Below are 144,179 nucleotides of genomic sequence, written 5' to 3'. Positions count from 1 at the left end.
ACCACCTAGCTATCCCTGTACATACTCATATCCTTACAACTAGTAAGCTGGTTAGGGTTGTAGTCCTATGTTACAGATTAAAAAAATGAACTTAAGAGTAGTTAAGTTAAAGGTCTTGGCCAAAGTCACATACCCTCTAAGTTACAGATGTGGGATTGAAACTTAGGCTCTGATTTCAAATCCAATCATTTTTCTCCCACAACATATTGGAAGATTTAGTACTGATATGGACTGGCAGCTTACAGTCTCATCCTAATGGAGATAGAATCATTTGATTTCCATAATTAATAAGTTTTAGTCATTAAAGGTCAGTAGCCTAGCCTGCCAGCATTAGGGTCAAACGTCAATAGATCTCCATATAATTCCGTCATTGTTGCTTTCAAGGAAAAATGGAATATTATGTTGTTATTCAACATCCCTGCCAATAGAGTTATGGCCAATTTTGGTCATATTTCTTCCTTAAGGACTTCTTTTTCCCATATTATTCAGGCAAATATTTGGCATCTGTTTTGCATATTTCATAGGAACAAACAAAAATTATTATTTTCTTAAATATAGCTCTTTTATTATTAGGTTTTTAGTATCCATTTTTGTAGTTAAATGTTAAGATCTTTTTTTTTATTGTTCTCATTTAAGAAGTCTAATTTGACTTTTTAAGAGTCTCACTGTGTGTGGGATACAGTGATTTTTGGTCTGATGAAATCTTTGCCTTTTTTCCCTCTAAGGAAGATGCCATTCAATAACAGTAGCATCACAATTTCCATTACCTCATGCTTTATAAACATGTTTCATTCATCTGTGGCAATTATCTTGTTCCCAAAAAGCTAGGGTTTAATATAGAACAGTTATCCCATAATTAATTAAAACCTTCCCTATTTCTATTCTTGAAATCAGTTCTCATAAATGTGTGTGGTGTGTGTGTGTGTGTGTGTGTGTGTGGTGAGAGGGTCAAAAATCTAAATTCCAGATTACATTGAAGAGGCTAGAAAAATGGGGTGGGAGGTAGTTGTCAGTCAAGTAAATGGAAATAGAACGATACTTTTAGGTCCCCCAAAGTGTCACTACTTTGAATTGTGTTCATCACTTAACACACAGGATAAATGTAGGTTAGGCGAGGGATGAGTCTTCCTTTTTGTAATGGAATCACTCCAACTGCTTTTTAAACTTTCTTCAATTTCTGGAAAAAAGATTCCCAATTATGATTATTCTTGTATGTCAAATGCAATTACAATGACTGAAAGCCTATTCATTTTCATTCACCAAATGTTTATTAAAACCTATCATATGCAAAGTACTATGCAGAAGCTAGGGATAAAACAAGGTCGACAATCATGAGAAAATGGCAGTTTCTGGCCTAAATAAGATTATTTTAATAGGAGCAGGAAGGACACTGTGGGAAATATGACCAGTACACAGATAAGTATCAGTGAGGTTGAACTAGGTGACCTTGAATTCCTATCTAGCACTAGATCCATGAGTATATATAAATAGAGTGTAATAACAGCAAAATGGAGATCCAAATAAAGTGCTCTAGAAAGTGATAATAAAATAGAAAGTATTCAACCAGCACAGCATTACTCCCACATATCTGCTTCTTCCTGGCCAAAGGCATGGCTACCTAATGCATAAATAATACTTGGTGATTTAGAAAACAAAGTCTATCCAGGATGGCAAAGCAATGATGTGTTGTTGTTGTTTTTTTAAATTCTCTTTTATCTTTTTTTTTATTTAAATAGTATTTTATTTTTTCCCAATTACATGTAAAGCAATTTTTAACATTCTTTTTTTTAAATGGAGTTCCAAATTTTCTCCTTCCCTCTTTCCTCTCCTCCCTCTTAATAATGGTAAGCAATTAGATATAGGTTATATATGAGCAATCATGTAAAGCACATTTCCACATGAGTCATATTGTGAGAGAACAAACAGATCAAAATGAAAAAAAAAAAGGTGAAAATAATACGTGTTGATCTGCATTCAGACTACATCAGTTCTTTCTCTGGGTGTGGATAGTATTTTCCTTTAGAATTGTCTTGGATTATTGTATTGCTGAGAAGAGCTAAGTCTGTCATAGTTAATCATTACAAAATGCTGCTGTTACTGTATACAATACTCTTCTGGTTCTGCTCACTTCACTTTGCATCAATTCATGTAAGTCTTTCTAGGATTTTCTGAAATCTTCCTGCTCATCATTTCTTTTCGCTCAGTAGTATTTATTCTATTCTATTCTATTCTATTCTATTCTATTCTATTCTATTCTATTCTATTCTATTCTATTCTATTCTATTCTATTCTATTCTAATCCAATTCTATTCTATTCTACTCTAATCTATTCTAGTCTAGTCTATATTATATATTTTATATTGACATGCCACAATTTGTTCAGCCATTCCCTAATTAACGGACATCCTCTCAATTTTCAATTCTTTACCAGCACAAAAAAGGGCGCTATAAATATTTTTGTACATATAGGTTGCAAGGATATTTTTGAGGAATTTACACTAATTTTTTTTGGGGGGGGGAAGGGGAGAGGGGAGAATCTGGTATGACATAGGTGGGACAAATTTAACATTAATTGCAAACATTGGCCAAATTAGTGTTGGTTGTAGACAGTCATGAATAAGACTGTTATTGTATGTAAGTGTTTGTATTTGAGATGACATGAAGTAGCACCCTTCTGTGATATTCCAGGAACCTGTATTCCAGGAACCTGTAATTTCATCTACATGGATAGATACTTTCTTCATTGAGACAGATGCCATCCTCTCTATAACTTAGGAGGTGATCTTCAAGAATTGCTCTGACTAGTTCATCATCACATAGTCAACTTGGTGAGGCTTTCTGAACAACTTTATCAGGCATTATTTAGTCCTAGTGTACCCTTTAGGAACCTGTGGACACACAAATCTAAAATGAGGCAGCAGAGTAGGAATTCAATGGAAGCATTTTTTTTTCCCTAGCAAAGTGCTTAAATGTTTGGGCTATGCAATAATTTAAATTATTTTGTAAATTGAAAATTCTGTATATATGCATGTAGATTATATATAGACATATATATGCATATAAAGATGTATCTCATATATACACCCATATCTTTATGCTATATATGTGTTCATACACACACACATACCTGGTTACTATTTAGATAGGAAACCGTTGAACTGTTTAATAGTGATACAGTTTTAAAAAGAGGTAGCATGGCCCATGATCATTGGAATCAGGACAGCTTGAGTTAAATTCCTGCCTCAGACATGTGCTAACTGTGTGACACTTAATGAGTATCTTAATTTCTCTGTGACCCAGGACACCTTCTAGGAGTATAAATTGCAAAGCAGTTTCTGATCTAGATTACTAAAGAGAGCTTCTTCTTTACCCCATTCACCTTCACAAATGAAATCACTTGTAGAGACCCTCTGAAATATGTGTGTGGACATGTTGGCAAAGCAAGCATGCACAAAGCATTGCAAAACCATATATAAATAAATATGTATGCATATACATGTATATGCATATGTATGTATATATGTATTGTAGAATTTGCACATGTGTGCATGCATACATATATGGATGTTTACATAGAAAGACTTCCTAAGGTAGTAGAAAGAGAAGTGAACTTTGAATCAGGTGACCAGGGATATTACAAAAGGACTTTTATCTAGCAACAGGCTGGGTGAGATAATTTCTGAGGCTTCTCTCATCTGTGAGATTCTGTGAATAAATGAAACCCCAATTCCTACATGTGGGCATAATAGAAATGGAGTGTACCTGAAGGAAGGGACGTTGCATTCCCCACAATTTCGAATTTTATGTTGCTGATCCTGACCTGATTTCTGAAAGCCTCAATTTTATCTATAAAATGTGGATAATAATACTTGCCTTTGGTACCTCAAAGACTTATTGTGAGTCTGGCAAGAGTTTTATAAAATGTAAAGTAATAAAGTAAAGTACATATTATTGCATTTAACATATGAATGAATATTTACAAGATCTAAGTTTTTTGTCATAGTAAGAATAACTTCTAGCAACCCACATCACAGACCCTCTTTGATTCACCAGGTTGTCTTCTCTAGTTCCTTTGGCTAGAATTCACTGCACTAAGCTGGTTTCTAGTTGACAGATACATAGTCCTAACTAGTCCTGCATAAAAAGTCATTTCAACTTGGTAGGTTCATTAGAGCTCATGTGCTAATGAATCTTAGAAAATTCAAGGCCATGTCTACTTTCTAAAATATAGGAGAACACCTTTTCTTTGATGGAATATGACATATAAATGGATTTTTATGTACATCATCTTCTGTTAACATGATTCTCCTACACCTTGTGTATATCAAATCATGTTGATATGTATCTATATGTCTATGGTTGTACATTTATCCAGCAGAAGTCTAGAAACCTATGTTAGCCTAAAGGTCTTATCATAATACCCTTACTAGGACAAATATTCCAGGGCTCTGCTTCCTCAAATAGAAAGGGAACTCATTGAAAGTGTAGTGAAGAAATTGATATGATCCTTTTCCCAACAATGTTCCTCTTTTCAATGCAAATTTCAAAGGCTGGGCTGCTTGGAGAAAACCAAGGGCTGGTGACCTTCATTCCATTTACCCTCAGCAAAAAGTCACCACCCATTCTGTCACGTCTTTCTGTCTCTCTGCTACTATAGAACATAAAACAAAATTTGTTTCTGTCTCTGAATATTTCTTTCTTTTTCTGTGACACTATTTCAAATCTTTTTGTTCCATCTTTGTGTCCACGTGTGCCTCTGTGTCTCTGTCACTATCTCTATTTATCTCTGTGTCTCCCTGGGTCTTTCTCTGTCCCCATCTCTCTGTGTGTCTGATTCTCTGCATCTGTTTCTTTGTCTCTGTGTCTCTGTTTGTTCCTCTGTCCCTGTTTATTTCTCTGAATCTAGATGTTAGGCTCTATGTCTATGTCTATGAGTCTCTGTCTGTGTAGATTTGAAGTGAAGAGCTGATACACTACCTTTGCAAGATGGGGTAAATCCCTGACCAACTTAATCAATCAATCAATCAATCCATTTATTAAATATCCACTAAGAACTAGTCATGGTGGTCTGGGGCTTGGCTCTGGGGATTCAAAGACAGAAATGATACAATCCTCATCATAAAGGAGTTTACATTCTTTCAGGGAATATACCATGTAAATATATAGTTATTATCAAAATCTATTCAAAATAATTGCAAAGTAATTTTGTGAGGGCTAGGCACAAACTGGGACAGATACGTGGAGCAATGGATAGAGAACTAGGCCTAAAGTCAAGAGGACTCATCCTCCTGAGTTCAAAATTCAATCTCATTCTCTTCTGTTGAATTTTGTTTCCTCTTTCTGGTGGTTCCTCCTATTGGTTCTAATTCTTACCTACAACATCACTAATGTGAAAATATGTTTAATAGGAATGTATATACGTAGCCTATATCAGATTGTGCACCGTCTTGGGGTGGTGGGGAGGAAGGGGAAGAAAAATTTTACACTCAAAAGCATTTGGAAGTGATTGTTGATAAATCAAAATAAATTAATAAAAAAAAATCTGATCTCAGATGCTCACTAACTGCATGACCGTGAGCAAGTCACTTAATCCTATTTGCCTCAGTTTCCTCACTTGTAAAATGAGCTGGTGAAGGAAATGGCAAACCGGTCCAGGGTTTTTGCTAAGAAAATCCCAAATGGGGCCCTGAAAAATCAGACATGACTGAAGCTACTGGCCAATAACCAAACAAAAAAACAACCTACTGGAAGGCATCAGGAAAGGCTTCGTATAGAAGTGGTGCTTCAGCTAGGTCTTCAAGGAAACTATGGATTCCAAGAGTTAAAGGTGAGGAAGGAGAGCTCATTGCAGACACAGAGGATAGCCAATGCAAAAGCAGAGAGATGGGAGGCGGACTGTCATGTCTGAAGAATAGTTTGTGGGCCAGCCTGGTAGACCACAAGGGCCATGAGTGGAGTAATGCATGATAAGGCTGGAAATGTAGGCTAGGAAGACAACACCTGGACAATAGTAGGCCACTGGAGTGACTGTGAATTTAAATTCCTATCCACATTCTCAAAATCCATAAATATCCATAAAATCCATAAATCCATAAATGTCCATAAAATCCATAAATCCATAAATATTCAAAATATGAAACAGCATGAGCTAATGTCAGGTATGAAGTGTTTCTCTCACAGCTGCAGAATACAGTGTGAGCTTGGTACATTGTCTTTTCTGTTGCAGAGCTGAATTAATGAGAGTCAGGTCCTGCTGGTAATGAGCTAGGCTCTCTTCCTCTTCCAATGCATGTTTTTACCATCTGTGCCAATTTGAGTGGAGGCCCAGTTCTAGATTGTGGCACATATTACCTGCTTCTGAATTATTTCCTTTGGCGGAACTAGTATTGCCTTCTTAGTGTTGAAATAAGACTAGGGGATTACAAGCCAATTTGTTTCCTGGATATAACCTCCAAATCATATGGCCAAAAACTTGACTGTTGGAGAAAATCCAGGAGTGTTACCCACTCTGCACGAGTTTGCTTCAGACAGGGGCAACGAAGTACTGTGTAAGTATTCATTACACAGCCCAGGAAAGCATACAGGGTCAAATTAAATATCTCCATGCAGAACTTGTACTGTAGATCTGGCTGTTGCCAGTCAATAGAAATCAGCTTTGGCACAGATATTTTGAAATATCTTTTTTAATGACAGTATTTTCAAAATGATATAAAATGACTGCAAATCATACACTGGTGAAATATAAGCTTCTTAAGATCAGGAAAAAATGCTTTGTTTGGTTTTTATATTCCCTAGAACTAGCATGGTACCTTGTATGCTTCGAGGGCTTAATAAATGCTTCTTTTTTTTTTTTTTTGTTATCTCAGTTGGGGTTAAGTGACTTGCCCAAGGTCACACAGCTAGTATGTGTCAAGTGTTTGCTCTGAGGCCGGAATTGAACTCAGGTCCTCCTGACTTCAGGGCCGGTGCTCTATCCACTGTGCCACCTTGCTGCCCCAATAAATGCTTCTTGAAATGAAATCATGGAGATGTATGATTTCAATGGAATAATCCTTGCAAGGGATTGAACAGACAATGGAAGATGTGTGGTGGGTATATGTGGCCTCTAGCAAGCATATTTTCAGTGATCTCCTGTACATAAGAAGTGACAGAAAGACATCACTGAGCACATTCCAACTATAAAAAGGGACAGACTAGTCACATTGGGAAAGTGAGACATAGCAAATAGATAAAATGAATACTTCATTGGTATCGTTGAAATACTGCAATAATCAAAGGAAGGTCTCTAGGATATTGAATATATCTTCTGTGTTGAGTATATGGAAATCTATGGACAAGAATCTCACAGTATGAGTAGAAACACTAAAGTTGCCATCTGCAGCAATAATATAATCAAAAGAGTTCTCTGGAGTCAAGAGATGTGGTTTCAAAACTCAGGCAAATTGTTTAAGCTTTCTCAGTCTCAGTTTCTGAGGGAGTTGGACTTGAACACCTCTGAGGTCCCTTTTAGTTTTAGATCTATGATCTCATAAACAGATTATATCTACATTGATGAAATCGGGGATACAATGAAGTATATTCTTGATTTTTTTTAGCAATTCACAGCAAGAAAATTGCAAAATTTTGTTATTTTGTTTTTCCCAGAGCTGTAATTTGATTAATATAGGGGAATCATGATAAAAAATAATCCCTACCCCAATTCCGGTAGCCATCTGCTTTGTAATTTATAGTCTCAGAGTGTCTCTGAGCTCTACCTTTAGTCAGTCATCACCCTAATGATGCAAATGGTTCTCTGACTCAGACTTTTATATTCTTTCAATTATCTAGGAAAAAAAGTCTATCCTATATGCAGAAGGTATCTTTTATCTGATATATTTTTTAAAAAGGTAGTAATAACGAATAGAGTTTGCACATTCGCTAAGTGCATTGCATAGATAATTTCATTTGATCCTCATCAGCATCCTTTCAGCCACTTGCTGTTGTCTCCATTTTACAGATAAGGAAACTTAGATGGAGGTTAAATAACTTAGGGGTACTCTGCCTGTTTCTTCAACTACAAATGAGGATAATAACGCACACATCTCACAGGGTTCTTGTGAGAGTCACATCAGATAACATTGGTAAAGTGCTTAGCACAGTGCCAGGCACATAGTCGATTCTTAATAAATACTTGTTCCCTCTCCTCCCTTCCCCCAAATCACTAAGGTAATAATCATCAGATGTCAGATTTAAACCTCAGTCCTATTGATTCCATTGGGAATACTCTATTGAGCAAATCATGTGCCCTCTTATTTCCATGTATGAGGAAGAACATTTTAATATTAGCACAGTGCCTGACATATAGAAGGTACTAAATAAATTGTTTTTGGTTGGTTGAGAAGAAAAAAGGAGATTATTTGCAGAGAGGAATCCAACAGTTTCAGAGATAATACAATTGACCTTATGATCAATGGCAAAAAATTCAACATTTTGTTATTTATTATCATGATACTCTGGTCTAGAAAACCTGCTTCAAGAAAGTAAAAATTACAGGTGTGAGAAACATAGATGATAGCTCACAATTAGATGGAAGGCCTACCAAACTGGCCTTTCTTTAATTCTCTTCTTTAATAAAAGATTAGCATAACAAAGTAATTCTTCGGAGCAGAGGTTTTGGTTTGGGATGAAGAGATGGAAACTTTACAAAACAATTTCATAAGCAAAATAAAAATAATGAAAACTATGTTTATCTCCCTAATAATCATACCTGCCAATTATATAGTACCTTTAAGGTTTGCCATAGACTTTACGTGCACTATTTTATTTGCTCTTGAACAAGCTAATAAAACTAGGGCTAATATTATTCCCATTTGCCATATGTGTACCATGCAAATTTTGTATTATCCACTCCTCCAAGTAAAAAGAAAAAAAATCAGCATTCACCCACAATATATGTATATTTACTCATGTATAAATCATGTGCACGTACACTGACCTAATGGTTAAGTACATTATAAACACATATAATATATAATATAAATATACCGATGTCTAGGGAATACCCAATATATGTGTATGCACATATGCACTATGTGAATATATTGACTCTAGAATCAGAGTATATACATATATACACCCATATACACATATGTATATATGTGTGTGTGTGTGTGTGTGTGTGTGTGTGTGTGTGTGTACACTCTCTTGACTATCTGACAATGTTCACCATCCTCCCCAAGTGTATAATATTCACTTCTCTTCAGCTTGTCATGACACTGCTTTCTCTTGGTTCTCTTTTTCCCTTTCTTAACTACATGCTCTACCAGCCAAGCTTAGGAGGGTGTGTGTGGAGCCCCTCGCAGCTGATTTGTGCTCAGACTACCTGTCAGCAGTCTGAGCCAATCTTTTATTGATGACTGTTTTAATTCCTTGTAAAGAAAAGCTAGGATAACTTGTACTGGGAAGTCAGGAAGGAGGGGAGCAGGAGAAGAAGGTAATATCCTGTTCCCATCATGACTTTATTGTGGCCTAATGGTAGGAGAACCAATATAGTATGGTAGAAACAAGTGTTCAACTGGATTTCATCCAGGGTCTCACTGTGATCATTTATGTAACTATGGATATGTTGCTGAATTTCTCTGAGAATCAGTTTTTTCATCGGTAAAATGCAGATAATAATGGGCTTATTACCATGAAAGCTTTCGCAAACCCTAAATGGCTATAGAACTGTGAGATATTTCTATCATTAATAAAAACATAGCATTCTACTCCTCTATCTCTGGCAATCTGTAATTTAGGGGGAAGGAGAAGGGGAGGGAGGGATTAACAGTTCACCAGGGCTTCTAATGTTCTTCAAAGTAAAGGACATATTCTTAAAAATATCAAAAATGACCCAGTGACTCAGAATCTTTCCAAGGTTAGAGTAGATAGCAAAATCTAAAATCTTTTTGAGCAAACATACCCTTGTGTCTCTGAAGCAGTTCAGCTGCCTTGCTGGGGTACTTGCCCTACACATTTCACAGGGCTCAGAATAATGTTTTCTAGGTGGCTCAGTGGATAGAGCATGGACCCTGAAGTCAGGAGAACCTGAGTTCAAATCCAGCCTCAGACCAAACACTTGACACTTATTGGCTGTGTGACCCTGGGCAAGTCACTTAACCTCAATTGCCTAAAACAAAAACAAACAAACAGAACAATGTTTTCTAAAACACAATTGCTGGCAGCTACCAGGGCATCTGACCTCCTATATCCTAGGCACAGACACACGCTTAGGGCAAGAGAATGACTCAGAGAGACTGGGCTCAGGGAAAGATCGTTCAGAGTCCCTTCTTGGCCTGCCATCTCATTGACCCTTTGCTAGGTGCAAAGACATGGGAATGCTCCTAGGCAGCAGGTGACATGGCCAGAAAAAACCCTCATTACTGCTCTTAGCTAAAAAAGCCACAGCTCCCTTTGTCTGCAAAGGGAAAGAAATTAAATGAGAACCTTACGACAATGAACATGAGTAATGCTTGAGGTCTACCCTGCCTAATTGGCCACAATCACACAGAAGCAGTGTGCCTATACCCCCTTTCTCCCTTTGCCTCTATGGAGAAGCCAGTTTGTTAAGAGAGATAGACTAATTCATTCCTTCTGCCTGACTTCCGGAAATATACCAGCTCATTACGGGCTTATGCAGAAGTACTGATCTAGAAGGTGTGTATTGGGGAGGGAGGGAGTCTAGGGTTGGGGGAAGGAAGGAAGGTGTTAAACAATCAGGCATAGTAGATAAAGTGCTGAACCTATAGTTAGGAAGATGTGGGTTCAAATCATGTCTTTGATACTTTTCAAGCTATGTGATATTGGACTCTTTATTTAGCTTCTTAGATTTTCATTTTCCTTGTTGGTAAAACTGTAATTGTATTGCCTACTTCACAGAGTTGTGAGGCCCATATTAGCTAATATATTCAAATGTCTTCATAACTTTAAAGACTTATACAAATGTCAGTTATTATTATCCTTTAATTAGAGAGAAAATAACCGCATAGTCCATAAAGAACTGGCTTAAGAGCCGGGAAACTCTGGGTTTAAAGTCTACCTTTGACACAAATTGACTGTGTGAACCCATGTAAAGCACTTAAAATACTGCTCCCTCCTTCCCAGCTTTCTAAGAATGTAAGTTGTAAAATAGATGCCTATCCACATTGGAAGAGGAAATTTCCTCATTGGGAGCTCCCCCTGTACAAATAGAATCACAGATCCAGGCTACCAACCCCTCCCCTATTTCCCCTTTCTCATTAGCCCTTACAACATCCCATAAGATGGGTAACACACATGGGGAGGTAATTTTGGGGGGTGGTGCTAGAAAATTGCTTTCTATAGTTATACTAGCTCTCTCCTCTAATACACTTACAAAACCAACTTTGCTTATTTTTCTGATAGAGGACTTCAGCTCTATGTCCTCTGAAGTCCCTTCCAAATCTTGAGTTTGATGATTCTAAAGGAAGATCAAGATGAAGGGAGATATCAGGGAAACAAAAATACATAAAGAGGAAAAGGATTAGACAGGATGGCCATCTGTGGCATGCTACAATTAATTGTATTTATCTGACCAAGAAGACTGACATACTCGATTGCATGGATTAAATTCCTGCCATTCCCCTCACGTATTGAACTATGACAACATAAGGAACAGGATAGGTTCAGAAACTTTTGTCATTTTCTACACTATAGTGCTCTGCCTTTCTCATTCTTTCCACTACACCCTGTATCTTGCCTAGCATGCCTTGATTAGCGAGGGGGAACATTCATCCTGCCCAGTCTGCCTTCACCTCAGTGTAAATTATTTCCTTATTCCAAATTCCAGTTTTTTGAAATAGATGACTCAGATTATATCATTCCTTCATTTTCCCAGTTTCTCTTGGTCCTCCAGTTTCTTCATCTATAAAGTGGGGAAAATATTGCCTTTAATGATTACCTCATATGTTGGTTTGTTGTGAGTCTCAAAAGAAAAAAAAAGTGTATGGTACTCTGTAAACTTCAAAATATTATGTGATTGTCAGCTAATATTTTGTTGGTATTATTGTTTTCTCCCCTTAGGGCAATCTAGGGAAGGCTCATAAAAATTAACTTGGCCCATAAAGAATCAAAAGCCACACATTTGATCCTCATTGAAATGATGTTTATATTAGTATTTTAAGAAAGAGAATATGTTTTTAAAAAAAATCAAATAATTTACTTAGAGGCCTACCTTTTATCTGTAGTTTTTAAAGGAAAAATTTCAACAAATCCCTCACTTTTACATACTACTTAAAAACACATGCCATGTTGTTGTCACAATAACCCTGCAACCTGTAGTATGTAAATAACATTATCCCCATTTTAGAAATGAAGAAACTGAGTCACTGAGAAGTCATTTTACCTGCCCAAGGTCGCAGAGTTGGTAAATGCAGGTGACTAGATTCCAACCTAGGACTCCTGGGTTGGAAACAGGCCTGTTTCTATGTCCAGTAAGACACAGTGCTTCTAATAATGATAACTGATATCATCATAGCACTTCATGGATTACACAGTACTTTTGGCACATTATTTCAGCTGGGGCCTCACAACAATCTTGCAGGGCAAAGCAAAACTTATAGCATTTTGTGGATGAGGAAAAGCCTCGGATGAGACTCAGAGGTTAAGTGATTTGCCCGAGGTCTCCTTGCTAGAAGTAGCAGAAAAGAAATAGCAAGCCAAGTCTTTTAAATGCAAAGCCAGTGCTCTTTTCACCTAGCCCAGCTTTCCCCCTTCAGTTAGGATAGTGCTTCCCTCTCACCGTCTTTGAGCTTACTATCTTTGTGATCTTGAGGGAGTCTCTTAGGAGCCTCAGTGCTCAGATTTTTTATGTGTAGGACTAGAAGGCCTCAAAGAGCCTTTTCAGCTCCAGCTGTACGATGCTATTTACAAATTTAGGCCCTTCCTTTACAATCTTGGTCCATTTTGCCCAAACATTTGAAAACAAATCCCTCCCCCCTCCAATAAGTTTTTAGTGTGGAATGTACATACCTCTGTAGATTATCAAATGGAAATATTTTTGTTCCAGGCTCCAAAATTCCTATTTTAAAAAGGAGATTAGTGTAAGTTTATATTGCTTAAGGTCTAAATGTAGAGAAAATAATATAAACTCACAAAAGAACATTACACATGCAAAAAAAATGTTTCTCTGACAGGTAAATTTGTCTGTTGGATAAATATTATAGAAAAAGACTATGTATAACACAACAAATATATACATAATACATACATACACACATATGTGTGTATATATACATATATGTATATATGTACACACACACACACACACATATAACATTTAACATATTTCTTAGGGGATATTTACCAAAGAGAATGGAACAAATCAAAAGGACCCTCAACTCCAAGGTTAGACAGGGTCACAATCTATATGCTAAGACAGGCTTATACTTAAGGACTGAAGCATTGCTCTTTGCTATTTGGAACCTTGAGATTATGCAAATGAATTCCATGGTTAGAAACCTCCTCCTTTCCCTAAGGAACTTAATGACTTTTAAGTACATGATCTAATTACTATTCCTGATGATACTGAGAAGGAGGTATTCTGTAAAGGCAAGCCCTAGGCGGCACAGAGTTGGCATATCCCAATGAATCTCCTGGTGAATCTCTGCACCACTCCCTGGCTCTTTCTTGCATTTCTGTTTTTGTTTTTTAATTTTATTTATTTATTTGTTTTTAGTTTTCAACATTCACTTCTATAAGACTTTGAGTTCTCAATTTTCTCACCCTCCCTCCACTCTTCCTTCCCTGAGACAGCATGTTCTTGCATTTCTAAAAGCCCTGAACTCCCCCAGATTTTGTGGCATGCCAGTGAAATGGCTTCCACCAGCTATTCATTGGCCTTCTTGAAGTACTTGAAATTCAGATAGCTCTCCTGGGAGGGTAGGAAAGAAACCATATATATATATATATATAAAGAAAAAAATACAGTATGGTGAGAATATAGCTTTGGTACCAACGAGGGTAAGGAAGAGTATTCAAAAGAAGGCTAGCCTTGGAGTCAGTAAGGCCCAAGTTACATATCCCTCTCTGACACATACTTGCTGTGTGGCCGTAGTTTAAGCTTGTACGGTCCTAGATAACTAAGACCTTGGTATGCACTAGTTGCCTATATGCATTGTTAAAGGGAGTCTTTACAAGGGTGGTTCTCATGAAATCACAAGTTTGGTCGAACCTTTATATAGAGAGGTAGAGTTGTCAAGATTTGGCTGTAATTGAATGTGGGGCAAGAGAACAAAGGAAAGGATTGCATACTCAAAAGAAATTTAAAAGTTTGGAGAAACAAATTCAATTTCCATTTAGGGCTGTTGATTTTGAGGTGCCAATGTGTCACACAAAAAATTAGCTTTTGTGATTAAGTCAGCTACTGCAGATGTATGTCTATGTCTGTGTCTGTGTGTCTGGATTTTGCTTTGTTTTTTTGTGTGGGGGGATTAGAAGACTTTAAGTCAGACATGGAATCCTGAAGTAATTCTGAAAATCATAAGCAGCATCTTTTAAATCAAAGGCATTCCTCATTTTTTTTAAACAGGGATTAAGACTTCTCTTGAGAGTCAGGTCTAGAATTTAGAAATCATTTGGAATTTCTGGCTTTGTGTAACATTTTCCATCCTGAAGTTCTTACACTGGCTCATGATATAAAAGTAAAAATAACAGTTTATGGAATGATGTTGTCAAAGTACATCAAAGTTTAGTAATTATTTAAATTTTGCTCATTTTCTTTCTCTTTCCTGTTCCTTAAGAAGTCATGGATATGGAGAGTGGAGAGAGGGAGAAGAAGCCTTAACTTATCTTGGGAAGTGTATACAATATCCTGGTGTGCTTCACATATTTATGAGTAATACATATACATAAAATAGATATTCAGGGCCCACATGCATCTTATACAAAGAGTAGATATATTTGTAAAGAAATAGGCTATTAGTTAGGTGGCACAGTGGGTAGAATAGAAGCCTGGAATCAGGAAGACTTATCTTCCCGAATTCAAATTTGTCCTATTACTAGCTGTGTGACCCTGGGCAAATCACTTAACCCTGTTTGCCTCCGTTTTCTCATCTGTGAAACGAGCTGGAGGAAGAAATGGTAAACCCCTCTAGTATCATTGCCAAGAATACCCTAAATGGAGTCAAATATAAGTCAGATATGACTAAAATGACTGAACAACAACAAAAGTTAGAGAATATAATGTGAAGGGCATATAAGTACAGCTAGATGTTGAGGTGGATGGAGCATTGAATCTGGAGTCAGGAAGGTCCAAGTTCAAATCTAGCCTTACATACTCTCTAGGTAAACAGGTAACCTTGGGCATATAACTTGACTTCTATCTGCCTCATTAACCTTACCTATTAATAAACATAATAATAGCATTCCCCTCCCATTCTGTGAGGATCAAATAAGATATATGGGTGTGGGACAGGTGGGGAGTGTTCAAACTAGTGAAATTCTGAAGTTGTAAACTTGTATAAAAGTGGTCACCTTCACTATGGGGGAGGGGGTGTGTGGAGAAGATTACTCTATACCTAAATGCCAGACCACTTCCCCAGCATTCCTCTATCTCAACATGCCCATTCATTCTCATAATTGAATGGGGGCAGGGAGGGGACACTGCCAGGGCTTTTCTCAGGCTCAGTACTTCAGTACTCATTTTAAGCGGAGGCTCAAATCCATGTAGTCAGCAACAATTTTTAAAAGAATTCACTCAGATGCAAAGCCAACATTTTCATTCTGGCTCCTACCAGATTTAAGGGTGGAGAAGAAGCATGATAGCAAACTGACAGGGCAGAAGAAATATGACTTATTACAAAGGATTTAGAGAAGCATTACATAACATCAACTAATCTTGCTAAAATCTTGTATGTTAAAGGGTGTATTTGATTATTCAAATCATTATAAAATAATTTGCTCTTCCCTTGCCAAGTAGCAGTACAGGGAAAATACCTTTATAATTTTCACTTATCCTTTCTTTTTAAAAGGGTTACAAGTAGATGTGCTTATTTAATTATATGTATTTAAAAGACTAACACTATTTCTTACTTACCAATGACAATTTTTCTTTTAGACGCCCTTCAAATATAGCATTGTCAAAAAAATAGTACCATTCAGTGTACTTTTATTTTCTTTCAAATTTAATGGGAATGAAAAGTTGAAGAATCCTTAAAAATTAGCATGTTGTTATGTCTCTGCTACTTCCAAGTCATGCAATCTCAGGCAGGTCACTTCCCTTTCTGGGTCTTTCTTAACTTTTTTATCTGTAAAATAAATGGCACGGTAAGCAAATATTGAAGATCTCTTCTGCTTATAACTATCTCATTCTGTCCACTGATTGTATCAGGCAAGAGGAAATGTCCTTCTCCTATCACTTCTTTGGCAATATATGGAATTACAGAGTTGGAAAGAACAGAAGTCAATGCAATGTCTAGTTTCCTCCTCTACCACCTTAAAGCAGGATTGTAGCATAAATTGTTTCAGAAATATTGTCTCTGAATTCTTTAGAAATCTCCATAAAAGGAAAAATTCCTGAATGCCTTCTATTATCTGACAGCCCTTTAAATAAGAAAGTTCTCCTAAAGCAGAGGGTTCTTAGCATTTTCATAGCATGGACCCCTTTGGGAGTTTGTTGAAGGCTGTGGATTCCTTCTCAGAATAATATTTTTAAATGAACAAAATAAAACATAGGATTACAAAGAAAACCAAAAGTTATTAAAAAATAAGTTTCTTTCCCCTCCATCCTAGTTCAGAGACTCCCTGAAATCTTTCTTTCTACCTCTAGGTTCTAGAGTATAAATCACTTTCCAAAAGTTTAACCTGTCTCCTGTCCCTAGTTTCTTAGTTTCCTCACTGGTAAAATGAAAGACATGGACAGAATGCTTCCTAGGTTTTTTATATTTTTAAGGTTCCATGGTTCTACATTCAAGCCATTCTTTTCTTTCTTTCTTCAATAGAAAAACACACACACAAGCTACCACTACTGTGTTTAGCATTCAAAGTCCTTCATAACCTCCCTCCCCCATCCCCCAAACTGTCTCTCCCCTACCTTTACAATCTTCTTACATTTTACCAACACCCTCTCCACCACACCTCTGGTATGAGGGCTTGCACAGCCCTTTTCAGGGCTGCCCGTCTACGTTTGGTGTCCACCTGTCACCCAACTCTATCTGTGACTCCAAGAAGCTGTAGCACGCACAGTGGCCACATCCCAATAATACTATCTTGACAGATGGGCTAAACCAGGATGAGTAACCAATAGGCATCATATCAGTCGGTGAGTTAGGGAGATACCTACCCCAAGTGTGTGAAGACACCCCTCCGGCCGAATGAGCAGATGAGAACAATTTGTTCCAACAACGATACAGGTACCTGAATCAGGTGCTGTGGAGCTCTTAGAGCTTGGTCAGACATTGAAGACACCAAGGACATCCATTGCATCCTGGGTTATTACTAGCACTCTTGACTTTTGTCCTGCCACTGAATATCAACAGCTAGAAGAGAGAGGCTGATGTCTGTGCAACTCTGCTTCACTTGAATTCAATTCATGTCTAAGTCCACTGGAACTCTACCAAAAGAAAAGATGAACAACAACCACCCTCCCTCCTCATACTCTTTGATCCAGTGACACTGTCCTCCCTGCTGTTCCTCAAGCATAATAGGACATTCCATCCCCTGGTTCTGTGCATTTTCTCTTGCTGTCCCCATCCCCCCATGCCTGGAATGCTCCCTCTCCTCATCTCTGCCTCCTGACTTTCTTCGAGTCCCAGATAAATTCCACAAGAAGCCTTTCTTGCTCCCTCTTAATCTAGTGCCTTCCTCTGTAAATTCTTAATTATCTTGTATATAACTTGTTTGTACATAACTTGTTTATACATATTTATTGGCTTATTGTCTCCCCTTCCAGATAGTGAGCTCCTTGAAGGCAGGGACTAACTATCTTTTGCCTTTCCTTATATCCCTAGGGCTTAGAACAGTACTGGCACATAGCAGTCACTTAATAATATACTTGGTCCACATCTCTTTGAGAACGTGAAAATATTTGTTCTTCTTTCCTTTTTTAATCTAAAAAAATAAAAACAAACCTAATCCATTTAATATTTCCCATAGGTATATTTTTAATATTTTAATATATATTATATATATAATTTAATTTAAATAATAATAATGTAATTTTAATAATTTATCACTTTCCTCAGAATCCCTTCCAAGATCAAACTACTTGATTCATGTTGGGGAACCTCAATAAAAATACTATACGGTCATGAGAGGAGGAAGGCAGATGATAACTTGCTCTTCTCTGAGGGCTAATTTTTGTATCTTTCAGGAAATTGTCGGAGCATAGAGATCATAGAGCTCTAGGTTTAATACCAGCAAGGATCTTAGAGGTCATTTAATCCAACCTTCTCATTTTAGAGAAAAGGAAACTTGAAACCTAACAGTTGTTTAAGTGACTTGCCCAAGGTTACAAGTAACTAGTGACAAAACCAGGACCCAGGTCCTGTAATTTCAAGTTCAGAACTGTAGGCATGAGTTCATACTTGTGTCTGCATATGAGTGTGTGTGTGTGTGTGTGTGTGTGTGTTTTGGTCTGGACTTGTAATTTTGATGGGGTGCTTGAGTGCTTGTGCTTGTACTTGGACCCTAATTTCTCCTTAGTCTCAGAAACCCTGTCTCTGACAACCACTCCCCAGCCCAAGGACACTGTGCCTAGCAGTTATTCATGCATGAGCCCCAGCACGACCCTTATCTCTCTCCCTGGTGCAGCTACACAAAGCTGGGTGAGAGAGTGCTGGGCTGCTCAGGCCCCAGTCCTCAAATCATGTCTCTGGAAGCCTCCCAATTCCTTAATAAGTTCCTGTACTGTGAGAAAGCTTTCCTTTGTTGCAGGGCATTCTCTCATCAAGACAGAAGGAGAGGGGTGCCTTGCCCAGCCCAAGGACTCTTGTCCTTGGCCAGCCCAAGGACTCTTCCTCCTGCCAGACTCCAAAGATCCATACCTCTATTATCTCCCTCCCTGTCCAGTATACTCCCTGTACTTTCTCATCCATAGCTCCCAAAGACACCTGCACCTTTAGATTACCTCATCAGTGTCCTTGGCATTCCTTTCCCATGCCCTTTTCCATATAAACCCTAGCGCTATCCTCAGTCTCTCACAGGTTCCTTAAGAATCCTTGCCTGCTGAAAAGCGTAACAATAAATCTTTGCCACCTTGACTTAAAGAATGCTTGAGTCTGTGAATTCATCCCAGACGACCCTGTCCTGTACACCAGTCTTTGAGGGGTCTCAAACTCTCAGACCGCAACAATTTCACTAGGGAATTCCTGGTGAGCCATTTTCCTCTATCCAGGCAGTGTAGCAACTGCCCCACAATTTAAGAGTCTTAGTATACATACTGCCTAGGGCACCAAGAGGTAAAAGACTGAAAATAGCTTGTTGCTTACTCCAGGATTATTTGCATTTTGACAGTGATCAAAGCTTTAAACTACACAGATAAAGTTCTGATGGAATTTCAGGCAACAGTCAGTGGGTGGGGAAGGTTTGGGTGGTAACATTAAGGGGAAACCAAGGACTTCCCAAGACTCTAGAAATCAGACCACATCAGTGGGTTTCTAATTCACATAGAATCACAGAAGCTTAGAGTTGGAATGGACCTCCACCCTTGAGGGACCTGGTGTACAGAATGGAGCTTCTATAAAATAAAAACATACTCTCCAGCACTCTCCCTAAAGGCACGAACATTGGCATTTAGAGAAGGCCGTCTACTTTCATCTTCCATGTATGAACATGCGAGTCTGTGCCTTTAGGGAGTTGTTGAAAAGTATGTTTTTACTTTATAGAAGTAACATTCAATGCAATACACATAGTTGAATTGAGTTAGAAATTTCCCCAAAATTCCATGTGCCTTCTGGTTTTGTGATATATAAATATCCTTTGTTTTTTCAAAGAAATGTGTGTTTTGCTTGAGGTTTGAGGATTCAGTTCCTTGGCAATTCTCTACTGCACGTTTCACAGATCTTAAGCACCTTGAAAGAACAGAGTATGAAGGGGATATTGAGGAAATGAACTTCCCCCCTACCCCAGTAGTGTGGCTAACAGGTGCTCTCAGATTACACTAAAATAAGTGTGTGTGTGTGTATGTTGGCCTGGTCTTGTAATTTGACTAGGGCAAGGAATTCCTGCTGGGGAAACTCTCTTTACCAATGAAGATTAGCTAACACTTTACAATTTAGGGTTTTATAGAGTTGCCTCAGGGCACTAAGAGTTAAACAAACAAACAAACAAACAAACAAACTGAAAATAACTTGCTGCTCATTCTATGAGTATTTGCATTTGAACAGAGATCAAAATTTTAAGCTACTGAGGTGAAGCTCTAGTTGAATTTCAGGCTGCTGTAAGAAGGTGGGGAAGGTTAGGAATTGGTGTTGAGGGGGAACTGAGGACTTCCCAGTACTCTGGAAATCAAACCACACCAACAATTGTGAAATCCAAAAAGAATCACAGAAATTTAGAGTTGGAAGGGACCTTAGCCATCTCCTCTAACTTCTATGTAAAAATCCATCCCATTTACAACACACTCAACAAATGGTCATCTAACTTTTGGTTAAAGGATTCCAGCAGGAGATATTACCTCCTAGGTAGGCCACTCTACTTCATGTAAAAGCTATAATTATTTGAATTTTTTTTAATCTTTATATGAAGTAACCATCTTTGCAATTTCTCTACATTCTCTTTAGTTCTGCCCTCTGGGCTCAAGCAGAACAAGTCTCATCATTTTTCTGGGTTACATGCAAACTTTGCAATATTTTGAGACAGCTTTTATATCCCCCTGAGTCTTCTCTAGATTCCCAGATCCTTCACCAATTTAAGAAGAAAAAAAATTGAGGAAATTTTTTTTATCATTATTTTTCAGGAAGTAATAACACGAGAAGTCTCCCTCTTTTTTTGGATAGTACATTAACATTCTATTACTTTTATGTAACATAATGTATTTAGCCATTGTACGTAAGGTAGATGTGAGCATTGATACTAGTATAGTATTTTCTTCCAAAGATAAAACTAACAACATATATAAGATCTTTATTTCAGTCTTTGACCTCTTTAAAGAATATATTTAGCAGCAGGGGTTCTGAGTTAAAGGATAGGAAGATTTTAGTTATTTTCCCCTTATAATTCAAATTGCTTTTTGGAATGGTGTAACTAAATCACAGCTCTATCACGATTTATGTGTGTATTATATGTTATTTCATATTTTTAGTAAAAATATTTTGAATTTTGTCAGTTTTGCTTCTTCTCACCTCCTTCTCTGTCTTGCTGTAATCATGTTGTTTTTGGTCATTTTATTTTCAACATAATCAACTTTATTACTTACTTTTGCTAATGTTGACCCAACCTTGTATCTTTTATATACATTGAACTTGTTTATGTGAATACATTTTTGAATAGATTTCTGTATTCTTTTTGCTAAAAGTTCATTTTAAATTTTTGCATCAATATTCATCAATGATATTATTCAATAGTTTTCTTTATTTTGCTTAATCCATCTTTTGTTTAGGTACTGGATTTTGTCTCATAAATGAAGTTTGTTAGAGTATTTTCTGTCTAAAATTTTTAGATTTTTTTTGCGTGTGACAAAAGTGTTAATTGTTCTTTAAACTTTTGACAGCAGTTACCAACAAATCCATTTGGACAATTTTCTTTCTTTCTTTCTTTCTTTCTTTCTTTCTTTCTTTCTTTCTTTCTTTCTTTCTTTCTTTCCTTCCTTCATTTCTTTTTCTTTCTTTCTTTCTTTCTTTCTTTCTTTCTTTCTTTCTCTCTTTCTTTCTTTCTTTCTTTCTTTCTTTCTTTCTTTCTTTCTTTCTTCTTTCCTTTGTTTCTTCCTTTGTTTGTTTATTTCTTTCAATATTTCCTTTATGGCTTGTTTAATTTTGTTTTTTGGGATTGAATTATTTAAGATTCCTGATTTTCTAATAATTTTGATGTATGTTTTTAGATACATAATTTTCCTTTGAGGAAGACTTTTCCTACACTCCAACTGTTTTGGTAAATTGCATCATTATAATAATTTCACGTAATTAGCAATTAACTATGAGTTTATGACTCCTCACTTGATCTCTTCATTAAGTCTCTATTTCAGGTTGCAACTTTTGCTTCTGTTCCTTGAAATGATTACTAGTTTTTATCATGCTATAGTTTATAAAGATGTGTTTAGTATTTCTGATTTTTTTAGTTACTTGTAATATCTTTGTGCCCTAGCACTTAGACTATTCTCAAAAAGGTATTTAGAAACATGTATATTCCTTGATGTTCCCACACAGAAATTTCTATATGTCATTAATATCTAACTTTCTAAGAGATTGTTTTTGTTCTATATTTTCCTATTTTTTTTACCTTTCCATTAGATTTATCCAGCACCAAAAGAACATTAAAATACCCTACAATTTTTGTGTTGCTACTGTGAAGCCCTGAAATAAATCAAAGATATCATTTGAAGAATAAAGCATCTTTAATTGAGATGACAGGATAGAAAACCTGCCATCCTGGGGGATGTCCAATAGATTTCCCAAACTAGAGGCCAATAGAAAAGTCTTTTATGCTGTTCAAAGGGAAGGGGAAGGAGGTAGTAAGAAGTAGCAAGGCTTGGTCATGAGGTAGCAAGGCCTGGTCATAAGATCCCAGCCACCCCTGGCAGTCTAAGCAAGGTGAACCAGTTCAATCTGGCTATTTTGCCATTCATACCATGAATCCCAATGGAAAGGGGCAAGGACATCAAAGACTTAGATCCAACTTGAGTTAGGTTATCCTACAAGGCAAGGTCTCAGGATGTAACTTAAAGTCTGCCTCAGCTCAACCTAATCAACACTATCTTTCTAAGAATGCTACTGACATTTTGACATTGCTAGGATCTTTTAGGGAGTGGCAGGTAACATGACATTTGGTATGAACAATTTCTGCCCTTACATTAACAATTTCTGTCACTACTTAAGTCTTTTTGCTATTTTATTAAATTTTTCCTTTAGGAATTTAGATACTATGTTATTAGTGAATAAGCATTTAGTGTTTTCCATTGTCTATAATAAAATACTATGATTTCCTTGAATATTGAGATTGTAAATTTTTATTTTTGCTTTGTTTGATGGTATGACTGTACTACTTTTTTTGGAAACAGTTAATGGATAGTAAATTTTCTTTAAGTCTATTTATTATTGTATATGTGTCTTTATTTTGAGATGTTTACTACATTTTCAGTTAGTCTATGTTTATAGGTATGCTTGGTAGGTTTGAGTTTTCCTTATTTTGTCTCCTTTTTATTGAATTTATCCCATTTTCCATTTAAGTCAGAACTTTGTCCTTACGATTAGCTGTGCTTCTGCTAGTTTTTACTAGTCTATTCTCACAGGCTCTATTACTACACCCATTTACCTGCCATAATCCAAGTTCCTTAGATATAGTTAAGTTGTTATTTTCTCTTTCTTGTTATTAACTTATTTCCCTCCCATTTTGCCTCCTTCTTTCCCACTCGGGTCAGTGTGTGGTTCAAAATTTACCTCCCATTTCCCAGCCTTTTTGTTTAAGCAACATTCTTTTGTGACATGATCATCCAATCTGTTTTCATGTACTTTGTCCTCCTTATTATACTCTATTTAAAAGTTTATTCTGAATTCTATTTTTGCAACTTGTGCACCATTCACTTAGATGTTCCTTATTTTTTTTGCTCTTCATGTCTTTAATGAGGTTAGAGCTGCTAGACCACCACTTTTTAACTTCTTCCTCTTTCCTATTTCTGCATTATTGAAATTATAAATCTTACTCCATGACTCTTTATTTTATCTCTTGGTGTTTCTTTTGCACATTACTCTTAAAAATTATCAGTGCAAAACAGAAAAAAAAAGTTAGATGAAGAATTACCACACGCTAAAAGTTATTCCTTGTCATAAGTAATGAGGCCATTGCCATAACGCAGGTTATATGAAACCTCTGATTCTACTTGACCACTACTGCCCTTGGTTCTAGTTGGATCTGGGGACTCATACCTCCCCTATCTTAGCAAGGGATGTAATTTTCAAAAGAACAGTCCCTTGTCTGAGAAGTTATAATAAGCAAGTTACTACCAGCTTAAAACCAATATAAGGGCCTAATCTCTTAAAACAAATACATACTTCCCATTGCCATAATATTATATTTTAAGGTTCCCCTTTATTTCTCTTTCATAAATGAGATATAACTTTGATTCCCCACATCCAAGGCTCTTCTACAGGTGCTCATATTTTATTCACCCAGGGCCCATCACAATAAAGAAATTACCATCTCTTCTCCACTCATTTCTGTACATGGTAGAAATACATCTCCAGGTTTCCTATATTTTTCCTCCCACTCCCTTTTGAAAAACTTCCCATTATGTTATCCATCCTATGAAAGATATTAGTTCACTTAGAGGGGAACATGAGATTTAGCCTAAAATATAAGATAGTTCATTTTACTACTTAATTTTAAAAAATTTTTCTTAACCATCTTTCTTAAAGTATTTAGAAGTAATATATTCTGAAAATTTATAGTGTTTTTGCATTTGTTATTGGTAAGAATTTCTCAAATGCCTATCTCTTTAAGGTATAATGTGTGTGTGTGTGTGTGTCTTTATGGTCACAGGAGCATAAGATAATTTTGCTAAACTTTTCAATATATGCTCTTTTGGGTTGTAAAAGTGACCTCTCTTGCTTTTTGCGATACTTTTCCCCATACTTTTTCTTAATCTCTTGTGATGGTGAAGTAAACCTCATATACTCAAATTGATATTCCTTCATAATGAAAGGTCTTTTTTCCTTGCTGTTTGTTTTTGAAATTGTAAAGTATAACAAATATGTTCCTTAAAGGTTTTTGTGGCCACCGACCAATGCCTTTGGATTGCACCAGTCAGTACGTTTTTCACTCCATTAAAAAGTTCTAGGCATTTTCTTTTTATTTAATTTCTCAGTTTTTAATTTTCAAAGATTTTATTTTTTCCAATTACATGTAAAAACAATTTATATATGCGTATATATACACATATACATATACATATACATACATACGCATGTATGTATATATGTACGTGTGTGTGTGTGTGTGTGTGTATATATATATATATATATGTATACATATAATTTAGAGTTCCAAAATCACTCCCTCTGTCCATATCCTGTCTCTTCAATGAGAAGGTGAAAATTTTAATATTGGTTATACATGTAGAGTCATAGAAAGCATATTTCCATCTTAGTCATTTTGTAAAAGAAAACACAGACCAAAAAAAAAAGGAAGTAAAAAAAATGCTTTGATCTCTATTCAGACTCCATCAATTCTTTCTCTGGAAATGGATAGCATTTTTCATAAATCCTTCAGATTTGTCTTGGATCATTTTATTGCTGAGAATGGCTAAGTCATTCACAGTTGATCGTCATACAATATTGCTGATACAATGTTCTTCTGGTTCTGTTCCCTTCACTTTGAATCAGTTCATTAAGTCTTTCCAGATTTTTCTCTTATCGGACAATAGTATTCCATTACAATCATATATCACAATTTTTTCAGTCATTCCCCAATTGATGGACATCCCTTCAGTTTCCAATTTTTGCCAACAAAAAAGAGTAGCTATAAATATGTTTATACATACAGGTCCTTTTCCTTTTTTTGTTTTTTAATCTCTTTGTAATACAGAGCTAGTAGTGGTATTGCTGGGTTAAAGGATATGCACAGTTTTATAGCCCTTTGGGCTATTGTTCACCAAAATGTTTGAATCAGTTCACAATTCCACCAATGGTGCATTAGTTTCCCAATTCCCAATTTTCCCATATCCCCTCCAAAATTTGTCATTTTACTTTTCTGCCATATTAACCAATCTGATAAGTGTGAGGTAGTACCTCATAGTTGTTTTAATGTGCATTTCTCTAATTAATAGTGATTTAGAGTATATTTTCATATGATTATAACTTTGATTTCGTAGGCTGAAAATTACCTATTCATATCCTTTGACCATTTATCAATTGTGGTATGACTAATGTTCTTACAAATTTGACTCAGTTCTCTCTACATATGAGAAATGAAGCCTTTGTTAGAAAGATGGTATAAATTTTTACCCAGTTTTTTTTTTTTTTTTTGCTTTCCTTCTAATCTTGGCTGCATTGGTTTTGTTTCTGCAAAAGCCTTTGAATTTAATGTGCTCAAAATTTCCTATTTTCTATCCTTAATGCTTTCTATCTCTTGTTTGGTCATACATTTTCCCTAATCCATAGATTTGAAAGGTAAACTATTCCATGTTCACCTAATTTGTTTATAGTATCAACCTTTAAGCCTAAATCATATACCCATTTTGACTTTATCTTGATACATAACATGAGATATTATTCTATATATATAATTTCTGCCAAAGTGCTTTCTAGTTTTCCCAGTATTTTTTTGTCACATAATAAGTTCTTGTGCCAAAATCTTAGATCTTTGTGTTTATCAAGCGCTAGATTGCTATTGTCCACTAACTCTAGACAGTTCATAGTCAAGGATTTTGTTTTTGTTGTTGTTTATCTTGTTTCATACAACAATATCTTTCCCTATGCATACTAGCTTCTGTAATTTTACTTGTTTTTCTTTTTGTCTTCATCAATCTATCTATTGGTTTATCATCTTGAGAGCCAAATTTATTATTCTGAAATTATTTCATGATATTTATACATTATGTGGTGTCTCTTCTTCTGGATAAAGCTTTGGTACTCTCTATCTAGTGAACAAATTCATTTTTGAGGGCTTTAGATTAAAAGGTTTTCTTTTGGTGGGATAAGGGAAAGCTGTTTTATCACAGTGACAAAGTCAATGTTAGAAAAAAGAAAGTGTGATACCTCTAAACATTAACTTGAGTCCTTCATGCCTTATCTATCTCTTACATAAGGTGCTTATGTGTATGTCCTCTTCAATATTGAATTACTTCAATACTAAATAGTTTTTTATCCCAACTTTTAGACTACATACTTACTATTGCCAAATCTAATGATGTTACAACCAAAATGTATCTTGATTAAGGTACACACTTACTGCTTGCTTGTTGAATTATTAAAATAAGATTATAGTTCCAGATCTTGAATGGATTTTAGAGTCTATCCAGTCCAGTCTGCTCATTTTATAGCTGGGGAAACTGAGACCCAGAGAGAAAGTGACTTGTTCAAGGTCACACAATTGCTAAGTGACAATGCAGGATTTGAATTCAGATCCTTTGACAGATTCTTTGAAGGAAGTATTCTTTTTCCAAATGGAAGGTGAAAGAAATGGCCAGAGAAGAAAATGAACTGTGATACCCCTTTTACCGTGGTCCCCTTCCCCACCTGAATGAGTGTATCTGATTCATTCTTTGAATACTCTGAATACTCCATTCCCCCTACAACTACAGAAGCTCTATAACTGTGAAAAGTACTTTGGAACTGGTATGATTAACTGAAAGTAACAAGAAAGGTAGTGGGAGAAGAAAACTCCAAAACAAAATGGAAATAAGTACACATATACTTTACTTAATTTTACTTACCTGTATTTTTCAAGTACACCCAAATCATCACTCTTTTGTTTCTCCATCAACATAATTGCTTCTTTGATGAAATCTCTTCATGTATTTCCTGCTGTATTAAGAATTTTCCCTTCTTTGAAATTCACATTCTTTCCCTTTTGTGTTTCTTAATTATTCCTGTTTTCTACCAATTCATTCCCAGTCCCTTCTTCCATATTTTATTGGATCAGAGAAGGGAATAGGGGTGGGGGTGGGAGTGGTGACCTTAGAAATAATCTAATTCATTCCTTCATCTTGCAGTTGAGAAAAATGAGACTCAACAAAGTTAAGTGACTTGTCCAATGTCACAGTACACAGTAAAACCAGCATTCAAACCCAATCTCCCAAATCTAGATCTATGGTTTTCCCCCTTTTACACATCCAACCATCCCCATTGCATTGAAGGGCTTGGGACAGAGGATAAGGTCTTTCTCCCAGACCGATATTTTTATGTAATTGACATTTGGCTACCAAGACCAAGTTCAGCCATGCGAATGAATTCAGCCACAAAAAGGCATCACAAAGGGATTGCCAGAGGGGAGTGTTTGTTATTTCTTGGCACCAGTTTAGGAAACACTTCTTTTACTATGCATGCCTCCTCTATCACCCTCAGAAGCCCATGCCTACTGTGCTAGAATAGTGGTTAAACACTCTCGGTGATGTCATATGGCTATAAATCATGGAACACCAAAGTCTCAGAAGAAGCCAAATCATAGGGTAAAATTGTGAACAAAGCAATGGAGAGATACATGATGGCTAACTGTAAGTTCTGTTTTGTTAGCCATGATGACTTGACCTGTGCCAAGCAGCATAAAAGGCAGGAGGAAGATAAGGGACTAAACAGTTATATAACACCTACTGTGTGTCAAGTAGGGGGCTAAATATTTATTTCATTTGATCAATAAGGACCTGAGTGACTATAAAAAGAAGACGGGTATGCAGGCAGCTAGAGTGCTGGCCCCAAAGTCAGGAAAACCTAAGTTTAAATATGGCCTCAGATACTTGCTAACTGTGTGACCCCGGGCAAGTCACTTAACCCCTGTTTGTTTTGGTTTTCTCAACTGTAAAATGAGAGCAATAATAGCACCTACCTATCAGAGTTGTTGTGGGGATAGAATGAGGTAATATTTGTAAAGCACTTAGCACAGTGCCAAGCACATAGTGAGCACTTATTAAATTTCTTTCAAGATCAAAGGACAAGTAAGCCATCAATAAGCATGTAGGAAGTATTTACCATGTCCCAAGCATGTTTTTAGTGATAGAAGTAGAAAGAAAAACAAAAAAAGTATCCTAAGTCTGAAGGAGCTCACATTCTAGTGAGGGAAAAACAGTCAAATAACCAGGTACACAGAAGAAGAAAAAGAGAAAATAAAAAGAAAGTTACATGATAACTTTATTATACATTTAAAAGCAATAGCAAGTTGTACATAATAGACTTGCAGTTTTATGTGCAATCATCTTTTTTTCTATTCTACTATGTTATGGAAATGCTTGTTTCATTTCTTAAGTTCAGAATAAGATAAATACAATTAAAACAAGATATATACAGATTAAATAGAAGTTCATCTAAACAGAGAAGGGCACTAGCCATTGGCAAGGTAGGGGTAGGGGGTAGAAAATTGGGAAAGGTCTCTTGCAGAAGGTAAGATTAGAATTGAGTCTTCAACCAGGGCAAACACACACAGAGACAGGAGAGAAACTGTTTTAGGCAGCCAGGTGGTATAGTGGATATAGTGTTGGACTTGCAGTTAGGAAGCTCTGAGCTCAAAATCTTGTTGGAGATACTTACTAGTTATGTGACTTTGGACAAATCACTTAACTTTTGTTTGCTTCAGTTTCTGTAACTGTAAAGTAGGGACAAAAGTAGCACCTCTTTCCCAGGATTGTTGTGCAGATTAAGTGGGAAAATACCTCTAAAATGCTTTGCAGACCTTAAAACACTGTATTAAGTACTAATTATTATCTTTATTTTATCATATATGGAGAAAAAAGAAGTAGGACAAATGGATCTTAACTGGATCTTCAAGTGTGTGAAATGGGAGTAAATTATAAGAAGGCTAGAAAGGAAGGGATCAGATTATGAAAAGCATTGGGTGCCAAATAGTGGACTTTGTTTTTGATCCTACAAGTAATGGCACTAATTATCTTTGTTGAGGGGGGAATGGCATGATTAGACCAACTCTATAGGAATTTTACTTTGGCAGCTGAATAGATGGTTTAGAGTGGAGAGAAATTTGACATGAAACCTATTAGAAGGCTACTTGCAATAGTACAGATACATAACATAACATAAATATTGAACTGGTATATGTGAACTATTAAAAACTAAAGAAATTACTTAATTGTATTGGGTGGATCCTCTATTAAAGACTGCTAGAAGAACATACACAAACATCATATAGGAGGAGGAGGCAAGGATGAGTTGTAATCTGCACTGGTGAGAGAGCGTTCACAATGATGAGATCTTTGATCTGTCAAGATACCAAAATTCTGTTCTGATATCTAATATAAGCCATAAAAAATATTGGTTCCTACTCATGATGCACTGAATTAGACAAGACACTCCATCTCTTTGGTCCCAGCATTTTATCTGCCTGTTACTCATGCCAGCCACGTTATCCTTTCTCATCTCTGTCTCCCGGCTTTTCTGGTATCCCTTAAGTTCCAACTACAATCTTATCTTCTGCAGCAAGTCTTCCTCTCCCAATATCTCTTAATCCTAGCCCTTTTAATTATTTTCCTTTTATCCTATAGATAACTTGTTGGTACATGTTTATTTGTCATCTCTCCCATTAGACTATGAAATCCTCAAGAGTAGGGAGAGTGTTTTGTCTTTCTTTATATCCCTAGTGCTTAGAACAGTTCCCGACAAATAGTAGGCTTTTAATAAATGTTTATTGACTGACTGGTCCATGGCTTGGGTCAAATTTATATATGGCATTAGAACAGGTAGAGCCCAAAGGATTTACATGGTGATGTTTTTTGCTGTATCATATGTTTGGGCCCATATGTAAAAGATCTGAAGTTGTTTCTACCCATTATTTTGAATCTTATGTTTTTTAATGAATGTGTGTGTGTGTGTGTGTGTGTGTGTGTGTGTGTGTGTGTTTGAAGCACAAAGTGACAGAGTGTGAATGTCTTCAGTTCCTTAAAGTCAAGAGCCTTGACTTTGATCTTTGTGTTTTTTTCCAGGGCCTAAAACAGTGAGTACTATCTCCTTATTTACGTTAATACATTAAGAATTCCTTATTTTCAAGTGCAGGTATTGCCTCTGTTGGTGAAGATCAAAATACCTTTGCACCTCAGGCCTGGGTTTACTGTGTTCTTGCCCCCTGCTTAACAAAAACAATAATTATAGTAACAGTAGCAACAAAAACAACAACAGAATGTCCTGTCCTTCCACTAAACCCCATCTACTGGTAGCCTACTAACTCAAAGGTGACTCTTGTCCAATTCAGCAAGGTCGTCCTGGAATGAGAGACATAATATCCTTGCACTCTTTTTTATTTTTTATTTTTATTTTTTTGCTGGGATGGTATTAAGTAGTTATTTAATACATAGTATTAAATGAATCAATAGAGTGATTTGTGACATGTTTATAAATATTAATCCAATTAATGAATTCTTTAGTCAATTTATTCATTAACAAAACATTCCCTGAACAACTTCTCTGTGTAAGTCAATATGTTGGTTCAATCCAATTCAAGTCAATAAACACTTTTTAAAGAACCTAATAAATACATGAAAAAAAGGTAGTGTGGTCTAATAGATAAAAGTTGGCTCTGAAGGATGAAAAAATATAGTCCCAAGTCCTGTCTTTGTTAGATATTAGGTGTGTGGTCATGGACAATAATTTAACTTCTCAATGCCTCAGGGAAAAGCCCTCAAATTGGATTATTGGTGGGAGTTTCCATACTTACAAAATTGCAGATCTAGACTAAAACAAATAGAGAATACAAAATACAAAATAAAACAAGAAGGTACATACGTGTCTGTGTATACCTATGAAGCAATGATATAGGTCCTAAGGTTTTTTGTTGCTTCTGTTCAATTGTGTCTTACTCTTCATGACCCCATTTGGGGTTTTCTTGGCAAAGATACTAGAGTGGTTTGCCATTTTCTTCTCTGGCTCATTTTACATATGAAAAACTGAGCAAAATAGGGTTAAGTGACTTGCCAAGGGTCACACAGCTAGTAAGTGTTTAAGGCTGAATTTGAACTCAGGAAGATGAGTCTTGTTGATTCCAGGCCTGTCACTCCATGTACCGTGCCACCTAGGTGCCCTGTCCTAAAGGTACAAAGACAAAAAAATAACTCTTGACCTAAAAGGACTTCCATTCTAGTATGAGGATGCATCAGATACACAGTCAAGTAAGTACAGGTCGTATACAAAGTAATACAAAGTCATTTTAACAGGCAAAAAAGAAAAAAGTAATAATGGTATCAGAAACAGCCTCATGCAGGAGGTGACATTGACTTGTACTTTAAAGCAAGCCAGAGAATCCAAGAGGTGAGGTGAGGTGAGGTGAGTAGGTGAGGAGTAAATGCATGCTGAACATGGAAGACCTCCTATGTAAAGGCATAGAAGTGGGAGATGCACTTCTATTTATAGGAAAAAGTTAGCAAGCCAGTTTTACTGGACTTCAAAATGTTAGGGGCTGTTAAAGAGAATTGAACATTGGCAGAAATTTTTAACGGACCTAGAGATAGCACATTGCTCTGATATATCATAAATGGCAAGGCATTCCCTTTGGTGGAAAGGTTATCTCTCTATGAAATGAAATATGTGTCATCTCAACTACCATGCCAAGTAAACACTCATGAGTATGATGCCTCAGTTTTTGGCCTGCCCAAACTGCCAGAATGAGATCATAACTTTCTGGAAACTCGTGGACTAGAATTACAAAGGAAGAATGGCTGGGCTTAAGTGAGGCTAAGATGGGAAACCTCCAAGGAAATTCCAGGTGTTACAGGTTATGGGATGACTCATTGGCACTCTAATTTCAGATTCAGAAATGAGTCAGTGCCCTGTGTTGGCATTAAAGAAATGTTATACTCCAAGATAGTTCATCTTTTAAAAAGATTCTCTGGGCAAATTTGGAATACCTTATTTCCCATGGAATCCTTTCCATGGAAGAGAAGTTATTCGCGTTAAATAGCATCTATACCTCTACAAGTGACATAAAGGACACTTTCCAACATATCAGCTAGTCAATAGCAGCTCTCTACAGGAATTAGGCAAATAGCAACTGAGAGAGAAGTTTCCAATATAATGTCTGAACTATTTGTCCTTGACCTATTTAGTTCAATATTTTTTCTCAGGACTAGGATGAAGAATGCTTATCAAAATTATATATGGCATGAAGCTGACCAGAGCATTTCAGGGACTGGATAAAATAGGAGGAATCCTCAAAGATTTCTATTTGTTAGAATTATGGAGCAATTGTAATAAAGTGAAATAAAGTGAAAAAAGTGAAATAAAGTAAAAATTGAATCAGTTTCAGGAAATCCATGTTCTCATGGTATGGACAGTCCCTTGAATAGTGTAGATTGCAACCTATTCACCTACTGTGTAATTCTTATTCATGTTTTTCCTTAAATATTCCATAGAGGAACCAATAACATGTTGGAGGTCATTTGACCCTTTTTATATAACATGGAGAACAAGGTGTATAGAGTCTGCCAATGTCATTTGGTTATTCCACAGACTTCTATTTGATTCATAATCATATTTTATTTTATCATCTCAAGATGTAGGAAAACTTATGTGTATTTTTACATATGTCTTTAAAATTAGTAGAGTTTCATTACATCTATCAACTAACAAATGCAGCTCAGAGCTCTAATTCATCAAACAATGCACTAAAGAAATCTTCTTTCCTTATAGCAATTACTCAGATTTCTACATATCAAATACATTAGTCTCCTAGTACTACATACATATTAAAATCACTGAATATCTATTAACATGAAATCAGCAATAAAATATAGGTAATTATTGGCAATATAGTGAGAAATCACAGCCAGTGTCATCACAAAGCTACAATATAAAATCAGAAGAATTCATTTCATTTCTGAGAACATGGTCCAGCACCAATTACTTAATTCATGATATCAAATGAATTCTCTTTGCAACAGTCCTCTTTATCTTCACAAGATAAAGGTTAAAATAACTTTATCAAGGAGGAGAGCTTCTCCATTCCCTTTCTCTATTTCTTCTTCACCATTCCCACCAAGTATGGTAGACAAGCAGTTTATTTAATTTCACTCAAGCCATAGTCTCTCCAAGAAGACAATTAAAAAGCTACTATTTCCACAATATTTCATTTAGTGCTTAAAGTTACAGTAGAAACATCTTTAGTCTCTATAATCCTTTGCTCTTCACACATGACATTGCCATCTTTTTTTTTTCAATCATACATGTCCTGGGTGATATAATTTATATTCCTTCTTAGGCACAAGTCATTCTTGACAGCACATTGCAGCCATATTTCTACCATTCATGCCTGCACTGCAGTTTGGGACATCTAGAATTTTGGTTCAACAGAGATAGTGGAGTTGTATGATTCAGTCATGTGGCATCATTAGAAGAAGAATGGTACTAAAAGATGCTTGAGATTATTGTATATATCGAACAATTTGAAAACTTTGTCTTATTTCTATTCATTTCTGGACCCAGTTAATTTTCTTTCTGTAATGTTTGTCCAAGATATATGTACTGATTCACTGAACTCTCCATACTGTGGCAAGAGTGTTTTATTTGTTATGGAAGGACCTGACTCTCCAATTTACTACTTACACGATATGTCCTTGGGCAAGAAATGTAACTTCTCTAGGCCTCTGTTTCCTCATCTATAAAATGAGGGAGTCACTAGGTGAGCTTTAAATTTCCCTACAGCTTTAAATTCTAAGGGCCTAAAAGGAGGGCTCTAAAAGTAGATAGCACCAGTCATGTTGTTGAAAGGATTCTGTGATTACTGATGTACTCTGTTCTCTCATTTTTTTTCCTGTTGATAATAACATGTAGAGGTATCCTAAAGGATGGAGTGGAAATTTAAAAAAAAAATAGAATATGAAAATATAGAGACCAGCTAGGAGGCTAATCCACTCCAGGTAGGAGGAAATAAACATTTTATGAATGAGAGTTACAAGGAAGATACAGATCAAATTGATTATAAAAGGAAGGACTGATAAGACTTGGTGACTAGTTGGATACGGTCATAAGAAAGAGGGAAAAATAAAAGATAACTGGTAGTTTTAACTTCAGAATATTAGAATCAATTTCATCAGATGCCTTCAAGTACACGATGGATGACCCATTTTTTAGATATGGAATAGTAACAATTATTTTTCTAACATGGTATGCACTGGATGCTACTGAGGGCCTTCCAAGTCTGACATTTTATGATGTTACAGCTTTAGGTATGTAACTCTTTCCCACTGACACATATTAAAGTGGAGAATTTCTTTTTTTAAAAAAGAGGTCATCACAGGCAAGCTATTATTTTTTTTTGCTTGCCTACTATTAGTCCACATTGACCTTGACTTATTGGTGTGCTGCTAAATGTTTAACCACTAGCTCTTCTAAAAAAGACAGTATGTATGACACTTTAAAGTTCAATCTGAATTATTAACTTCATCACTGTCTTAAGTCTGTTCAGTAAACAGAATAATAAGTCAAGTCCTGATTTGTAGTTTTTACTAATTTGTGAAGTATATATGCTCATGTTAAAAGTTTAACAAATGGTTCTCTCAGCTGCTTCAAGCTGACTCTAGATCACCTCTGCCTTGAATCCCTGTGACATCTCTAAAAATTTCTCATGTTAGAAGAGAAAAATTCAAATCTCTTTTCTTTAACTAAATATGATCATGGTCTTCCTAAACGGGGCTCATTTTTTTTTTGGCTAAGCAATGGGGTTTAAGTGACTTGACCAGGATCACACAGCTAGTAAGTATTATGTGTCTGAGGCCGAATTTGAACTCGGGTCCTCCTGAATCCAGGGCCAGTGCTCTTTCCACTGTACCACCTAGTTGCCCCAATAGGGTTCATTTCTAAAGCTAATCCAGTGTGTGTGTGTGTGTGTGTGTGTGTGTGTGTGTGTGTGCATGCGTGCACATGAGCACGCATTTATATAGCAACATACAATATTAAAAACTGTATAGTTTTGATTACAAACCATTTCACTTTCATGTGTGCTAATATAAATTGAGGTAATTATATTTATACTAAGCGTTCTGAATACTCTTCAAACAAAAATAAGTCTAATTCAATTCAGCAACTTGTACTGTAATTAGTTGTGATGTGGCTATTATGAAAATTGTGAGCTGAATTTGGGTTGAAAGTCTTTTTCTCACATTAAATTATTTGCCTTTTCCCATAATGTCATTGGAGAGAAATGTCACCCATTATAGAGCACTGTAATGTCGCCTGTGATTGAGTGGTGGCAGGTCTTGAAACCCACACGCAATGATAGACCAAGAGCGGAAATTTATTACATTTTCCATTGTCTGGACTCTGTGCTCTAATTGAATGTCTGCAGTAAGAAATATGCTGTGAATGTTTAAAAGTAAAAGAAATGTTGAAGAGACTGGGAAGACTTGAAACAAAAGCAGCCTCTGGATTGCTTTTATCCTCTTTTTTTTTTCTGTGTCTGTCTCTGATGTGGTTTTTCACATAAAGTGTTTTGCTTAGCATGATTTTGAGAAACTGAAGCCAAAAACTAAATGGAAGAATTTACTTTTGGGATTGATTTTAGATGAATGAAATCCTTTAAGGAAAAAAAAAAAACATTGCATGTTATTTTTCTTCTTTTCCAAATAACTTCCACAAAGTAATTTTATAAATCCTATATCACAATCTGCTTTATACTAATTACAATGATGATAACTAGGGACATAGCACTAGCCAAGTCATCATATGGATTCCTTCCTTGATTGTGAGATTTCTCCACAAAAAAGCTTCAGAATCAAAGATTGTAACATCAATCTCCAGATTTACAGAAAAACAAAATTATACTTTTTGGTTTTGTGGTCAGTGGAGCGGTGAGTCAAATTAGCTTTGCTTTCTCGTTGGTTGAGGAATTTCTAGTTGTATGATATCAGTCTCATAATAAAAATAGTAATAATACTAATAATTTTCATCATCATCATTATTATTTTTGTTGTTATTTTGAGACAGGCTGGAATTGTAGTGGCCACTAATAGGCTTGGTCCTACTGAAGCCTAGTGGATATCCTCACTCTCAAGAGCTTACCATATTTGCGTTAAATTTAATGCAGATCCCTAAGTAGATTTATCTCACTGTAGCTCAGAACTCTTGAGCTCAAGAAATGCATCGACTTTGGCTCTTACCAGTAGCAAGGAATTTACAGGCATGAGCCACCAAGCCAGTCTTAAAATCTTGAACTTATCCTTGAAATTATCCTCTCTTTTTCCTATGTATTTCCCTAGTGTTGATTCTTCCTTCATAAAGTTTCTTTATATTCCTAATGCAACAGTGCTAATTTAAGACCTCTTCACTTTTCTCATGGACTGTTATAATAACCTCCTAACTGGTGCTCTGACTATAAATTTTTGTTGAGTTTGTCCTACCCACCACTCTCAGACTAATCTTTATAATAATAATAATAATTTTATATATATATATAGATATATATATATACCACTTTATACTATATATAATATACCACTTTGCAAGCTACCCTGCTCAAAATTCTTTAATAGTTCCATGTTGCCTAATGGAATTAAAAACCAAATTTGTAGCCTAACATTTAAGACACCTAGCTTTTCTGTCTCCTACCTACTTCTTCAATCTCATTATTCCCTACTCCCTTGACAAAGTCATCCATTAAAGCAAAATCATCACATATAAGTGGTCCCCAAAAGCACTATGAACATTACATTCTCAGAAAAATTGATAAATCTTCTCCACTTTAAATATTCTCTTGTTTCTCTTCACATATTCAGATCTCTGCCCAATAAAAAAGCATTTTATTTTGGCAACAATAAAATCATTAGTAAAACTCATTTTTAGATTTAGAGCAATAACAATGTTCTCATGCTCTTTCCCCTTCCCTCAAGTGTAATTCCATTGTCTCAGAGAGTGGACCCTGGATTCTCAAAGTCTCTATTAATAGAAGGACAGCACTAGTAGATATTAAGAAGATGAAAATGTTATGAACGTGGGCCTAAAGCAAAGGCTGTGTGTTTTTCATCTGAGGTAAGTTCAGTTAATAGCTGTGTGAGTGTGGGCAAGTCACTTAACCCTGATCGTCTCACAAAAATGAACAAACAAACAAAAGGCGTGCATGTGTGATGATTGTTTTGATGGTTTGAATTTTTGGAAATCAGTTAGACCCTCTTCACTATCAAGGGGGGCTTTTTGGAATATGGACTCACCTTCTATCTCAGACTTAAGGCTTGAGAAATTCTGAAGGCAAAGACTAGGAGATATTTTATGTGAATTTCCAGACCTCCCAGATCAAGGAATAAATACTTAAGCAACCAAAAAGAAACAATTCAAATATTGTGGAGCCACAGTCAGGATAACATAAGATTTAGCAGCTTCTACATTACAGATTGGAGCATTTGGAATATCACATTCTGGAGAGCAAAATAGCCAGGATTACAACTAAGAATCAACTATCTAGAAAAACCAAATATCATCCTACATGGGTGGGGGAAATGGATATTCAATGAAACAGAGGACTTTCAAGCATTCCTGATGAAAAGACCAGAGCTGAATAGAAAATTTGACTATCAACTATAAGATGCAAAAGAAGCATAAAAATGTAAATAAGAAAGAGATATCATCAGGGATTCAATAAGGTTATACTACTATATTCCTACATGGGAAAATGGTATTTATAACTCCTAAAAACTTTCTCATTATTAGGACAATTAGAAGGAGTATACATAGAGAGAAATCAGAGGTGTGAGTTGAATGTGATGGTATGATTATCTAAAAAAATAAAATTAAGGCATGAGAAAGAAGAATGCACTGGAAGAAGAGGAAAGGGAGAGGTAGAATGAGATACATCTGACATAAAAGAGGCCTGAAAGAGATTTTACAGTGGAGGGGAAAATGGGAGAAGCAAGGAGGGGAGCACATGAACCTTACTCTCACTGGAGTTGGTCCATCAAGGGAATAATATACATACTCACCTTGGTGTAGAAATCTCTCTTACCACACAGGAAAGTAGGACAGAAGTGGACAACAAAAGGGGACAGGGTAGCTGATAGAAAGGAGGGCAGTTTTGGGGGGTGATAACAGTGATAACCAAAACACTTTTCAGAATGGACAGGGTAAAAGGAGAGAGAGAGAGTAGGATGAATAGTGGAAAATAAGATGGAGGGAAATACATTGTTGGCAATCATTACTGTGAAAAAAAATTTACAGTGAGGTTCTCTGATAAAGACTTCATTCCTCAAACACATAGAAAATTGTATCAAATTTATAGAAATAAGAGCCATTCCTTAATTGAGAAATGTTCAAAGGATATGAATAGTCAGTTTTCAGAGAAAGTAATTAAAGCTATCTGTAGTCATATGGAAAAAAATTAAATCACTCTTGATGAGGGAAATGCTAATTAAAACAATTGTGAGCACAATTAGGGTTATATCTGTCAGATTGGCTAATATGACAGAAAAGGAAAAAGACAAATATTGGAGGGGATGCAGAAAATTAAGACACTAATGTTCTATTGGTGAGGTTATATACCGATTCAACCATTCTGGAGAGTAATTGGGAGCTATATCCAAAGAGCTATAAAACCATGCATACTCTTTGGCGAAGTAATACCACTACTAGGTCGTTAGCCCAAAGAGATTAAAAAACCAAAAAGGAAAAGGATTTATGTGTACAAAAATATTTATAGCAGCTCTTTTAGTGGTAGGAAAAAATTGGAAATTGAGGGAATGTGCATCAATTGGGGAATGACTGAACAACTTGTTGCATATGATTGTGATGGAATAATATTATGCTTTTAAAGTGATAAACAAGATGCTCTCAGAAAAACATAGAAAGACTTACATGAACTGATGTAAAGTGAAGTGAGCAGAGCCAGGAAAACATTGTACATAGAAACAGCAATATTGTATAATGATCCACTATGAATAACTTAGCTATTCTCAGCAATATTTGATCAAAGACAATTTTGATCAATATTGATCAAAGACAATTTTGTAGGGCTTATGATGAAAGGTGCTGTCCATCTCCAGAGAAAGAACAGCTGCAGTCTGAATGCAAATCAAAAGTATTTTTTTATTATTTTTTTGTTTGTGTTTTCTTTCACAGAATAACTTACATGGAAATGTGTTTTGCATGACTGCACATATATAAACTATGTCAAATTGCTTATCTTCTCAATGGGGGGTGAAGAGGGCAGGAGAGAATTTGGAACTCAAAATTTGAAAAAAAATGTTAAAAATTGTTTTATATGTAATTGGGAAAAATATCAAATAAAAAAAGAAAATGATGAGATGAATAAGCTAACAAATAGTTCTCAAAGAGATATATGTGACTATATATGTCAAGAGACTTACTGGCATACTGAGGTCAAACCTCTATGAAAAGATCACTCAGTGTCATTAATTCCTTTGCAATGACATACTTAGTGTGCACTTTTAAAAGTAGTAAAATGGAAATAATAGGTTTGGAAAATTTCTAAACAAAACTCATTTAACATTAACCTAATAGGAGTCCACAACACAAAAGAGAGGTATAAAAAGAAAAAAAAAGACATCAAAAAAGAGGAAGGGAAAAGAAAGATGTGCTCAGAGAATTTGATAAGCACATTAAAAATCATATAAAATTACTTCTGCAATGCTTCTGCCAGAACTAATAAAGGCTGAGGATAGGTACATGTTTGTTGAATGTTAGCTGATGTAGATTTACCTTTGTGTAGAGCCTATGAAATGGCTAAGATCCAAGAGTGCAATAAAAAAAAAAAAAACACTTCATGGACAACATCCACAAGAAATCAGCCAGCACTATGTCAACAAAAGGGGATGAACAAATTGTTCCTAGAAAGAGAAAGGCTTATAATGATGATTCAAGATCATCAGGTCATGGCCACTAGAAGTTACAGAAGAGTTATCTTTAAGGAGTCTAGACTTACTGATCAATTCAAATTATTTAATGAAGCTATGTCAACTGTGTAACACAGACTATGACTACCAAGCAAGAAACAACTTGGTGGTTAGAATTATACCCCAGAAACTTTCTGTTCTTCCTAAATTAAGAGATGAAAAATTCCCCATACTAAAAATACAAACCTATTAACATCCTTGGGAATTCAAAAAATAAGCTGTTCTGGAACAAAGACGATATTGCAACTAAAACCATTGCCCACAGTCTTTCAGACATAGCATAGAGACATAAAAATTTAAAAGCAATGGTTTTAATTGAGGCCATCATACTGAATATTTAGGATCTCTAAGCTATATGGAAAGAAAAACTTTCAAATTATAAAGACCTAGCAGACCAGGCGGTAACAGCATGAGGTACATTCTCATTTTTCTGTTTGCTATCTCAAAGGTGCTTTTCATGAATATAAAGAAGAGGAGCTTAAACCTCAATGCTTTTATTCAGTTAAAAAAGTATTTATTTTATCCCCTCTCCATGCAATAGCTTATAAAACATTAAATATAAAAGAAAAATAGCATTATCTTTTATGTTATTATTTTCATATAACAATATCATTTCTAAAATATATAATATTGTGTAGTAGAATAGTATAATTTAAATAATCATTTGTTTTATAGGATAATAACTTGTCATAGGATCGTTTCTATCTGAAACAGTAGCAGTCGTCGTCGTCGTCATAGTCGCAGTCGCAGTTGCAGCGGAAGCAGTGCCAGTAGGAATAACTAGCATTTATACAATGATTCATGCTTCATAAAAGCTTTAGAAACATTACCTCATTTTATCCGTAAAATAACCATCATGAGTCAGTGCTATTATTATTCCCATTTTACAGAAAAGAAAATTGAGATAATAGGTAAAGTGAGTTGTCCAGGATCACACACCTAATAACTGTTAGAATCCAGATTTGAACTCAGGTCTTACTGACTTCGAGTCCAAAGTTCTTATCCATTGTACCTACCAGGCAGGTGGTAGTGGTGGTGGAGAATGTGTAATAACAATAATAATTATGATAATGATGATATACTGGTATTTTTATGGCACCTCTAAGTTCACAAAGTGCTTTGTATATGTTACCAAATTTGATTCTCACAACATTTCCGTAAAGTAGATACAAGAACCCATTTAACAGATAAGAAGATTGAAACTCATAGATTTTTAAGTAACTTGCTTATAACTAGGCAGCTGGTAAGTGGCCAAGGCAGGATTTAAATCCAGGTTTCTCCTCATCTCAAGGCTAGCAGTCATATTAGCATCAGATGAGTAATACTGAAATAATCTCTATGACTCCTATTTTAGATATTTGCCTTACTTATTAACCAATTATAACCTAAGTTGAAAAAATAATATTAATGCCTGTCTGGGCAAACATTGTCAACTCATTCCAGGTGATCCAGAGACTATAATTAACTAGTTCAATGAAAGTTGTTACACTATCATTAACAAAGAACAAGTAATAAATACGCACAAGGAGCATTAAAATTGCTTTAAGGAATTTAAACAAACAGTCAAAAACCCTGTCTTTAAGGCATAACCCAGACATAACTCAGAAGCATGAGAAATGTACGGTTAAAGAAACTCTAACCACCTTAAGTAGGTCAAATTATATGTCATTTATATTTGAAAGTCATTCAGAAATCCATCCATAATGGTGGGAAATGTTCCTTTCAAACAAAAAAATCACCATCACAAAAAATCAATGATAGTCTTGAAATTGGATTAGCTGTATCTCACTCTTATACAGCATTAGGGAAAGGATTTTGCACATAGAACTCTAGAATGTATGCATTAGGAGGTCTTTTACTCTAACTCACTGTGATAGTAACAGTACCTGCCATGTAGATAGACTTGGCTAATTTTTCCTTAAAGTATATTCAGTTGTCCTGAATGTTTAGATGACTCAGGGATTATAGCTCACCCATTCATTTAGATTACTATGATCTAAACACAAATGGCCACCCAAAGAGAGGCAAGGGTTTCTTTGTCTTGGGCTAGACCAGGTACACCAGTACAACCAACTCAGACAAAAACGGTGCATTCATGAAGGCCGTATCATTGCTATGGCTATGTAAACTTCGTTTAGTTAGATGGTTAGATGTGTCTCATTTCATTACAACTCTGAGCATGAAGCACTAAACTGGCCCAGCCTTGTCACTCCCTTATATTATAGATGAGGAAACTGGGACCCAAAGAACTCAAGTGACCTGTGGCAAAGTTAGGCCTAAAAAAGATGCATTGTGACTCCTTTCCAATGGACTTTCACCTACACTATGATGCCTAAACAGATATTCATTAATATCCGTTGATTACTTCACTGATCTAAAAGAAATATATAGATAGACATTTAGACATTCACAGTGCAAATTAGATTACCTGGAATTTCTTTTTTTTTTTTGGTTTTATAATTGCTTTCTAGGGCATTTTGATGATGACGATGATGATGATGATGATGATGATGATAATGATAACAGCAAGGCAAACAGAGGCAGCATGTTCTTTATATATTTTATAACATATAATATATGAAGCATATCATGTCATATATATATATATATATATATATCATGCTATATATATGATATTGACTGGGCCTCAGAATCAGAAAGACTAGGTTTAAATCATGCCTCTTGTATAGTGGCCATGCAATGGCAGGCAAGTCACTTAATTTCTCAGTGTCTCACCCATTCTCTAAGACTATAAGATGGAGAAGAGTTATAGATCTGGATTAGTAAGACGAGTTTATTTGCCAGGAGCTGTCTATACCAATGAAATCACATGTCTGGGAAAAAATAGATGGCCACATTTTGAAAAGACTTCAGGATTTATAGAGTGTTTTCCCCTACCGCTTTGTGAGCACAAATAGTACCTCATCATCTCCATTCTATAGATAGGGATTCATTCTCAGTGGAGTAAGCAGAAAACAGGGTTAATAAAACTAGAAGTGGAGGCAAAGATCTTGGCTTCAAATCTTGGCTTTTCTTGTTTTTTGTGATTTTGTGATTTTGTGATTTTGCAAAATGTAATTGAACTCTCTGGGCTTCAGTTTCTTCATCTCTAGAATAATAATCATTATTATCTATAAAGTGAAAATGTTTTAAGATGACTTCTAAGGTCCTTTTCAGCTCTAGATTTATGATCCACTTTTAAATAATTATCTCAGAGTCAAATGGTTATTAAGAAGCATAGCTCTTCACAGTTGATCATCATTACAACATTGTCATCACTGTGTACAATGATCTGGTTCTCCCCACTTCACTTTGCATCAGTTCATTTGGGACTTTTTTCCCAATCATTGTTTTTCCCCTGAAACCACCCCCTTTGTCACTTCATATAACATGATGGTGTCCATCACAGCCATATGCCACAACTCGTTCAGCCATTCATCAATTGATGAGCATCCCCTCGATTTCCAGTTCTTTGCCACTGCAAAAAGAACTGTTATAAATGTTTTTGTTCATATAGATCCTTTTAATTTTTCTTTGATCTCTTTGGGGTACAGACTTAGTAATGATATTACTGGATACCTGATTGAAACAATGATTCAAGACAGTTCGAAAGGACTCATGATGAAAAAATTCTACCTACCTCCAGAGAGAGAATTAATGAGCTCTGAGTGCAAATTGAAGTATAATTTTCTCACTTTTTAAAAGTTGTTTTGCAATATGGTTAATATGGAAATGTTCTGCATGATTTCACATGTATAATCGATATATTGTTTGCTTTCTTAGTGGGTGGGGGAGAGTTGAGAGTGAGAGACTTTGGAACTCAAAATTTAAAAAGAAAAGAATGTCAAAAATAAATCATTTTTTAAAAAGAGAAATACTTTCTTTGGGAGCCTCCCAAGTGCTGAGCTAGCTCTGGCAATGCATGTGTCAACCTCATCATCTATGTGGACATTCTTGGAAAGTATACTGCAAAGGTAAATAAAACTCATACACTACATTCGCAATTTCTCTATTTGCTGTAACCAATGGTTCCATATACGAATGGTGCAGTGCTGGCTGGTGGATAACTTTTGTTTTCTTACCATTGATTGTCAGGCCAAAATTAGCACAAGCAGCAGAGAATTGATCCATACTCTTGCATTTCAGCCTTAGAGGCTTCAATGAGTGTACAATCACTGGCAAACAAAAAAAGTCATGTACCAACTGTCCCTCTACTTTAGTCTTGGCTTGTAGCCTTTTCAAGTTAAATAGTTTACAATTAGTGTGGTAGCTGACCCTGATGCCATTTTCATCTTTGTTGAAGGCATGTGACAACATCATGGAAAACATCATGTTAACATAGGAACAAGCATACAGTCCTTCTTCATTGCATTGATGACTGGGGAAGCATGAGAGCATTGTCCATTATCCAGAACTTGTGCAAACATGCCATCATGAAAATGGCATACAGTAATGATGAACTTCTTGGGACTTTCACCATGATCTTTCACAAACAAGTGAAAGTATCACAGTACTTGGTCCAATCAATGAACTTCTTTTCTGCTCCTGGAATTTCTACTGCAGTTGTAGAATAGCAAAGACCATCTTGACCATTCCTTGGCCCTTTTTGAAGCCACACTGGCTTCAGGGTAGATGATGATCTTATAGGTGACGGCTCAGTCTATAAAAAAGGACTCTGGTAAGAATCTTGCCAGCAATGACTAAAAGATAGAACTCTTTCCCCTGTGATTGTCACAGGACAACCTGTTTTCTTTTCCTTTGTAGAGATGGACAATGGAAGCATCCTTGACCTTCTAGGGGATAATGTCCTCTTGTTATATAACCTGGAAGATTTCATTTAGCTTCTGTATGAGCAGTGGACCTCCTGCCTTGCAGATCTGTGCTGGGATGGAATCAGCACCAGTGAGCAGGGTAGTCCTTTAAAAAAGCTGCTCAGACACACAGGGGGCTACTGAATCCCACTGCTGCCTCAATTCGGTGAGAAGATGACCCTATTCCCTGGCCCACCTGTGTACAGGGTTGTGACTACAACTCCCAGTATATCTACTCCTGCTCTACCACAGATTGGACACAAGTAGTCCATTAGAAAATGGATGGGATGGAGATGTCTCTGGATTTGCACAACTCCCATTACCCTTGTGCTACTGTGATTCTGCTTTGCTCATGGAATCAGCACCTTCTTTCATATAAACACACCAAGCTGGATGGTACTGTGCCTGTGTCTCCCATGTCTCACAATTGCTTCTTTTTTATGTTTTTGTTTTTAGGCAATTGGGGTTAAGTGACTTGTCCAGAGTCACACAGCCAATAAGTGTCAAGTGTTTGATTTGAGGCCAGATTTGAACTCAGGTCCTCCTGACTTCAGGGCCAGTGCTCTATCCACTGCGCCACCTAGCTGCCCCCACAATTGCTTCTAAAGTTCTTCAGAGACACCTTGAGAGTGTCCTTATAGTCCTTCTTCTGACCACCACAGTAGCAGCGACAAAACATTTATATGGCCCTTTAATGTTTACTAAGGCTTATGCCCATTTTTCTTAACTATATGATCATAGTGTCATATATTCAGAACTGAAAGAGCCATGAAGAGTGATCAAATCTAGACCATTCGTTTTTATGGATAAGGAAAATGAAGCACAAAAGGTTATGGGACAAGCCAAAGGTCACACAGCAAACAAGTTTCTTAGGTGAGATTTGAACACAGATCTTGATTCTAAACCCAGTACCAGATTCAATATTCCACACTATCTCTCTTGTGAGCTTAACAACAGACCTTTTAGGTATGTAATACAGATATCATTACTCCCATTTTATAGATAAGGAAACAGAGACAGAAGTTAAATAAATTACCCAAAGTTACAGAACTAATTTCAGGGGAAGGATTTGAACCCAGGACTCTCTTTTCCCCACTTCTGATCCTACATTGCACTATTGTATACTTCCAAATGTGTGTGTGTGTGTGTATGTTACATTATGTTTGCATGTATATACATATATATATATGTATGTCCTAGCATAACAAAAACAAAAACCACACATGTGTATATGGTATATATGTGTATCCCCACATGTGTATATACACATATAACTATGACATATATGGCTTCGATAAACTTGGAGATGCTACTTATGAAGCAAGTGCAATTACACAGCCATAATCACACTAGAGCAATTACACCCTTTGTAACTTCAAACCACCTCCACCCCCAAATCTATTTTCCAATAAAATACCATCTGAAAAGATTTATGTAGAGATATGCAGTAGTAATCCCTGTAAAATCTTTATTATAACTTAGTAAAATTAAGAACTATGAAAGCTGTGTATTTCAAATGCAAAAACCTCAGTTTAACAACATCTCAATCATCTCCTTGCAAGACACAGAATAGTTAAGGGCAGAATGTTTAAAAATAGCATGGCTGTGTTAAGGTATGTACCCTCCTGCCAAGACAGTTGTAACCTATAATCTTGTTTAAATGTCAAGTAATTGACCTATTTTTAGGTAATCATCTGATAAAAATGCATCTTAAAATAGACCATTTTGCAATTCCTGAAACCAATTGTCAAATGATGTGTACTTTTTCAGAGAAAATGACCTGCTAATGTCTCAGGAATGTGTATTCCCTGGTACTTTTTTTTTCTATCCCCAGTTAATTTTAGGTGGACTTTTGTTGGTTGGTTCATTTTAATTGGCAAGTAAATAGAGGAGGATTAACAAAAAAAGATAGTATAACTCTGGGGGCCCCACTGAATCCCCCTGGCCAGACTTTTTCCTCCATCAGCAAATCACCAGGATTTGGCATGCTGGGGCCCCCTTCTGGTGTCTTACTCCACCATCTCTTCTACAAATCTGGGCTCTTGATAACTTGCTTAACCAATGGGTAAGCATAAAATCTGTTTGCTTCTGATCTCATTGTTCCTATCCCCCGTTCTGGTCCTGAAGTTCATATACAATTTTTTTTAATATTTATACAGAATTTTAGTTATCAGAACAGCCTGGCCATCCTACCTGAGGCTCACGGACCAATGGCAAACTACCACTCATGCCTGACTCTAGGCAGCCACAAGCCTCAGACTCTTAGAAAGGTAAGCAGGTTTGGAACAATAAGTAATGATAGTTATGGGGGCATAGGATTTCAAGCTTATTTCAAAAAAATTAGAGGTCATTCCAATCTCCTCATTTTATAGATAAGGATGCTGAGGCCCAGGAAAGGTTAAATGATTTATCCAAGGTCACACAGGAAGAGCCAACAGCTCTTCTGACACTTGAAATCAGTGCTCTTACCACCACCCTCACAAATCATGATATAACTAAATTAACTGGACCCATATAATGTAGATTTATGATCATACAAACAACTATTAGGGCAGGAAAGTATCCTTGAACTACAAAGAATAGCATAGAGGATTTAAAAGCAGAGAGGAAAGTTTATATTTTGGAGAGATATTCTTAGTCTATCCTGGCCCCATCTGCAAAGGAAAAGGAATTAGGTCTTACTTTCCTTAATTTCCTTTTCCTTTCTTACCATTCACTCCCTTATGTTCTGTCTTGTTATCAATGTCAGTCTGTCCACTCCTTGTTTAGGCAGAGATAGGTCAATTCTGAATTCCTATTTGCCAGTCTCTATTTACAAAGACTTCATGGGATGTCAATGTTTCTAGAATTTGCTTCCTCAAACCTTAGTCTGAGGTTCAGGATTTAAGGGTCTGCGACAGTTATTTCCTTCTTGCTACCTTTCCTCAAAAGTCCTTCTCTTGGGCTTCTGGCCTGTAAGGAGTTTACAGTGGCCAGCCTAGACAGGCAGTGTGATGGAACAGAAAGAACTTCAGACTTATCAGCATCTTGCTTCATTTTTCTCCCCAACTCACCCTCATTCCTTTCTATTCTCTGGCCAGATGTATAGTAACCATCCTTCAAAAACAAACTCAACTCTACAGGGGGAAGGGTAACTGAATCTGGGGTCATCAGATCTGAGTTTAAATCTAGCTCTGCTCTTTTCAGAGCTCCAAGATTTGTCCAGGCCATTTGGCTTGCCCATTCAGGCCTCACTTTCCTCATCTATAAATTACAGTGTTTGTACTAGAGGAGCTCTAAGGGCTTTTTGTGGTATGAAATCTATATTTTTGATTACTTATAAAATATTATTGATTTGTTTCAACCTCTAGTAATTCTACCCTCTTCTGAATTTATAGCATTCCATATTTATACCATTTTGCTTGGCAATTAATCAAGTACTATCTTGTACCATCTGTTAAGAGACAATTTGGTATAATGACTGGATTTGGAGTTGGAAGGATGTGAGTTTTATTTGTACCTTAGACATGAAATAGTTGAATGAAGTTGGGTAAGTCAAGTATAGGTCAGTAGATATATATGTTTGCTGGTACTTACGATGCTATCAAGTCCAACCCACTTCATTTTACAGATGAGAAACCGAGGCCCAGAAAGGTTAAATGATTGCCCAAAGTCACATGACAGGTAAGTGTCTAAAGTAGGATTCTAATCCATGGCTTCCTGATTCCAAGTGTAGCACCCTATCCACTCTACCACACTGCCTGGGTCATCACCAGCTTGGCTTCAGCAAAGTAAATTTTCCTCATTGCACATGTTCCTTAAGAGTCCCTACTATGTCACAGAGGGGCTATGATCTTTGTTACTTAAGCAGATATATACAGTAGGACAAAATGACAAATCCCTGAGGTACTGAAGGGTTTATTTCCTTGTATTTCCAATGGAGTTAAGGTTAAGATAGAACACTTGGTTTACTTATATATTGTATTATTCAGATTACATTTTCCCACACAGGACATTTAGTTGTTTTTTTTTTTTCCCCAAAGGCTCGGCCAGAGGTCTACAAAAGAAATATTACCATCATGCTTTTTATACAGGATACAAAGTTCCTTGCTCCCAAAAGAATTTTATTGGAAAAGTTCACAAGACTTGAAAATAATTAGGATTAATAGTCTTTCTTAGATGTATATCTATACCAGGCACAAACAAACATTTCAAAATAAAAATATAACTATTCATATAAAACTAGCTAAAAGATTTTTTAAGGTATGGTTTGCATTTGGGGATAATAAAGAAATCAGATAACCTGTCCCTAAAGCCATATACAATGATTACATCAAAGTTCTTAGCTGAGGCAGGTCTGGACTGGGCCACAGTACTAGGAAAGAACAATCTGTAGAATGCTTTAAATGCCAAAAAAAACATATGTAGTTATTTGACTACTCCAGCCCATTGCTTCTTCCTCCAGGCTCATGCAGCCATCATGCTACCATGGTGGATTTAGATGCAGGATGTACCCTGATCAGGAATGGGGCACTATTTGTGTCCCTATTTCTTTCTTCCCAGCCTATCTTATCTTAAAACAACAGAAATAGCAACACTGCCAAATCTATATTCTCACCCATGGAAAGCAAATAGAAAGAAATCCAGAAAAACTTTCAATGGGGATCTGGATTTAACTTTTTGATTTAGATCATTCCATCCTACCTACCTTTTATCTGTTTTGATGAAAAAGAGATCATCAAGATGATGGTGCCCAGGATGGTGAGAGTACTAAGAAACACTGAACTATGAAGTATGTTGAATGGTTGAGGGAATTGGGAATGTTTAGCCTGAAGAAGAAAATACTTACTTGGGGGAGTGAACACATAGGTGATATTTGCCACCAAATAGTTGAAGGACATCTATTCTTATTTTCCTCTATTTCAGAATAAAGGAGTCAGTAGTTTTGAATTTTTTTTATGTTAGACACCTACTAGTAAAAAAAAAAATGAGCATATACCCATAATCTATGTATATTTAACTATTTATGAATTATGTTATACAGTACTGAGTTAATTGTTATGGACATTACAGGCACATATACTATAATACATACACATATATAGAAGCATACTACATATGTATATATGTGTAGTATTGTATACATTGAGTAGGATCAGAATACATACATGAATGTATGTATATAAGGGTGTGTATGTAAATCTTTTGAAGGAAAATCTTAGCTAAATACAGAATCATCTCAAATGGGTAAGGAAGGAAAGAAGGAAGAAAGAAAGGAAGGAAGGAAAGAAGGAAGGAAGGACAGAAGGAAGGAAGGAAGGAAGGAAGGAAGGAAGGAAGGAAGGAAGGAAAGAAGGAAGGAAGGAAGGAAGGAAGAAAGGAAAGAGGGAGGGAGGGCCAAGCTCTAAATGTTTTACAAATATATTTTATTTGATATGATGAATTCTTTAACAATGCCAACCCATTATGACATGCTGCCTTGGTATTTTGACCTCATCAATGTAAATATCTCACCAGCAATGCAGAACACATCCAGTACATGTTTTTTCTTCCTGTGTGTGTCAAGTATATTGCCATGAATAAATCTTTTCCCTCTATAAAGCATAGAGGAATGTTTTATTCTCCCCTTCATGTTTAAAAATTCATCTGAAAATAACAACTTTCCCGCTGCTACCATTCTAGAAGGAATCAGACAAGCTGAGCAAAGTATTTACCTGGAGAAAAGACTCAGACAGTTAAGTCAGGGAATTAGCGAAAGTCTCCTGTTACAAAAAGGGTTAGCTAAGAAACCATGTCCTTAAAATCAGACTATTAGATCCCCCATTCACTGGAATTTACTATTCTTTATCTAGTTCTTGCAGGATGAATACTTGACTTGACTTAGAAGAGTTAGGAGGGATTTGTTAAGCTCTAAGCACACAAACCTTGTCAGCTCCCAAATATGCTTGCCTCAAGACATGTCTGGGGAGAAAAGTTTTAATCTTCGGAATTAAAATTTTCAAGTAAGGAATCAGTGATCCACCCACCATATTTATATTTGGAATATAGAGGCATAGGTAAACATCTTCTTGTGTAGCTTAGAGTATCATTTCTAAGTTCTTACAAGGAACAATGGCAGATGAAAATAAAAAAAAGGATGGTGTGGGTGATCCTTGAGCTTACCATGGTATATTGAAAACAACAGTGGACTTAGAGTCTGGAAATCTGAGTTTGAATCTCAGATTCCCACCTACCCCTACTTTCCTTCAAGGAACTTCTGTTTCCTTATTTATAAGATGGTGGAGGGGTGGGTAGACTAGTTTGCTCATAACTCTATATAAGAGGTTATTAAATCAGGTTGCATGAACTTGTGTTATCTATCTATCTACCTATCTATCATTTCTCTCTCTTAATATATATGTATATGTATAGCTATCTATAGCAATACATATGAGTCTAATTATAGCTATATATTGATAGATATATCTATAGGTATATACATATAAAGATAGATAGAAATATACCTATATAGATATAAAACATAGATGAACAAATAACTATTTCTATATAATTGATTTCCTTTGTAATCCTATTGGCTTATTTTATGCTTTAAAAATAATTTTGAGGAGACCATAGACTTCATCAGATAGCCAGAGGGGTCCATGGCACAAAGAAGGTTAAGAATTCCTGACCTGGAATCCCATCACTGAAGTCCCTGTTTCCATTTTTTCCCCCTTTTTATGAGTAGTGTGGAGCAGCAACCCAAAATACCTCCCATAACAGTCATCAGGTTCCAGCTGAACTCCTGTCAAGTCAGCTTTTTATAGTATCTCTCTCTCTCTCTCTCTCTCTCTCTCTGTGTCTCTCTGTCTCTCTCTCATACACACACACACACAGACACACAAATTCAGCAGTTCTCCTCCTCTCTGTTACCACCTGGCACTGTCTGTCCTTGAGAGTGGACTTTCCCACCCCTTCTTTAAGGCCACATAGTTAGATCTTCAGCTTACCATGGATGCAGCTGCTTCATGCCCATTAAGGGTTTATATTTAGATCTACAGTACACATTTTTCTGGGATTGGGAGGACACTTTTAGACATTCCTGTCAATGTCATGCATACATTCAAAGCGGACCACAATAGACCAAGATAAAAAAGTCATTCAACCTAAAGTGCTTGGTGGATTTAATAATTGTGAGTGGGTGGGAGAAGGGCAATCCAGATTGGAGGTTGAGAATAATTCACTCAGGGGGAAATCTGCCTCTCAAAACATGAAGTACAGTACAAAAAGGAATCTGTCTACATTTGTTTTAGTATTTTGTTAGGGGCACGGCACTGGGAAAATTTCAATCTATCATTCACTTCTCAATGGGTTTCCTTTGTCACTTTCCTCCCCCTGCCTAACAGCACCTGCAGGTTGTTGAGAAAGATCCCCCATCCACAGAGAAGGAGGGCAATTCTAGTGTCCTGAAGGGGGCCAATGTTTGTCCTTTGTAAATGGCCAGCCTAATTGTGCCTGACCACACACAGTGAACAAAGCACAAGTGTGTGCTGGGTGGACAGGCAAACATTGTGATTTTTAATTGCACTTAGAATGCCAATTTATTTTTAATTAACAGAAGGACAAATACACTGAAACATATCATTCAAGGTATAAAGGAAATTTTTGCTAAAGTCCGTTGCATGTCTGCTAATGATCTCAACTTATTGATCTTTAATAACTAAAAATCGTGAATTAAATAACATTTCCACTATAATTTTCTGAGAGAGAGCTAAATGGCCCTATTTAGATAGGTTAGTTAATAGTTTCAAGAAGAAGAAGTGACACTGGTTTTAATGTTTCTGATTAGAGCATTAAGTTCATAGGCCCATAGATCTAGAATTGGAAGAGATTCAAACCCCTGATATTACAGATAAGGAAACTGAGGCCCAGGGAAACTAAATGTCTTGCTAGAAATCACATAAATAGTCATTAAATCCGGGAAAACAGCCATTCATCACCCCACCCCTCACAATGTATAGTTAGAGAACACTAGTATCTTTATGTCAACTCTGTATTTGAGAAAGTTAGTCAGTTGTGTGGGAGTGGGTGAGGGGGTAGGTGGGTGGGTGTGGGTGTAAGTGTGTGGAGGTGTTTCTGGTCAGGAGATGATCAGAATTTCCTAATATTATTTATCTTCCATTAGCAAACATACAATAATGCACTGTGTAGAAAGGCAGTTTCTGACCCTGGCTACGAATACATTTTTTTTCTGTTAAAATACAATTAGAATATTTCAGTCCTTGGAAGGGACATCAGAGGTCATCTTAGGAAACTCAGACTCAATACAAGGACCCAAGATTGCCATCAAGTGGTCATCCAGCCTTGACTTCAAGGGAGAAACCACTATCATGTCAGGTGTTCTATTCCCTTCTCAGTCAACTCTTATTATTAGGAAATCTTTTTTTTATCTCAAACCTAAATGTTCCTCTTTAAAGCTCCCTCCCCTTTATTAAAGATCTGCCTTCTGGAGCCAAGCAGAAGAAGGTGAATTATTCTTGCTTTTGAAAACCATTTATGTAAATGAAGAGAACTATGAAGTACACACTGCCTTCCTCCACCTCAACCTTTTGCCAAGTGTTGTCTTCTCTAGCCTAAATAATTCCCAGTTCTTTCAACCTATCTCTTATGGCATGTTCTTGAGGTCCATCTCCATCCTGATTGCCTTCCTCTGGCTATTTTCCCACTAATAAAAGTTCTAAAAATTTGGCATCCAGAACTGATTGCAGTACTAAACATGTGGTATGACCAGGCAGAATACAATGGCTCCATCACTTTCCTAGTCTGGAAAACTGTTTCACTTATGATGTCTAGCGATCTGCAATTTTACACTCAGAGAAAGGTAAAATGTCCATTCTTAACAACAAAGATTTATGAAAAAAATATGATTTTAAAAGATATTTTGCCATTTGCAGAATAGTCACTGATCCGTTTTGATAATGAGTTTTTCCTCCTTGAAATCACAGGTTAGACTGAAAGAAAAAGAAAAAAAAATCCTATTCAAAGGGATTCATTGGGTTCTAGCTTAGGACAACTGGGAGTCAGTGACAATCACCACAGCTGCTTATGGGTGCCCAGCTGTTGCTGATGATCCAGGGGCCCAGAATCCCCAGGGAAACACCAACTGCAGCTATTGAAGGGCTAAACAGGCAGTAACAGCCAGGACAAGAGATAAGCAGCTCCTTTTAACTCTTCTAGCAGCAACATGAAGACATCATATAGGTAGCAGAATAGATGACCAGTGGACAAATGGATAGATACCCTTGGCATACTAGACCAGTTTCCTTATAGTAGATGACAGTGGCAGTCACATCCAGAGTAGATCTCCCCAAAAAGTAATTAGAGAGCTACCAGCAATACTTTAATCCACCCCCCAAAATAAATTTATATCCCCTGAATGTGTTTTTGTTATGCCTATCAGACTTTAAAAAGGGAATGGAGGGGTGTCAGGGCAAGAGAGAAAAACTCAGACAATGAAGTCTCATCTTCATTTTGCTTTCAATTGTCTGTGTGAGCTCAGATAGTTCTCTTTCTCTCTTTGGCACCTGTTTTACCCTTCTGTAAAATGAGGAGGAGGATCAGAGTAGATGATTTCTTAGGTCCCTTTCCAGCTCTAAAATATTACAAAAACAATAGGTCTGTGATAAACACAACCCACGGGAATAGCAAGCAGGCTGGTTGTTTTATTATTCTGTTGTTATTTTGTTCTGAGGGAGTGGAAAGGAAATCGGGATGTATGATTTTATCAGTGTGGAGACCTCCTTTTGTAGAAGGGAACCAAAAACCAATGAGCAACTTGTTGGTTTCTTATAGTCTAAGATTCTTCATTCTGGTATTACTGTACTTCATAGGTCCTGGAAAAGAATCATGAGATTAGAAGGGGCCCAGAAGGGTTACCTGGTCCATTCCCCTTCCTTCAGACAGGATGATACAAAAGCCACACTCAATACCATCCTATTTTTAAAGATTTACAGATCATGATGATGACAATTATTCAAACTTCTCCAGAAATCTATACCAATACTTAAAAGGACATTTTTTTTGGGGGGGGTGAGTCAATTAAATCCCTAGTAGTTCTGCAGTTTGGACTAACTTCCTTGTACTCTATCCTTCACATGTTATAGTTCTGTCTAAAATGTTACTAAGAATTCTGGTACATGCAACAAATTCAATTGAGATGGGATTAAGATATTTAAAGCATGACTACTCTATTTTTGTGCATAGTTGATGGAAACTGGAGATAAGTTTATTGAAGAGTTTATAGAAATTTAGTTGAGGAATTGAATGGGTTGAGAAATTAAGCAGCCAGAATGTTAGGAGAGTGGAAAATACTATGAGCAAGGTACTGAACTCAAGGGGCTACCTCAAGAAGCTTACTAGAGAGGACAGAGAATGACTTGGAGGGCCAAAGATAACAGAAACAAGGCTCTGGACAGGAGGAGATAAACTTTAAAGGAGAAGAGGTGATTTTTGCATGATTGTGACAGATGAAAAGTCTGAAAGTAACACTAGAGAGCCAATTGCCAGCTTGGTCACCATTTTGTCAACCCTTCCTTTTATTCAAAACAAATGTGTAAGGGAGATATGAGAGAAGGAGCAGGCAGCTTTGGAACAAGTGTCAAGATGCATTCTCAGGAGAAAACTATGTTTCAATGACCATTAAATGATGTTCAAAGGCAGGCAGCTAGCATCTTAGCAGATGGATTTCTGGGCCTAGGGGTCCAGACCTGAGTTGGAATCTTGCTGTGTGACCCATGACAAGACACTTGGCCTCTGTTTATCTCAATTTCCTCAACTGTAAAATGGAGACAATAATAACACCTACTTCACAGGGTTATTGTGAGAAATAAATGAAATAACATTTGTAAATGCAAAGGGCCGAGCTCATAGCAGGTGCTACATAAATGCTAATTACCTCTCCTCAGCAATAAATGGAAGAGATATGAGATAAAAAGAGAAGCAACTACATATGCCATTCAGTTTAATGATCTCATTTTACATTTGAGGAAACTGAGGCACAGAGAGACATCTGCCCAAGGACATCTAGGTAGTAAATAGCAGAACTAGGATTTTAATTCTAGTCCTCTAACTTTAAATCCATAAAATTTGTCATTGTACCATAACAGAAAAGTTCTCAGAGAGTAAAATAGAAAGGGAAGATATAAGATTATAGTCAACTGGGGAGAGCTAGGGATGAATTTACCCTAGGAAACAATGGCAGAATGCATCTTTATGGTTCATTCTTCCTCGCTGATTCCAGGCTGATCCCAGCTGTCTTGGGTGGCAGGAATCTCCAGGCCAGATAGCATGTGTAAGAAGGTACCAGTACAGACAGTCGTACAGACAGCTCCCAGGTAAAGAGATCCCACTATAAATTCAGGTAGTCAGCTTCAATGACTAGTGCTCTGTAGTCTGAGAGAGATATCGAGAGCACTTAGAGGTTAAGTCACAAGGTCACATAGGCAGTAGGTATTAGAGATGGGCCTTGAGCCCAAGTTTTCCTAACTTGAAGGCCAACTTTCAGCCACTATCTCAAGCTTCTGATTTAAGCACTGGCAAGACAAAAAGGAAAAAAAAAAACAAAATAGCATTTCTTCAAGGAGCTTACATTGAATTAGACAGTCTTTCCTGTTTGACATGATGAAATTCCCTATGTTTATTTTCATGTAAATACTTCTACCTGAGGGATTGGAAATCAAGAAATTTGGGTCAGTGGAATTTAGAGCTGTAAGTGATCTTGCACATCAACTACCTCAACTCTCTTATTTTGCAGATGAGTAAACTAAGGCCCAGAAAAACAAACAAAACAAACAAACAAAAATATTGACCTTTTCCAAGGTCATACAAGAAGCAAGGTGCAGAATCAAAATTTGAACCCACATTTTAAAATCCAAATCAAGCATTCATTCCCCTATCCTGTGTTGCCTATCAAGTTCTGGCTCCTCTGTTTACTAGATGCATCATTCAATCAATCAACACAAATCGAGAGGCCACCTTGTGCCAGGCACTGTGCTGGGTGATACACATAAAAAAAGGATAAAACTGTCTCTACCCTCAGGGAACTTATATTCTAATGTGGGAGACAATATGAACATATATAGATATAAACAAAACACAGGCAGAGCAGATACAAGGTAACCTTGGGATATGGTTGAGAAAGCTGAAGGAACTGGGAAAGGCTTCATACAGAAACTGAGTCATTAAGGAATTCTGGGAATCCAAGAGGTAGAGGAGACAAAGGAGTTCATTCCAGGCCTAGGATACAGCCTTCCAAAAGCATGGAGACGGAAAATGGAATGCCATGTGTGAGAAATATCAGGAAGGCCAATTTGGCTGAAATGTAGAGTTTATTAGGTTTATTGGGGAGGAATGTGTAACAATGTCTAGAAAGATAGGAAAAGGCCAAGTTGTGAGGAGCTTTAAAGGCCAAACAGAGGAGTTTATATTTTATCCTAGAAGCAATGCAGAACCATTGAAGCCACTCCAACAGAATGACAAGATCATATCTGTGCTTTAGAAAATTTACTAGAGTGGTTTCATGGAGAATGGGTTAAATTGGGGAGAGAATTAAGTCAGCATAGGTATGGAAACAGGAGAGAACAGAATAAATGGAGCTAGATGTCTGAAGAAATTCATTAATCATCCCTCATAGAACCATCAGATTCCTTAACTTCCCATTCAAATTGCTATATAATCTGGGGCAAATTTACTTTTGTAGCCTTATCCCACCATTATTTACATGTTTATTCCATTCATTCTCTACCCAAATTAAACCATTTATCATTCCCTCAACACACTGAGGAATTGTGGAAGTTTGGCTTAAAACTAGGGACTCAGCTGGATCCACAATTGGCCAGCCATCCAATCACTCTGATTTGGGTCATCAGAAAATGAACTGCCCAATTGGAGCTTCAAATGGCTCTATCGTGCCTTTCCTGGCTGCACCAGTTAGGAATTCTCTTTCTCCTTCCTCTCAAGTCATATAGTTTTTCATTTGTTCAATTCTCATGAAACTCATCTCCTTGGCTTAAGTATCTCCCCACTCCAATTCATCTTCCACTCAGTTGTCAAATTAATCTTCCTAAAGCACAGATCTGACAATATCACCCTCCCCCTCCCCCAGACTCTTCAATAAACTTCAGTGGTTCTCTATCATCTCCAGCATTAAATACTGTATAAAATATTCTATTTAGCATTCAAAGCCCTTCATAATTTGGCCCCTCCTACCTTTCCAGTATTCTTACATTTACTCTCCCCATTCCCCACTGTATCCTGCAGTTCAGTGACATTAGCTTTATTGCCATTCCCCAAAAAAGGCATTCTATCTCCAGAATCCAAGCATTTTCCCTGCTGTTCACTATACATGAAAGAATACCTTTCCCTCCTCATTTTTGCCTCCTGTTTTCCTTGGCTGCCTTCAAATCTCAGTTAAATTCTTTTTTTTTTTCTATGGAGAATTATTCCTGATCCCCCTTGATGTTGAAGCCTGCCTTTTTTTTATTATCTCCAATTCATCCTGTATATCTTGTTTGTATGTGGTGGTTTTTCATGTTTTCTCCCTCACTAATGAATCTAAACTGTGAGCTTCTTGAGAGCAAGGATGGTCTTTTTCACTTTTCTTTCCAGCTTCAGAATTTAGCAGGAATCCTGGGACATAGTGGGAGTTTAATAAATGTTTCTTGACTGACTGCCTGACTAACTCATCACATGCTCTCTTGTACTGCACATATTTATGTAATAGGCTTTTCTGGCTGAGTATATTATTAAACTGATTGAAAACAAAGGCCACAACTCTTCTTAACACTTTTCACAGAACTTAAAATAGAGCTTTCTCTCATAACAAGCAAGGTATACATGACAGGCCTTCATACATAACAAGCAGCATATATATATAACATGGATCACATAAGGACTGCTATAGGATCTCAACTTATTCACAGAAACACCATAATGGAGGAAAACCTCAAGATCTGTATTTTGCTCAATGAACAATAAGCACAATGAATCAACACTTACGAGGTACTATTTTCTGTCAAGTCACTGGGCTGGGTACCAGGGATACAAATACAAAGAAGGAATAATTCCTACCCACAAAAGCTTACTTTTTTTTAACCTCAAGGAGTTTATATTTTAATGGAGGAAGACAATACATAAAAGAGAGACCTGGACAGGAAGAAAGGGAGAAATAGGAGAGGTATGGCTCAGTCTGCCTTCCAAATGTGGAGACCAAAACTCCATCACGATAAGGCAAATATTGACCTATCAGAGAAAAGGGACCCACAGTTTAAGTTCAGGTTACTAGTGGAGAGGTGATCTGGGCAGATGCAAGACGAGAATTGGCCCATAGATAAGAATTCACGATGATTTCCTTTGACAATGTTGAAATATCTTACAAGGCAAGATCTCCATGAATTATTGAAAAGGTTGAAGGGCAAGAGGCATTGTAATTAAAAAGCTTACATTTTGATCAAGGACACTACACACAAACACACACACAGAGTTTAATTTATTGATTACACATAAATATGTTACAGATATACACATGTGTATATATGTATATATGTATGAATGTGTGTTTGTCTGTTTCTCTATCCAGAATAAGTACACATAAATACCAGATATTTAGAGAGGAAGAGCATTAATAGTTAGGTGGGTGGTAGTGGGGGGTGGGGAGGAATTGTATTCTTTGCAAAGTATGACTGTAATTCTTCATACAGCCATCAGCTTAATCTTTCAAATGTAAGCACAGGTCTGACTGTTACTTTGCTGCTCAAAAATCTTCAGGGCTCCCTCTTAGCTATAGGATAAAATACAAACTTTTTATCCTGGTGTTTAATGGCCTTCACCCCATGACTCTAACTTACCTTTTCAGTGATATTACAAATAACATTATTTCTTATATTGAAGATTCTCCTGTCCCCTCTCACTATTCTTCATGTGCCTAAGCTGGCCCCCATGACTGAAAAATATTCCTTCCATATTTTTGTTGTTGAAATCTTTCTCTTGCTTCATGGACAATCTCTGGGACACCCTTCTCTGATATTCTCATATTCTTTCTCTCTCTCTCTCTCTCTCTCTCTCTCTCTCTCTCTCTCTCTCTCTCTCTCTCTCTCTCTCTCTCTCCCCCCTCCCCTAACCCCCATTTTCTATATCTAGATCACTCTTTTCTCTTTATCATATCTGCCATGATTAGGTAAAAAAAAAGTCATTGATTTCATGAGCTTACATCTTGTATAGGGATAAAACATCAATAAAGATGATTATAAGACACAGCGGAATATGATAAGTACAAGGGAGAGGTGAAAACAAAATGTTGGGGAGTCTAGTTCATCATACCTTTTCTACTAGATTGTAGGCTTTATGAGGAGATGGACAAATGTCATTTTTCATTTCTCTATCCCTTGCACCTAGCATAGATCTTTGTAGATGGTAGATGCTTAATAAATGTTTACCATTTTACAAACTTGGAGTCAGTACTTGAAGTTATATAACTGACTCCTAATGAAAAGGTAGCCTGGAATATTAAATGGTATTTATGATGATGTTAAAAAAAAGGTATTAGAAAGAACTTTTCCCTTATATCACACCTCAGAAACGGAGGTCATCCAATATCACTCACAGAAATTGGAAAAAATTAACATAAGTGGTTGAACTTTGATTATTTTTATATTCTGACAGAGTTTAGATTTGCTGGCTTTTAGGACATACTGCAAATACCTAATGAGAAAACTTGAAAAACATAAGCCTGGAAAAGACACATTTTCACGTTTCCATTGTGGATTTTTTCTTTACTTTCACTGGAAATGATTGATAATGGAAAAGGCAAGTATTCACAAATGATCCATTAGAGAGCATTGATGGAATTGGAGATTTGATTCTAATTTTTAAAAATGTATCTCTCGCTAAATGGCTATTTTGTAGTTTAAAACCAGGAATATATTTTTAAATGCAATAGCTTTTTCCCCCCATGCTAATATGAAAACTTCCAGATTATGGTGGGAAATAATACAGATTTTCCTAGATAAGCTGTAAATTTATATTGTCAATAATTCATAAATTTCTAATTATATTTTATTCTAATTCTAATTAATTTAAATTAAATTTTGACATTTAACAAGCAAATTGGTGAGATAGGTTGTATAGTGGAAACATCACTGACTATGTACTCAGGTTAATCAAAGAACATGGATTCAAAACCCAATTATGATACTAAACACAATTCCCTTCACCTCACTAGCTCTCATTTTCATAACCTGTTAAATAAGGGCATTATTTCTAGTTCTTCAATATTACAAAATGTGCTGCTGCGAATATCATTGTACATATGAGTCCCATTATTCTCGTAGTGTTCAAAGAATAGTTTTGAATGGGGGAATAAAGGAATGATGGGTTGGCTGGTAACAAAAGATTAACACCAACTGAAAAAATGAGCATCAACCAACCAATTAAGATCTATGTTGTGATGGATATTGTGCTAGGCTCTGAGATACGAATGTGAAGAACAATATAATCTTTATTTGCAAGGAGTAAAGCAGTACACTCAGCAATAAGAAATTCTTTTGGGTAGGCAGCTGTCTTTGTGGTGGCAAAGAACTGGAGATTACAGGGATGCCCATCAATTGGGGAATGACTGAACAAGCTGTGGTATATGAATATAATAGAATACTATTGTGCTATAAGAAATGATGAGCAGGGGGATTTCAGAAAAACCTAGAAAGACTTGTATGGACTGATGCTGAGTGAAGTGAGCAGAACCAATAGAACACTGTATACCATAACAGCAATATCGTTTAAAGAACAACTCTGAACAAATAAGTTATTTTGTCTTATAAATACCCAAATTAACTATAAAGGACATATGAAGAAAGATGCTATCTGCATTCAGAGAAAGACCTGATAAATAGAAGTATGTATAGAATAATTTCATATATATATATATATATTTTTGTGTCTAATGGTAGCCTTCTTGGGGAAGGGGGAGAGGAAGGAAAACAATTTACATGATAATTTTGTTGTATATTTGAAAGGAATAGCAAGTTGGGCACAGTAGATTTGCAGTTTCATACACAATCATCTTTTTATTGTATTATATTATGGAAATGCTTGTTTTGTTCCATAAATTAAAAATAAAATAAAATTTAAAAACAAGGGGAAAATAAGTAGGCAGAAATAAAAAGACTGAAGAAATGATTTATATATAATTTGTTTTCTTTATATAATAGATATATACAAATATAATTTATGTACTAATATATTACTCATATAATATATCAAATAAATGACATATTCCATACATGTAAATTGTAATATATGTATATACTACACATTATATGGAAAATACATATTGCATATATTATGTTTCTATGCATTATTTATATATTATGTATTCTTTTTATATAAAGAAAACAAATTGTATATAAGCATGTATAGTTTCTTATAGAAGGCTTTTTCATTTTCCTCTTTGTATATTGAAATATTTGAAGTTGTTGATGACTGAGTTCACAATAAAAAGTCAATTTAATTAATATTGCAATAAATAAATTGAAGGAATTGACAAATGTAGCCTCTGAGATTCTTTCCAACTCTTGAGCCATGATCCTAATAAAAATTAATACAGATAATATAATTACTGAGTGATTCTATGCATGTGTTGAAGCCCTTCAGTTTTCTCTTTTTGCAAATGACAATGTGCTACTTTCCTCTAATACCAGAATGTTGCCAGGCCTCTTCAATTCAACTAGTATTAATTAACTACCAACCATGTGCATGGCACTCAGGTGCTTAAATGTTTAATAAATGCTTAATGAAATAAACTGAATTTATAAGCTTCCACAATTCTTCATTATTATAAAAATGACTTGAGGCTAACTATATAGGAAAAAATAGGTGAAGAATGGCTATGCAATTAGATATGGAATGAAAATGATAGCATAAAAAACTTGTCCATCAGTACACAGAAATAAGCAGACTTTGTTGATGTACAATGATCTGGGCTCAGAATTACATAGGAATATCAAAATGGAACGAAGAATACATGAATTGTATTTGGGAACTTACATAGTGCTTGCAACAACCCAAGGAGTAGGAGTGAGGAAACCTTTTTAATATGAATAGTCTTCGTTATATGACATAGCTGAGAATCATAGAACCCTACAATCTCCAAAGAGATTTTTGGAAACAAAATTAAAGTGATTCAAAGGCAATTGGAGCAATTCAAGGTGGAGATAAACCCAATTCAGATTATTACCGGCAGGAAATACAAGCAATGACATTAAAAGATTATCATCAAAGAGAAGGATGACTGGGAAGGGAGAGGGACTGGTCATGAGCTTATATTGAGACATAATAGATAGATAGTTCACTTGATGCATTGGCACCTAGGTTATGTTAACATAGTTAGTGCACATCGCCCAGCAGATTTGGTAAATTATCTGTGGAAGTTTGATTAGAAGGACATGAACAAGAGTTGTCCAGGACAGATTATGATCTGTACCAATGGAATGTTTACTACACTGATGAGATCACAGATTCATTAAAATATTGAAGTGTTATCATAATTATCACCATCTTTGTTATTATAGTTGTCGTTAGCTGCCATTTATTGTGCTTTAAGGTTTGCAAAACATTTTACAAATATCTTGCACTATCCTCACAATAATCCTTGAGAGGTAGGGGCAATTATTATCCCCATTTTACAGATGAAGAAACTGAAATAAAGTGACTTGCCAAGGGTCACTCAATTATTAAGTACCTCAGGTTGGATTTTTATTCAAGTCTTCTTGATTCCAGGTCCAGCAGTGAATCTAATGTTAATATTACCTAATATTTGTGTAGCATGCTACATTTTACAAAGCATTTTCATGTACTTTTACAAAATTCAATACTTATATCAATCTTATGAGGTTGTATAGAGCAAGGATTACTGCAATTCCTCAAAGATCTGCAATTTCATTAGAATAGGCACTTTTAGACCAAAAGGAAACTACAACCTAGTAGTATGTGAATTTTCAGAAGTAGCTAACAGGAAAGTAGTACACAGTGGATAGAGCACTGGGCCTAAAGTCAGGAAGACCTAAGTTAAAATTTGGCATCAGAATTTGTGTGTGACCCTGTGTAAATCACTGTACCTCTGTTTGCCTCAGATTCTCATCTGTAAAATGGGAATAACAATAGTACCTATTTACCAGGGTTGTGGTGCCGATCAAATAAGGTAATAACTGCAAAGCACTTAGCACATTGCCTGGCACACAGTAAACACTATATAAATGTTAGCTATTATTTTATCTTTAGATATGAAAAATGCCCATTGAGTCCCAGCTCTTCTGAAAAATACCTCTGATAAGATAGACATCAAAGGGGAAAAAAATATTTAACAAATCAAAAGAGAAACAACAGTGAATTCCTCAAAGACAAAAGGGCACCCGGTGGTGGTCAGAAGCCGAAATGTATATTAGAGTTGAGTGGCACCAGTCGATGTCTGGAAGCCAGCATGATATCACTGGAGCCTTTTTCTCTCTTATTAAGGGTGGTGCCAGAAGAGAGGGTGAATAGCAAGAATGATCTCTGGTCTGGGGTGGGTCAAAGAACACCAGGTGATGAGACCTAAAACCACAGGCTCCTTTTCCTGGAAGAAATAGACCCTGAATCCAGCCAGACTGCCCATTAGCATTTAATATTAAAAATAAACATAAAAAAATCAGAGAGGGAAGTCAATGTACCAAAAGCTAAAATGAAAAAGGAAGAATTCACAAGAGATGAAAGGACAATCTCTAAATGAAAAACCTTATGAAAAATTTTCCAAATTATTCATAATTAGAGAAATTCTACTTAAAGCATTTTTGTGGCTCCATGTCACACCCATCAGATTTATAACGAAAGGTGAAAATGGCATTTGTGGAAAGAGATGCAAAACAGCAGGGAAGGTAATTTAATGTACTCCTGGAGGAGCTGAGAATTGCTACAAACATTCTGCAAGCATTTTATAACTATTTTCTAAATGTCACTAAATTATGCATACCCTTTAACCCAGTAACAGCATTATTAGGTAAGTACCACAAAGGAGTCAAGGACAGGGAAGGAAAACACAAATATGTACCAAAAATATTCATAACAGCACTTTTATTGCAGCAAAAAATCTGGAAATAAAAAAAATGCCCATCAATTGGAGAAGAACTGAGCAAATTTGAATGTAACAGACTATTGTTGTTTCACAATTAAGACAAGACAAATATAGATGTGGATTCAGAGAAACATGATCAGACTTGTATGAAAGGATGCAGAGTAAAATGAATAGACTACAATAATGTAAAGGAAAACATCTTTGAAAGACTACAGAATACTAAATAATACAGTATAATAATAATAATAATAACTGGAATCTATATAGCAATTTACAAACTATTATTTCATTTTATTCTCATAACATCCCTGGAAAATTGATACTATTCTTATCTCTTTTTTTATACACGAGAAAATTGAGGCAGACAGAGGTTATGAGATAGTTATTAAAAAGAAAACAAAACAATAAAAAAAGGGCATCAAAAACAAAAAAAATAAGAACAGAAAAGAAGAAAAAATTCAGAAGGGGACAACTGTGTCACTACTGTCATAACATATTCTTAAAAACCATATGATTCAATTACTCATTTTCATGTATGATTTTCTTTTTTGTTCTTTTTATTGTGATATTCATGGTTGCTGATAATTTTTAAGTTCATAATCAACATATGATCATGAGCATGGATAGTTCTGTAGAAAACCTGAGATAAGCCAGTCATCCAGATCATCTCCGTGCTAGGAGTTGAAGATTTTCTGTCTTGGTAAGAATTCCTAAAGCTTGTATTTTCCTGAGAACAACTTCAAAAGCCCAGGGTCACCTCTTGAATAAAATGAAGCAGTATAATAGCAGTTAAAAGATGGCAGGAACTATTATTCTCCATTCATAGAAGAGGACACCAAGACTCAGATTTGTTTTAGTACCTTGCACAGGACCACAATTAGTGACCAAGTCAGACCTTGAACCCCTGTCTAAAGATTTTCAGACCAGTGCTCTTTCCATTAAGGTCATATTTGAATTATGAAATTGTGTTGTTAGCCCACTTCATATTTCTATTTTAAAAAGCTATTTATTGTGTCTCAGGGTACACACTTGACAATATATCTCTAATTTTGCTTACAGCATTAAGCTTTTCAACAAATGTTAAGGTGTATACATAGGTTGTCCTTTAAAGTATATTTCTAATGTCATGAATTCAAAGCTCAACGAACAGATTATTTTACTTGTCTTGGAGAAAGGGGAATGATTAGCATTGCCAAGATGAAGTTAAAGAAAGGTTTTTTTTAGCATTTGCTAAACTATTCTAGCAAATGTATCTTTTGAAGAGCAGAATAAAAATCAACTTATATCTCTGTTTCTGTCAGAGATACAGGTTCCTCACCACATATGTTTATGTTAGGATTACTAACAGCTTTAGGTTCCAACATTCTTCTGTCTTTCTACATTTATGTTCATGCCTCCCATTCTCCTTTCTTATATCTATTTTTCCCTTCTGTGTTCTCTACCTATGATGGAATGATAATCAAGGGAAATTTTCTCATGTCCCAACCCTTCCTGCAACATTTAAAAAATTTGGATGTGTTGTTTTGGAATGCAACTAACTTGACTCAATGAACAGATATTTATTGAGCACCTACCCTGTGACTCTGTGTAAGATAATGGGCTAGGCATTGAGAGTAATGCAAAACTTACTATGTTTCTTTTGTTGAGGAGCTAAGAAGATAGATAAAATTTATTTCACAGCTATCTGGAAGAAGAGAGGTATAGAAAAAATACTATGAGAGTTCAGAGGAAGGGAAGATCATTTTTGACAGGTAGGGGTAGAGGAATCCTTCATGAAAAAAAGTGACTTTTGAAATGAGTCTTAAAGGATGGCCATCATTTTTTAAAAATAGTATTTTATTTTTTTCCCAATTACATGTCAAGACAATTTTTAGCATTTGTTTTTTACAAGATTTTGGGTTCCAAATTTTTTTCTCTCTCTCCTTCCCCCCCTTCCTAAAATGGCAGGCAATTTGATATTGGTTATACATGTGTCATCACGTAAAGCATAATTCCATATTTATCACAGTTGTGAAAGAAGAAACAGATCAAAATAAAAAAAATGAAAAAGAATAAAGTAAGTGGAAAAAGTATGCTTCAAACTGTATTCAGAGTCCATCAGTCCATTATCTGGACGTGGATTGCATTTTCCTTAGAGTCCTTTGTATTTTTCTTAGACCATTGTGTTGCTGAGAAGAGCTAATGTTGCTGACGTGGTGTACAATGGTTTCCCCATTCTGCTCATTTCACTTTGCATCAGTATATACAAGTCTTTCCAGGGTTTTCTGAAATCTGCCTATTCAGCATTTCTTATTGCATAGTACACCACAGCTTGTTCAGCTATTCCCCAACTGATGGGAATCCCCTCAGTTTCCAATATTTTGCCACCACTAAAAGGGCTGCTAAAAGCATTTTTGCATATGTAGGTCCTTTTCCCTCTTTTTATGATCTCTTTGGGATATAGATCTAGTAGTGGTATTGCTGGATTAAAGCATATGCACAGTTTGGTTGCCCTTTGGAAATAATTCCAAATTGTTCTCTAGAATGGTTGAATCAATCCACAACTCCACCAACAGTGCGTTAATGTCCCAATTTTCCCACACTTCTTCAACATTTATCATTTTTCGTTTTTGTCATGTTAGCCAACCTGATAGATGTTAGGTGGTAACTCAGGGTGGTTTAATTTGCATTTCTCTAATCAAAAGTGATGTAAAGCACTTCTTCATATGTCTATAGATAGCTTTGATTTCTTCATATGAAAACTCTGTTCATATCCTTTGACCAATTATCAATTAGGGAGTGGCTTGTATTTCTATAAATTTGACTCAGTTCTCTATATATTTGAGAAATGAGGCCTTTATCACTGACACTTGCTGTAAAAAAATGTTTCTCAGATTTCTGCATTCCTTCTAACTTTCTTTGTGCAAAAGCTTTTTAATTTAACATAACCAAAATTATCTATTTCACATTTTGTAATTCTTTCTATCTCTTGTCTGGTCATGAATCTATAGCTCACTTAACTTCTTCTTTAGGAATTTGGATGCTCTACCACTTGGTGTATATATGTTTAGTATTGATATTACTTCATTGTTCTATGGTACCTAATGGAAATCTTTTTTCCAGATGGAAATGATAGTGGAAATGGATAGAAAGCATTTCCGCCTTTGGGAATGGTATGAGCAAATACACTGAGGCTGAAAATGGAGACTGTATTCAGGAAATAGTGAACTATATAGGTTATGTGAAGGGGAGTAGTGCAGGATAAGGCTGGAGTTAGGTTGGGGTCAGATGGTGGAAGGCCTTAAATACCAAGGTAATGAGTTAACTTTAATTCAGTAGACAGTTGGGAACCATTAAAAAATTTTTGAGCAGGGAAGTAAAATGATGATGTGAGTTTATTAGGAAGATTAATTTAGCAGGGGTATATAAAAATGAACTAAACTATGTTCTGGTGGGAACTGGAATTAGGGGATGTATTCAGTGAATAATGCAAAATCAGAATAGATAAGAAATGTTAATGGAGTCAAATATGGAAAGAAAAATTCAGGTCTGTAAATTGAACAAATTTAGAGAAACAGGGAAATAATGATGGGATGTGAAAATGTAGAGGAAAAAATCATTATAAGATAGTATGAGTTCATCTAAAACAAGTTATTCCAGGGAAAAAAAACCTCTTTTATTATTTGACAGAGTGATATGACAAGGAGATCTGGGAAATACTCAAGCCATAATAGCAATGCATTTGACACGACCTCTCATGCTATCCTTGCGTATGACATGGAGAGAAATGGACTAGTTGTTAGTATTTTGAAAAGAATTTTCAGAATCATTTCAGCCATTCAGAACTGGTTGAATAACTGGATCCAAAGAATAGTGATTAATGTAACCATGTCACCCTAGGTATTCCAAGGTTCTTGGTCTTGGCCTATTTAACAATTTTGTCAATGACTTGAATGAAGGAATGCATGTATCTGAAATTTCTTGATGTGATCACAACCTCCTATATTCCCATCTCTCCTTGTTTCTTACTTCTCCTAAAATGATTTCTCATTCTTGCCATGACCTTTAAACTACTTACCACCAGAGTTCTTACTCAATCCATCACCCTTGCTGTCATCTCACATTCTCCACTTCCTAGTTTTGATGCTCAGCAGTACACTGTCTTCAATTCTCTAGTCTTTTGCCTTTCTGATCTATTGCTGTTCATTTTGTGCCAAATGTCACCCTCACCATCTGTCTTCTCTATTCATTCCTGGGTAGAAGTGAGCTCTACAATGGTGCTGATTATTTCCCTGCAAATTTATATCCTCTGATCTCTACTGGCAAAGATACTGGAATGTTTTGCCATTTACTTTTCCAGTGGATCACCTTTTGTCAGAACTCTTCACTATGACCTTTCCATCTTTCGTAAACCTGCATGGCATAGCCTTTAACTGTGAGGATCACAACAAAATGTGGCAAGTCATCAAAGAGATGGGAGTACCAGATCATCTTATTTATCTCCTGTGGAATCTACGTGGGGGCCAAGAAGCAACAGTTAGAACTGAATATGGAATAACTGATTGGTTTAAGGTTGGAAAAGGAGTATGACAAAACAATATATTGTCACCTTATTTATTTAACCTATATGTCGATGCCATGCTAGATGAATCAAAAGCCAGAAACGAGTTTCCTGAGAGAAATATCAACAGTCTCAAATATGTAGATGATACCATTCTGATAACAGAAAATGAAAAAGAATTAAAATGCCTCTTGATGGAGGTGAAAGAGGAGAGTGTAAAAGCTGGCTTGGAGCTTCACATCAAAAAAAAACAAACAAAAAAAAATACTATGATCTTGGCAGCTGGTCTCATTACTTCCTGGCAAAGAGAGGGAGAAGAAATGGAAGCAGTATCAGATTTTATATTCTTGGGCTCAAACATCACTGCAGATGGTGACTGCAGCCATGAAATTAAAAAATATTTTCTACTTGGAAGAAAAGCAATGTCAGATCTGGACAGCATACTAAATAGCAGATATCATCTTGCCAACAAAGTTTCATATAGCTGAAGCTATGTTTTTTCCAAGAGAAATATATGGCTGTGAGAGTTAGACTATAAGAAAGCCGAGAGCTACAGAATTGACACTTTCAAACTGTGTTTCTGGAGAAGACTTTTGAGAGTCCCTTGGATGGAAAGAAGATCAAACCAATCAATACTTAAAGAAATTAATTCAGACTATTCACTAGAAGGTCACATACTGAGGCTGAAGCTTAATACCTGGCCACATAATGAAAAGATGGGATTCATTGGAAAAGACTCTGACGTTGGGAAAGATTGAAGGTAAAAGGAAAAGGTGATGGCAGAGGCTAAGGTGGATAGACAATGTTTTGGAAACAATGAACATGAACTTGGACAGACTTCAAGAGATAGTGGAGGATAGAAAGATCTTCTGTACTATGGTCCATAACATCATGAAGGGTCAGACATGACTGAACAACTCAACAAAAACAAATCTCAATTGGAGAATCACTGCTATTAAACAACTTTTAAAAGAAACTCATCTCAAAGAGACTATTGTACATTTCACTATGGCACTTCCTAACCTTCATACTCATTTCCCATGCCACCTTTCTTTCACCTTTCCTTTTCTCATAGGATCTTTCCCCATACAATATTTTCCTAATAGAAAATAAAGGTAATCCTTCAGGTGCTTACTCTTCTCTTCAGTCTAACCTCAAAACTGCTTGATGAAAACCTAATTCTTGCCGTCTCTGCTCTGCCCCTCATTATCTGTGTGACTTCTATAGTACTTAATTCCCTTATATGGAAAAAAAATAGAAGATGGGATTAGATGACCTCTAAATTTTTCTATAGCAACAATTCTAGTATCTTATTAGCTCTTCCCACCCCAATAACCCTCTATAGCTCTTGTAACATTGTGTAAGTACTCATGGAGCAGAGATGAGAGGGATTTCACATTTTTGTTAATTGAGGGTGAGCATAGGGCATATTCCTAGACCTCTATTGAACCTGGACTAATTGGAATACTACATGACAGACAAATAATTTACTAAATCTTTTCAACTGGTTAACTGATTAATTAATGTGCTATCACACTGCTCTTTCTAAGAGCAAAAAACAGGGGTAGAAGCCATGTGTAAGTTAGGTATAGTGCTAGCAGCACCTCTATTTTAACCTCTAACAACCATAAACAATGTCAGCTCTCTAATAATTATTCTTTCCTACTCTGCTACCTCTTTGTAGTTGTAAACTTGTCAAGATCTCCTCCATATATAAAGAATATTCAGTTGAACTTACTAGGTTGGTAGAAAATTTGAGTTCAAATCCAATCTTAGACACTTACTATCCGTGTGCCCATGGACGGGTCACTAAATCTTTTTCTGTCAGAATTTTTTCATCTGTAAAATAGGAATTATAATAGTATCCAGAATGATGATAAGGTTAAAATGATATAATATTTATAAAATGCTTAGGACAGTCCCAGACGCAGAGTGAGTGCTTGATAAATGCTCATTTCATTCCTATTTGAGATTTCATTTTTTATCTCTTCTCCTTTTCACAAACTCCTAGGGGCAGGGGGAGCCATCTATGCTCATTGTTGCCACCTCCTCCCATCCAAGTCATTTAATACTTTTGAATTTGATTTCTTTTTCTATGTGTGTGACAAACTTTGAATGTATTTTATTTATTTCATTATTTCCTAAGTAGATGTAAAAACCTTTTAACATTCTTTTTTTTTAATTTTCAGTTCCAAATTCTCTCCCTCCATCCCACTGTTTCCCCCTCCTTGAGCAGGCAAGCAATTCTATATAAATTAGACAAATGAAGTCATGCAAAACATATTTACATATTAGCCATGTTGCAAAAGAAATCATAGCCCAAAACAAAGAAACACACAAGAAAAATATAGAAAGCTAAAAAAAAGTATGCCTCAATATGCATTCAGAGTTCATTGGTTTTCTCACTGGAGGTGGCTAGCATATTTCATCAGGTGTCCTTTAGAATTTTCTTGGATCATCGTCTTGATCAGACCAGCTAAGTGTTTCACAGTCTATCATCCTTACAATGTTGCTGTTACTGTGTAGCGTGTTCTGGTTCTGCTCACTTCACTTTGCATAAGGTCATGTAAGTCTTCTCAGGTTTTTCTGAAACCATCCTGCTTGTCATTTCTTACAACATGACTATAATCTGTCACAATAATATAACACAACTTTGTTCAGTCATCCTCCAATTGATGGGCATTTCCTCTACTTTTAAATTTTTGCCACCTCAAAAAGAGCTGCTATAAATATTTTTGTACAAATAGGTTCTTTTGCCTTTTCCTTGGTCTCTTTGTGATACAGACCTAGTAGTTGTTCTGCTAGATCAATGGGTATGCATATTTTTATAGTCTTTTGGACATAATTCCATATTATTCTCCAGAATGGTTGAACTAGTTCACAACTCCACCAACAGTTAGTGCATCAGTGGCCTAATTTTTCTACATCCTCTTGAACATTTGTCATTTTTCTTTTCCATCGTGTTAGCTAATCTGATAGCTATGATGTGGTTTAATAGAGTTGTTTTAATTTGCATTTCTCTAATCAGTAATGATTTAGAGCATTTTTGTGTGACTATTAACAACTTTGATTTTTTATTCTGAAAATTGGTTGACCATCAATAGGGGAATGAGTTAGTTTTCATAAATTTGGCTCATTCTATATTTTTTGAGAAATGAGGCCTTTATCAAAGAAACTTGCTATAAACTTTTTCCCACAATTTTCTGTTTTCCTTCTAATTTTGGCTGCATTAGATTCATTTGTGCAAAAGCTTTTTAGTTTCAGGTAATCAGGTTAATCCATTTGGCCAATTCTATTTATAAGATATTATTTTCTTTAGTATTTTTGTCCCTTTTTATCAAATTGTCCTGTTTTGATATTTTCCTCTTTTTCTTTTATCTCTTACTCAAGTATTACTCTTTCTTGATTTTGAAAATCGTTTTTTAGTTCTTCCAGAATTTCTTGTTGAACTTTTGTCCAACTCATATCTCTTCTCTGAGGGTTTTCTAGTAGCTGTTTTGACTTTGTTGTCTTCTTCTGTGTTTGTATCTTGATATTGTCTGTCACTAGAGTAGCTTTTTATGGTCAGGCTCTGTTTTTGTTGTTTGCTCATTTTTCCATGTTTATTTCCTGATTTTGACCTTTATTTTGAAATTGGTCTCTACTCCCTGCACAAGGAGTAGAGGAAGCACACTGTCTCAAGCTTCAAACTTTTTCTTACTGCTCTTTTCAGAGCTACTTTTGGATGTTTGGAAGTTTTTACTTTTCCAAGGTCGTGTGATCTTGGGATAGGTGTGGTCACTGCTCTCCTGGTCTACACTCTGGTCCTTACCCAGGAAGGGTTCCTTGAGATTACAATCAATCATGCTTCTCAATCCCCCTGTTCCCTTGGGATTGGAAATGCTATTGTTCCTTATAGTCCCTGGTCCCTTAAGAGGACAAGTGAAATTGTTCTTCATTGGCTCTGATCCCTTGTGACTAAAAGAAATATTGCTCCTTAGGGTTCCTGACTTCCCTCTTTGCTGAAAGTGCTCTCTTCTGCCCTTGAACTATGCCCCCTAAGTGAGCATAAGCAAGGGTTGTGCCCAACATGGTCCTGGTGCTGCATCCATTGCTTTTAATGTCTTTCTGACCATTTTCCAAGTCCCCTTAATATGTTTAACTTTAGAGCTCCCAAAGCTGCTGCTGCTTCTGTTGCCACCATCTAGTCTCACCACTGATGTTTCATCCATGTGAGCTCTGGAGCAAACTCTTACCACCATGTTTCAGATCTTTCCTTCCAATCTCCCAGGTTACCTTGGGCTAGAGCCATGTCTCACCTTGAACTTTGGTTGGAGCTGCCACTCCAGAATTCAATTTGAAGTATTATTTTAAAGTTTTTTGGAGAGAGCATTCAGAGAACTCAGACGAGTGTTTTTCTCTACTCTGTTACCTTGGCTCCAACCCTGAACTGATTCTGTCTTTCAACCTTATCACTCAAGTGAAAATTGACTCTCTTAGTTTTTCGGTAATTTCTCAAACTTTAAATTGAATGGAGTTTTCTTGGTCCTCATGTCTTGACCTCCACAAAGCATCTGACACTGTTGACTACCCTATGCTCTGCAGATTTTCATGACTATACTCACACTTATTTCTCCTCCTATGTGTTTTATTCCTTCCTTTTATTCTTTTCTGGATAATTAATTGTACAGTACAGTCTTTTAAGTACAGTGTGTTTGCCAGGCACTTCTCTGGACACTCTTCTTTTCTTTCTCCATACTCTCTTTCTTGCAGATCTCATCAGTTCACTTAGGTCCAAATGCCATCTATCTTCAGATGGCTGGCTCACAAATTTCTTAAACTACATGTAGTTTCTTTCCTGAACATGAATCCTAAATTATCAATTTCCTGTTGAACAACTCCAACTGAATGTTCACTAGGTATCTCAAAATCAACATGCCCAAATCATAGGTTGTTGCCATTTCTCTAAAATGTACCCCTCTTTCAAACTTTCCTATTTTCCTTTAGGGTATCACCATTTTTCTACTCAATCTGGTTTATAACTTCCAAGTCATCATCAACTATTCCCTCTCAGTCTCCCCTCAATACTCACCAGTACATTTTCCAAGTCTTATCAATTCTATCACCACAATCTCTTTTTCATCCATTCCCTTTTTTCCTCTTATCAAGTCAGTTGAACAAGTATTTATTAAGCACTTACTATATGCCAGACACTGTGCTAAATACTGGGGAGAGAAAGAAAAGTAAAAATAGTCCTGGCCCTCCAGGGGCAGACATTCTAATAGTGGAGACCACATGTAAACTACTCTGTACAAACAAGATATAAACAGGAAAAAGTGGAGATGATCACAAGAGGGGAGTCACTAGTATTAGGGTAACTGGGATTCAGAAGGTAGGATTTTAGCTGATATTTGAAAGGAAACTAGGGAAACCTGAAAGAGAAGGGTAAGTATTCCAGTTATGGGGGACAGTCAATGAAAATTCATGGATACAAGAGAGGCCAGTGCCACTGGATCATAGATTATGTGGAGAGAGTGGAACTGGAAAGGTAGGAAAGTGTCAGGTTCTGAAGAGCTTTAAAAACCAGAGGATTTTATATTCAATTCTGGAAATTGTCTCCATCTCTCATAGAACCACTAACTCAGTGCAGAACCTTTCTATATCTCAATAGATTCCTAACTGGTCATTCTGCCTTCAATCTTTCTCCTCTCCAAGTCATCTTCCACTAGTTATCAACTTGAAAGTGCTTGAGCATACATTTAACCATGTCACTACCCTGCTCATCAAAGAGATAATATTTGTAAAACACTTAGAACAGAAACTAAAACATAGTGTGTTATCAGAAATGCTTGTTCCCTTCCCTGGGGCTCCTCCCCATTGCTTAAGAGATTTCAGTAGTTCTCCATCACTTTCAAGATAAAATGCAGATTCCTCTGTTTGACATTCACATTTTTAGCCCTTCACAAAATGGCCCTTAACTATCTTCCCATGCTGATTTCACATTATGTATACTTTCAGACTCATTGACCCATTGACTGTTCTGTATACCCCAAATTCCGTTTTACACCTCTGTCCTCCATGCCAAGAATGCTCTTCCTCTTCATCTTCAACTTTTGGAAGCCCTAGTTCTATTCAAGGCTCAGATCCAATGCCACCTCCTACAGGCATCCTTTCCTGATATTTCAAGTTCTTACTACCCTCTCTCTCTGCCCCAAATTACATTGTATTTGTTTTATGAAAAATATATCATATATTTAATTATCTTTGTATCTGCAAGTGAGGCAATATCGCATAACAGAAAAAGAGCGTCTCAAGGCCAGAAATACATCAATTAAAGTCTCTTTTCTAACACATGAAGGCTCTTTGAGAAAGAGCTCAAAGCACTATTATAGGTCACATAATCTCTTAGTGCTCTAGGTCAGGGGTTGGCAAACTACAGTCCATAGCCTGTTTTTTGTATGTCCTATGAGCCAAGAATGGTTTTTATACTTGTAAATTTTTTGTATTTTTATATTTATAAATAATGTTTAATTATATTAAAATACAAAACAGGCAATTGTTTGTATTTTGTCAACCCTTGCCCTTAGGCAGCTCATTAAGAATATAAATTACCCAAAAGATGTCAACCTTTAGTGACAAAGAATTCCTCACCATGGAGATGTATTCACTGGAGAGATCTGAGTTCTAGTTCCTATCTCTATCTTCTTTGTGTACATACTCTCCCTCCCTCCAGTAAAATGTAAGTTTCTTGAGGATATAGAAAGTATTGATTTATTTTTGTATCCCCAGTGCCTAATACAGTGCCTGCCATAGAGTAAGTACTTGATAAATTCATGTTGCATGAATTAATAGTTGTATGAATAAATGAATTGATAAATGGATATAATTTATTGTAATACTTGAAAGGATAGCTAATATGTTTGATGAAACAAGTACTATTCAAAAAAGATTTTAATAGGCTAGAGCCATGGACCAAATTTTATTAGCTGAAATTTAATGGGAATTTATGTAAAACCCTAAATTTATGTTAGTACATGATAGGGAAGAAATGATCAGATAATAGTTCATGTAAAAGAAATCTGATGACTTTATCTGACTACAACTCAAATACATCACCAATGTGATATAATAGTGAAAAAATGAAAAAAAACTGATGTGAACTTTACCTGCATTACAGGGAGCAACATATTAAAAAAACGAGAGTGTTGATCACTCTACTTTACTGTGCCTTGGCCAGACTACATCAAAAAGGATTATATTTGTTGCAGGGATCTACATTTTCTTTTAAAATGACAAGCTGGAGTCTATCCCAGATTGGGAAAAGTAGCATGATGACAGGATTCAAAATTCATCTGAAGAGATGTTGATGCTACTAGAGAAGTTTAGCTTGGAGATGACAAGACATAGAGAGTTGGGATATGTCTTCATATATCCATGTGAAATGAACAGCTCTACTTATATTTAACTCATGTGCTATAGAGAAAGTTCTTTGTAAATTTTAAAGAGCTATGGAAATATCACCATCATCATCATCGTAGTTGTTGTCTTTGTTTTTGTTGTCATTATCAGCCTCAGGGAGCAAAACTAGAAGCAGGGAGCTGGAAGTTTCAGACCTGCATATTTTGATTGAATATAAAGGAAAGATTTACTAACCATTAGATCTCACCAACAGTAGAATAACCTGCCTTGGTAAGTAATGAGATTCCTATTGCTGGATATCTTTTCAGGGCAGACTGGAAGAACACTTGTCAGGGATGCTGTCAAAAAGATTCCCTTTTAGGTATAAATTACACTATGTTATCTTTTAGGTCTCTTCCCATACTAAAATATTTTCTGTAAAATTCTAAGCATAGACATCCAGTCAAACATTCCTAGTTCTCTTAATCCTGGGGTGTAAATTTTATAACAGGTATGTGAAATTTGCTTAATTGTACTTATCTTCCTAAAGCAAAGGGATACGAAATATAGCTGCACCTAAGGAAATGTGCTTTTAGGATCTTTCATTAGGTAAATGATTCAGAGAGGGAGCAAAGGAGAGCCCATTCTAAGACTTTTCTATCATAAGTTCATTACATTAGGTTTCATCTGATTTCTTCTGAACAATAAGATGCTATAAAAGTAGAATGTCTTAGACATGTGGTTCTTCCTGTAATCAACACATAATGGGCAGAGCAAAATGGAAGGGTGCAGGGAGAACATTCCACAATCATTGTTCACTCAGGTGCTGCTTTATATTCTGAGCTACCAAGAATCCTGTTGAGCAGATCAGACCCGAGGATTTGGAGAGACTCTTTCTTCTCCACCTCACTTCATCTTTGAAAAACTGTGAAAAAGTTCTTCCCTTTTCTCCATACTCTATGAGCTCCAGAAATGCCTGCATCTAGAATTTTCCCAGAATGAAAGGGCAGATAAAAAGAAAGCTATAACATTGCAAGCTTGAGTATAAGGGTGTACATTTTACTTTCACTTTAAGCTTACATTAAAACGACTTTGATCAAAATGTCATATTCTGAATGCATTGTTTATAAAGGGAAAGAGAACTGAGAGAGTGAACTGTTTTCAAGGGGGAGCAGGGCCATAGGATTTTTGGATTACATCTCTAGAACTTGAAGGAATGTTACAAATTATCTGGTTTGATGAGATGATGATAACAAGCATAGCAACAGTTATAATAATAGCTATCATTTTTCTAGCACTTTAAACTTTTAAAGGTCAGTACAAATAATATCTCTTTTTATCCTTACAACAACCCTGCTAGGTAGGTGCTATTAATTCACTCATTTTACAGATGAGGAAACAGAAAGAGGAAGAAATTAAGTGACTTGTTTAGGGTAAGTGTATGGGGCCAAATTTGAAATCACATCTTCCCCAAAACAGGTCCAGCACCCTATCTACTGTACCACACACCTGCTAGGTTAATACCCTCATTTTTACAGATGGAAAAAAGGAAGCCTTGATAGTGATTTGTCCAATGTCACACCAACAGAAAGTGATAGAGCCATAATTTGATCCGCGGTCTATGACTCCAAATTCATGATTCTGAAATAGCCTACTGAATGATATTAGGAATTACTACTTTAAATATTAAGATTTTCATGCAGTTGACTGAAATTTAGGAAGTAAGAGCATGAACAAAAGTTGAGGTGACAGTGAGTGGGAACAGTGGTGGTATCTTACTAAAAGTAGCTTGTGTTAAGAATAATAATAGCTATAATAGTTGCTCAAGTAGAGCAACACCTGGTGACTGAGACAAATATTATACTCTGTGTTACTTTTTCTGGAATTTATCCTTGAAAAGGCATCATGAACCAAGTTAAACCCAATAATATGTCACATAGAAATGTGCTGAGAGCATATATATCATCTTCTGATATGTAAATGTTCAAGCCAGGATTTAAAAAAAAAATACAAGTCATACAAAGTCTACAAATATGTAGAAAAATGCTAAGAATAGTTTGTTATTTAACTTTTGACCCGTCATGAGCTGTAGGCTCATAACTGTAAGATTCAAGAGTAATGGGAGAAACCAAGAGGAGCCTGAATCAAACTTCCTTGAGCATAGGAAGTAGAAGGAAATTCTATTCCAGGAACACTCACTCTTTAAGATAAAACTTTGGATTTGGTGTCTGATAAATTCAAAGAGCTGAGTTACTGGTATAAGAACCCCTTAGTTAACACAAACTGCTGGAAAAATTGAAAATCACTCTGACAGAAATTATAGACCAATATCTGAAAATGTATACCAAGATAAGTTCCAAATACATATATTACTTAGACTTTAAGAGTGATACGACAAATAACTTGATAAAGAAACAAGGGGAAAAATTACCTTTCAGATCTACAAATATGGAAAGTTCATGACTAAAAATGTATTAAAGAACAACATATAGGATAAAATGGAAAATTTTGACTAGATGAAATTAAAAGGTTTTTTTTTTTCCACAAACAAAATCAGTGCAGCTAAAATTAGAAGGGAAGTAGGTAACTAGAGAAAATATCTTTACAGGAAGTTTTGCTGATAAGGATATGATTTCTAAGATATATGAGGAATCAATTCAAATCTATAAAAATAAGATCCATTCTCCAATTCCTAAATGAGCAAAGAACATATATGTGAGTGTGTGTGTGTGTGTGTGTGTTTGTGTGTATTTCCTATGGAAGAAATCTAAATTATCAATAATCTCATGAAAATGTATGAAATCACTAATACTTCACAAAATACAAATTAAAGTAACCATGGACATCTACCCGTTAAACTTGCAAAGTTGACCAAAATAAAAAAGAAAAGATGAATGTGATGGGGACTGGAACCATGAATTGGCAGGGCTATCCTAGAAAGTGATTTGGAACCAAAAAGTTGCTAAAAAGTTTATACCCTTTGCCCCAGTGATATTACTACTAACAGGCCTATACAACAATGAGAACAAAGAAAGAGGAAAAGGACCCACATGGACATACAGTTCTCATTTCACATAAATGGACCACTCCATAGCCCTCTACATAAAGCAAATTTTGCCTTAATGCGCATTTGTCTGTGGGGGATCTGGGGGAGGGTGGGAAGGGAGGAGGCATTTTTTTATATTTTTAAATAAAATATATATTTAAATTTTATTTATAATGCATATATAATATATAAATTAAATTAAATGAAAATGAAAATAAATTGATTACCCTCTCTTGTCCTCAGCTTCCTTATCTGTAAAAGGAGGGAAATTGGACCAGATGACCTTCAAGGTCCCTCCTAAGTGTGTGTGTGTGTAGGGGGAGTGGTGATGCTTAGAGAACAGAAGACTTAGTTCTCAACCTAATATCCTCCCAGATTTTCTCTGGTCCCACCAATTCTTAGTATTATTTGCTTCCTCATTTTTTAGGGGTAGGGGATAAGGTGGTACTCTACTTGTTTGTGGGCTTGATGTTGAATACCTCAAGTAGATTATGTGTTCCTTGAGACCAGAAATTATTGCATTCTTGTGCCTTTCTATTCCTTGTGCTTTGCATATATTGGTTAGCACCATGTCGTATACATAGTATACATTTAAATGTTTATATTGAAATGAATTTTAATCCTGGAATTTTTATTTTCTTGGTATTGTCTTTTTCTTTGTTTACTATATTCCTTATAATATGTCTAACAGTGAGCATCTGTTAAGCAATTTAAAATCTAATCACGATTTTTTTTCTTTTCTTTTTTTTTAGGGAAAAATGCTAAAAAAAAGTTTGATCTTTATTTTTTTCTGTGGCCATCTGGGAAATTGAAGGAATGTGATGGCAACTTTTTGGTGGAAAATTAGAGTGATATGTACACCTGGTACACCTCTTGTCATGCATCCCAAGCAATTGGTCCTATACTTCTCTTGTTCTATCCCTCTCTTTTTTCTGCCAGATCCCTCCTTCTGACTTTCGTATCTCTTATGCCAGCACCACTATTTCCTGAGTCACTCAGGGGAGGTCTGACTGTCCTTTTTTTTGTGTCTGCCATATCCAATTAGTTTCTAGGTTCAATGCCAAAGAACTTGAAGACATGTGTACATACAATTACATATGTGTAAGTACAATGTGATTACATCACCACCTGCCTATACTATGGGATGTAACAGATCTCTCCAGTCTAATTATAACATCGCTATGTTTTTCTCTTCCAAGAAAGTGAAGCTCAGATAAGTAAAGTGAATTGCTCAAAGCTGGGGCAGGAATTGAATACATTACTTCTGTAATATAATGAAACCTATAATATGGGAATGGTGATGTAACTGATATCTCGAGTCTAATTAATTTTTAATATCACTACCACAATGGTCTTTCTCATGTACAGTGGTCACCTGGTTTTTCTGACTAAAAGCTTATTGAATAGCAAATAAATCTCCAAGTCTTTAGCTTCATATATATAACCCTCTGCATGCCAGAGCCTCTCAAAATTTTTGACCTTATCATGCTGCTGTCCTCTATGCACACTATGCCCTAGGCACTGAACAGTTTTACACCATTTGAGCATGCCCAGTGCTTTCCAATTCCCAAACCTCTGTCCCAAATATGCCCTATGCCTGTGTGCCCTTTCTTCCTCTCCCCCACCCTTTAAAATACTAATTCTTTTTTTTCTTTTAAAAACTATGTATTAAGCTCCTATTGTATATAGAGCACTACGTTAAGCACTAGGAGAGAAACAAATTTCAGATGATACATTTTATCATCATGGAGTTTGAAGTACAGTGATTGGGGAGGGTATAAAACATATCAAAATAACTACGATATAACACAACATCCTAGAAATGTAAAAGAGAGGTTTAAGAAAAATGCTATTAGATGACTGAGGGAGTAAAGGTCATTATATCCTGGATGGCATCAGTGATTTCTACATGTATTTTATTTTTAAATGATTTTTATATTTATTTTTAACTTAAATACAAAATAAGAAAAGGGAAAAAAAACCATCACCAGGTACATGGCAGACCATAAGAAAGGATTCAATATAAAGCAATAAATTTCCATTTAAAAATGTATAATAAATATTACACATTATTTTCAAAACTGTCCATCTTTGCTTCCTTGTAGATTTTGTTTTGCTCTCTGCTATGCACTTTTTACTTAAACTTTCCTCCTTTCTCCCATACCCCAAGAAGACATAATTTAGCATGGATACCTATCTACCTACCTACATATATATATGTGTGTGTGTGTATGTATATAAACACATACATATATACATACATAAATGCATATATACACACATACCCACACATATATGTAGACACATACACATGCATATTCATAGATACCTATAATCATACACACAAACACACACACATATACATTTTCATCCATATATACATAAGGCCATACTATGCTTATTTCCACTTGTCCTCTGCTCCCTGAAGTTGGATAACATCCTCTTTCATAAGTCTAAGTCTTTCCATATTTTTTCTAAATCCACTGGTTCATCATTTCCTACACCACAGCGATACTCAAACCTTATACTGTCTGGTTATTTTAAATAGTCTAAAACAATATTGATTATTAAGGTTGACACATAGTGTAGTTTCCCTGTTTTTCTCCTTTGATTAAATCTATTGTAGCTTTAACTTTGTCTGAGATCATGATTATTACCCCCATTTTATTTTGTTTTTTACATAATAAATTCTACTCCTGACCTTTATTTTATGTGTGTGTATTCTCCACATGTTTTAGTTGGGCTTTAAAAGATAGGTTGATAGGTATGACTCCTTTTGCATGAAGCTTTACTGAACCTCTCTGATCTCTAGTTATCTCTCTCCCATCTAAAATCTCATTGTTTCTTTCACGTATTTGGCACTCACTATATGCTATATTGACTGTCTAGTTGCCTTTATAAAGTGCCCACAATGTCTCTTCAGCTACTAAGATGGTTAGCTCTTTAGCCATAGAAACTGCTCTATAGGGATAGTGTGACATAAAGGATAGAGTGTTGGTCCTGGATTCAAGAGTCATGTATTCACATCCTTCCCCTGCAGCTTACTAGCTCTTTGACTTCGGGCAATTAACTTAATTGATGTGAACTTTACTTTTCTGGAAGATAAAAGTACCTCTTTCTCTCTCCTTCACAGAGATGTTATAAGTTTCAAATGTGATAGTGTGTGTACAACACTGAAACAAATTTAAGGCATTTTATAAATGCTAAGTGTTATTTTTAACATCAACTCTTATTACATAATTCTCGTAGTTTCTCAATTACAAAAAGCATGGTGTTAGGTACATTGTTTGACTGACATAAAAAAAATAGAAAACACTTTTAAAATAGTGTTATCACATTTGAGTGTTGAAAGTCCTGGCTACTTTTGATATAAATGCTTGATGATCTCTGTGAGTATAAGGAGAGAACACATGAAGATACCTAAATGGGATCAAAGCAAATGTGGAAAAAGGTTTTCTGTAATTGCCTTAGTGTGATTGCTAAAATACCAGTGGCCATATGAAGGCAATACCTTGAAGTGAAGGTATAGATGCAAATTGAATAAGACCCTTGTATCCACATTGCCTTTGAAAGAATCCCTGGCCAATTTGTCCCTCACATACAAAAACAAAACAAAACAAAACAAACAAACAAACAAATAAAAAACCGAATGCATGTTAGCCACAGGAAATTATATGTGTGTGTATGTATGTGTATATATATATATATGTATGTATGTATATATATATAAACATGTACAAATATGTGTGTATATATAGATATAGATATGTGGATAAAGAATCATACAATCAAAGATGTAGAGCCAGGTGGTACCTCAAAGGTCATCATGTTCAACTCCTTCATTTTACTAAGTGGAAACTGAGTCCAAATGAGGTTAAGTGACTTACCTAAGATTGTTCAGGTAGGTAGTAACCAACAGAACTGGAATCTGAATCCTACTCTTCTGACATTTTATTTTCTGAGATTGTCATTTTATTCCTTTGTTGCTTTTAAAAGTATCGGGATAATGAAATTTTAGAAAGTTAAATGAAAAGGGTTCATATTGTAACTTGAAATTCTCTAAGTGTGGTCTCCCCCAGAGGCAGAGGCATGGACTAGGTGACCTCTCTCAGGATTCTCATTTGATCCCTGTGCATCACATTCACTTTAATGATGTCAGTCCCATTTTTATTACGATTTTTTTTAGCACCATGGTATAAGTTCTGAGCTTTATTGAAACAAGGAAATTGTGCCTGGATTAGCCATGCTAACAAAGCAACAGCTATCTGACAATATGACATGCAGGCCATGATGAGAAGGAAGGAGGAATGGGGACTGAATGCTGCCTTTTCCCCTCAGTCATTTCAATTATTTTTTCCATTGATGTTATTATGCCTGATCATCAGTTCATGTCAAATCAGAAAAGACAATTCAAGAAATATATTTACCAGCTACTTTTGGCTTCTCAGAAGATCAAACTTTCTCAAATACGGTTATTTATACCTAATTATTATGTCTTTATGTATAAGTGTGTATAACTATTTTTAAGAGCCTACTCCAAACATGTATGACATGTAAGTACGATATTCTAATTTTGACTAGTCATGTTCCTAATCCTTCAGTGCAGGTTGGGAGCTTCGTGTAGTAACACTGCACCTTAAATGCACCAATGGGCTCCTGAAGCCAGTGTTGGCTTTGCGTGCAGGGGACTACAGGATTAGCAAGAGCATGTGCTGCTCTAGACGAGATGTGAAATAGTAATTATTCCAACGGTGACATTTTAGCTTGTATAAACAAGAAGAAACACGTTGATTGAAACATTTCCCAACTTATATCTTCTAGTCATTTACAAGCAGCTCTTCAAATTTAGGGGAATCACCTTGTTTCAATTTCCTTGCATTTTTTGGGAAGTATTTAGGTGACATATAAAGGATATGAAAAAGGTTGTAATAAGGGGAAAAGAAAAACTTAATCTGGGGTTGTTATTATTAGGAATTTTCCCCTCTTCTTTCCATCATTAGGTTCCTTCCAGTTTTGTTCATGTCAACTAGGTTTGCTTGGATTGAATCCGGTTCAGTATATTGGCTGTTCCCCAAAGCCCCCACCCCCACTCCTTCTTCCCTAAGCAAGGCTGGTGGAATCACTACCACTAATTTTAAAATTAGGAGACATAAGTTTAGAAACTAGGTCTGATGTTTATTTATCGATTTCTCTACCTTTACATCTGTCTGTCTGTCTATCTGTCTGTCCATCAATTTTTCTATCTGGAATTCAGTTTTCTCACCTTTAAAATAAAGACAATCCAGTACATTACTAGCCATGGACGCCATTTAGTTCAATTCATACAGATAAAGAAACTGAGACACAAAGATATTAAATGACTTTTTTAAATCACCCAAATACCAAGTGTCATTATTAAGACTTGAGCCCAGATACTCTGACTTTAGAGCTAACATTCTTAACATTGTACCACACTGCCACTCAAAGAATCTATTTGCTATGAAAATTTCTTTGACTCTCTTCAGAGACTCAATGACCCCCTTTTGTCAAAGCTCTGGATAACTAAAGTCATACATTTTCTCATGTACAACTGTTGAACTGCTATTCCCCTGAATACCTTTCTGATAAGATCATTTTCACCATTTAGTAATATTCTTCTATAGTTGAGTGTCTAGGAGACTGGACCTCAAGAGATGGTCCCCTTGAAATATTGCAATATTTATAAAATCATAGACTTTTAGAGCTGAATGGAATCTGAGAGATCAGCTCAGTTAAATTCACTCATTTTAAAGAGAATTGTGGCTTGTTGGATAGAATGATGGACCTAGAGTTGACATGAACAAAGTTCAGATTTTACCTCTAGCACTAGCCTTGTGATCTCAGGCAAGTTACCTAATCACTCCCTGCTTTGGAGTTCTCATCTGTAAAATGAGAATAACATCTACCTATCAAGGTTATTGAGAGAACCAAATGAGACAATATCAAGTCAAGACAAAAGAGCATATTAAACAGTTATGATTTGCCAGAACCTGCTTTAAGGGCTGGGAATAAAAAAAAGACGGTCCCTGACCTCAGAGAAATTATATTCTAATGGGGGAAGACAAAACATAAAAGGTAGCTAAAAGCAGGAATAAGTGAATGGTGAAAGGTACCCATATGGGGGTATGATGGAGAAAGAAATACAGAGAATGAGGAGTGGAGCCCATAGAGGAATGAAGGAGGGAACATAGATGGCTTGGCCATTTGCCTTAAAATGGAGCTACTATGAGGAGCTGGACAGTGACAGGAAGGGGCCACAGGGACAAGGTGATCTTGCAAAGTGAAATGGCTGCTGGGGTGGAGTGATCTTCAAGGTCACATGGTTGCTGGATCATGGTAGAGAAACAATTTAGGAGAGCACAGAGTGATGCCCATCGAGGAATAAAGGAGGAATCATGTATCTAAAATAATGTATGTCAAATATTTTGAAAACTTCAAAAGACTAAGGATATAATATTTACAAAGTGCTTATTAGCAAAGTATCTGGCACATAGTAGGTATCATATAAGTGCTTATTGCCTTCTGCTCTCCTTCTTAATATGGATATGAATTCTTATTACAAATAAAGAAACTAGAGCCCTAAGAAAGAAGGTTATATAGAGAGTTAGTGGCAGAATTGAGATTTTAACTAAGTTCCCCTCATGCCAAATTTGGGCTCTTTCTGTTATATCTTAAAATGCTATTAAAGGCCTATTCATTTCAATTATTTTATAATTGTATGAATAATATCTATGACTTTTCAAAAGAGATGTTTATAAAATAATAATAGTAAGAAGAAGAAGAAGAACTCATATTTCTTTCCTACAGGACTTAAAAATTTACCAAGGGCTTTATGTAGAACAACTCTATGCAGCACAAGTAGCATGTTAACTCTCAGTAAACTGAGGCTCAGGGGAATGAAACAACTTACTTAAGTTCTCAAAATTCATACCTAGAAAAGCTCAAATTTGATATCAAATCATTTGACTCCAAGTCATGTATTCTTTTCCCTGTACCACCTCAGAATAGACCTTTACCTGATCCTTCTTTTCATTTCAACTATTGCCTTATATTTCTGGAGCATCCCCATTTTGGCTAAATTATCTGAGAAAGCCAGTTACAATTATTGCTTCCATTTCTTCTCTTTTTATTCTCTTTTAAACTCTTTTTATTCTGGTTTCCAAACTCATCATTTAACTGCATTCATTCTCTTCAGTCATCAATTTTTCTCATTTGCCGACTATAAGGGCCTTTTCTCAGTCCTTATCCTCCTTGTCTTCTCTCCAGCCTTTGACATTGTTGATCATTCCCTTCTCCTGGACCCTCTATCATCTTTAGGTTTTCAGGATAGTATTCTTCCTGTCTTACTGACCCTTTTTCAAACTCTTTTGTTAGTTCTTCATCCAGGTTACACTACCTAACCATGCATGTTCCCCAAAGCTCTCTCATGAGCCCTCTTCTCTTTTCTTGGTATTTAATGCTTGGTGATCTCATAAGCTTCCATAGGTCTCTTTCCAAGTGACATCCAATTTCTTGACCTCCATTCACAGATCACCAATTGCCTTTTGGATATTTCAAAATGGATATGACAAGCATCTCAAACTCAATATACCTGAATCAAAACTCATTATATTTCCCCCCAAACCTTCCTTTCTTCCCAAATTCTTTATTATTGTCAAGTTCACTGTCATCATCCCAATCACTCAGGCTCACAAACCTCAGTGAGTCTTCCACTCTTCTCTCCCACTCACTCCATATAGTTAATCTAAGGTCAAGTCTTAATGGTTTGACCTGAACAACATCTCATATACTTCCATGTCTCTCTAGTCACACAGATTCCACCCTAATATAGATCCTCATCACCTCTCACTTGGATTATTATGATAGACTTTTAACCGATTTCCCTGCCTCAAGTCTCTCCCCACTATTCCAATCCATCCTTCTCTTAGCAGCCAAAGGGATCTTCCTAACATGCAGGTCCAACATCCCCTCCCCACCTCCCTGTCACTTACTGCTCAGTAAGCTCCAGTGACTCCCTATTTATTTCAGGATCAAATAACAACCCAGGCTTGGTTTGACATTTAAAGCCCTTTATAATCTTGTCCATTTTCACCTTTTTTGTTTGTTTGTTTGTTTGTTCTTTTGTTGTTACACTTCTCTACCCTTCATTTACTTAAGAATCCATGGCTACCCTGCCTTCTTGTTCTTCCTCACGAAGGATGCTCTGTCTGTTGATTCTTTGTCATTTCACTGGCTCTCCCACATACCTGTACTACTCTCCTACCCACCTCTGCTTCCTAGCTCCTCTGGTTTCCTTCAAGACTCAGCCTAAATCTCACCTTCTACAAGGGCCTTTACCAATTTCTCTCACCACTCGTACCTTCCCCTCTGAGAGTACCTTCTTTCTACTCTGTCTGTATTTTCTTCTCCATTAGCATGGTGTCTTCTCCATTAGCATGTGACTTCTTTAAGGACAGTGACCATATATCATCTTTGTCTATATCCCCAATGCTTAGTACACTGCTATTACATATAGTAAGGCTTGTTGATGTTGTTCATCCTTTGTTCTCATAGAGGACCAATGACATCAGGAGGGTGATGTGTTTACTCACAAGTGAATTGGATTTAAGTGAGGCATAGCTGGGAAGAGTCATCAGCCTTACTCCTCCAGAATCATTAGAGTCCAGTGGCAAGACACAGGTCAGGACACCTGGCAATGGCCCCACAGTAAGGCTTGATAAATGTATGTTGATTGACTAACAACAGTGAAACATTAAAAGTTCATAAGAAAGCTGTGAGTGAAGTATTTGGAGAATTCTAAAGAGGAAAAGAACATTTCTGATTTAGGTAATCTATGAAGACTTCATGGAAAAAGTGACAGGAGCTAGGTTTATTAAAATCAAAGTACAATCATATCAAGGACAATTTTAAAACTAGACAAAGACCCTGTAAATATTCTCTACAATTTGTATTTATTAACTATTAAAATTGTAATGAGAAGAAGCATGAAATAGAAGGCTGATCTTGGGGTCAGGAAGACTAGAGGTTTTGTCCTGGCGTTGACTTATTGTAGCTGTAGCACCATTGATGAGTCATTCAACCCTCCAGAACTCCAGGAATTCTGGCATTGTAAGTTAAAGCTGAGTTACTAATGGAATTCCTACATCATATGTTGTCTACAACCATGAAATCACATGTCAAGATTATACGTCTATGTATATATGTGTAGTCACATACATATAAATACATCCATGTAGATATAGTATATATACACATATATATATATATACATTTGTGTGTGTATATATGTATACCTACAGACATAGATAAATATAAAATGTGATTTGGAACTCTGTGAATGCGTACATGGAGAGAGAGAGAGGGAGGGAGAGAGAAAGAGAGAGAGAGAGAGAGAGAAGAGAACTCTAGAATTTGAGGATTTCATTATACCTGATCTGATGGGTATTAACAGGGATAGGATGGGAGGTTGGGAATGTCACAAAAATGAGGCTAGGAATCACTTCCCACGAAAGAAAATTGTCACCATCTGGATTAAAGTTTATCAATGTTACCTAGATTTTGTGGCCCTCAGTGGGTCCTAGATAAAGTGTGCAACAAGAGTGGGCTGAACCTTGTAAACCTCTAGAGATTTAAGTGGGTCAAGATCGTAGTAATCTAAGCAGTTGAGAGTATTAGTCCCAATTAGCAGGTTACACCTAGGAGCTATAACCTGAAATGGCTCCACATTTGCTTCAGGGGGTGATGCAAGGTGTTGATTTTAATCTACAAAGCTTTTCTGCTGCTCCACAGCATGTAAGTCTCCTTCCCCACCCAGGAGGAGTGGTGTTTGACAATCATTACTCATGGGCTTTCTTCCCAGGAACCTGAGGCACAAATTCCTTACACAGCTGCTTGGTGGGGGTGGCAGAAGTAAAATAAGAAGCCTGATCAAAATAGAACATTTTCTGTTAATGGCATACAAAATAAAAAGGTGAAGTACAGCCTACCCAGATGATGGCCTATACAGAAATGATGTTTTGGGTGCCCCTAAGGTCCATTTGGAATGGTTCTGTGATAACATGCCTATTGAATTCAATTTGATTTGACAAGCATTTGAGTGCCTACTATGTGTGAGGCACAGTGATTTTCTCTGTCAGTACAAAAATGAGAACAAAATATCCCCTGCCCTCAAAAACCTTACATTCCAACAGAGAGATACATGTACATATGAAAGCAAATGCGGAGTATATGCAAAATAAAAACAAAGTTGTTTTTGTATCTGCATCTGTGTAGCCTAGTGCCTTGCCCTTAGTAAGTGATAAATTAAAGCTGGTTGAAGTGAATTAAACTGAATTGAATTTAACTTGGATTCAGGAAGATGAAATACTAGCAATGTCCTACAGAGTTTTGCAACTGTCTCTCACGATGGTGGCTAGAGCACTATATTAGTCAGAGGACCTTGAGCTGGAATACAAGCTATCCTTCATACTACAGTGGAACCTTAAACAGATTGTTTAACTTTTCTGGGACTCAGTTTCCTCGTATTAAAAAGAAGGGGATCGGTCAATTTCTACTCTAAATTATACGATCCTGATAATTATCTATCATCATTGCCATCGTGTTGTTGTGACCGTTAATGACTTAAAAAAGTATATTGAGCAACAGCAAGATGCTGAGAGCTAGAGAGAACATTGAATCAGAGAGTCTTAGCCCAGAGGGATTATAATCTAAAAATAACAACAGTACTTTAGGAACAAGTTCTTTAACAAAGGAGAACAAAGTGTGACTTATTTAAGCTGGGATTTCTGTGTCTCTTACTCTTAATGAAAAATCTTTGGCATTTCTACCTCTTCAACTAACACATCTTACAAGATAGTGTTCCATGCTTTAACTTAGTTTTCTTTCATTTTCCCCCTCTGTCTCTAGTATTTTTTTTTGTTCTATTTAAATAAACTCAAATGAAAACTGATCCTTTACTCTTTCTTCAATTAGATAATTTATTTTATCTGTTGTTAGGACATTTTCTGTATGGTGGGCTGAAAAAAAAGGAAGTAAAGTTTTGTGTTCTCTTCTTTTCTACTCACTATAAAGTCAACAAAAGGACCACAATCTGGGAGATTCAGAGCTTTTTACATTGTAGAGACAACCATGTTCTCTTTTCACTCCCTTGACAATTAAAAATATATCATTTCAAACAACACCTTTACATAATGAGAAGCTTAATATAGTTGCATGAATTAGCTTATGCTCAAATGACAGAGAGAAAGCAAGTATCTCATTCCTAGTAATGAAAACACACAAAAAAATTTCCTTTTTTTTCCTGCCCATTGACTAGTGAACCATCAAATTCCGAAATTATGGGAAGACAAATATTCTAGAATAAGAAGAACCAGTAAAGGTTGAAATATAGTACTCACCAATTTGTTCATTCTACTTTAGAGTTCATTAACAACTATGGTAACCTTTTACCAGGGGTGGGAAACCTGCTGCCTTGAGGCCACATGTGGTCCTCAAGTGTGGCCCTTTGACTAAATTCAAACTTCACAGAACAAATCCCTTTAATAAAAAGGATTTTTCTGTAAAACTTGGACTCAGTCAACAAGCCCTCACCCAAGGACCTAGAAGCATATGGCCTCAAGGCCCAAGGATCTCCACCCCTCTGAACTTTCCTCCATATGAATCTCTCCCAGATCAGTTAACTTAATTCCAGGAAATTTCTTGCTCAGTTGAATACATGAAGCCTTTTCAACCTTCTTCTTCCTCTCTAATCTAATTCCTTCCAATCTAGATTCTAATCTCAGCTCTGACACTACCAGTGGGTTCTTAGAGAATCTAGTTGCCTTTAAAGAATTTAGCCTCTTGAACTATAAAATAAGGGGTGTAGATGAAATGATCATTGGCTGGTGGAAAAATAAATATGTGAAATCCCTAAAATACCCAGAAGACCCATTTAGAATCTTCACTAAGTTGTCATCTTACTTCTCATACCATCTACTTAAACTTGTTTTTTCTCAGTCATTGACATTCAAGAGGAACAAAAATAAAAATGACTAATATTCACAAAATTTACTAGATATGACAAACTTTAGAGATCATCTTGCCCCACATCTTCATTTTATAGATGATTGCAGTGAGGGCCAGAGAAGGTAAATGATTTGTTCAATGACCTAATCTGGTTAGTGGCAGGCAGTGCTGGTTTCTCCCTTCCCTTTAATATCACCCTGCATTCTACTCTTGCCATATTCCAACAGAGATACATTTTGGACCTGTGCATGTGGTTATGAAAAAAATAACACATTTATAAAATAGTTTAAATTTTTCATTGTTATTGTTCTTCAGTTGTTTCAATCTTGTCCAACTCTTTGTGACCCTGTTTGAGGTTTTCTTGGAAAAGATACTGGAGTAGTTTGCCATTTCCTTCTCAAGCTCATTTTACAGATGAGGAAATGGAGGCAAAAAAGTGACTTGCCAAAGGCGATACAGCTAGTAAGTTTCTGAGGGTGGATTTGAACTTATGACAATGAGTCTTCGTGATCCGGTGTTCTATCCACTGTACCATCTAGTCTGGACTTTTTAGTAAGTCTTAGAGTTAAGTCATTGGAAGCAACATGGTATTAGAGCATTGGCATTGAAATCATAAAACCTAACTTCAAATAATGCCTCTGACCCTTATATATATACCCTTTGTGACCTTGATCAGTCACTAGCCCTCATTTCCTCATCTGTAAAATGAGTAAGTTTTATTACATCCTGTGAAGATTCCTCTCTGACCATATGATATCATCCCTATATCATTAATCATTTTACAGATGAAGGAACTGTGGTTCATCAAGACAAAGTGACTTTCCCTGGCCACCCAGCTAGTATCAGAGCCAGAATTGGAAACTAGGTTTCCAGACTCTAGCCCTAGCATTTTTTCCACGAAGGAGGACTAACTGTGACCGATGCTCAGACCTCTCACCCAGCCTATTGAGTGTTGACTCAATAGCACAAAAATAATAACCAGTCGACTAACATCCAGGTCCTGTTGAATCCTATGACAATTGGGGTTGTTTTCCACTTTGTACTGCTTGAGGTACTGCATAAAATAGTACTGGAACTGGAGTCAAATTATCTGGAGTCAAGTATCAGCTCTCCCTCTAATACCTACCTACATGAACTTGGGAAAGACACTTCACCTCTGGGACCTCAGTCTTTTCATCTAAAAAATGATGAGGTTGATCTAAACGACCCAATAGTCTTTTTCAGTTTTAAAACTATGATCCTATGATCCTACCCCTCTGAGAAAAAGAACCTATTTTGTGGCCAGTAAGTCTTCATTATGTGCTTTTCTTGGAAAAATGAATCAGTGAATTAGAGAGAAGAAAAATTCTAGAATATCCATCCCAGGAGAATTTTTCCAATTGAGACTTCCCATTATGCCTTTATTCTATGAAAATTCATCCAGGATCATTCTGATGAATAAAGTATACTACAATCATTTTAGAACAAAGATAATTAAAAATAAATGAAATCTCCTATTTTCAGCTAATTGAAAACTTTTTTTCAAAACATACATGTTTATGGACAAAAATTCATTTTCTCTTCCTCCTACCCACACTCATTAAAAAAAAAGGAAAGAAAAAAAAAGAAAAGAAAAACAAAATTATCACAAGAGACATGTTTAGTCATGTCAAAAAACAATTTTTGAGTTTTCTACATCAAAAAAATGCATATCCTTCTGCACACAAAGTCTAGCTCCTTTCTGTCAGAAATAAAGTACCATGCTTTATTGTCAGTCCCTGGGATCATGGTTGCTCATTATATTGATAAGAGTTCTCAAGTCTGACTGAGAACTTTCATTTCTCTAGGACCTTTTTCTCTTCCAACTAGTAGATTTATTTTCTTGACCACAGTGTGGGTATACAGTTCCAGTGGACAATTTTCTATCACATGCTTAATAGATCTTCCACTAGTGTGAGTTTGCTCACTTATAATTCAGCACATTAGAATTCCACCTTGCTCTTGATCCATTGGTGAATAACCATGTTGTGGTTACTGCTGATATTTTCATCTCAATCTCAAAGACCTGTGGGACAGTTTTGCCTTTCTCCCATGGACTACATATTCCACAAGGCTGAAGCAAAGAAGTTTTTCTACGAGTGACTAAAGATCAAGCAATGTAATAATTTTCTATGTGTATACCCAGGACATAGCACAGTACTTTGCACCTAGTAGTTGTTTAATAAATGATTCATTTCTTCATTCATTCAAATAAAAGGTCAGCAAAGTTCTGAATCCTAGGAAACAGCATTGCCTTAATATCCTAATATTCTATTGCCAATGAAGCTAGAACCAATTTCTAGAGTACCATTTGAAATAGCTTTGAGCAAATCATCTTGTCATGGTTTTCCTGGGAGTTGGGCATTTGTGATTATATATTAATGTCTTATACTCCTTTGACTTAGTCTTCAGCTGTGGGGTGGAGAAATGAGCACCAACCCAAACAAAATGTGATGGCTGATGTGATTTAAATGTAATTGAAGATTTTTCAGCAGAGATTGGATGAACAAATGTCAGTTAAGCTATAGTAAGAATTTTTTTTTTCCATGTTTAAATTGAAAGAGATGGTCAATGTTTCCTTCTAACTCTGAAATTCTTTCATACTCTGGTAATTTATCTTATAGCTGCAGTTCTAATTATAGGGGGACAAAATAGACATTAAAGAGAAAAATCTAAACGGATAATAAAATTATGATCTGTAAAGTACAATACAGTCTATCTCCATCACACTTGAAAATATTGTTGCTTTTTTTCAACACAATAGCAACCTAATATGGAAAGGGAGAATGAAGAAAATGTGAGGCATTTGTCCATAAGACATTTCAGTGGATCATAGCTCATGCTGGAAGGGAATTCAGAGGCCCTATAGCCCATCTTCTTCATTTCACAGATGATGAAAATGAAACCCAGGCAATTTAAATGATATATCCAACACCAAAATACTAAAAGGTATCATGGCGGATTTTGAAACCAGGTCTATTGACTCTAGAGTAAGTTAGCCATTAGTGTCTCCTAAAGTTGAACATCTCACAAAGTTTGAATGGACTCATTTTGAAAGCCAAGAATGTTGATGACATATAAGAAAAGGTAGAAAAACAATGAAAGGAGAACTAGTGGCATATCCTTACTGTATTGAATGCTTTCAGTTTTTATTTTAAGCCTATTCTTTTAAACTAATGAATAAGGCAAGAAGGCATGAATAGGTCATGATTTGCATTAATGGAAGGAGTTGCCACACTGGTGAAATCACATATTCATTATGTATTGAAGCATAAACACAAATGAACCCAAAGATGGTCTAAGTCATTTTCTAAAACAATGACACACAACAGTAACTTGGAAAGTATAACAGTTGCACCATTTGGCTGGAAGAACTGACCCATAACCTACTGTGAAATTAAAGAATGGCACATGACCAGCTGGTTGGTTTCTTTGAGCCTGGGTGTAAAGGAAGACAAACACTTGTTTTTCTTTTACTCTTTGGGGAAGTTGAGAGACATGAAGGAAAGGAATTTCCAAATTCAGGACAATAACAGCTCCCTATTTTCAACCAAATCTTTTTCTGTGCTCTGGGTATTTTCTTGCTCATGTGAAGGAGAGACAGAGTTCTTTGTTGGCTACTTACAACTGAAGCTTCCATCTAGAGATAACAAGCAGGTTCACTGGATGTGACAGTATTCCTTCCTTCCTTCCTTCCTTCTTTTCTTCTTTCCTTCCTTCCTTCCTTCCTTGCTTCCTTGTCTCTGTCTCTCTCTCTTCCTCTGTCTCTATTCTCATCTTTTTCTCTCTCTCTCTCTTTCTCTCTCTGTCTCTCTCTTTCCCTCCTCTCTTCCTTCTTCCACCCTCCTCCTTTCAGTTTTAATCGTCATTTTATAGAGTGTCCAGTCTTCCTATTTGTGAAAAAAACACTGCAAGATTTCACCAGAACATTAGAAACAACTCTAAATACAAATCAAGAAGTATTTACAAGATTGTCTAGCCCTTCACATAAAATAATGTTCTCACAAAGAAAGCTCCAGAAACTTCATGTTGTTTCCCTCTACCATGTCCACTTCTCTGTACGCTGGAGTGAGGACTTTGGTCCTTGAGGGGCCTCCAGTGGCTGTGGAGGCAGAGAGCTGTGAGGTGGTAGTTAGATCAAAGACTAGTGTTGTTTCCTCTTTCAAAATCAGAAATAGAGCCATATAACTATGAGTCTTTTCTACTGAAGCAAAAATCTGGCCCAAGCACAACCTTTTCATGGATAACTTCAGACTTCTTTGTCATAGTACAGATATGTCTGTGAATTTTATTAAAATTAATAACCAGTTAAGGTAAGAATAATGGCCTAAGATACTTTGCTAAGTTTTATGAGGATAGGCATGCTATAATAGAAAGACTACTAAACTTGTAGTTAAGGAGACCAAAGATTTAATTCCAAGTCTAGCCCTTGCTAACTATGTGGCCTTGGAGGAATAATTTCAGTTCTTGGAACCTCATTTTAGTCATCGGTAAAATCAGAATATTAATGTGTCCCTTTGCTAACAGGTTGCTGGGAACAAATCAATTTGGAAGCCTTAAAATACTATAAAAAAAAACAGGAATTATCATTATTGCTTAACAAAACTAATTCTTTGGAAACCATTGTCTAGTTGTTAGAAAAACTTATATCCCCTGTCTCCCAATTTACTAAAGTGTAAAGGTGCATAAAAATCAGGGTTACTCAACATTATCATGTATTGTATGATATCCTCTGCAAGCCTTGATTGAGAAACATTGCCTCATGGACTCTGACCTAGTTAGTTGTAATTTTCCTCTGGTATGGATGATTTCATTTGACGATTAAAGAAAAGAGTAATTAATGCCCAGATACAAAGTTCATTCCATTTCCATACTTGTTGCTAAAAGCTGCAGTGATATTTGTTTTCTGAATAAAGTTGATATTGAGATGACAAGTTATCTGATCCCTGTCGTTGGTGGTTGTCCAGTTTCCCTCCACAGAAGCATTCATTCCATATAAGGTCTGGCAAACAAGAAATCATATGTGAGGGGGGAAAAAATCTCCTGAGCAAACCAAATAAGACACTCCCTTATGAAGTCATTGAGGTTGGGCCTCATTTAGAATCCCAGGAAGAGTGAAAATGAACCTTTGACAAAAGCATTTACTTCCTTTAACACTAGAAGGTCAATGTCATGTCAGGGTTTAGTTGCTGCCAAATCTCTGATTTTTCAAATAAGTTAGTTAAAGCAAGTTTGAGCAATGAGAAAAGCAGCCAATTTACCTGTGCTCGATTTTGACTATTGGTTTTTCTGGGACACTATGATTATTTGACATTTAATTCAATTGATCAGTGATCAATTAAGTGCCTGCTATGCCTGAAACATTCATTATGCTGGGCACTGGGACATAAAGTTATTGTTCTCGGTGCTCTAAGACTTCTATAGTTCTTCCCTTCAATAATCTTAGAAGAGAATTTTATTTTAAATGTAGAGGATAGATCCAGTTGTAATCTTCCAGTTTTACCTTACTTTCATTTCTTGCTGAGGAAGCAAAAGGTCTGGCTCATCTAACCAACCTGAAAAGACTTAGATTAGTGTCCAAGAGATTGACCATCTGTCATCTGAGTACCAGCCTATCTAATGCCTAAAAAGATTGGGCTGTAGGTGTTAGATGTTTCAGCCACATCACTTTATGAAGCCCAGAATAAATCACACATTTCAAGCCAGCAAGGATTATAGAAATCATGCTGTCCAAACTCCTCGTTTCATAATTGAAGAAATTGAGGACCAGAGAGGTAGTTGATTTTGGCAGATCCCTCAGAGAGTGGACAGGATTTGAACTCATGTCCTTGAACATCAAACCCATTCCATTTCCATACCAGTTGCTAAAAGCTGCAGTGATATTTGTTTTCTAAATAAAGTTAATATTGAGATGACTAGTTATCTGAATCCTTTTGTTGGTGGTTGTCCAATTTCCCTCTACAAAGGCATTCATTCCATATAAGGCCTGGCAAACAAGAAATCATATGTGAGGGGGAAAATAATCTACTGAGCAAACCAAATAAGACTATGTATACATATAGACATATAGACACACACACACATATGCATATATTATATACACATATATGCACATTATATATGTTTTTTATATATGTGTGTATATATGTATATGCTCTTTCTATTTTGTTAGGAACAGAGAATTTCAGTATATGTGGGTGGAGAGAGTACGTTTGCTGACTGGCAAAAGCACACAATACAAATATTAATAGAATGCTAATTCACTAGATGCTATACTCAAAATGATGTGGATAATTTACAATAATATGTGTTTCTCGTTGGTAAAGAATAACAAAAGTTGTTTGACTTTGCGGCATAATGCAAAGATGTTGTTGTTTGTACATTCAAAAAGAGGACCATGCCATCAGGGAGGTGATGCCATGACATGGCAGTAAATTGGAATTAAGTGAAGGAGGGCTGTGCAAAACACTGAACCAGCAGTTGAAAGAGTTGGGTTAAAATCCTTGCTCTCATACTTGCTAGCTTTGGGACTTTGGGAAAGTCACTTCTGTCTCTGGATTTACAACTCTTCATCTGTTAAATAAGGGGGTTGGATTTCGAAAGTCCTTTCCTGTTCTAAATCCATTTCCCATATTCCAGAGATATAAGTAAAATTGTGTTATAGTGAACTCCATGACTCACAATCGTCTGTGTACATGGCAACGTACTGGAGCAAAGCGGTCAAAGACGTAATCTTCAGCTTGGTGGGGATTATGGCCTAATAAGGGAGAGAAGAATTCCTAGGCAACAAACAGGACAGTATATGCTCGTTCAGTGCAGACTGGTTTGTGGTGTCTGGCATGCAAAGGGGCCAAATGAGACTGGTAGAAGAATGCCTACCTAGCTAGGTTTGCTATCAGATCAGAAATGACTTGGGATACAGTGACTTCTGTGGAAATGGCAAGAAAGGTTTGAATGTGAGAAAGGGTATTACAGAGGAGTGACCAGGGTCATAGGACTTACATGCAGGTCAAAAGGAGAGGGGAAGAACTGTGTCTCCAGAATTTTACTCCTCCCTGACGTGAAATCTGTTCTACTCAGAAAACCATGGTATGTCCACTCCTACTGCTTCTATTTGCCCTCCTGCTATTCCTCTGCTTTGAGTCTTAGTCCTTCATATTAGTAGGTCTCACGTGGAAGCTGCTCCATCCCTTTGGTGACTTGAATTGCTCCTATCTGGAAAGTTTGGAATACTTTCTACATTTTTTGAAATGTTGCAAACGGAATTGTGTATCATATTCTAGGCTTAGGCACGTTCATGCAAGTAGATGGACAAATTAGGCGGTTTAGAAGCCACAGGGAAGACTAAACAAAAGGAGAGTGGATAAATTGTTGCAATTCAACTGCAATATGTAACGTGGAAGACAGCCGGCATATTAGAATACTGGGCTTAGAGTCAGAAAAAAAAATGAGCTCAAATCCAACCTCAGATACTTACTAGCCGTGTGACTCTGGGCGATTCTGTTTTGCCTCAGTTTCCGCATTTATGAAATGAGCTGGAGAACAAAATGGCAAACCACTTTAGTATCTTTGCCAAGAAAACCCCAAATGGGTTCATGAAGAGTTGGACATAACTGAAAAACAACTGAACAACATACTACAAAAACATAATACTTCAAGAGCCTACATTGGTCTAGCATTTTTATAGTTTTCAAAGGTTTCTAAATGGTGCAGTGGATAGAGGCAGGGATGTCCTAGAGTCCCCAACCTAGTCTCAAGCCAATTGTTAAATTTTCGGCGTGAATATTTACACATTCAAAGTAGCCAAATTCTACAAAAAGTGACTTGCTTTATTGTTTTTTTTAATTGCATAGACTTAAGAAAGGTATGGAGAAACAGATGATATTGCAGATTAAACTTAAAAATGTGTCATGAGTACATTTTTTCCCTAAGAAGATAACTATTAAACATTTACAAGCACACCCTTAATAGAGCATCATAGCTAGAGTCAGGAATGCCTTTCAGATACTGCTTTAGGCACTTAGTATACCTGTATTCCCGGGGCAAACCACATTAGTTCCTCTAGCCTCAATTTCCTTATCAGCAAAATGTGAATAATCATAGCACTTATGTCACAAGCTTATTGCAAGGATCAGCTAATCAACATATGCAAAGCACTTGGCAAACCCTACATTATCGCTACACAATTGTCTATTATTATTCTTATTGTTTTTCTCTTCCATTATCCCTCAAAAGCAAGAGATGAGGTCTTTGAGCAGGAGCAGGTAAAAGTGTGTATGTATCAGAAAGGCTTTATTTTCAGGTATAGATTGGACTAGATGAACTTTGCAGTCATTTACAACTCAGAGATTCAGTGATTCTATGTAGGGCAATTAAGGCAGGCATTATTATTCCCATTTTAGAGATGAAGAAACAGAGGTTCATGTAGGTTAAAGGACTTGCTGAAAGTTATATGGCCAGGAAGGAACAGAGCCCTCTCAGAGATGCAACAATTTCTGACTGTTAATGCTCATTCCACTATGCCTTTGATGCAAAGACTATTTGTAAAATGAGAAATAAACTATCAAATCCAGTAATTTGTCCATTGTACTGGTTTGTTCTAGTGAAGTGACTTTGTGGAAGGTTGGTATCTTGATTCTTATTGGGCTTAAGGTACAGTTTAAGAGACGATTGTTGCTATGTTTTACACTGAGGCCTACTTACTTAACCCCTAAATTTTCCATTTTCTCCATTCTCAAATTATCATGTATATTAATCAGTTCATACATTGCATCTCATCATTTCTAACTCCCTAGAAGTTAATTTTCTAGAGGGTAAATATTTTTTTTCCAATTTGTCTTTGTTTTCCCAAAACCAAGCAAGTGCTTTGCACATATTGGATGCTTATTAAACATATATTGGATTATTTTTGATTGAAAAGAATTGATAAAACTACTTGAGGTCCAATTGTTTTCCAAACAGTAGTGTTCTACCTGGAACAATGAAGAAAAGGAATTCTTGGCTCAAGATTATCTAAGTTCTATTAAATTTTACTCCTAAATGGACTTTCAAAATCATTCTTTTAGTCAGTCTCTGTGTTTTCATAGTCTTCTGTGAAGAAACATATCAAACTGGGAGGCAAGTAAAGAAAATGAAGGGAAAAGGGAGAAAAAATAAAAAGAGTAAGAAGAAAGTAAATGTGGGAAAGAAGACCAGATTTGTGAATAAAATGAAAGAGAAAAGGAGGGAGATGAAAAGGAAGTTGAAGAAAGGAAAATGAAGAAGAGGAGGAAGAAGAGGACGAGGAAGAAGAAGTGAAAGAGGAGGAAGGGGAGGTAGAGGAAGAAGAAGAGGAGGAAGATGAAACAGAGGAAGAAGAAGAGAAGGAAGAAGAGGAAGATAAAGAGGTAGAAGAGGAAGAAGAGGAAGACGTAGAGGATAAAATGGAAGAAGAAAAGGTGAAGGAGGAAGAGGAGAAGAAAGTAAAGAGAAAGAAAATGAGGAAAAAAGAAGAAAAATAAAAAGAGGAAGAAGAAGAAGAAAGTGAAGGTGGAAAAGAAGATCAGCTTTGTGAATAAAAGGAAAAGGAGAAAGAAGAAATTGAAAAGGAAGTTGAAGAAAAAGAAAGATGAAAGAGGAGGAGGAAGAAGAGGAAGAGAAAGAAGAAGAGAAGGAACAAAAGGAAAAGTATAAAAAGAAGAAAACAAATGAAAAGGAGAAAGTAAGACAAATGGAGGAAAGAATGGAAAACATAAAGAAAAAGAGGAAGGAGAAGGCAGCGCAGAAGAAAAAGGAAAAAAAAAGATATCAAGTAAAGAATAAAGAGAAGGTGATGAAGAAGACGGCAAAGAACAAAAGTAAGTTAAAGTAAAGTAGGAGAACCAGTATTAAAAGGATCCTTATTAAAAAAATTAAATGGGAAGATATTTTTACTTTCTGGGACACCCCTGAATCTGAGAAAAAAATGTATATTGGCTAAGTAGACTTCATAGTTAAATATTTTTTCTAAGGCATTTAGACTACTAAAATCAAATTAATATTACGAACAAATGTATAAATCTCCAAAGGACTTTCATCATCTTTATACTTCAAGCAACATACCTCATCGCTTAAACAGATTTTCCATTATTCTATACTCCTCCAAGGAGCCATCATTTTTTTTTTCATACTCTATTTCAAATACATAGAAACTCAAGTCCCTCTTTCCCCTTGATTCCAACATGTATGGTTACTCTTCATTATTGTATGACTCTTGTCTGATATGTTAGTTTGAATACCATGTAAGGCATACATCAGTTACTTAATTACAAGGACTAGTCTCATGAAGAATAAAAATAGTCAGGTGACAATTAAGAACTAGTTCCCTCCCCCACACACCTCAGTCTTTCAGATATTTAAATAGGAATTGAGTGTATTCATTTGAATGAAAAGTTGGCTATTAAATTACTTAAGCTTTTGAATAGCAATATAATCTCTTTTTGAATCAAACTGTTGACTTTCATCTTTGGAAGGAGTTTCAACATGGATGAAATCATGACCACACACTTTACACACCTCATTTTCCCAAAAACTATCATGTAGAGACATCAAACTTGGGGCACCTGAAATTTGAAGAGAGTTTAGTGTATTTATTCTTTACCTCTAAAGTAATGTTTCTGTATTTGAAAGAGAGTTCCCCCAAACTCCTCCAGTGCTTCTCTCGATTCTGGATTATTATCTTATTATTTTTTGCTATGTAATTCTTTTTTAATTTGCCAGAACCCTGCCATGTTAATACATGGTTTTCTAAATCAATATGTGGGCAGCAGGGATCTTTTGGTATGGTGACCCCCATTTCTATTTGAATTTGTGTATGTGTATATGTGTTGTGTGTGTGTGTATTCATACACATAAATACACACATATTTACATATATGTATATACATATATATACACACCATACTAAAGCAGTAATATAGAGAGATTGATAGATACATCTGAAAGGTGAAAAAAACTGCTCTTTGAAAAAAAACTGTTTGGAAAACTGGAAAAGAGTATGGCAGAAACTAGGCATAGACCAAAATCTCACACTATGTAGCAAAATAAAGTCAAAATGGGTTCATGATTTAGATATAAAGGCTGATACTGTAATCAAACTGGGAGAGCAAGGAATAGTTTACCTATCAAATCTATGGAGAACAGAAGAATTCAAGACCAAACAGGAGATAGAGAACATTGCAAAAAGCAAAATGGATAACTTTGATTACATTAAATTGAAAAGTTTTTGCACAAAGTCAATGCAACTAAGATTAGAAGGAAGGTAGAAAATTGGGAAAGAACTTTTACAACCAGTCTCTCTGATAAGGCCCTCATTTCTAAAATACATAGAGAATTAAGTCAAATTTATAAGAATACAAGGCATTCCCCAATTATTACATGATCAAAGGATATGAACAGGCAGTTCTCAGATGAAGAAATTAAAGCCAATCTATAGTCATATCAAAAAATGCTCTAAATCACTATTGATTAGAGAAATGCAAATCAAAACAACTCTGAGGTACCACATCACACCTATCAGATTGGCCAACATGACAAAACAGGAAAATAATAAATGTTGGAGAAGATGAGGGAAAATTAGAACACTAATGCATTATTGGTGGAGTTGTGAAATGATCCAACCATTTTGGAGAGCAATTTGGAACTGTACCCAAAGGGCTATAAAAACGTGCATACCCTTTGACCCAATAATAGCACTTCTAGGGCTATATCCCAAAGAGATCATACAAATGGGAAAAGGACCCATATGTACAAAAATATTTATAATAGCTCTTTTTATGGTGGTCAAGAATTGGAAATTGAGAGGATGCCCATCAGTTGGGGAATGGCTGAACAAGTTGTGGTATACGAACGTAATGGAATACTATTGTGCTATAAGAAATAATGAACAGGCTGACTTCAGAAAAACCTGGAAAGACTTGTATGGTCTGATGCTGAGTGAAGTGAGCAGAACCAAGAGAATGTCGTACATGTTAACAGCCACATTGTGCGATGACTAATATTGATAAACTTAATCCTTCCCAGCAATACAGGGATCTAAGACTTCTCCAAAGACCTCATGATGGAAAATGCTATCCACATCCAAAGAACTATGGAATTTGAATGCAGTTTGAAGCATACTATTTGCTATTTTTTTTCTTCTTCTGTTTAGTTTTGTTTCCTCTTTCTGGTGGTTCCTCCTATATGTTTAATAGGAATGTATATGTATAGCCTATATCAGATTGTGCACCATCTTGGGGAGGGTGGTAGGGAGGAAGGGGGAGAAAAATTTTAAACTCAAAAGCATATGGAAGCTATTGTCGATAAATCAAAATAAATTAATAAAAAAATAAAATAAAAACAAAAAACAATTTGGTCCTAGGAATGGATACAGCTTCATTATCCTAGATCCTATATAGGATATTCCTGGATGCCAATTTCCTGGTTCCTATCTATGAAAAGATAGTGGCATAATTTCTTCACTTCTGTGATGGCCACCATGAAGAGAGGAACCCTGTGACTGAGCAATGAGAATTCCTGAACCACAAGTCTTCTGGAAGAGGGTTGAGAGTTGTTGAAACCTAGGCTTCTGGAAAAGGGACAACAGTTCTAAGACTACATCATTCTGGGTCAAGAGATATTGAGCAATGAGGTATTAAGTCATCATGCAAAGAACCAAAAGCCTGAATTTTACCAGCCCCACTACTATATATTATTAGCAATTTTAATAGGAAATGATGGTTTTATGTCTCTAAAACCCCTAAGTTTGTTTCTTTTCTCGAGGAGTTAGAGATCCTAGAGTCATAATATGATTCTGGAGGCCTCTATGGGTTGCTGGGACAAAGAGTAAGACTCACTGGAATATTGAAGGTTACCTTTCTAGTAACTCCAATTTCCTTTTCCTTTTGAGGAGAGTCCAGACCCATAGAGGAGTCTGTAGAGAAAGCCAAAGGCTTGTATACATCCCTGTGAAAAGAAACACCCACTAGAAAAAGGAGCAGAGTTATCTTGATTGTTTATAGATTACTCAAAGTAATCTATAAACATTTTGCATTTTCTGTGGGGCAATATAAAAACCATCCTGTACCTCACATAAATTTTTGAATAGGAGTTGGAATCTTTTTACTCATAATGGTGGAAATTTGGATATGAGCTCTATTTTGCAGTTCCAAGAAGAAATGCTGAATGAAGGCAAATTGAATCAAAAAGTCCAATTGTGGGCAGCCCTGAGATGAAATATGATTCATGTGAGTCCAGAATTTGAAGGATAACTTCCAGAAAGGACACTTATTACATATTTTTTCAGTTTAATTGAACTTTGATGTTTTGAGGCATTTTTAGGAATTTACATCATCTGAGATAGTTGACTCTATAAATCTGAGATTATCTTATTAATTGCTCTACTTTTAAAATTTTATTATTTAAAATTTAAAATATAATTTTTTCGATTATTCTTTGATCACCATGCTTTAGGGTTGGACGAAAAATGGATATTGTATTTCCCCATTTTCCAAAATAACATTTTGGAAACTTTCTCCAATATTCTTGCCAACAGATATTATCTTAGGAATGTTAAAATATTGTTAATGTTTTATTCTCTCCTCTTCCTCCTCCTCCCCCTCCTCCTCCTCCTCCCCCTCCTCCTCCTCCTTCTTCTTCTTCTTCTTCTTCTTCTTCTTCTTCTTCTTCTTCTTCTTCTTCTTCTTCTTCTTCTTCTTCTTCTTCCTCTTCTTCTTCTCATTTTCCTCCTCCTCCTTCTCTCTTTATATATATAATATATATTTAATATCTATATATACATGTATATATATATACATATGTATGTCACAGGGACATATGTCTATAAGCATATGATTAGGCACTTTTTAATTTTGATTACCAAAATTCCATAATGATTTTGTAATTTTGGCAAAAATGCCTACTATTGCATCTACCAAAATAAAACTAATTCAGAACACTCATTAGAAGATCTAAAATATCTGGATAATAAATCCCAATGTAAAATAATAAATGTTTCAGACAAATGAATCATCGTATTTATCTGTAGCTAAGGAAACTCAAGGACTCTATGCATTTTCCTTTAATTGGAAAATTTACTGTTTGACCTTTATCGTAATAATCTAATAAGATAATATTTTTACCAAAAAATGAACTATTGATATCACAGAAAAAGCATACTAAATTTTGTTAATGTGATCAAACCTCATAATTTGAATTGAATAGAGAAATGATGAAAAGTATTATATTTGAAGATGTTGTTAATGTAGAATACACAGACTAAGAAAGCAATTCTAAATAGAGACACATTGGGACTTGGATTAATAAACAGATAAAACTTACTAGAACACCATTGCCTACCCCATTTCCCTATGTGTTGTTTCCTTTTATTAGAGTATAACTTTGTTGAGGGCAGGGACCACTTTGATTTTGTATTTGTATGTCCCGCACTTAGCATAGTGACATGTAGGGAGTGCTTAATAAATATTTTTCATTCATTCTTTCATTTATTCATTCTAATTATAATTGGAGGAAAAAAAAAGTAGGATGATTTAACTTTTCTAGTGAGAGTTATGGCTATATGCTTTGCCACACTAAGTTCCCAGCCTAAGAATCCATTGCATGGGAGGGGACATATAGCAGTGTTACCCAGATTTTGTATACATGAACTATTCTGAAATTTGTTTCCCCACTAGTAGGTAAAGAGAAAGAGGCCAGTTCCTGCTGGCTTTTCTGTGTAAGGATTGACATTCCCTCCCTACACCCCTCTATACATACATGACTCACTGTTTAAAGAGGGCCAGCAGGATACCCATTTTAACACTGTCCTCACTGCCTTTGAAGTTGGCCTTCTGCTCTCCACCCCAGCAGAGAACATCGTACTTACACATCATTTTCAGTTTACAGAGGCACAAAATTTGACCCAAACATCATCATTGCTATGCTCTGGTCCATCTGTTTTAGAATTTCTCTCACTTTATGTAATTGGAATAGAAAGAAAGTTTGTTAGTACTGAGGGCTCCAATTTGCATACAAATGTATTGAACCATTAAAATATCACAAATAATTTCTGAATCACCTTATTTAATGAGAGACAACACAATATAATGGAGTCAGTGGAAACTAGGATTCTACTTCATACTCCAATACTTAATAGGTGTGTAGGTACATGGGGATCCTAAGATCATTGATTTGGTATAGGAAGGGAAGCATTGAGGCCCTTGGCTCTAACTACTCTGTACATGAAACACATGCTTAGAAATAACTATGCTAACACACTCACATTGATGAGTCAAGTCCCCAGAGCTGGAGTACTGCATTTCCTGAGAGCTCAAGGGGTAGGCTGGAGGGGTTTTTTATTTGTTTTTCTTGTATTATTGGTTTGAGTTCTAATTCCAGTCTTTTTCCCACCTTATCTATCAGTTGAGAATCAACTCAGTCAATTAGATTTTAGAGGGGGCAACTAGGTGGCCCAGTGGATACAGCACCGGCCCTGGATTCAGGAGGACCTGAGTTCAAATTCAGCCTCAGACACATAACATTTACTAGTTGTGTGACCCTGGGCAAATCACTTAACCTCCATTGCCCCCACCCAAAAAAGTTAGATTTTAGAAAGGAATATTTATTAAAGTTGTGTAGTTGGTACAAAACATCCCCCCCCCCCAGTATATAACACACCCTCCCACCATTACATACATAATCCAAGGGAAAGTGGGCTCAATCTTGGAAGGCATATGTGGCAAAGAGGTAACTCATACTTCCTGGTTGGCCCTTTTTCCTCTTCCTGGAGTGTGCTAGAAATCCCCTTATGCATGGTGGATGCAAATTCACAGCTCTACACCATTAATTTTTTTTTTTTTGGTTAGGCTTTGTTGAACTGTGACTTTACATCCAATCTATGCTTGGTTTCAACTGCAGCTGCTGCTGTAACCAGCAGACTAGAAAGTCAGCTTGGATGTGGGAGGAGCAGAGGTGAAAGACAGTGAGGAGTCCAGGATGACTCCTAGGTTGTGAGCCTGAGAGACTAGGAGGAGGATAGTGTCGCCCTCTACAATAGGGAGGAAGATGGTGGGGAAAGGTTTAGGGGAAAGATAATGAGTTCTATTTTTGACATGTTAAGTTTCAGATGTCTACTGGAAGCCCAATTCTAGATGTTTTAAACGTATTCGGAGACGTGATTGGTGGTCAGCAGAAAGATCAGTTAAGGGTTGTAAGGTTTGTAAATCATCAGCATAAAGACATAGAGATGAGGAAAATGATGCAAACAGAGGTTACTTTCCCAGGATTACACAGCTAGTAAATATCTGAAGTAGTATTAGAACTCAGCTCTTCTTGATCTAACCCCAGCATTCTATCCACTTTTCCAACTACATGCCGGCGTCACCATGGATAAGTTGCATTTTCTCTCACTTTCGATCTCCCCATAAGTAAAAAGAGAATAACGATATCTTTAAAACCTTCTTCATAGGGGCATTTGTGAATGTTAAAGAATTGTAGAAATGAGTTGTCATTCAGTGTTCACTAAAGGATAACTATACATGATACTTCATCTCCTGTTTTAGAGTCTTTGCACTGACTGTCCCTTATGACTAGAATGCTCTGCCTTTTGTTTTCCTGACTTCCTTCAGGACTCAGCTAAACTTATCTTCTCCAGGTTCCTTCTCCTCTCATGGCTGCTAATACCTTCCTGTCTCACTCTTTTCTTCCATATTGTACACAGTAGTTTGCATGTTGTTTACCCTATTAGTCTGTAAGTTCCTTCAGGGCAGGGGACTGGATTGTTTCATTGCTCTTTTCCTTTTCTTTTCTCTGTATTCCTAAATCTTAGCCCAGTGCCTGGCATGTAGTTAGCACTTAATAAATGCTTATTAACTTAGTCTGGCATGATTGTTCTTTGCTCCTTGGGATCTGTGTTTCTCTTCACATCCCCAAACAGTTGTTACCATGAAAATGCAAAATTAACACAATGGGCTATTATCCAAACTATCTCATCATTGCAGAATTCTTGCCCTCCTTTACTTCTTCACTGGTGGCTACACTCAAATAAAACTCAAAGAGAAGGATACTTTATTGGTTACAAATGGCGCTGCCCTGGCTTCTGTTTATTACGGTTTTCAACATCCAGCTTTCTTAAGTAACATGCTTCATGTGCTCTGTCAGCAACTACAACAAAATTACCTCATTACTTCTCATCTACCAAAGGACTAGCAACGTTTATGGTGGTGAAATTTGAGAAGCCAGCATGCTGAGAAACAAAAGAAATAAAACTAGGAATGATTATTTTAAAACCATTAGACACAGTATGAAAGAACTCTAGGTTTGGGAGCAAATCTTGGCTTCTGGCATTTATTAGTTGTGTGACTTTAGGCAAGTCACTTCCCATCATCAAGCCTTGGTTTCTTAATTTGTAAAATGAGGAGATTGAACTAAATTATGCCTGAGGTCCTTTCTATCTATAATTCTATGATCCCATGAATTCTGAGCATCATTTTCCTGCTCTGTAAAATTAGTGAGTTGAGATGGAAGATTACAAAACCTCTGTCAATTTAGTCAAATTATGCAATGGATAATATCTAATCCAGTTTTTGAATGCCACGGAATGATAATAATAATGCCATACTTATATGATGTTCTTTAATATTTTCCTCAAAGCAAGCTGCTGGGTAGATAGAACCACGGAGTAGAGAGATTGTCAGATGTGAACATTATAACATGGGTGAGTGACTTGGCCAAAGCCCTATAGATTAATCATTTTTATTTAAAAATTATTTATTGATATTTATTTTTAACATTCATTTAAAAAATTAGAGTTCCATATTCTCTCCCTACCTCTAGTTCCTCCTTAATCCATTGAGAAGGCAAGCAATATGATAAGATTGATCATTTTTAGAAGAATTTTATCATCCTGAAATGTGGGTTATGTTTAGTTCTAGCTAAGGAAGACTTTGCTTCCTTGAAGAAAATGGAATGACAGAGATCATCTGTGTAACCGTGATGTCAAGCTGAACAAAGCAGAAAAAATTCAACTTACCTGCCAGGAGTCAATGAAAGTGGTGGAACAGATAACTTGAGTTAAAGTATGGAGAGACCTAAATTTCAATTCTTGTTCTACCAGTAATGTCCCTGGAAAAGAAATGTCAACTGTCTAAGCCTCACCTTGTTTTTTTTTAAAAAAAAGAAAAGTTGCAATCAGACAAGATGATCACTCCAAAATGCTTCCAATTGCAGTTTCATATACTCATAATAACTTCACTTGGACATAGTTTCTTCTTCTGTCAAACTAGGGTGTTAGATTAGATGATTTTTAATATTCTTTTTACTTCTGATTTTTTCTGATTCTTTGGATGATGACAGCTTATATATATATATACATACATACATGTAGATAGAAAGACAGACAGATAGATACATATTTTGTCAAGATTTGTGATTTTACTGGTATAAGGAAAGTCAAATGAGGAATCCCCATCTGTTAGCACAAATAGGAAAATCTCAACAATTTTTAATTTTGAACTTTGCATGGGGCACCTGGAAATCATATGACTTTTCCAGGGTCACATATCCAGTAGGTATCAGGAAAGATTTAAACCGAGGCCATATTGCCTCCAAAGCTGGCTCTTCTGATGATGCTGTGCTGTGTCTATAGCTGTGAGTACCAGAAACAAACATGGGGGATCACTCTATTTGGCAGTATTTCTAGAGCTTTCCGGTAGTGAATGAGCTGTTCTTGTACTCTCTGATTTTGTGTGAATACCCCCAAAGATCAAACTGCCAAGAAGGCTATTTTCTTCTCAAATCACCTTTGCCTATTTTTGCCTCATTGTTGATCATGTACCCACATAGCTCATCCTAAAATAAGCCTTTCCCTGGGATGCAAGAGCAAGGCATTGTTTTAAATAGAATAGGTTGAAGAAGAGTAAGATGTTTGCATGACTAAAGGACCCACCTACTGCCCATTTACTTCATTCTCTCCCAATCCATATTTTTTGTTCATTCTAAGTGCAGTTTTCTATAACTGTCAAGTAAACAAAGTGGTTGACTAAAGAGTTTGGCATTTTTATGCAGAGGTTCCCAAGCTTATTTGGCCTACTGCCCTTTTTAAAAAAAAGTACTCAGCACCTCCTTGAAATCTACTTTCTTCAACCCTTTAATTTTTTTTGCATCATTTCAAAACAATATAATATATATATATATATATATATTTTAAAATGACACATCTTAAATTTAATAATTTATTATAAATTTGTGGTTTTTTCCCATATTGAAATTTTGATGATACAATATTGTGTCAGGCAAGCACATAGTATCATGCTGTAAACAAGTCATTACATGCACATATTCCTGTTGATGCATGTTGGACTACTGGACAATGTACCACACACTCGCCTGCCAACACCTGCTCATTAGACTTGTTGGAGGACCTGACCACTGATCAGTTATAACTTGCATTTTGTGTTCATTTGGAAAATAAAGTGATCACTATGATTTAAACTCTGTTACACAACAGATGAAACATGTATGAATGATTTTTCAAAATTTTCTTCTCATCTTTCCTTATGCTGCCACCACCCCTTTACCATATCTCACCACATCATTGTCATCACAGCATAATTGTCGCATCCTGTTTTTTCAGTCCAAAAATTGCTTTACAACCTTTCATCGTGTAATCACTGTACAGTATAATTCTGTTCATCACACTGCCGATTAAAAGGTAAATAGAGCAGCAATATATTCACCAGTGGCATACGGATATGCGTTTATCTCTCGTGCATCGCAAATCACCGAGCCTAGAATTCTCAGTCATGTGCATTGTCAGTATATTTTCGAAAGCCACCTTGCATGTTTTTTTTTTAGAATACTTCAGTACTAACAGTATTGTCACTCAACCCAATGAAGAGCCGTGGGCCCAATGGGAGTTATGAGTAAGTCATACAATATGGTAAGACTTTCATCTTCCCAATTTTAATGTATATTCACAAGTATTCCTTGCATCCTAATCTTGTACCAAAGACAGTTTAGCAATAAATGATTTTTAAGTAATACCAGCACAAATTTTTTTAAAAGTTTCACACAGTGATTGCATACAACTTTTTGGGGAAAAAATTGGCATAAAATCTGCAATGATTGTGTGGTAAAATATGTTTTTTAAATTCAGTGAACCCCAACTGCTCCTGAGCCTACTCACACCCACCTGGGGACCATATCTCCCATTTTGGGAACATGTTTTGATGGGCCAGTGTAAATGTTCATTATTAGTTATATATGGAGTCTTAAGGACGTATCTTTGCTCCCTATTAAGTGTCTATTACGTACAAAAGTACTGTGCTACTCATTATAGACAATGCCCTTGCCTTCATGGACTTTATAGTCTAGCAGGGAGCATATGACACCCATAAAATGCTATTAATATACAATAACTATGAAAGAGAATAGAATAAGATAGAATCATTTCCTGCAATGTCTATTCTAAGATGATCATCCCATTCCACCATGACCATCTCATTTCTCACTCCTTCTGATTATTGACTCCACTCTCCAGCTGGGCCTTACAGGGCCTCATATCTTGTTTCTGCCTTTTTGTGGCTCATGCTTTGCTTCTATCTAGAGTGTCTTCCCTTTTCCATGCTAGTCATCCATAGTCATCTATCCAGTCCAGTCCAGATTCCTCTATGAAACCTTTTGTTACTAGCCCAGATAATGATGTTCTCTTGTTTCTCTTGATCTCCATTGCTTTTAAATTCTTCATATTGTCTAGAATAAGTGAGCTAAAAGAAACTTTAGGGATCAATTGCTCAAGTTGCCTTTCTTTACACATAAGGAGTCTGAGGGCTAAAAATAAGTAAATGAATGAATGAATGAATGAATGAAACTTGATTTTTCTAAGGAGAACTAGTTAGTTGAAGAGCCAAGCCTAGAACTCATGTCTCATGAATTCGTGCCTAATGATCCTTATATTACATTTGGTTTCTTTCTTGGGTGTCCAAATGTTCCTGCCATTGAATCATGTTGCCCACAGGAGCTGAACAAAATTTTATGCTTCTTTTAGATGCCTTGCTCGGCACAATGTTGAGCACATATTAGATGTGTGAGTTGACTGGTAAGTGAACTTACCAGTTATGAGACCAGTGATATGGTCATTGCAATGGGCTGGCCTGGCTGATCTAGTAACTGAAATATGAGGGCACGGCTTCTCCACTGCATTTCTTCTCAGGTTATTTACTTAGGTTGTGTCAATATGAGGTAAGTATTCAAACATACTTGGTTGTTGACACAAAAAGTATATGCTTTCTTATTACATTTGTATCTTCTACGTGGCATGCACTGAGAGATTATGTGCACTCAGACACAATTATGTGATATGATAGGCTTACAACTTGTTAGCCTATTTAGTTCACAGATGGATGACAGGTATTCATCCCAAATGTCTGACCTTGGCTTTCTAATGTTAGCATATTCCACATGAGAGTAATACCTTATATGTCAGTAGTATTTTTCACTGACATTTTTAATCATTTATTTTGTACAATGCACTATGCAAAGTCTTAAGGAAGAAACAAATTAATTAAGAAAAGGTTTTTATCCTCATAAAATTTAGGGAATCACAGACTCTGAGATTTATAGGAAATCTCCTAGGCTATCTGATTCAATCTCTATCTGAGTAAGAATTCACTCTAAAACAAACATGACAAATAGCCATCCAGACTTTGATTGAAGGCAACTAGTGATAATAGCCACACTACTTCCAAAGGTGCCGCATTCTACTACAATTAGCTCTAATTGTTAAGAGGAGACAGCTAGATGGCTTAGTGGATAGTGTGCTGAGCCTATAGTCAGGAAGACCTGATTTCAAATCCAACCTCAGAAACTCACTAGCTGTATGAATCAGGGCAAATCACTTAACCTCTGTTGGTCTTAATCCACAGGAGAAAGAAATTGTAAACTATTACATTATAAATTTGCCAAGAAAACCTCTTTCGGGTTCATGAAGGGTCTCAATTCTAATAATTTTCATTGGCTGTTCCCTATAACTGGAATGTTCTACCTCCTTACCTCTAACTCCTAAGTTCCCTGACTTCCTTCAAAATTCATCTTGGACCAAGACTAATTTTAATTTCAGTTTATTTGAACTGAAGTTTGATCAATCTTCTGCAGAATGCTTACCTTTCTCTCCCCCCCCCCACCCTACCAACTCTAAGAAGACCTTTTATTTATACTGTGTAATCACTATGGCTCACAAAAGGTTTAGAATTCTGATCTAATGGTACAGATTTAAAGGACTAAAGATCATAGTATTTCTGCCCTTATAAGTACAGTTATGAGACATATAAATGATGAAAATTCCATTAATGATGGGTTGGGGGAGTTGGGATCCCAGCCCTGGGTTAGGAAAGATAATTCTCTTTTGCATAACTGTCCTACTCACTCATGAGGTGATCAAAAGGGCACAAGGAAATACACAGGACAGAGTCAACTGCATATGTTTATTAGAAAGAAGATTTTATCAGTCAGGGGCAGTCCTTAAAAAAAATTAATGGACATGACTGGAATGGGTATCATTTGTACCCAACTGAAGTATTGTGGTGGCAATAGGGAAGGGGGTGGTGGTGAGGTTAGGATAACCACTTCTACTTTATCTATTTTTTGCCTTTGAACACTTCAGTCATGAATGAGAGAGAGAGAAGAAAAGAAAGAAAGAAAGAAAGAAAGAGAAAGAAAGAAAGAAAGAAAGAAAGAAAGAAAGAAAGAAAGAAAGAGAGCCAAGATGGTGTAGGGAAAGCAATGACTGTCTTGAGCTCTCTCTCAAAGCCCTCCAAATACCTATAAAAAATGGCTCTAAACAAATTCCAAAGCAGCAGAACCCACAAAAAGACAGAGTGAAATAAATTTCCAGCCAAAGACAGCCTGGATGGTTGATCAGAAAGGTATATCGCGCCGGGCGGGAGAGGAGCACAGTTTGGTGTGGGCGCGCAGGCGACCCTGGAGCAGGCCTCAGAGGGCTGAATTGTGGGCAGCTGTGGCAGTTTCCACACTTCTCAACCCCTGAACACCAAAGACAACTTAGAAGGTCAGAGGGAAAAGTCTATGACTGTGGTGAGAGAGGTGCTAGGTCTCAGTGGCAAGTCTCAAGCGTGGCCCGGGACTGCAGCTTTTTCCTGAGCTTCCACCCACAGACTGAGGGGGAATAGAGTGGCTGATAAGAGTGGGATTGCAGGGATCTCTTTGCCAGTGCTGAGGCAGGAATCTCTTGCTTGGATCTGGGTCGCAGTTCTGTGTGGTGGTCCTGGGGCAAGGAAGAACGCTGGTGCAGTGCAGCTTGTTGTGGTGGTGGAGAGAAAACACCTCACCCCTTATCATAGCACTTTGGAAGAACTGAAAATTTACAGGTCCCTAGAAGTACCTCTGAAAACAGCTGTACAAACCCCTGAAGCTTGGGACAGTACACTCTTCACATTGGAAGTAGACTTTTGCCTTAACAAAGAGTTTAAAACTCAAGTAATTGGCCAGGATCATGAGTAAGCAGTGCAAAAAGAGTCAGACTATATTATCTTACTTTGGTGACAAAGAAGATCGAAACATACAACCAGAAGAAGACAACAAAGCCAAAGTTCCTGCATCCAAAGCCTCCAAGAAAAATATGAATCAGTCCCAGGCCTTGGAAGAGCTCAAAAGGGATTTTGAGAAGCAAGTAAGAGAAGTAGAGGAAAAACTGAGAGTGATGCAAGAAAATCATGAAAAACAAGTCAACAGCTTGCTAAAGGAGACCCAAAAAATACTGAAGAAAATAACACCTTAAAAAAACAGCCTAACCCAAATGGCAAAAGAGGTCCACAAAGCCAATGAGGAGAAGAATGCCCTAAAAGGCAAAATTGGCCAAATGGAAAAGGAAGTTCAAAAGATTACTGAAGAAAATACTTCCTTAAAAATTAGAATAGAGCAATTGGAAGCTAGTGACTTTATGAGAAATCAAGACACTGTAAAACAAGTCCAAAAGAATGAAAAATTAGAAAGCAATTTGAAATATCTCATTGGAAAAACAACTGACCTGGAAAATAGATCCAGGAGAGAGAATTTAAAAATTATTGGACTATCTGAAAGCCACCATCAAGAAAAGAGCCTAGACATCATCTTTTAAGAAATTATCAAGGAAAACAGTCTTGATATTTTAGAACCAGAGGGCAAAATAGAAATTGAAAGAATCCACCAATCTCCTCCTGAAAGAGATACCCAAAGAAAACTCCTAGGAATATTGTAGCCAAATTCCAGAGTTCCCAGGTCAAGGAGAAAATATTACAAGCATCCAGAAAGAAACAATTCAAGTATTGTGGAAACACAATTAGAATAACACCAGATTTAGCTACTTCTACATTAAGGGACTGCAGGGCATGGAATATAATATTCTGGAGGGCAAAGGAGATAGGATTACAACCAAGAATCACCTACCCAGCAAAGCTGAGCATAATCCTGCAGGGGGAAAAATGGTCATTCAGTGAAATAGAGGACTTTCAAGCATTCTTGATGAAAAGACCAGAGTTGAATAGAAAATTTGATTTTCCAATAGGAGACTCGAGTGGAACATGAAGAGGTAAACAGGAAAGAGAAAATCATAAGAGACTTATTAAGGTTGAACTGTTTACATTCCTGCATGGAAAGATGATATTTGTAACTCATGAGATCTTTGTCAGTATTAGGGTAGTTGGAGGGGAAAAATTGTATATACATATATATAGATATAGATAGATAGATAGAGAGTGCAGGATGAGTTGAAAATGAAGGGGTCATATCTGGAGAATAAAATTAAGGGGTGAGAGAGAAATATACGAGGAGAAAGAGAAAGGGAGAGGTAGAATGGGGTAAACTATCCCACAAAAAAAACAGAAAAGAAAAGGCTCTTACAGTGGAGGGGAAATGGGGGAAGGTGAGAGGGAATGAGTGAATCTTATTCTCATAGGATTTGACTTAAGGAGGGAATAACATACACATTCAATTGGGTGTGGAAATCTGTCTCACCCTACAGGAAAATGGGGGAGGGGAGGGGACAAGAGAATAGGGGAATGATAGAGAGGAGGGCAGATTGGGAAAGGGAGTAATCAGAAGCAAATACTTCGGAGGAGGGTCAGTGTCAAAAGAAAGAATAGAATAAATGGGTGGGTGGGATAGGATTAAGGGAAATAGAGTTAGTTTTTCACAGCATGTCTATTATGGAAGTATTTTGCATAACTGCACATATATAACCTATATTTAGTTGCTTGCCTTATCAATGAGGGTGGGTGGGGAGTGAGGAAGGAAGAAAATTTGGAACGCAAAGTTTTAAGAGCACATGTTTAAAAAAATGTTTTCACATGCAACTGGGAAATAAGAAATACAGGAAATGGGGTACAGAAATCCATCCTGCCCTACAAGAAAATTGAAGGGGAAGGGGATAAGGGGGGGGGAGATGGAAGGGAAGGCAGACTATGGGAAGGGGTATTTAGAATGCATGCCATCTTGGGGTGGGGGGAGGGGCGAGATGGGGTGAAAATTTGGAACTCAAAATCTTGTGGAAGTAAATGTTGAAAACAAAAAAAAGTAAATAAAAATTACCATAAAAAAGAATACTAATAACATTTCTGCATATAAAAAGTAAATGGATTGATCTTAATTAAAAAAAAGTTATCCAAAAAAAAAAAGAAAGAAAGAAAGAAAAGAAGGAAGGAAGGAAGGAAGATCATAATTTGCTTCTTGTCCCTTTAGCTTTCACTTCTCAGAGTCTACCTTAGAGAGTTAGGTCTGAGGAAGGAAATTGCAGGTGCCATCCCCAGTCTCATTGTTGTGTTATTTTTCCATGTGTTGGAAAAAAAGGTCTTGTACCTTTCTTCACTCTCAAGAGTTCTTAAAAACTCCTCTTCTGGGAGAAAAGCCCACCCTGCAGTCCTGAGCTCTAATTTGCTTGCACTCTTCCAATGACACCATAAGGTGATGTCTTGACTGCTGCATGAATTGGACTTAAGAGAGGCAGCCTCTCTTGGACTTAAGTGTTCAGTTTCACTCTTTCTTCCAGAATCATTGGAGTTCAGTATCAAGATAAAAATCAAGATCACCGGTGATGGCCCAGGATGCAGTGGATGACCTTTCATGTTGGACCAAACTCTAAGCATTCCACAGCACCTGCTTCAGTCAGCTTCATGGCCATTAGAACAAATTATTCTCATCTGGCCAGACCATTGGTGAGAGAGAAGGGGGGGTCTTCACCTGCTTGAGGTCAGCACCCCACTAACTCACCAATTGTTTTGTAAGTTATCCTCAAAATGGTTTAAATTGTCTGCTGAAACAGTTTACTGAGTTGTGGCACTGTGTATGCTATAGCTCCTTGAAGCCACAGGTGAAAGCTGAGTATCAGATAGACACCAAAGGTAGATGAACAGCCCTGAAAAAGGGCTCACTAACTCTATGCCAGGGATACTAGTTCCCCTGACCACCCCATACACCATTGTATTTATATAAACATTGCTTATAGTCATTCTCATTAGAATGTAGGCTTCTTGAGGGCAGGAGCAACCTTTTTTTTTTCTTAAAACATTGTCTAGCATACCATAAAATGCTTAACAAATGTTTGTTGACTGAATTGTGAGAACCATAGAAAGAAAAAGGAAGCTTGAGAGTCAGGCTTTAAATACCACAGCTATAGATACTAAAATTTGGTGGAAGGACATTATAAGATTAAATCAATATCAAACTGTTACATGCTGTAGACTAGAACTCCATATTGCCAATTAAAAATGACAAAAAAGAAATATAAAAAAGTGCATGTAGAAAAGAAAAGCATATTAGAAGTCTAGAGTTCTCTTAATCAATAGTTACAAGTAAAATTCAAAAAGGGAGGAAATTCATTAATTTGTTATTATTTATTAATTAATTTATTAAGCAACTATTATGTGCCAGGCAGAGTGCTAAGTACTTCACAAATATCTGATTTGATCTTTACAACAACTCTGGGAGATGTGTGTTATGTTTATACCCATTTTACAGTTTAGGAAACTGAGGCAGAAAAAGATTAGTTAAGTGACCTGTTCAGGAACACAAAAGAATAAGTGCTTGAGCCTGTATTTGAGCTCAGGTCTTCCTGATTGCAGGACCAGTGCTCTACCTATTGAGCTATCTGGCTACTTCAAATTTAAGGTGATGTGAATGCAGCATAAAGAACCAACTAAACAATTAAACATGAAGTCTTTGCTTCCTAAGCTTGAGACGTAATGAAATCAGAGGTGAGAGAGAATTCCCAAAGAAAGATGATGTGGGATATTTATATTAGTTTATTTCAATGATCTCCAAATTTTATGAATCACATAACACTATCAATAACTACTATATAGAAAGTTAGCTAAATAGATGCATGAAGCAAAATTTTAAAATGATGAGGTCAAAATGAAATTTTATTTTGGAAATGATATTTTGTAATAATTAAGAATTTTTGTTCTCACTTTAATATCATTCTTGATTTTTAGTAACACAATTGAAGATGTTTCATTATTTTTTAAAAACCTTGGTTCAGCTTTTTGTGATAGAGCAATTGAAGGTCTGATTTTATACTCAGTTTATTTTGATACCTAGTTTTAATGATGGTCATGATTGAAAAAAAATTAAAAAACAAGATTCACAAAGATATATAAATTCAAATGAAAGAAGTGCCTTTTTGTTTATGCTTAATAAATCACGATATTCTTTTTTAAAAAAATCATTCACCAAATATTACAAAGTTTTTTTTAATTGAAATTGAAATTTTCATCTTTTCCAATGCCATGAAACCTAATCAGAAGGAGCTCCATATTAATATTTTTAATAAGTGGGTTCAAAATTTACTGAAACTTCACTTGGAAGATTTGCTTTTTAATAAATCAGAAAATTTTGTATAAAATAGCCAGTCATTGTAGAGACCATGTATTTGAGCATCTGGTAGTCTGGTGGTAGAGGTCTCTAAGTGTGTGTGTGTGTGTGTAAGTGTAAGTAAGGGAGGAGGGTGTTGTCAACTTCATCCCCTTCCTTCCCTGACCAGGGGAAAACTTTGTGAACTTTGGCAGGTTAGAGGATTTGGACTTGCAGTTTTTTTTCAGAAAGACAGTGGTTAGCCACAGTGTCTGCATTGAGAGCCAAGAACTAGCTAGAAACACTGAAGAAAGGCTGCTTGGTGAATCTATAAGGAACCAAGTAGAAAACTTCCCCTTCTCTAAAGGGATCATCTCAAGGCCACCAGTCAAAGGACCTCCAGGAGTGTGTTATCCCTTTGGCACATGTGCTCTAAGCTTCATTCCACTTAACCCTGCACACAATATGTACTTGTGGGGAAATGTATCACCAACTTTTGGGGGAATGTTTTATGCTGGCTGTTTTTATCAGATGACCCTAGTAAATACAAAAATAAAGTCTGGCCGACTAATTGATATCAACTGGCACATCAAGAGGAGGAGCACAGGAGCTTTAGAGTTAGAAAGACATTTCCACCACCATTCTCCAAGCCTGTCCTAGACTCTCCAGGGAGAAGAAGTGGCTGCTCTCTAGGGATCCAAGCTGGCAAATAAAGCAGGCGGCTGGAAGAATAGTTCCAGAGACTGTCAGCTACCCATCTAGATACTTATACACCAATGTTCATGTATAGGTAAATCTTCACAGGATCTGTCATTCACTGTTAGAAGAACGTCCTAGTAAGGAACACTTTCTACCAAAGGAGATGAGTAATTTCTTTCCACAGTGTAGTCTGAGAGTTATCTAGGGACAGTAAGAGGTTAAGTGACTCACTCAGAGTCAGACTGCTGATATGTTTCAGAGGTGTTATTTGTTGTTTAGTTGTGGTTTGTGGTTGTGGTTGTTGTGGCAGTGGTGGTTGTTATTGGTCCTTCATTCTCAAAGAGGACCATGGCATCAGGAGGATGATGACTTGACTTGCAAATGAATTGGATTTAAGTGGGGCAGGGCTGTGTTATCAGCCTCACTCTATCCTCCAGAGTCATTGGGGTCAAGTGGCAAATGTAAGTCAAGATGCCTGGCGATGCCCTAGCATAGTTTATTCAGTAAATATTTATTGGCTAGGAGGGACTTAAACCAACGTCTAGTTTGGATGCTGTTTATTCACTTTGCCATGATGTCTCTCCATATACACATTCGCATATCATAGGATGTGCATGGCATGGTAACCCTGAAGCCAGAAAGAACTGGATTCAAGCCTTAGCTCTGGTCCATACTGGCTATTTGACCTTGGACAAATCACTTCACACCCTTTGCAACTCTTATCTAAGGCTAAAATTTTCAGAGAAACCACCTGTATTGGTGGATTTATTCAAAAGTTCCCTATAACAAGGAAATAATAAATTCAATCCCTATATGTGTGTGTGCATGCTCACATATGTTGCAGAAGAGTAGTGGGTGGGGTGGGGATGGGGGGACAGAGATAGAGACAGACAGAGACAGAAAAAGAGAAATAGAAAGACACAGACATAGGCATAGAAACAGATATAGATTATTCAAGTGTTGACCCTCATTAATTCACTTAATCTACCTGGGCTCAGAGTTTCCTTATCTACAAATGGAAGAGGTCAAATTAGGTGACATCCAAGGTCTGGTCCAATTTGAAATCTGTGATACTTAATAACTAAGCCAAGTTTTGAGCCATCAAACCTAGATCCTCTGACAGCAAGTCCCAGATTCTTTCTGATACAAAACACTGCTATACTGCAAGGTATGTGTGTATGTGCATATATATGTATGTATATATGTACATACGTACATATGCTGACCTGTGAGTGTGCTGAGGCATGCCCCTCGTTGCTTCCCTGATTATCATTTCTTAGTTAGGCATTGCTTTGATGCTCTAGGGAATGACAAACACAAATTCTCATTCATGACTTGAAATCTTCCAATATGTAATCTGAGAAGAATCACAGTATTCTATCAGCTCCTTAACAAGTGAAGTGTTCTCAGGTAGTAGAGTTACCCTTCCCAGGTGTCAGAGAGAAAAAGGACTTCAGGTATTGTAGCCACTATATCTGACATGGTGATGGTGGCTGGAACACAGTTGGATATAGATATTGGTGGAATTTCTTTTCCTTGGACAAAATTTTGTGAGGTAAAGATCATAAGAGTTGTAGCAAAGGGTTACTACCTGAGAGACAGGAGATGCCTAGCCTTTCCTGAAATCACTGAGATGCTAGAAGAAACATGTCTCCCACCAGAGTTGAGCAAATTTTACTCTGGGCTAAAATTATTAACACTTACATATAGACTCTGAGCCAGAAAGTCACAGTTGGTGATGGCACTTGATGGTACCTGTTGAGGGCTGTGAAGGATCACAGAAGGAAACCCCTACTGGGAGCACAGCTGGTTTCAATGAGATTATCTGATACATTTTTAAAATATTTTTGTCAATTAAGAAAAAATATATTTTCTCTCCCCACCTTCCCCCTACATTGAATATATATATGTATATATATATATATATGTATGTGTATACATGTATAAGTATAAACAGATTTTTGTGGCTGAGCAAAACAAATTTCCATATTGATCATACTTAAAAATATATATCTTGGTCTGCATCCTGAATATCATCCTCCCTCTGTGGAATTGCTACATATAATTTTTGGAGACAGTGCCTGACTGTAAAAGCTCTGAGCCCAGCTATGAGTTCTAGCTTGCTATTTTTGTGACCTGTGTGCTTGCAAAGGGGAGTTGGCTGCTGCACACCAGCAGGCAGGTGTCACGTAGAGATTTTCCCAGATTTTAAGGGTGGGGCCATAAGCCAGAGAGATGAGGAATTCCCCATGTTGTGAGAGTTTCGGTCACAAAGGTTACATTAAGAAGTTCCCCATACATATACATAGATAATTTTAGTCCATAGGTTACAATTGTACATGTAACTAGCTTTTTGACACATAAATTCCTTTTGATTTGACCCAGAGTGCTGAATCTATGTAGGTGTTAGATAACTACCTGAAATCTAGACATTTTTCTGAACTTGGGTGAACTCAGGAGAGCCTTTGTAGGCTGGAAATTCTACTTGACATTTTGTATAACTTGGTTTTCTTACAATATAATAGTCTCCATACTTCCTGGTTCTTGTTGGCTTAAAGAATGCATTTAAAATGTGTTTTTTAGTTGTGATTTGGGCTACTTCTGCTTCCTCTTTTGAAAAATGACTCCAGAAAAGATGATGTCATATGAAAGGAATAATAAATAAACTAATTTTCAACTCCTGAAAATCCCAGACGGTTTAAAGAATCATTAAGATCAAGTCTTTTTTCCCCTGTTCTTTTAAGCAGTAAATTATGTAGAAATTATCTCCAGAAATCATGGAAAGTTTTTCTATTTTTACTTTTAAAAACCTTCCACTGTCTATTCTTCCCCAAATGTGTGTATATTTATAAACTAATTTTTTTTTGGTTGTGAAATGTTGCATATATATTTAGCTATTCCTGATGTTTTTGGGAGGGTAAGATTTTTACAGTTGAGCTATACATTCCAGAAATAATGTTTTCTATTGGAAACATTAACTCAAATGTAAATCAAGGAGGCAGAAATTGTTTAGTTCTACTTATCAGTGAACATTGATATTTTCAAATTAAAGTTTGCTTCTGTTGATATATATACTTAAGACTCACCCTTAACATGTATTTCCTGGCAGGTGACTGCAGTGCTGGGGGATGGGGGAAGGCAAGGGTTGGAAAGGCTTACCTGGGCGGTGGAGATAGCTGTAATTTGATAAAACTCTACATCAGACAGTCAGGTAAACAAAAAATGAACCTACAAGAATATGATACCTGTTCTTTCTCCTATACAATTCCACACAAAGACACAGTTAATACATAATGCATACTGTATTCAGTTCTGTGTAAAATACAGTAATTCCCCTGGAGGGGGATCCCAATGACATCACTGAAAATGTCAAGACTTTAGAGATGGACTACAAGTTATCTCTGCATAATATGGCGATCTTGATTTTTTGAAGCAGTCTGGTACAGTGAAAAAAAAAGTATGTCAGAAGATTTGTGTTCAAATCCTGTCTGCCTCTTACTATTTGGGTCATCTTGAGAAAGTTACATAAACATTTTGGGTCTCGCTTTTGTCATCTCTGAAGTAAGGTGGTTGGAGTAGAGGACTTTTAAGGTCCCTTGTAGCTTTAAATCTGTAACCCTGTGAGTGTGAAGTAATGGGAAGGCCAAGGTTGGGATCAACCAGTTTCTTAACTATGGTGAGCTCACATCCTACTGTTTCTGTGCATCATTCACAGACAAACCAGGCTTATGTGCAGATGAAGCAAGAGATTGTCTACCAACAAAGTATGATTTGAGAGGTTGAAAGGGCCTTTATTGCAACCCAAATGCTCTTGCTTCCTTCTGGCAATGTTTGAAATTCATGTCTCCACACCAGTTAGAGTGCCATTTTAAACTGCTGGGATGCTAGGGAATAGCATATATATCATAAGTAATTGGGGGATTTGATAGGTACAAAAAAGGAAGATGAGGATGCCTCAAAGAGAATTAAGTAGAAAAGAGATGAAGACATACTTCCCACTTTGAAATTTTGCTTAGGCCTTTCTCTGGTTGTCCTTTCAGGCAAAGGTAAAACTCCCTTATATAGGGTTACCCTTCCTAGGTGCCAGAGAGAGAAAGGACTTCATGTATTGTAGTCACTATATCTAACATGGTGATGGTGGCTGGAACACAGCTGGATATAGATATTGGTGGAATTTCTTTTCCTTGGACAAAATTTTGTGAGGTAAAGATCATAAGAGTTGTAGCAAAGGGTTACTACCTGAGAGACAGGAGATGCCTAGCCTTTCCTGAAATCACTGAGATGCTAGAAGAAACATGTCTCCCACCAGAGTTGAGCAAATTTTACTCTGGGCTAAAATTATTAACACTTACATATAGACTCAGAGCTGGAATGTTCCATATGTTTCATTCAGGAAATACCTCATTGCTGGAAACAATCAAGGAGAGCTAGCTAAGTCCCCATGAGGGCCACTATAGGGACAACTTGGGCAGTTTCCTCATTTGTACAATGAAGACCTTGTCATCTCTCAAATCCCTTCTTCTTCACAAGCAAGAAAGCTGGTTTTTTTCTCTTCTCTTCCGTCTCCCCTTGGGAACCATGAGCTCCCTTCAAGAATTTTCTCAAGTGCTATTCCAACTGGATCCCTTGCTGATGGGATTCTTTCTGTGTGGGTGGTTGGCTTGGAGGATGCAAACCAGTTTTAGTCAAAATTAAATTTGTAATTCCTCCATTGTGTTAATAAGCACTCAACTTAGGAATCTCAGGCAATAGAATGAATGGATAACTCTTGTTACCCAGAATGCTTTGAACCGAATTGTGAGGTATATTCCAGGTATGGCACTGAACTTGGAATTAGGAAGATGTCTTCAAACCCATTTCAGAAATTTACTAACTGTGTAATCCTCAGTTAGTCATTTAGCATTTCTCAGTTTCTGTTTCCTTATCTACAAAATGAGGGACTTAGATCCCAGAACCCTTTCAGCTTTAATTCTATGCTCCCATGATGTAAATTATTTAGCTCAGAGAGAGAAACCCAGTTTCTCCTTAATTTTCTCTCACTACCAAGCTATCCTCTGGGTATTAGGGAAGGATTATTCAAATTAACTAAGGCTTCTTCCCAACACAGTGGGCAAATAGGTGCACAGTGGGCAGCTAGGTGGCACAGTGGATCAAGTGCTGAGCCTGGAGTCAGAAAGACTCATCTTCTGAGTTCAAACCAAGCCTCAGACACTTACTAGCTTTGTGACCCTTGGTAAGTCAGTTAATACTATTTGCCTCAGTTTCCTCCTCTGTCAAATGAACTGGTGAAGGAAACGGCAAACTACTCCAATATATTTGCCAAGAAAATCTCAAATGGAGCCATGAAGAGTCACGCATGACTGAAAAACAACTGAATAATAGAACAGCACCAATTTTTCCAATATATCTAGAGAGGAGAGAAGAAACCCTGTCATGTATATGGGAAAGAAAGAGTTATATTCCTAAGGCTTCTACTTTTTCTTTCTTTGCAAATCAGAGTGTATCAACATGACCTAAAGTTTGTTGAAACTCTGTATGCATTCACTTGCATTCAAAGACATGCCAATTTTTACACATGCATATAAGTTTGCATCCACGGGCATGCTCACTTTCATGCACATGTATTCATATACTTAAAGACAGAGCTCTGCTGAAGTATGGATAGCATTAGCCACCTCCACTCCCCCAGAGAGTTCCTGCGTTCTGGTATTTTCCAATAGAACCTAGCCTAAAGTAATGCCATATCCTTGCCTGGGGTTGAGACTATATAGAACTCTGATCTTACTCTCACCCACCCCCACTTCCTGCCCCACCTCCACTCCCTCCTCTAGGCTGCAATCTCTCTACCAAAAGAATCTGGGCTCCAAGTAGAAGGACTGGTGGGAGGGGCACTAGAGTCTGGCAGAAAGAGTAAAGTGGGTAACAGCAATGGGTTCTGCTTATAGGTGGGTAGTGCCTTTTGCACAGTGAAATAAAGAAAAAAGAAAAATCTCTCATCTGCTCTATGATTTATAGGCATTATTAATCGAAATATTAATCTAACTACTCCAAAACAGTAAATTTTCTTCATGTTGAAAGCTTGCAAATGCAAATCTGTAGAAGGAAGAAATAAAAGAAATTACTTCTGTCCATTTCATGGACCCTCAGCAAGCCCCAACTGGACCATTTGGTAATCATGGTGTTGGCTGAAAAATATCCTAGAAGGATTAACTGACAGGTACCCAGTCCCATGAAGTATGGGATTCTAACTGGCAAGCAGGGTGAGTTACATATTTCTATTCCCAGTTCTATAGTGCAGTCTTTATAGCAGTGTGTGCGTGCGTGTGTGTATGTGTGTGGGACACCAAAATATAGCATGAGCAGGTAAAATCAGAGGGTGTGAACCTCTTTCATAGTGAATCAAAATTAAATGACTCAGTATCTGAGGTAATCTCATACCTACACACACATATTCAGGAAGAAAACCATTTTCTGTTAAGTATATTTTCATCCACAGGTAAAGCTAGAAATACTCATAGTCTTATCTTCCTTCTTTCAGGTATTGGCTCAGTGGTAATGATAAAAGATTGAATTGCTCCAATAGTCAAGAGAACGTGCCTTCTTAGAGTAGTCCTGTCCAGTTATAGTTATATCATTCATCATTTATGAGATTATTTTATTTTACCAGTGTTCCTTCCTATGAACACACAAATATATTGCTTGTATACATCATTGCCATATTGCCACTCAGTCTCTACTCCTCATACTATGTCTGAGTATACGTGCCTCATTTGAAACTTAAAAGTCTATGTTCTCTCTCTCTCTCTCTCTCCCTCTCTCTCTCTTTCTCTCTCTTTCATTCTCTGCATATATAGATAGACATAGATTAGATAGAGATATTGCTGTCCATTTATCTGTCTATCTGTCTGTCTATCTATCTATGTCTACTTATCTCTGGCAGCTCAGTGGTACAGCGATATAGTGCTAGCCTTGGAGCCAAGAAGAGATGAATTCATATCCTGCCACAGACACTTACTGACTATATAATCCTGGACAAGTAACTTAACTTCTTTCAGCCTCAGTTTCCTTGTCTGTAAAATGGGCACAAAGTAGCACTGTTCTCTTAGGGTTGTTGGTTAGGATTAAATGACAAAACTTTTCTAAGTGCTTGCAATGTTTAAAGCATTATGTAGATGATATGTATTCTTCTGATTGTTATATTGGTTCATAGTAGTTTATGATAGTCTGTACTCCCTTTTCCTGGTTCCTGTACCATTTTGAGTGACATACTCATCTTTAGGAAGAGAATGTCATATGTATATTTCAATACCAAGCCTTTGAAGTCAGGATTCTTAGGCACTTTCACAGTTTCATTCTATCCTATCTGCCACCATCCCCACCTGTATTGGATTCTCTCTCCGAGAGAGAAGAGACCTTGCCATATTTATTTTTATAACTTTAATATTTAAACCAGTATTTCATGTCCTTCAGAGTATTGAAAAATATTTCCTACATTGAAATAAATATCATTAGATCATTTCTCTCAAAAGATAGAATTCCTTTACTTTAAATGACTCTTTTCTTCATTGTCTTTCCCATTTCCTTTTCAACTTACTTGAATGTATCTATTTTTAAAAAATATATATATTAAAATTTTCTTAAAGAATTATCAACCCAATTTCTTTTCAAAATCTATATTCTTCACTCATTGGGACATTTTAAATTCATTTCAAATGAAACTCCAAGTTAATACTTTTAAGATTCAGCAGATATATAACACACACACACACACACACACATACACACATGCACACACTTAAGTCATGTCTCACTTGTAGTATACCAATTTCATCTAATCAGTGAGGTGTATGTTATGCATGGTTAAGAGATTTCTAAGATTTCTGCAGAGGAAAGGAGATAAAGGAAAGCAAGATGTAACCACAATTTTCTGCTGAAATTTACCTATATCATAAGGAAGGTGATGACAGAGCTATCCAAAGAGTTGTATGTCAGGTTGGACTACTAAGAAAGCTTAATGTCAATAATAATGACCATATTCATAGGATCCTATTTAAAGACAGAGCTACTGCTCAGTGAGGCTATACTTTCTCTAGGAACCAGCTGTAACTAGCATTTTTGTACCTTGGGCAAGTGGCACAAAACATATCTAGGAGACGAGCAAAGATTTTGGTGGTGGCTTAGGATGCAACAAGGCTCATGTGGGGCTGAGGAGTCTGCCATGATGAAGGGGGAGCTGAACAGGACCATGCTAAGGAGTAGCTCACTGTCAGGTATGGTTCACAGAGGGAGAAAACACCTTGTCACAACTTTCTAATTTTATTATTCTTCTTAAGTTACAAACTTTATTGTTTCCAAAGGGCTTCAAGTGTTCTTGGTGTCCAGTAAATATCAGCACCTTGGGTAAAATTATATCAGTTCACCCTAGTTACACCTTTGTTCTGAAGAAAAGTAAAGAAAGTGTTTACTAATAATGCCTCATGTCTATACAGTAGAATATCCTTTTCAAAATATACACCTAGTAACTCATTTGATCCTTACACTAAAGCTGTGAGATAAGTAGGGTAGGCATTATTATCATCAACATTTTTAGGTAAGGAAACAGATTCAGAGGGTTAAGTGACTTGGCCAATGTCACAATTCACAACATGAAAAAGTCACTGAGTGAACACAGAGGATCAGTCAATTAGACAACAAGCATTTGTTAAGCAGTTGATAATGCAACACTAGAGTTCAAGAGAGATTAATAGCATTAAAATCCAAAAAGTATCTAGGATAAGATGATCAGTGGTATCAAATACTAGGTGTGCTCATAGGCAGCAGGAAAGGATCCTGGTTACTCCCTTCACTCCTCCTCCTCTTTATAAAAGCAAGAGATTTGTAATAAGAGAATGTGGGAATGATAGTGGGGGCAATCTGCTAGAGAAAAAGAGGTATGGATAGTATTAATAGTATATGTAAAGGGGTTGACCTTTTCAGGAAAAAGGACAACCTCTTCATTTTACACAAGAGTGAAGGAAGGGGTATTGAGGGAGATGAGGAAGGGATGAGAAGGGGCTCTTGGCAAATGGCCTTAATTTTTAAAATTCAAGTATAAAGCAAGGTATTTGGCATAGAGCGTAGGTGCAATGGTTGCAATGGGAAACTTGAAGTGAGATAAGATGGTTTGGAATAGCCCTTATGGAGAATGATATAATGATCCAATTAAGGAAGTGATGGTTGCCTTGTTTCAGGGAAGGCTGAATTGAGATTAGATAACCTAGATGTGTAGTGGACCAAGTCATCCTTTTTCTAAGTCCAGTGAGCAGCAGATGAATGGGCATAATGGTGGGGGATGGTGAGAGTAAGCCAAGGTTGCTATTTAGCAGATGTCATCAGCGATAAGAGAGGGGATGATTCAAAAGTAGAGGATAGAATTTAATTAAGTTAGTTCACCAAGGGGCCAATACAGATGAAGGAGGATGATGTGTATTCTTCAGTAAAAAGAAGATGGTCAGGGTAAAATCTGATGGATGGAGGGACTGAAAGTCCTGGTGAAGATAAAGAACAGTGTTAGGAATTGTAAAGAATAGAGAAAGATGGAATGATAAAAGATTATGATTAGATAAAGGAGGATCATGTATTACAAACCATATCTAAGCAGCAATCCCCTCTGTAATATCTACACACAAATCTATGATCCTATGTCCCATATGTTAGTGTAGTATCCAGATCCTATCTCCTGATCCATAGCCTTGTATTCTATTATGCTCCCATTTTTAATTTGCTTTACAAAGCAATGGGAATGGTGATGAATGTCTTGAAATGAAAGGCAAAAAATTCTGGCATATTTTTATATTTTTACCACATTAAGACCCTATATATCTCCACAGGGAGAAAAAAGTAATCCATATAAGCTCCTGGTTAAATATAGTATATTGTTCAACGGTTTCCCTTTTGTGTGGTCTTTTCCCCATTGTGTGGTGCACTCCTTTATAGAAAACACTTGTTCAGAATGCAGGGGAAATCATCTTATCTTTATCTTGAAACAATAAACCATTATAAAAGTACAGACAATAAGTAAATGAGAAAGAGCAGGAAACTTCCAAAGATAAATCATGCCAATTATCTAGGCAGCTATGAAGTCGAGGAGGGAGAGCATAGCAGAGGGGATATATTCACCAGTTCCCAGTAATGGTGACTGTCAAAGGAATATCAAAATTCTTTTTAGCTAGATCACTCTTTAAGGGGCCAATGAGCAAAACAAGACTCCAAGTGCTCACGATTCTGTACAGTTAGGGGTAGCAGTGCGCATGACTTGAAATCACCTGACCACTAGTATGTCTCAGCAGTTCCAGATCTACCTCTTCTCCAAGAAAATGCAACATTCTCTAGTCCATAAATGGTGTTCTTTCCCGCCCATCTCTCTCCCTCTCTCTCTCTCTCTCTCTCTCCCTCCTCCCCTCTCTCCTTATTAATGCGTTCTTTTTCCTCAGACTATGTAGTATTTACTTGCTTGTATAAAATTTTATCCCCAAGTAGAACGTAAAAGTCAAGGACCATTTTTTGTTTCATCTTTGTGTCCCCCACATCAAGCCCAATGCATGGCATATAGCATGTGTTTAATATCTATTTATTGAATTGAATATTACCATGGGGGGATGATCTCCATCCTAAAAACTGGTTTTGGAGATGAGGTAAGATAGTTTGGAACAGTCTTTACCTACTCAGTTGTTATTACTCTCGCCTTGAATGCATTGTTTGTCCGTTGTCTTTATTTGGGTTCATTTCTTATACTTTAGTAGAATGTAAACCTCTTGAAGATAGGAGCCCAATTTTTCTTGCTGTCATTTTGATATCCTCAGTATTAATCATAGTGCCATATACCTAAGTAAGTGCTTAATAAATCTTTGTGAGCATGTGTGTGTGTGTGGGTGTGGGTGTGGGTGTGGGTATGAGAGAGTGAGAGACAATTGGGATTAAGTGACTTGCCCAGGGTCACACAGCTAGTAAGTGTCAAGTGTTTGGTCTGAGGCCGGATTTGAACTCAGGGACTCCTAGTTGCCATACACACACACACACACACACACACACACACACACATACACACATATAAACATATATACATATATATGTATGTATACACACACATATTTAATGGAAATCAAATCAGGGAGGTTATGTATTAAAATACAAATGTAGGGTCTTGTGCATTTTAAATATTTCAGAGAAACAACAAAAACTACCTGAGGCAAATTGAGATTTTTAAAATGATAAATATAAATGTGAATATGTGCTATGGTTCCTGGACAAGAAATTTAAGATGGCAAAGAGGATAGCTCAGAATTAATAGTGGAGAGGAGTTTCTTCTAGGTGGTGGTGGTTTTTGTCCTTCATTCTCAAAGAGGACCAAAATGACATCACTATGCTAGAAGCAAGCTACAGTGTGTCCAACTGTGGTTGATCAGACTGACCTTGGAATGCTTTACTACAGGTTGGGACAATTAGTCCAGGTGAGCATTTGGAATGGATTCTCTAAATTTGCGTATCGCACGTTTCTTTTGAGCTACTTCAATTCTGCTTTGATCACTATTAGAGCACAGCACCTTCTCTGGTGAAGGCAGAGTCATGCTGGGCAGTTAAGAACCTCTGCCTGGCCTAAGGGAAAGATTTGCAGACTCAAGTTGAGTTGGCAAGAGGAAGGTATTATTTAATGTTTGAAATCTGTGTGAAGAGAACTGAACAATGTGACACAGTGCTTGTCATTTTCATTTAAGAATCCTTACAAATTTCCTGAATTTTATTGCTAAGATTTGGAACTGTATGTCCTCGTGAGTGTACTTTGAGAATGGTGGTGGTGGAGGGGTGGGGGGAAGATATTGCTGGAGAAGAGGAGAGAACAGGGCACCTCTAGGATATGAGAGCCAGACCTCTGGCAAAGCAACACTCTGGGTAGTATCAGTGAAGAGATATGGACAATTCTATCAGTGTCCTAAGAGGGAACCCTAAAGGGGTAGTCATGATTTTAAGAATGTGCTATTAATAGACATCTATAAAAGGAATATTCATTGTTCAACTTAGCATATTGATTGAGGTTCAGAACGTATGGTCACCATACTCCATATTATTAGACAGACTTAGAGAACATATCTAATTCTTTCAAATTTCCATCATGGATTATCTGACAGAAGGACTCCTTTGGAAGCATGGCTACATGTAGAAAATGCATGGACATGAGACTAATTGTTAACTTTGAATGTTTCTGCCGTTCTACTTGTGATTCACTGTTAATGTTTCCATTATTGGATTATCTTCCTAATGGCTTTACTTCAGTGAAAGGCAACAACCACAGAGAAGATAACAGTGAAACTCCCAAAGAGAGAAAGCTAGGAGAACATTACATCTTATTCCCTCAAAAATGAGTTGAGTGGACAAAAATATTTTTGCATGTTTAAGCAAGCTTAACATTAAAGACAATGTTTACTTAAAACTGTTACTACTTAGCTTGTTAATATAGGGCATAACTTGTAATAAGTTCAGTCCTTAAATCTTATTAACTTCTTGCTGATTTGAATAAATGTATTACAACAAAGTCATGCATATATGCATATGTGCTACTTGCATAAATGCATGTATGTATATGTGTGTGTGTGTGTGTGTGTGTATACATTCATTTAGTATTCTGTGTACTTTTTCATCAAGTGCCAAAAGAGTAATGCAGCAACAGCATGGGGCATAGGGCTAGGGATTAGTAGAAGGGGAGAAGAGAATGAGCATTTATTAAGTACCTACTATGTACTAATACTATTTTAAGCCCCTTAGAAATATTATCTCATTTGATTACTGTATGTTATAATTAAATCAGAGGATGTAGGAGTATCCACATACACAAAAACATGTATAGGCAAACACATGTATATATTTTACATATAATTGAGAAAATGTTGCTTAGAAGATTGTATTCTTGGAATTAGGAAAGCTTGGTTTTGCATCCCACCTAAGATATTCACTCACTGTCTTGTGACCCTGGGTAAGTTCACATGGATCATAAATCTAAACAAGAAGGGACCTCAGAGTCCCTCTAATACAGCCTCAACCCCTTAATTTTATAGGTGAGGAAACTGAGGCACAGGAAGGTTAAGTGACTTGCCCAAGGTCATAATGATAATAAACACCAGAAGAATGATAAACCCAGACCCTTTGATTGTAGTCTAGAGTCAGTGATAGTAGCTTCCAGAACCTGCACACTGATGATATTTAGAAAGTCAGGGTTATCTCTATATCATGATGAAGTATCCAGCAGAGGAAGAAGAAAGAAGAAATAGCTAGATGAATAGAGATAGATAGATAGATAGATAGGTAGGTAGGTAGATAGATAGATAGATAGATAGATAGATAGGCAGATAATCATGTATTGTTTTAATAATAGATGCTTTGACCCTCAAAAGTAACTAATTTCTATTAATATTGAGGTAGAGAGTACTTTAAAAAGAAATACATTTTAACACCTTTTAACACATCCACTATAACCAGAATTAATCCTCCCTAAAGAAAAAAGATATCTTGCATACAATCTTTTGCTTTGGGTAGGGGTAAGATAACTCGTCTAATGGTTGTGACAATCATTCCTCCTTTCCATCTCTCCCTACCAAAAACCACTGTTTATTAAAGCGGCTTGATCATAAAGTGAATGAAACAATAAAGCATTCTGGGCAATCCCATAAAAAGTAAAACAAAAATACTAAGCATATAGAATAAGGGGCTCAGTCTAAAGCTTGCAAGAAAGGTATAAGACTGTTATACTTTTGTTTTAATAGATTAAATTAAATGAACTATCTTAACAACATCTTTCAAAAGAAGGTCAAAGCAAGCTACTGGCCTCCTAATTTGAGATATACTGAGGAAAGGGGTTGGGGTAGGGGTACTTTACAAAAAATTAAGTGATATAAATAAAACATGATCACATATCATCCTTGAAACTGGCTTTAGCCAGATTCTCAATTTTAGTATGTAATTTTTTTCTGCCTGAATAAATAGACAGTCTCTACTTTTTTTCCCTTTTTCCTATTTTGAGTCTCTATTCATTCAACACCATCTGATAAACACCTACATCTCTCTCCTGGTAGTCTTTAGCCAATGTGGTTTCTGCCAATGACCCCCATGATGCAAAGGACATGCCAACAGATTAATGAAACACCACATGCATGCAGACCCAGGCATGAGATCAAGATTTTGCTTACTAAGGATTGAATTTTTAGCTACTCTCCATGTATAAATGATGTCTAAAAGTGAGGATGACAGTACCTTTTAAGATATCTCTTGGTAGAACAACACTGGCACCTAGTGGATGGTCATTTTGCCCAAGAAAAGCTATACCAGGCAAAGAAGGACAAATGTACAACTCTGATTGGTCCAAGAGACTATTACCCTAATCACATTAAAAAAAGAAAATGTTAATTGTCACAGCATAGAAATATCATTTCAATACCACAGAAGTTAAATTAAGATTTAAAAAATTCCTTCTCTCCCTGATCTTTTCTTAAAAATGAACAAACAAACAAAAAACAGGTTGCTTATCATTCAAACCTCTTTTATCTGGATTAATAAGAAAGGTAATAACTGACTTTAAACATCACATCAATATTCTGTTTAAATGCAGTCTACTAAGCACTGTTGAATATATGAAAGAAATGGACATTTTTTTTCCAGACTTATGGGGTTGATAGAACAAACATACTGAGGCCATGGAAATAAAATTTCAGGACATTTCTGCCTAAGTTTTGAGGAATATCAATTACATTTTGTATCACTCAATACACAGAATTTTACTCTGGGTAGAATAAAACCAGAAATAAATTTGAAAAAAAAAAGGCATGGAATTCCTATTTTCAAATATTTAAACCTTCTCTATCCCACCAAATAGCTCTATATAGCCTGTTCCAGACTGGTGGGAACTAGTCAAATAAAAGAATGCATTTGTGGTAAATTAGCAAGTGATAAAATGTTGTTGGCTAGGCAGAGCAAGAAGCCATTGACATCCTCAGCATTGGAAAACCTAGGATCGTTGTTGTGCTGAAATTTCACTTTAGAGGCATTTTTATAGGAACAAGTCTGCTATATTGACAGATATTTTTATTCAAAATACTACTGAAGGAGATGTCTGTTCAGCATTATTAAGGGAATATTGTACTTAGTGACCATTTAGATTCAGGCAGAAAAGACCATGACAGAATATTTTGAGGAAAGAAAGATGGTCACACAGCTTAGTTAAGAGAAATGAAGAAAGAATTATTGGGGTATAACACATCAGCAAAGATGAAACAGAAAAAAAAATCCCTCTTAGCTGTGTGACCATAAATCACTTACTTATCTCTACGTCTTCACTCTTTCATCTGACCAAGAAGGTTAGCATGATAAAATTAGACCTAGGAAGAAACTTATTAGTCAAATTCAATGGTTAATTTCAGGATTTTGCTATCAAGGTTGAGACCTATCTCTTCTTTTTGCTGACAGTGAACTAACTTTTGAGGGGCAGATGAACTTCATGTATGTTTTTGAGGGAAAGCATCTCTTGTTTCAAAACAAAAATTACCCCCAAAAATCTTAGAAAAATATATGAAGATAAAAGTGATATGATATGTGAATGTTAAGATTTGCCTTTCACTTTAATTGATGAATCTTGAGAGTTCTAATTGAGGCTTTTAGTAATAATGAGTTATTATTGTACTTTGTAATGGTGTATAAGGGTAAATTTTCATACCCAACAATTTACCATTTTAGATGGATATAGAGTCAGAAGGACTGAATTCAAATCCTATCTCTTCCACTTACTACCTGTGTAACATTTTACCTTCCTGAGATCAATCAGGGTTGGACTGGATGATTTCTACCATCTCTTCCAGTTCAAATTCCATGATCAAAGACATTATTCTAATGGGGGTCTGAAAGAGTCATTCTAGAAAATGTGATTATCATTTTCCTTTTTATAATTAATTGCTAATATATTTATACAATGATGTCACCTGATGGCAATTAGGATAACTTGAGCTGTACTTCAGTGTAAAAATAGAGATTTTTTTTAATGACTTAAGAATATTTTGTTTTCTCCTATGTCTGTACTCCTGGAAAAAAAAGACTGGAATAGATTGTTTGGCAAGATATTTGATTGTACTTTAACAATACTTCTAGACTTTTTGACTACAGTTGGGATAAGTTCAATCAATAAATCAACATTTATTAAGCACCTACTATGTGCTGGGCACTGTGCCAAGTGCTAGGGACAAAAAAACAGTGTCTGCTTACAATCTAATTGGGGAGACAATATGAAAAGAAATATATACAAAACAAGATATATATCAGATAAATAGGAAATAATTAACAAATAGAAGGCATCAGAATTAAGAAGGGTTGGGGAAGCCTTTCTGTAAAATGTTACATTTTTATTGGGACTTAAAGCCAGGAAGGTAAGTAGTCAAAGTGGAAGAAGGAGAACATTCTGGGCATGAGGCATAGCCCAAGAAAATGCCTGGATCCAAGAGATAGAACAGCTTATTCAGGGAACAACCAGGAGGTCAATACCACTGGACTGAAGAGTATATGTTAGAGAGTAGGTAATAAGAAGATTGGAAAAGTAGTGGGGAGCTGGGTTGTGAAGGGTTTTGAATGACAAGTAGAGCATTTTTGTATTTGATCCTGATGCAATAGGAAGCCATTGTTGTATATTGAGTGTGTGTGTGTGTGTTGGGGGGTGATATGATAGGACCTGAACTTTTGGAAAATAACCTTAGTGACTGTATATAGGGTGGGTTGGAGTAGAAGGTTACTTGAGGCAAATAGACCCACTATCAGACAATCACAATAGTCCAGGTGTGAGGTGAAGTATCAGAGGAGAGGAAGGAGTGTATTTGAGAGATACTGGAAAGGTGAAATTTTCAGAAAGAGTCATTCTATAAAAACAGATTAGATGATAGGGGTTGAAAGATAGTAAGGAATCCAGGATAATTCCTAGGTTTTGAGTCTGAGGGACTAGGAGGATGGTATTGCCCTCTACAGTAATAGGGAAGGTAGGAAGAGGATGGAGTTTAGGGGAAAAGATAATGAGTTCCATTTTTTAAAGATATTAGGTCAAGATGTCTGAAAGACAGTTGGATATATGTGATTGGAGGTCAGGAGAGAGATTGGGGCAGGATAGGTAAGTCTAAGATTCTTCACCATTGAGATGGTAATTAAAAACATGGTAGCTGATAAAATCAGGCCATCTATAATGGATGCCTCCACTTTCTCTCTTTTCTATTGTAGATGGACTTTTTGAGGCCTTTAGCTACAAAGGGCAGAAGATATTTAGGATGATAGCAGGGATGTAATGATCAAGTAAAAAGTTTTTGTTTTTGTTTTTGTTTTTGTTTTTCCAGGATAGCCTGTCTACAATAGATGCTTCCACTTTATCTCCTCTCACTCTCTTCTTATAACCCCTTATAATCTGGCTTCTGATCTTATCAATTCATTGAAATGCCTTTTTCCAAAGCTACTGATATCTTAGTTGCCAAAAACACCAAATGAAGTAGTATAGGGGGAGAATAGAAGGCCCAGGATGGAACCCTGAAGGACATTTATGCTTAGAGGGAGAGATCTGGAGGAGGATCCAGCAAAGTAGAGAAAGAATGAGTGGTCAGATGGGTAGGAGGAGAACCAGGAGAGAGCAGTGTTCTGAAAACCTAGAGAGAAGAGAATATCAAGGAGGAGAGAGTGATCAACAGTGTTAAAAGCTGAAAAGACTGAGAATTGAGAAAAGAATATTCGATTTGGCAACTGAGATATTAGGAACTTTGGAAAGTCATTTCAATTTCCAAATCCAATAGCCTCATTTTCCTTACCTGTAAAACAGGTTGGAGAAGGAATTGGCAAACCATTCTAACATCTTTGCCAAGAAAATCCCAAACGGGGTCACAAAGAGTTGGACATGACTGAAATGACTGAAAAATAACAACAGGCCCTTAGCACATATGTAGTTCATTGTATTTTTAGTAACAGCAGCAGGATTTTAAATGTTGTACAATTTGAATTTTCTTATTTTTTTTGAGTCAAAAACTAACGCAAACTTTGGCTTAATTTCCATAAGGAAATGAATGACTAAAAACAAAAGATGGAGAAATTCCAATTAATACAACTGTGAGACATCATCTTATACCTATCAGGTTGCTTAAAATGATATATTCCCTTCAATTAGGGAATGGCTAAACAAGTTGTCTTACATGTTTGTGATGGAATACCACTGCACTATAAGAAATGATGACCTAGTTGATTTTAGAAAAATGTGGAAAGACTTGGACCTATGAAGGAAGACGCAATCCATCTCCAGAGAAAGAACTCATAATTAGACATATGTACACTATGCTTTTACATATATGTATATTAAACATGAACATATATATCTCTATATGTGTACATATATGTTCATGTTTAATTGTAGCTTTCTCTGGGGTTGGGTGGGGAGGAAAAGAGAAAAAAATAAAAAGTACACAGCAGAGAACAAAAGGAAACTTATAAGCAAGTACAAAAAAACTGGGTAGCTTCAAAAACAATTTGTTGTATTTATTATGTAGTTTTTCACAAAGAAAGTAAACAGTCTGAAATGGAAATTAGTGATTTTATATTAAATCCTCTCTTTAGGTTCTGCTGTGTCCACAGAAATGTTCTTTTTTTTTCTTTGTATTTAAGTTTAAAATGAATAAAAAAATTAAAATGCAATGTGGAAATATATAGCAAATCAATAAAAATGTAGTAGAACATAAAAAACCCAATAGATGGGCTGTTTACATGGCAAGAATAAGAGATAATCAAGGGATAGCCCATATGATGTATATAGAAAGTGTTACTGTGTAAAAATCATATGAAAAAAGAAGGCCCCTAGTATGTTATGCACAAGATAAACAAGAAATAATTTACAGAGAGAAGGCATTAAGTATTAAGGGGGAATCAGGAAAAGCTCCTTGTAAATGATAAGATCTTATCTGAGACTTGAAAGAAATCAGTGAAGGTGGGTATCAGAGTTGGGGAAAGAGAGAATTGCAGGCATTAGGGACAGCCAGTGAAAATGCATAGAGTTGGGAGATGGCATAACAAGGTCGGGGTCACTCAATCACAGGATATGTCAGTGGAGTAAGGTGAAAGAAAACTCAAAGGTAGAAGAAGATCAGGAGATGAGGGGCTCTAAAATACTCAGGATTTTATATTTATCCTGGAAGTAATTGGAAGGTTCTGGAGTTTTCTGAATTAACCTCTCATTCTCCTAATCTGTCCAATGGAAATAATATGTCCACCAATTGTCTCAGAGGTTTGCTTTAAGGAAAGCTGAAAAAAATACATATGTAAATGTGAGCTATTAATTCATTGGTAATTCAAAAAATATTCATTGAGCTTCATCTATGCCAGACAAGTAGTTTAGGGCTTCAAAGATATTTGGGAGGCCTTGTGGAATAATGGGTAGAACACTAGACCTGAAATTATAAAATCTGTGGTCTATTTTTTAATCATTCTGTTGCCTTGATAACATCCCCTTCTCTTGGCCTCAGTCTCCTTATTTGTCAAATGAGGTCATTATATGGATTTATCTCTAAGGTCTTTCCCACTTCATGCCTGAAGAGGAGTAGGTACAAATAAGATAAAAACAGTGGAAATCTCAATGTTTTGGAGACACTCCATGTCTTTTTTTTCCCTGTGATTTATGCTCATTGTTCCTCATGAAAACTCCCCTAAGAATACTTTTCTGTTCCTTTTATGAATTAAATTTGGAACCATTCTAAATTCTCCACACATATCCCCAGGAGATCAGAGGAGACTTAAGAAGAAATTCTCAAGTTTAGATCTAAAGAGTACATGTGCCAATCTTGGCAAATGCACACCTCTTAAAAAAATACAGCAATAGAAGACAGAAGACCACACATTTAGTATCATCCATGATGAATAGTGATTGGGTCTCATGCATCTGTTTTGCTAGTACATGATTGAAGGACTTAAAATGACATTTAAAAAATATAATCATTGACAGGAAAAGCTACCCCCAAAATATCCTACCCATATTTTGCTTTTTAAGAGATTAGTTTTCAACAGATTGCATAGGTTTTCTCTTGAATAACATTCATCTAAGTATGTATGTTTGCTTTATTTGGAAAAAAAAGACTGAATACAATCTCAGGACCTCAGAAGAAGAAGTGGAGATGACAAGACAGAAACAATCAGAGTGATTGATGAATTTCTAAATGTAGCCATTGCACTGGAAAGAAATTGTATCTGCAGTGTTAAAACCAACATAATATGAATACAAGTACCCATTTTTGACACAGATACCTGAGTTCTCTTTGTTTTGATTGGCATGTCACAGCAGATATGAAGTCCCAAGTTGAACATTGAAGGGTCTATACACTGATTAGAGTGAGTCCAGAACATTAGGATTTATACTAGCTTGGACTAGAGAGAAAACAAAAAGAGTTGGTGTTCTTCACAAATAAACCAGTCTAGGGCAAAGTAGATTCCAGAAACCTGAAAGTATATCAACCAAAAATAAGCTGAATAATGATGGATGCACTTAAGAGTTCATACATAGATTCAGAGGTAGAAGGGACCTTAGAGGTCAAACTTCTTCATTTTACATATGAGGAAACTGAGGCAGAGAGGTTAAATAACTTGCCCAGGCACAGTACAAGTAGGGTCTGAGTCAATATTTGAAACTGAACATTCTTGACTCAAAGCCCAGCATTCTATCTAAGGCTCTATCCAAGCTCAAAATCTGCATTTAGGGATTCATCCATCAATGTTTCCATCCATTCATTCCCCCTCTTCCCTCTAGGAGAAGAGGCCTACTCTGTATAGATAGTCTCATAGAACCAATAGGCTTAATTATATAATTCTCACTGACTTCCTGAGTGTATATTCGTTCCTTTCCTTAATAGAGTAAATTTGAATCTTGGCATATATATAATTCAAGGTATACTTATATATTTAGGTGAAAACTATCCTTTCAGAAAGCAAAGTTTCCTCAAATGCACATACACACATACATACAAATTACATAGATATACATACTGTCATTTGACAACTCAGATTTTCAGTTTGATTTCTATGTTAAGAATTATAAGACAGATCTATTACACACGGTTTTAATAGGAAGGCACAGTGTAAATTCCTTGAAGTACAAAAGGTAAACTATACACACACAAATATTTTTTTAAAAAGGTCCATGCTGAGGCTTTATATCTGGAGACTCTGGGTCAGTTCTAGGGCTAAGGATATCCTAGATAGTCCTCTAGGTTCCTGGGAAAGTTGTTGTTTTTTTTCCACGATCCAGTAGTAAATAACAGGGATTGGATTTACATTAAAGACATAAATATACCACAACACTGAACATTTAAGTTATTGCTAGAATAATGAATGCTAAAACTGTGAGCTCTGTTGGAATCTTCTCCATGTTCTTATTATTAATTTTTGACAAGACCTTGAATTTCATTGGTATCCAGAACTCACTGTGCCATTGAAAATTGGTAGGTAACTGCTTTGCAAGTTATAATCTTAGAGTGTTGCTTGGGGGCAACTTTGTCCATGTTCACAAAGCCATCATATATCAGAAGCAAGGCTGCAAACCTGGTTTCCCTGACAATAAGCCCAGCTGTCTAGTCACTAAGCTAAATTAGTCTTCATTATCATCATAAGATGGATAATTCACAGCATCCATGTACCAGATGGTACAGGGATCAGTTTTTCATGGCACAAGGTCTGTTTTCTGTTTTTCCATACACTATTTCTTGGTCAGCTAAACGAGGTGGTTTGGTGGACAGAACACAGGCCTAGAGTCAGGAAGACCTGAGTTAAAATCCTACCTCAGACAAGCTGTATGACCCTGGGCAAAACACTTAACCCTGTTTGCTTTAGTTTCCTCATCTATAAAATGAGCTGGAGAAGGAAATGGCAAACGACTTCAGTATCTTTGCCAAGAAAACTCCAAATGGAGTTTTCACAAAGTTTGGCACGACTGAAAATGAATCAACAACAAAACTTTTTCAGTTGTGTCCAACTCTCCATGACCCCATTTGGAGTTTTCTTGGCAAAGATACTGAAGTCATTTGCCATTTCCTTCTCCAGCTCATTTTATAGATGAGGCAACTGAGGCAAACAGGGTTAATGGCTTGCCAACATGACCCAGCTAGTAAGTGTCCAAGGCCAGATTTGAACTCAGGAAGATGAGTCTTCCTGAGTTCAGACCCAGTTCTCTACCCACTGTGCCACCTATCTGCCTCAAGAAGTAGCGTAAAAGGTCAAAGGATACAAACAGGCAGTTCTCAGATAAAGAAATTAAAGCCATCTAGTCATATGAAAAAATGTTCTAAGTCACTATTGATTAGAGAAATGCAAATCAAAACAACTCTGAGGTACCACATCACACCTATCACATCGGTCAACTTGACAAAACAGGAAAATAATAAATATTGTAGAAGATGTGGGAAAATTGGAACACTAAAGCATTGTTGGTGGAGTTGTGAAATGATCCAACCATTTTGGAGAGCAATTTGGAACTATGCCCAAAGGGCTATAAAAATGTGCATAGCCTTTGACCCAGCAATAGCACTTCTAGGGCTATATCCCAAAGAGATCATATAAATGGGAAAAGGACCCACATGTACAAAAAATATTTATAGCAGCTCTTTTTGTGGTGACAAAGAATTGGAAATTGAGGGAGTGTCCACCAATTGGGGAATGGCTGAACAAGTTGTGGTATATGAATGTAATGGAATACTATTGTGCTATAAGAAATGATGAGCAGGTGTACTTCAGAAAAACCTGGTAAGACTTGTATGGAATGATGCTGAGTGAAGTGAGCAGAACCAGGAGAATGTTGTACACAGTAACAGCCATGCTGTGTAATGACTAATGTTGATAGACTTAGCCCTTCTCTGCAATGCGAGGATATAAAGGTCTCATGATGGAAAATGCTATCCAAATCCAGAGAAAGAACTATGGAGTCTCAATGCAGATCGAAGCATACTACTTGCTCTTCTTTTTTCTTCTGTTTTGTTTTGTTTCCTCTTTCT

The sequence above is a fragment of the Vombatus ursinus genome, unplaced genomic scaffold (assembly GCF_900497805.2).
Source record: "Vombatus ursinus unplaced genomic scaffold, bare-nosed wombat genome assembly UNPS02014820.1, whole genome shotgun sequence".
NCBI lineage: Eukaryota > Metazoa > Chordata > Mammalia > Diprotodontia > Vombatidae > Vombatus > Vombatus ursinus.
Note: the sequence above shows the minus strand (reverse complement) of the source record.